This window comes from Dreissena polymorpha, chromosome 7 (genome assembly GCF_020536995.1).
Source record: "Dreissena polymorpha isolate Duluth1 chromosome 7, UMN_Dpol_1.0, whole genome shotgun sequence".
Taxonomy (NCBI): domain Eukaryota; kingdom Metazoa; phylum Mollusca; class Bivalvia; order Myida; family Dreissenidae; genus Dreissena; species Dreissena polymorpha.
In genome coordinates this window covers 107,111,867-107,256,045 of record NC_068361.1, presented here as the reverse complement: position 1 = coordinate 107,256,045, position 144,179 = coordinate 107,111,867, and the positions used below count along the sequence as shown (strand labels likewise).

Sequence of the window (144,179 nt, the reverse complement as noted above, 5' to 3'; positions counted from 1 at the left end):
TCAACTTGCAGACCTCAGTTAATTTGAACACGCATTTTAATCTCACAGTTCGAAATTCGTCTGATTTAACGATCAGTTTATACTCCTATTAATTTGAGTTCAGAAAAGACTTTTCAATTGATCACATCGGATTGCTTTAATCGCTACATCACTAGTATATGTTCTTATCGAAGCATTTTTAAATATACGAGATATTTCACGGCACAGAATGTTGCTTGATCGGTTGAACGTTATTTAGTATTAAGACTGATATTCTCATTATGTCCGATAAGCATTATATAAGTTGCACAAGTAGTATTTTAGAGTATGGCACAATCTTTTGCATTTATGTTATACAAGGTTAAGTAGAAACCTTACATAAACACACGTATTTACTTATTTACTTACACAATTAAGTAACGCGTGAGCTTAAAAAGCAGGCTTAAAACTTTGGTACTTTACGGATTGGTTGGTATCAGTTACCAAACGCTGAAAATTAATAAAACGTTATTACCATGAGGAGTTTAAATCGAGTGCAATACTTATAATGTGGTTTGGCGGTATTGTAAACTTGCGAACTTATGTTGTTCCAATGTTCAAGGGACAACGAGTTAAATTGAAAAAACGACCTTCCCTCCTGGTAAGTATATTCAATCATGCAAACGTGTAGTGTATGTGTGAAGTAAACAATTCGATGTGAGAATATGTTTGGCTCAGAAAAGTGCAAATAATATGTGTTCTTAGATTAGTTTAACATGTACCATCAAGATTACAATAAGTACATGTGTATTTAAATTGATAACGTTATGAGTGAGTTGAACAAGCCACGAGACACGAACGGCAAATACTCATTAAGAGTAAAAAAGGAAATTATAAAGCTAAAATTAATAATAGGATTAGTGTAATTTTTGTATCGATAGTACATTACTTTTATCGATCATATTTCTGAAATCTTGGTTCTTACAACATCATATCTATAAAACGTTCGCTTCTTTAAGATTATCTTGAATATTGCGTGCGCTGTACGATTTAGGTGTGTACTGCATCTAGAAACATGAATACGTGTTCTATGTGCGTTGTTGAAGTGATAAATGCTATCGGTTATTATGTCAAATATATTCACATTGACATGAAACATAAATGTATTGAAAAACTCACACATATGCGAGTCCATCTATAAATGTGTGACACAAGTAAGCATTCATATGTTTAAAGCATGCATGCTTTGTATGAATACTATTAATTTTGAAAACCATACACACAATAAATGAGTATATATGTTTATGTTGAAAAAAACAACAGGGAATTCCACAGTTGCATTTCAGTGGCCTCAAACAGTCTTAGAGAAGACGAAGAAAGTATTCACTGATTAATTTCATTCCGGATTCACATTTGTGGTTTCCAAGACGAATATATAAAATATTTAGACGGAGCGAAATGGAACACAATGAGATTTGTGATGTCAAGCGAACAAGGTTAATTGATTTAATATATGTCAATGCATTTTCGCAAGTGAATTAATCAAAAGTGCACATTATTGTGAGATTTATTTTACGGACACGGCAATACTAATTATTTTTTAATCAAGATCTTGGATATCATAATCACATTTTTGTAGTGAGTATGGAACCGGAAACGTATCGATTAGTTGTACACAAATGGTGTTGCATCAAATGGTGTAGTTTTGTTAAAAAGAGACCTTATTTAAATACAATGTACCGATTCATTGGATTCTTATAGATAAAGATATTTCTCAAGACACAATTCTGTGTTTTTCAATACAGGCATACAAGATAAAAATAAGCTATAAAATGCATTTTGTTAGACTGAAAACTAAGTTTTACATGCAACACGCACGTGTACCACTACCTAGTACGCGGGGAATTATTAAGATAGCAACGCCATAATACCATCCAAAAGCCTAGTACGCGGGCAATATTCACTCTCGTAAATGTATTTAATAAATATTCAGTTTCAACTTTCAGTCAAGAGGCCTGATCGGGTATCGCAAACGAGTAAATGTAATACTTATTAATATCATTATAAATACCGATTACAAATCGTTTTTCCCTGTGTTCCTTATAATATTCGTAACCATGTCCGCTTGACATGTCCATCAGTATATATGTAATTGGCATACAGTAAATGAAGGTTAATGAATGCATTTTGTTAGACTGAAAACTGAGTTTTACGTGCAAAACGCATGCGTACAACTACTTGGCACGTGTTCAATATTCACTTTTCGTAAATGTATTTAAAACACATGCGGTTTCAGTCTAGAGGTCTAATCGGGTATTGCAAACGAATAAATGTAATACTTATTTATATCATTATACATACCGAATACACACCTTTTTTCCCTTACGTTCTTTAAACTATGTGTTTTGGAATAAATACGTCTTGTTCGTGTTTCTTAAAATGAATAAAGGGAAACCGTATGTATATTATGCCCCAAAACAAAAATACATCTGTTCATAATAACATTTTAATAGTTATTGCTGAATTTTCAAACCTGCAAGATAAAAAATAAACAAGAATGGTAAAGCCAAGTTTTTAAACAGTCCTTAAGTTGACTGTCTTGAATGTAAATACTTGTGCTACCCGAATCTATGTTTTCGTTTGACGCAAACTTTTGCTTGTGACCATGCACTTCAAATTTGTATTATTTCGCAAAACGGAAATTACGTTATAAGTTAACAAACTTATTTTACGCAAGCCATATTACCTTAAAGGCAATCGTTTAGGAAAAAAACTGCCTCTCCAAAGTACAGTTTTTGAAAGGATATTTTTTTCATTTTGTAGTTTTTTGTATCAGATTAGAACTGAATACGTTCTGAAGATCTATACCAAGCTTTGTTTTGATTTATAGCCCATTCCGTTTATCTTATTCAGTTCATTCGATGCTAAAACCCTCGTTTACTGCCTATACACATTTTTATGACATTTTTGTATTTAAATTATGCCAATACCATTATTATTTGACGTATGCCAATTTGAATCCTTTCACTAGTGCATTGGCACAGTATGCATTTTTAGTTTTACATCATCATGTTAACGATAAACATTTCTTCAGATGCATATAATCATATAGCAAAATATTATTTGTATTGCTCCGCATGCTTTTAAGTGTTTAAGTATTTTATTATTATTTCAAAAGCACATCATAGTAGAATTGCATCATATATACATTTGTATATCATAGTATGATAACTAGTCTGCTATTGCAGCAATACATATCATTTTGTAACAAATAATGTGGTATTGAATAAAGTGCATATTTTGATAGTGCATGCAATGACTATCCTCAAATAGCAAACATTCTGATATTTAAGTAAATGAAGTTCTTCATCTTTATATGCCCAAAAGCAGATGCTTTTTATTTCATGTCAATTTTTTGCATTGGTGATGACTCAATGTTTATAATGATAAGTTTTGAAACCCAATTCACATAGTGTGCGTATATTGTCTCTACTAAAGTTCATTTAACCGCTGAACGACCCCGAATAGATACCCATATGAGGATTATTAAGTTTTCAGGGTAACTTTAAATGTCAATGACCCTACATACAAAACCTGACACAATGTTTGAGAAAAGTTGGTTCCAAGAAACCGCTTTGCCAAAAACACCCATAAATATATCTCCGATAATTTCTATGTTGGCAACTTCTTGTATTAGGTTGACTGTGATTGACTGATTGGATAAAGCATGCACTATGCAGATCTAATTAAGTAAATGGGTGTTTCTTTATAAGAAATATGAATTGGAAACACTATTAACAAAACTCGACCAGATTTCGGATCGTTTCTACAATAAAACGATGCCATATTTTAGTGTATCGAATATACGGCTCTCTTGGGCAAAAATTCACCTGAAATCTATGCCCACTACTTATATGAGCTCGTTCTGTGGCTCGGCAGATAGACGTTGTCCTATATTAAAATTGAAAAGCTTATGTTCAATCTATGTTAAACTAGTTTTTAAAACCCGTGTATCTCTGTGTATGAAACCGCATATAGTGTTTACTATTCGTTTACGTCTATGTATAGACTATAATACGTAAATTACGAGATAACAGTAAAGGCAATGAAGGAAATGGTAAGCAATCAGTATTGAAACATACGATAATTAAGTTCAATATATATATTTAGACTGCCGTTAATATCCACGATATCATCGCACAATCGGCATACTCTGCGTTCTGAACACATTACGTCTATTTTACATAAATATGCTAATCAAAGAAGTTTCTGTAACTTGCAATCAAGTCTGTACTATTATCCACGAGAAAGCCCGCCTATACTATTCGTTATCAGAAATGTTGCACGTGTTTAATATTCAGTCACGTGTTGATCAAAGCATTTGTTAAAATGCTCAAATACAACATAGTTCTATCTATTTTGAACAATTGTAAAGTGTAAAACGTTGTATGTTCCGATACAACAAAATCAATATGCATATAAACCAATTATGAAAATATAAACATTTCAATTCGATTGATGTCCACGGTACACATGTGTATCATTGCACGTGGTAATTGAAATTAATTTAAAGTTTTCTAAACTTCAACAGGTTTTAATATTAAAATACATACGGAATATTACGCTAGTCAATTGTTCCAAGAGTTTGTATCACTCGAGTGGCTTGTATGATGACGTATCACACGAGAAGCTCCGCCTCTCGTTTGATGCGAAATAGCACAAGCCACGAGAGTGATACAAACTCTTGGAACACTTGACTAGCGTAATATTCCTTTTATTATATACAACAACTATCGAAAACATTTAACAATTGTATTTTTTACTTTAACAAAACTGACAAAACAATGACTTAAACGGTACGCCATATTTTATTTAAGACGCGTATGAATACAGTTTATGTAAATTAACGTGTAAACATTCGAACCGGGAAACACAGGTTTCCGACACGCTTACCTTAATGCCATCGATAATCCAATGTTTATAACAATTAAGTTGACAACTTTAATCCGATTTTTATAACAAAAACGTTGAAACAATATGCACTTCCACTGCTATCTTCTATGTCTTTATCGAAACTTAGTTTAAACCACACTATCATATTGTATTCCTATCGAAATATACATTTATCGATATGCATGATAAACACACTCCAAAATACGTTTTGAATTCGTTCGATGATTTTAACAAATAGTTTACTGTTAAAAAACACCACGTCCGACAGATCCTTAAATTCCATAGAGTTTAGATAAAACTAAATTGTGCTTCGTCACAGAAATGACGTCAAAAGATGTTCTGCGTAATATATTTCGTAATATACAATATTTCTATTTTCGGTGCGCGTAATGTGACATCATTTAATGGGTCAAAGTAGCCCGGCTAGTATTGTAATACGGAATTGGAAACAGCGAGTAGCGTAATACGGGATTTTTTATTTCAACGATTGATACAACCTGTATTTTGTTAAAAGCATTAAACAGGTATATAATAAAAACATGTATCTTCTTAACCTACAGATCTGAAAAAGAAGATAGCGCATATTAACAAAGTCTTCATCTTAAAATTGCAAACTATTGTAAATCATAAAAATGAATAAAATATTATAGATCCATCTGGATGTAAGTCAATGAAAAACTACATACGCATCTTGGATATTTTTTTAGTTGTACGATTAGTTTTAGTAATCTGCAAAAAGTCAGCATCTGACAAGTGTACACTATACAAGTGTACAGAATACAACTTGACGAATCACAATTCAACATTTTACAACGCATTTTCATATTAAACAGGGAACACATCTGGCAACAAGTCAACTAGCCGGTGAAATCCGTTGTTAGGGTACACTTTGTCATTTGTAGTAGTAGCCTCAATTCTGTCATCGAGGAAGAAATCACTGTCCAGCCGAACTACATAGCCGTAATAGTCCCAGGTAAAGATTAATAAAGATTTTGCTATATCATCAATATCATTGTTATATTCATGATTTCAGATGGGTTTCAGGCGCACTAGATCACACACTAAGTGGTCCTCAACCACCTGCTCGACGTGAACAATTTATTTTGTAACGAAATGTAATTTAACATTGCACATGAAATTTATTAATTTCGATTAATTTCTTTTCCGTTTTAGTTTTTAAACAATAATTCTGTTTTGACATGGAATTCTGCCCCATTATCTGATGAACACAGACCAGACTCAGCTCGACTACGTTAAACTAATTTGCGGTGGAGCTACATTACAAATTAATTAGTTGCAATAATCAAACTCCCAGTTATTGACCATCCGGGTCTCTGACCTTTACGTATGTACTAATATAAAGCTCAGAGCATTCAAGAAGAACTTTCATGTAATGGGATAATCATGCCCTATGTGTTTTCACAAAATAACGTAGTACAATTGTTTTTTCTCTTACCAAAGACAATATAGACACGGATTCCATCTTGTATGAGAGTACAAAGGGCCACAGGACGGAGATGTAAGATATATTAGCTCAAAGACGAATCATGTATTGATCTCCTTTTATATTTTATAAATGGACCGTTTGACATCTGTGTCTGTTTTAATTATATTGAATTAAAGATATTTATTTGAAATCGATTGCGAAACAAGTTTTTTGCAACTTATATTTATCATGCTCGACACCTCATTCCTCATTCCGGAATCCATCACCGCAAGGGTCTTATTTCATTTTTGAAGAAGCCAGTGTTTTCCAGCATAGCGGTGAGTGTTAACTGCAGGAAGCGACTTGTACTATTTCACAACGTCTTTGGTATGATTCGACCAAGGATGGAACCCACACCCTCATGCACTCGAGGCAAACGCGCTGCCACTGAGCTGCGAGGCAGTTTTAAACTGTGGTTCCTTGTTATAACCTTGATTTGTCAACAATGTTACATAATATAGACATGCATATCACATCCAAATTATCTACTATACTTTTTACAGGTCGACGCTATGTTGCTATCTACAACAGAAAGGATCCTGGATCTCTAGAAACTTTCAAAAATTGTCTGATTAGGCTGATGGCTTTGCGCGAATCATGCACTTGTTATTTCATTTTTTTTGTTAGAATACATTTTATCATTGCAAAGTATTGGAAATAATTGTTGGATGTGTTTGATAACTGTTTTTAATGTATACTATTGATTTGTTTGCATTATCAGCGGTATGAACACGTTTTTAAATACACAATAAACAAGTTTTATGGTGGGTGGGGTATAGTATATTGCTGTTAATTTATTGAAAAATAGAACTGTGTAGAGAATTTCAGTACTATAGCAATACAGGTTTTAGAGAAATGCATTAATAAGTATGATATGATTTTTTGAGATTTTTTTTACATTTAACATGCTCGGTTATATGGTATAGTAAACAACACTGGGCATATACTGAATATAAAATATTATTTTCGAAACTGTTCAGCTACAGTTGTTATTTGTACTTAATTGAAGACAATTGTGTAGTTAGGTAATTATACCGATTATTAAAATGAATAACGTCACTGTAATAAATAAAATTTGTTTATTGTAGATACTTTTCTATGATAAGATATCGGATGCCAAATCAACCATGGATAGAGTGCCAACCTAAGACCTAATGCATCTGAGAAGATTCAATATATCAGACCGACCTCCTCTTGAGCACAACAACGTAGAACGGCGAATGACTTAAAAGCCTGATAACAGTCATAAACATGTCTATGTACTCCGAAGAGATGTGCAGCATAGAAGACATCTTTTGCTGGACATGATTATATATGATGTGATAAGCAATCTTGGAAAGACTGTGTATTTCCTAAATGCTAAGTAAGTGAGGTTGCTCAGTAAATTTTGTTTGAGTCGCTTTCTCATTGTCTCTTTGTGTTTGTTGACATATTGTCATCTATTTAACAATACTATATTTTCTAACAATTTTTATGTTCATATATATGATTATTCAAATTATTTATGCAACGAGCAAACAATTTAAAACCAGAATATTATTCAGTCATTCAAATTCAAAAATAGTTGTTCTGTTTATTGCACCATCAAATAATCGTGTGGTTCAAACAATAAACATGAATTTTAATGTAAAATATTATTTGATTTGTTGTCAGTATAAATGTGGTGCGTAATGTGTATTTTCAAATTATATTTAACGGTTTACGGTGGTTTGCCTGCATATGTTTTACATTCTGTATTTTGTTCTTTTCATTGAGGAGATGAACGTATTTTTGGACGCACATCCGACTCTGGAAGTGATATCTTGATAAATAAAAAATTACATATTCAAAAGTGTATTGAAGTGATGTTCGTTTAACTCGTTTTCCTTGAACAGTCTTGACAAACTAAAAAACTGTTCTGTTTAAATACCTGATGGCACAAGTATTGAAGTGAAAGAAAACACTTTAAGTAAACATGGAATAAAAATGTTATCACACATGTTGGCAATTCAACAACTCGAACAACATTCCATGTTTATTACTTGGTGCAATGGAAATGAGATCATACAATCCCCTTTCGTGACTGGGGCTGTTGAGTATTTTCAATAAGCATCTTAAAGTATGTTCGGCTATTCAGATTTCATTTGAAATTGAGTTCATGTATTTGAAGAATTTAATATCTGTGTTGGTATAGTGAACTACACAGGCACGACATTTTGATGATGATAATTTAGTAAGTGTTAAATAGTGCTTTTCTATATGTTTTACAGCAAGAATTGACAGATTTAACTTTGTAAATACTGCTGTACTTCTAAATGATGTTGATACTGAATTACTACTGTACTTAACATGTAAGATGTGTATGCTAATTAAAATGTAATGCAATAAGTCATGTTGTGTTTATTTTAGATATACAAAAGAAACCTATACATGGATTTTTTATGCTCCCCCAAAAGTTTTGGGGGGAGCATATAGTCGCCGCTTCGGCCGTCCGTGCGTGTGTCCGTCCGTCCGTGCACAATTTTTGTCCGGGCTATTTCTCAGCACTTAATGACCGGAATTACATGAAACTTTATGGTAAGCTTCACTACCAAGAGGAGATGTGCATATTATCAGCCAGTTCTAGTCGGATGATTTTTCACAGAGTTATAGCCCTTTGAAATTGTTCATTACCTGTACATATAGTGCAATTCTTGTCCGGGCTATTTCTCAGCAACTAATGACTGGAATTCAATGAAACTTTATGGGAAGCTTCACTACCAAAAGGAGATGTGCATATTATCAGCCGGTTCTCGTCGAATAATTTTTCACAGAGTTATGGCCCTTTGAAATTTTCCATTGTACATATTGTACAATTCTTGTCCGAGCTATTCCTCAGCAACTTATTACGGGAATTCAATGAAACTTTTTGGGAAGCTTCACTACCAACAGGAGATGTGTATATTATAAGCCGGTTATGGTTGGATGATTTTTCACAGAGTTATAGCCCTTTGAAATTTTCTATAAATTGTACATATAGTGCAATTCTTGTCTGGGCTATATGTCCCCAACTACTGACTGGAATTCAATGAAGCTTTATGGGAAGCTTAACTATCTTAAGGAGATGCGCATGTTATTTGTAAGTTCTGGTTAGATGATTTATTTAGAGAGTTATGGCCCTTTGAAATTTTTAAGTTGCTAAACCATCCATCGTATTATTTTGTCGAAAGTTATACCCCTCAAGACGTTTCCTATTATCTGGATATATAGTGCAATATTGTGACAAAAAAACCTTTGGGGAGCATCACCCGTCTCCGACGGTTTCTTGCTTCTTCTTTAGCAAGGGACTTATATAGGCCCTTCCGCCAAGAGATAGGCACTGTTACCTTAAACGAATTTCTTTAACATGATGCATTTTTTCCCGCATCCAAGCTTATTTTGGGAAATTTAAAATCCTTTTTCGTTTTGGCAATATTTTAACTCAAAACATGATGTCCAGATTTTTCCATAAATCAAGAAAAAAGCCCTGGCTTTATACTCGCGCCTTTGATGACGTATTGTTCAACCTATTTTACGCATACGAATATTGCAATAATATCATTATAATGGACACGAAGTTGATACATTCAAATTCATGCTCTTGATTTATAACTTTGACAATATATCGTCAATTCCCAAGACAAACTCTTCATTTACTTATATGTAGACTCTAATTGAAATAAAGTGTTATCATAAACAACGCTTCATAGTGCATGATCAATGAGCTAGATGCAGAAATAGTCGCTTTCAAAGTCACTTTACGCTTCCGCACTAAAATATATTTTGCTTGTTAAGGAATAAGTGTTTCAATGGTTGTCAGAAAATCAATTACAAGCATACGTTCAATGCTGATTTGTTCGTCGATTGAATGAAACGTACCTTGCGGTGCTCTTACCAATACTATTAATCACAAAAGACTAAAAAAAGAAAATCTTGTTGAACAAAGAAACGTAGCAAGAGTGCAAATGTAATCCCATTTGAATGAAGGCGACGAATAGGATTGCCGCGTAACACAATTAATCCAAACCAAGATTACAATATTCCTCTGCTTTTCCAATGGCATTGTTAATGTGCTTATCTACGAATTGTTCCCGAACAAAAAACAAGTATTTCATGTCATGAGGAAATATTGAGTTCGGATGTGGCATACATATGTCTTTATTTTTTATTTCAAATTCATGGATGCAATAGATGCAGTTGCTATGCGCACACGTATTACAAAACTTCTAGTTCGCGAGATAAAAAAACGCGGATTTTGTGTTGTCGTGTTTATATCATGTATATTGTACTGTATTTCTTGGCTAATGATTCATATTCATAAATAAAAGACCATCTGTTATAATAAGGTTTATCTTATAGAAGTCAAGCTAAAGATTATTATGTTGTTTATTTTAAAACCCCATCAATTAAATGTAATGTGAAAACATGGACAGTCTGATTGCAATTTCCTTAATACTTGCTAGAACCAAATCGTAATAGTTTATCATTTTTATCAAGCAATGCAGCAACGTCATTTATTCTGTTGTAACCAGACTGTTAGTGTATTCTTTTGTAAAACAAACATGTAATGAAGTTGACACTTGTTTTGATACGTTTCAGCGTACATCAGAAAGCGACATTTGTATTATTTTGGGTTATCTTTCAGAATTTCGTATTTTTATTTTAATTAAATTTGAACGTTCTTTAAAGTCTCTATAACGCTCAAAATCAACGAAAATTTGGCTATTGCTACAAGGAACACTGATTGTTACGGTGTTAACTTTATTTTAGAAAATACTTAACGAAATTTTCGTTGATTTTGAGCGTTATAGAGACTTTAACCAATCTGCTCATGACATAACTAGTACATTGTAATTGATTAAACCAACGGCTGTCTTGCCGGAAAGCGTGTTTTTAATATCTAGTGCTTGTTTTGGTGAAGATGAACTAATTAATTTCCGACTGCCATCGGGTTTTATATCAAAAGGTCGTTGCTTTTTCCCAAAGCTGTTATTTGAAAACTTAACTGCAGGGTACAATTTCATAGAATATAATTCTACGAAGCAACACTAGTTTTCATATAACCCGCCTTAGTTCAATGGTGTGCGCAAACACATTGACAAGTACTTGTAATTTACTGACACTATAGCTGTGTTTTGTTCTTGAAGAGTCATACCGCATCTAATAATGTCATAACTAAATGTAAAACAACAACGAACCGATGGGCCTGCTCTCCCTTACCCAACCCTAACTGCCCCGGGACGTCTGAAACAATTCCTGTATAAAGCACTGCTTCTGAATACTCAGAAATACCCATGAGCATGTTAAATTAAATAACAAAAGGTACACTACTTTGACTTTTTCTCTATGTGTATTTCATTTTGTAACGATGTTTTGAAACATACATCACTGGAATGGTTAACGTATTATTTGTTTGTGTGTTTAAACTTGAAATGTCAAAATTCGCATGTTTGTATTATAAACATGTTTGATTTACATGAATAATGTTGCTTTAAAAGTATACACACAACCAATCCGTGTATACCTTGATGTTAAAACGGTATTACGCAATTCTCTGGTGCTAGAGATGACGAAGAAACGTTTCTAATGATGAATTATATTCCGGATTCAGACGCAGCGAAACGGAGGACAATCACATTTTAATTTCAATCGAATACGGTTCATTGATTTAATGCATGTCAATACGTTATTGCAATGATGATTAGAAGCAATGATAACTGTTTTGAGAATTTTTAACGGACACGGTAACAAGTAGCATCCAAAACTATAAACAGCGTTATTTAATGTAGTGTACATGTTTCGTACGTAGCCACTAGGTGTGTCCCTATATAGACCTTAGGTTAACAAAGGGTAAATAAATATGAGTCGGAATAAATCAGACGAACGTAAATGTTTTTTCGACTTAAAACTGTTTCTTAAATTCGAAACGCATTTTACATCTACTGGAACGCGTGATATATTTATGTAGAGTATGTAGTTTGTATACATGCAGATTAACCCAATTATGCCTAGTGGACTCTCCAATCCTGCTAAATTGGATCAATTTATTTCCAAAATTAGGGATGGCTACAATATTTATTTCTATATTTAGATTATTTCTTACAGAAATCCCTTGAGCAAACAGCGCTGACCCAAATGAGACGCCGCATTATGCGGCGTCTCATCTGGGTCTACGCTGTTTGCCATGGCCTTTTTCTACTTGCTAGGCATACATGGGTTAAGTTTTGACACATCATCAGATTAAATGCAATATCTAATAGTATCATCTTTTATACCGATTACAACGTGTGTTATCTTGCATGTCCAATAGTGAATGTATTTAAAAGTGATATATCTTGTTTGTAAAGGTAAAACGTACAAAGAGAAACAATTACTATATTGTTACCAAGAACAGCAATAACACTTTATATAAGAACATTTAAATAGTTGTCGAAGCTATAATCAATATGCATTAAATAAAACAAGAAATATGGTATAGCCAAGAGACCGGGTCGTCAATAATGGACTTAGTGACATTTTTTAATTCGGCAATCCAAATACGTACGACCAACGCAGAATATGGGTTCTTAAATTCACTTGCGACAAACACTTAATATATACCAAAGCTAAGTTTATACGCAAGTTTGTTTTATCCTACTTGCCACTCTATATATCTCATTTAGTTCATGCGAAGATAAAATGCGTTTGCGGCAAACTGCATACACAACTAGACAATCTTGGCTTTAAAACATTTTATCAATACACCGCATTGATATCTGCCTGATATAACGTTGCCTGATATATTTTTATATCATGGTCAACAGGAAGTTCTTATATCAGTAATGTGTTGATGATGGTCATCCTAATAAGACTTAATAACTATGTTTACCAAGATGTGATATATTTTAAACACACAATGCAACACAAACAGCAAAAACATGTTTTACAAATATTAAGCGCAAGTGCTAATTTTTAACACGTCCAGCGACACAAATGATATTCTTTCCCGCTAAAAAAACAGCTTTTTAGCGATTTTTTAATTATTCCTTTTTAAATCGGAGACGTACAGCTATGCTAAACAGAAAAACAGGTCACTGCCTGATCTTTCTGTAATAAATCAGGCTCGGAAGGAATAAAATAACGGCTCGGCAAGCCTCGCCGTTATATTATTCTAAGCCTTGCCTGATATATTACAAACATTCAGACAGTTATATTTGGCGTAGATTCAAGTTGATTTTGTTTCATCTTTGCATGGCACAGTATGCACGCTATCCACGTCCGTTGCAGGCTAATATTAGCCATTTGTCATCTGAAAATTGACTGACACCTTGTATTATAAGACCTATCGTCAAAGGCATCCCCTTGGTTGAAAAGTTCAAGTGTGTAGCCTCTGTATACATGTAAACCTTACAAATACGTTATATTATAGGACATAATCGATGCTGACTGAAATTGTATAAATACACACAACTGTGTATGTGTGTATTTATATTCCGAGTAAGACTTATTATGAAACGAGTAATTAGAGCATGGAAAATTTGAAATGTACATATTTAAATGTGATTAATAAATGTTATAATGTAATGTGATAATTAATCATACAAAACAAGTGTTTTCTATTACATAATTTGAAGAATTAAGCACAAAGTTAAAAATTATAGGACCATGCCATAAACTAAAATACAAGTGTCCTTTCTGCTTTCAGTATTCCTTCTCGTATAAAATCCGACTGCCATCAGGTCTAATATGAGTGTGTCTTTTATATTTTCAAAATAAGTATTAGAAGACTTACCTGCAGGGTACGATTTCATGGGAAAAAAAGTAGCAACTCTAGTAGCTGTTCGAAAAAGGCGCCTAACTAAAATACTGTATTTAAACTTATTAGATTACATGTAACACGTAACATTTAATAACTTAAAGTACAATTCTGCCATTTTTCTGCATCTAATTTATCAAGCAGTATTTCAACATTTCATGTGTACTAATTTAAAGATGAATGTTCACACGCAACTTATTTTGATACACTACTCTTAACATAAAAGAGTATAACTGTTATCACTGTGTTCGTTTATTTAACATCAATATACATTATTGCATTAAAAAATGTGCGCGTACCAACAACATGTCAATTCAATGACTTGGATATTTAGAACGATTCACATTCCATACAATAACGCTGTCTAGTGAATATCAAAAGGGCCTACTTAAATTTTAACTGAATTGTTCTGCTCGTAAGAAGCGTTTCGTAGTTCTCTCTATCTGTCTCTGTCTCTCCCTCTTTTTCTATGTCTCTATCTCTGTCTCTCTCTCTGTCTCTTATTCTCTCTTTCTCTGTCGCTCTCTGTCTCTCTCTCTCTTTCTTTCCCCGTCTTTATCTCTCTTTCACTGTTTCTCTCTGTTCCTCTCTATCCCTCGTACTCAGTCTCTCTCTGTGTCTCTTTCTGTCTCTCTCTCTCTCTGTCTCTCTCTCTCACTGTCTCTCTCTCTGTCTCTCTCCCTCTCCCCCCCCTCTCTCTCTCTTTCTCTGTCTCTATTTCTCTATCTGTGCCTCTCTGTCTCTTTTCTCTCTTTCTCTCCCTCTCTCTCTCTCTCTCTCTCTCTCTCTCTCTCTCTCTCTCTCTCTCTCTATCTATCTATCTATATATGTCTCTCTCTGTCTCTCCCTTTCTTTCTCTGGCTCTATCGCTCTTTCTCTGTCTCTCTCTGTCCCTCTCTCTATCACTCCCCTCTCTCTCTCTCTCTCTCTCTCTCTCTCTCTCCCTCTCTCTTTCTATCTCCCTCTCTTTCTCTGTTTCTCTCTCTCTTTCTCTCTCTCTCTCCATCTCTTTCTCTGTTTCTCTCTCTCTCTCTCTGTTTTTCTCTCTCTGTTTCACTCTTTCTCTCGCTCTTTCTCTCTTTCTATCATTTTCTCTCTTTCTCTACTCCCCTTCAGAAGACGTATAGTCTAGTAAAGTATGCCTTTATGAATTCTGACGGCTATACTATATATGACTAACCTATTAGAAAACCATGCTTCCATTTGTAAAAGCAATGTGCACAATGAAGAATGCAGCTGTATAATAAATAAAAACTTATGTATTTAATTGAAATCAAAACATTATGACATGCATGGGTTAATGGTATTGATATTTTTTGTGGATAGCGGCATTAATTTATACATACCGTTATATTAAGATGAAACGAATTGAATTATTTACGTGAAACTAATAACTGGTCCCGCAGTGTCTATTAGTTTAAAATTACACATCAGTCAATAATTGTATTTCTCCTTGATAGAGTAAAAATACTCACCTTTATTGAATCGGTATGCATTTAGTTGAACAATTTCAAGTATGAATGTAACGTACACTGAATAAACTTATAACGGAGTACCGTCATAATGACCGGAGATATGTTCATAGGTATTCTTAAAGGAAAACGTGCAGTGAATCCTTAATGCTGCGTTTACATTATGTTCCGGCAGCCACGGCAGTATCGCGCCGTGTGACTGTTGCAATTTTGTACCTTTAATCCAAGGTTTGCTAGGTTGTGCTAAGTTTCATCACGGTTTATTAAAGTATCCGTGACGTGCCGTCGAAGCGAAAACGCGGCCCTTTGACGGTGCGCTTAGTTTAGATCAACGGTCTGCCACAGATGTATAAATGTTTCTTCAAGCAAAATGTGTGTACCCTATATCAGACCGCATTGAATGTAATGTCTATGCACATTTTTTCTATTTTAGTACATTATGTATGATTTCATGCAAGCAAACTTAAATGAACCATTTGAGTATTCATTGATATTTAAGTATAGTATGTATCCATAAAGTTAACAATACTTTATCGAAGCTAATATATGTTATGAGGAAAGCTTAGCAAATCGAATAAGTGCCAAATATAAATACCTATACGGTCTAACCTTTTACGACAATGGTTTATCAAAAGATTGCCTCTCGTGATAAAGTCATAATCTAGTGAACCTTTTCAAAATTGAAATACATGTAACCGGTCCTGTAATTCATGATGATATGCTTGATATACATGCAATCATTAAACGGCATCAGAATCATCCCGAATTAGTTAAAGGGGCTATGCCAGTACAATAATGCAGCTTTGTTTTCCATGTGACGGTCATACACTTATGGACTATCCTTTAAATGGATATTAGATATAGCTTCCATCGGTAAAATTCATCCCATGTGTATACAGTGCAAATAATAATCTCTACAAATGCGTTAATATTGGGTAATACTGACTCCAGAAACAATATCAAGAGTGTAATTCGTGTGTTCCCAAATGTCTTATGTTCAATTATTTTTGTCTGACGTATTCGCTTTCGTTGGATTGACAATTATTTATTGTGCCTAAATTATTTTTCTCAGGCCTCAGTATGTGAACATTAAGTTATGAGTTCGCATGTCCAAATGAATGAATTTACAAATACAAAGTTCATTTATTTAGAACTTACATATATGCATATAATGGTTATAACAAATTATGTATATTTTCTTATTGTTTGCATGCATCAAAGATGGGAAATGTAAGACATAATACAAAAAATACTCAATCTGCAAAACAACACAGTGCAAGATTTTGATTTTGTGATGGAATATAGTTTTTCTTTGTGTTGTATCAGTTGAATAGTTTACTTTTCAAACCAATGGCATTTTTTTTTAATTAACAAAAATATGTAAAAACCCATTTTTAGAAATGATACAATCACTTCTTCTGTTGTTTTTACTTTCAGGAATTCCTTACTAAATCATCACAATGTACAATGTTACCTAGCGGAAAGTAAATCCATTAAACGTTTCGCTTTATGAATATTTGAACCCTTCATAATAATTTGCGAGTATTGTCTTCGTTATTCTTGCTGGTTGCATACCATGTTAATGCAAAGCAACCATGACATGTACAACGCAAAGACATTACTACAATTACTAAGCTATCTCGAGGAATCAGTTATGTGTGTTTGATGTTGTTCTAACTAAAATATAGCAGAGTTGACGATGCTGTTCATTCCAAATCTAATGATATGCAAATAACATGTTTTAATTTGGGTTATTTGCCTGCGTATATTTTGTAATGTATAGGTTTTTTATTGTTAAATAATTGCCAAATAGCTTCAAATAAAATACATCGTAGCGATGATTTTTTAATTGTACAGACGTGTAAACTTGTTTATTTTCGACATATCCTGACATATTCAAAGTTGAAAGATTGTATTTTTGTTGAATATTTATTGCTGAATATGGTATATAATGCTGTACAATTTTTCATTAATTATTGCATTTTAGTTTTGAACATTGTATTGTTTTTCATAATATATAGTATGCTACCGGATTACGAGACGTTTCTTTTTTGCATAAAGTATATTAGAAAATAATTTAAATCAAATTTGGCACATAACAATTCTTCTCTTAATAAGCATATTTTAGCATATATAACAATAGTAAGAATTGAACAGTATTACATTCGTTTTAAGCACCCAGCCTCTATTGATGCGAGATTCATAAATATATTAGCTTGTCCGTGTGAGCGTATAAGGTTAACGTATGTTGACACGTTTCGTAAAAAATCAATCACGCGTGCTAAAATGCATCGATACTTGCATGAATTATGTCTTTGAATACTATACTCATTTAAAAATGTACCAGAAACCTTCAATTTGACTGAGCATAATTTACTTTGTCAACCGATAAAGACGTGCTCCGTCTAAAATCAATAGCGCTACTTGCATACCTTCGAATCAGACACGCTTGCTATCTACATCTTTATTAAACTCTCATCACATGACCTTATTTTGACCTTAAACAATACCTAACGTTTTTACTGAGACTTATTCAGACATAATTGGTCAACCAAATGACACATTTTGCCTAATATCAATCTTGTTTTTAAGGTAGCGCACCCCTAATGGGCACATATCCAAATATAATCTAATTAATTATTTTCTTAATCAGCATCATTTCACTGAACTACATGCAAATTTGTAGGTAGGCTTTCCATGCTTTAAAAAAAATATACCGATTTTTTCAAAACCAACCCCACGCTCGGCTTTTGTCTAGTTTATTTTCACCCCCGGGGTATCTAAAAGTTTCATAATTCATTTAAATTTCCAAATATGGGCATGCAGTCGGTGTGTTCAGATGCAGTAAAGGTGTTTAAAGTTTGAACAAGATGAAATAAGTATTCTTTTACAGACATTTATTTTTTACACATTTTTATCTATGGAAGAGATCCATAAAATGTAAGTGATTTCAGCCAAGTAAAAATTGGGTCGATTAAAAACAAAGTGTCACAAAATTAAAAATAGATTCATTTAAGGTATATATCTTAAACGTAGTTTTTATAGAAACACTATATACAGCAAAAATACCAAGAAATAGACAGATTTACCGTTTACTTTTTGAAATAAGAATAAAAATGCAACATGCATCATTCGTATTTTCAGCAGTAAATCACCCAATTTAGCCATAATATTGTTTTAATTTTAAAAATTGAAGGATGTGCATAAAAATTTCAACATATTTAACAATAAACATAACTTTTATGCTATATTTAATCAAATTACGTTAGAAAAGAAATAAAACGCGTCGCAAAAAGTATGCGATGTCGGCAGGATTCGAACCTGCGCGGAAAGATACCAAAATATATAGATCCCATCGACTTAACCACTCGGCCACGATAACATCACAATTGTGCAAGTTAAATTAAATATTCATAAGTAAACAGGTAAAAAGGCTCGTCGATCTATGAAGAAATCGCGAAATCGGAATTTTCAGATGATATTTGGATCAAAGTCAATATTTATTGTGAAAATAATGTATTCTAAAGGAATTACGTAAACATATATCAAAATTCGAAGTTTGAAAAAAATAAAATGCATCTCTCGGAAATAACCGATCATTGAAGATCGGCAATGTTCGTAAAATAAATCGCGGGAAATCATTAGGGGTAGCGCTACCTTAACAAAGCTTTGAAACGTGCATAGATGCTGTGAAATGTTGTATCAACATTCTTTGTAATAATTGCCGTTCGCTTAACTTCAAAACTATCTGTAAAAATATTTGATACTTACATTTCATTTCATCACACCTACATCACCGGACCTTATTTTGATGTTGACATGATCAGATTAGGGACTAATTCACATTTTCATTGGTTAATAAATAAATACTGACATGCAATCCACCGGTGGCATTATCGTGTATAACTATTACTGTATCGATCGAAATTTAACATTTTCATTTATACTGGTGCTATAGGAAATGCATGTATATTATTAATTATCATGTGACATATAGTAACATTCATTAAACTGGACACTGCATCGTGAAAAACCTTAATGTCACACGAAATTTACATAATTTACACTGGTGCAAACGCTCAAGAGTGTTTATTCAGTGATTGTATCGGATCTTGGCGTTGCTTAATATAAGAAAATACTATAGCACGATACATTATTTTATAAAAATGTCAATAAAAATCATCAGTAATTTTCTCAATTAAAGACATAAAACATATGTAAAGGTAGATTTTTAACAGTAATTAAAATGCAAGTGTTTCACTCACCTTTTATTATAGTACAAGCGTAAGTGTAAAATTTATATGTGATCTTAAGCATTATAAAACAATATTAAAGTATAACACATATAAAAGGCAGTTCAGATGATTAGATAAATGTATCTGTGTTGGCATATTTTTGTTAAATATTTAGACTGTTCTGAAAATTTTATTCAGCCAATGTTTACACAAGACAAACAAATAAAATTTAAAAAAATGCAAATATATATGTGGAATTTATATTCCGGTTAATAGAGTCAAAATTGTGAAGTGTACAATTGCATGTAAATTTAAACAAAACCATATCGCGTCGATGTTAATTATCGACTTATTTATCATAAGATTTTAATAGAAAACTCATAACTATAAGTTTGTTGTAGACAGCACGAAACGCTATGCACTTGTGAAATTTCCAAAATAATTTTGAAAACTGTTTCGGCATGTCATGCAGTCGGTTGCAACTCTCAATCAAACATGTTTATGTGATATATATCTGATGCTATTTCTTGGATTATCCATTCCGTTTGTTAAAATAGCAAATCGTTTACACAATATTGGCGCGTTTATGAATTAGAAGAATCCATAAACGGGCTGCACATCTTACAGCACATTGTGTAAAGGTAAATGACTAAAAAAAAAAGTCGTAAGTATATCACACACAGGCCATCTATAGTAAGAGTTCAAATGCGATGCAAACAGTTATATGTAAAAGTCAATAAGCAAAAAGAACAAATATATCCACATTTGAAAACCGTTAGGTAAATTGCGTACTTTTTTCAGAAAAAAAAACTAGAACAAAACGGAGAACGCATAATGAACTACAATACTTGGTACAAAAATACACATCTTCTAAGATCGCCCGATGATGTCTTATCACTGTAAATCATTTATAAAATAAATTAAAAATATGTTTAACTGAAGACTTATTTTCAAGGCCGCCTTCTAAAATGTTAGAACACATGCCCATTTTTTGGCATCGTTACGACACAATTAAACGAATTGAAATTGGTTCAATGACACAGGTTTGGTGACGAGGAATGGTTTACTTCCTGTAAACTTGACAGCTAGGCACATACCAGACGTCAATAATATAAAATACTTTTTATAAGGAATATTTGGTAAGATACACTTAATCATATGCAGGTTTTACAAATAAAATTGATAGACTATAAACGTAATTATCTGTCTGAAAATTGTTAGACAAATGAAAGTCCGCTGTCTATACGAACGGCTTATCTTTTAGAATCCTTGAGCATTGGTGATGACGCCGTTTGTATATGCGTATTTTCAAAGGCGTGTTGCATTGTTAGAAGCCAACTTAGGCAATATCGAGGCAACCTTAGCCATGCTGTTCAAATATCTAATATAGTATTTGGACTATTGATTCGATCGAGTTAATATACGATGAATCCTCATAAATATGTTGCTATGCATTAACGGCTATTTATTATCGTCTTAATAACCAAACTGCTACTTGCTCTAAAACTTGTTGTGTAAAACATTACATTTTAAAACGTATGTTCATACTTTGACAAATGACGCTTAGGCTTCAAAAAGGTACATAGTTACGAGGATTATTTTGTGTTATGATGATTTGGAAATTCATTATTCAATTATAATTAACTCGTCATTCATGTTAAAAATGGTTGCTTGAAATTTAATCAATAATTTTGCGATGGAAATGTAATACAATAAAATACACAATTATTACGTGAATACATGTTGTGTGTATTATTCATTCCAAACTTATATCAGCGGAACATTTGTTTTAATACAACAAAGGTTCTTTGACTGTGAAGGATTGCGCGAGATTTATTGCGCAAAGCAAGAGAAATTGAAAACGCACAATTGTTGGACTATAATTATATTCTTAAGTAAGAAAACAAGACGATGAGACTTAATTCTGTTAACATTCGGCCGAAAGCATTTGTTGCATATCAAAGTCATAATAATGTGAGATGAACATGTGTAGATGAAAACAGCAAACGTACATAGTTTTGCCAAACCTTGTCGCAGCCTAATTCCTTTAATAACGCTTGTCTACATAAAAAAGGTCAAATTTAAGTCAAATGTATATACTTAATTTGAAAAACAGTCACAGAGACGTAATTTGGAAAACTATAGTCGCAAGCTAAATTCCTTTCTTTCGATCATCTACTTATTATTATAATTTTCAATGTGAACGTTTTAGCAAGATCTTCACAATAGTTTAGAAGAACAGTGCAAAACACAACTTTCGGGACATACATATATACGGACATAGGAAAGGAGGTACAGACGAACGTACGGATGAACGGTAAAGTGCAATGCTAAAGGACTCCAATTTATCTGACGTGTTACGTTATTACGTAAAAATGTTATTTATGTCAGTCAGCAAGTACTTTGTGTTAATATCAAGCTAAATGGCAATGCACTCATATCTTCAATTGTTACCACATTTCAAATCTGCAAAACAAATTAAATGTGTCAGTTTCACCAATTTACTCGACATTTAACACCTCTTACAGACATAGTTTAGTTAAAACACACTTTATGACCACTTTTACTAAATTGGTTTTGACATAGAGTGTGCTTATATTATTTTGGTATAAGCACCGCGCAACTAAAGGGGGCAATTAAAATAGTATACTTGATATCCACAATTTGAAGTCAATTTTTTAGATTTTCAAGTATTTTCTATTTTCTAACTTCGTTAATTTCATAAGTGAGCTGTATTTCAATAATCTTTAGGTATTTAACCTTTGAATTATATAACACTGTGGATAAACAACATATTTATTTCGTTTAATGTTGCTTCATACTTGTAGACCAGAAAGTATTATGAACATCCGTACTAGTCAAAATTTCACGCTTTTTAAAAATTTCCATGGCATACCATTTTGTTCAAGCATGAAGTTCAAATATTAGCCACATGGCTTTAACAACTTGATTTATTTTGTGTTTGTATGTTAAACTCTGTATTTCAAAAAAATAAGCAACGGAAACAATTATTATCTCTCGAGAAACTAAAAGCGGCAACTTTATTCGCACTTTATGTTTACCTACCTGAACTTTGGCCATTGAATTATAGAGTTTGTCATATGTTATTATAATAAAACGTAATCATTCAAAAACATGTATTTAGGTTAATACGCCTGAGATGTAAAATTAATGAAAAATATGCAGCATATGTCATGATTGTTGCATCATTAAAACTTAATTGTTATGGTATAATTGTGGGTATATTTAAGGCAAAGACGTATAGCATACAATTGTCAGTTGTAAAGACGTACACAAATGAATACAGGAAGTCTTGAGAGGCATTTACTATTGTATAGAACAAATAAGTTGTGTGCATTTTATAGCTATAATATTGCCTGTAAATGAGCTATAAAAGACGCCATCGCTTTTATGTCATACTCAATAGCATTTAATAGTCCCTTAATACGTACAATTATTGTATAATGTATTTTAACCATTAAATTTGCAATGTTCTCGACAATTGATGTGCGAGACACCCTTTGCCAGCTACACACTGAGTCATCCTTTAATAAGATCCTTGGTTTACCGCAAACTGACAGAAGAACATGCGAATAAACAAAAACAATGTTCAAATGAGCCTTCTTTTAAAGAATTATGCCATGGTTTTTATCCGGGTATTTCTTAGATACGTATAACAACACCAAATATGTGTTGCCTTATTATTTAGCTAACATTTTGATATTCCTGTTTAATTTTCCCCCTCTGTACGAGTATATGTTTTTATATAATACAATATAAGGAATGTGAGACGTTTATGTAGTTAAAACTTTATACTTGCAATATAACACGCAACTATATTAACTATCTGCATAATTCTTAAATCTTCTTTTAGACACATATTTGAAAGGTATGCTTATCTTTAAAAAAAACATGTAGAACTATTCACGTTTTGGATAAATATTTAGTATGTCGTTGATAAATGTTTTGATTGATGAGTATAGTATGTACTGTCATAATGTGTTCATATGAAGTTCTCACCAAATGACACATCCGGAGAGAAAAGTTAATTAGTTAGGTTGACTAGTCTTTTAAAGCGGGTATATACGATTTTTATATGTGCTGAATCGTAAAATATTGATACAAATATGTTATAATAACACACAATATGCAAGAAAAATGATACATTTAAGACGAATTTTATAAAATACAGCAAATACAAATTAGCGCCCCGAGCCGATTGTGACGAAGATAATTCGTAATTATTTTCCTACAATAACCGATGCATTCGTCTTTTTAGTAAGTGTTCATGTGTCGTATGAATCGATATCGCTGCAGGAATTTCAAATGAACCGTTAAACTAAATTTAGATTCACATCGTACATGCATGATATACATGCTGGTGAATTCGGCTGTACAGCCTTTTTCGATTTCAGAATTAAATATCTGGCTTATTTAGCATTTTTCGACACATGTTCTTCTTAACTTTTATTTTAGTTTATATTGAAATATATGTATAATAAGTTTTTTACATATTTTATATTAATCAATAAATATTTGACAAGATCGTATATACCCGCTTTAACGATTCGCGCTGTTGCACTCTTTTATACTTATTCGATAAGAATCGACTTAGTACGGATGCTATGTTGATGGGACCATGCCAGATGACACTCGCATTTCAATTACCTTGTTAGTGTGGATGTACTGTCCAAATTAATGGCTTTCTTTTCACGCTCAATATAATTCTAAAATTCTAGAAAGGCGAACGGACATGGATACACGGATATTTTGCTATCTTTCCAGCCTCGAACAAGTTTTGTGATTTTGGATGGAAGTTGTAAATAATTGATTAATGTTTTTTTCGGTTAGAATCGTTTTTCCTTAAACACATTTACAATCAACACATTCACAAACTATTGCTCTAAGCGAAACATGATTTCCAATGGTTGGATATCTGCATATTTGGTTTTCCTTGATCTTTATCTGTCAAGGAAGTTAGTGGACCGTCGCTTTGATCACAAATTAATCAGTTATTATAAATATGATACGAAGGTAATATATTATAAAGCCCTTGAACATTTATAAATATCATGTTTCCCGAGTACGCACACTTATAGATGAACGGCGATAACCGATACGATAGCATTTCCGCTTTCGAGCAATATTCCTTTATTAAACGTAATTTTGCTAGGAGCCTTTATGGTTATTTTCAATCGCTGTAAAATGGATAATTAAAGAATTACCTTTCCTTTTCCTTTACGGCATAATTAATGAAAACGTAAAAGAATGAGGCATATCTTTGGATGTCATCTGTATTCTTGATACGATGCATTGTTCATTGCAACCAAAAATAGCATCATTGATCGATCTAAGAAATGTAGAAATAGCAATTGTTACGCACAGCGCATACTGTATTTGGCATTGCAGTGTGTTCTTTTAACATAGTTCGCAATACCTGTCCTGAGTATTTGAATTTAATACAAGAGCACACATCAAACGTTTACGTATGCTAACTTAGAGCGAGCACATTCAAAATGCAACATGGTGTTTTAAAAAATCATTCATATTATATTATATTGACAACTCTTTGTTTGCATACCATTGATTTGAATTGCAGTAAACTTATAAAACTTATCGATAACTTTCTAAAAGTGAGCATACATTCGAAAGATGACCGTAGGCTGAAATGATGGATCTTTCGATTCAATGAAAGTTCGACATGAATATGCCAATTAAATTTTGCCAACAGTTCTAGTGTCCGGTGCATGTTTCGAAACTTTAAAGGACCAACTCAGAGCTTGTTAAGTGCCATGTGATATCCGTTTGTTTTCTGTCCATTTCCATAACACCCAGCACAGAATAAAAAAATCATACTACGAGACACTGTCTTTCTTGAAATTAAATAACTTTCTTGTGATAAACTAGAGCTTTGCCACAGATGTGACGTATACCCCCACATGCTGCATTGACACAGAATATTTTGCATGCTGTCTTTACAAAACAAGAGATTATAATTTATGGCGATTTTTAAGCATTATTATGCAATTATCATGTATGGCTATTTTGAACTCTTGAATTCTTTCGCATGACACGCCGTCCAATGGCTGTGAACAAAATAAATGTACAGAGTCATTTTTTTTAAATCTCACAATGAACAAAAAAATGAATTTAATGGAGGTATAAATAAATATTGACAATTTAAGGTGTGACAATGTATGTTACAGACATTGAAGGAAGGTTTTGCATTATTACTATTATTATTATTATTATTATTAAAGAGCAATTTTGTTTTATGACTAATCTACCTATGTAACAGCTGCGGCAGAGGTATGGCCATCTGAACATGGAGTTGGTCTGTGTAGTGGTCAAGTGTGGTTGATACAATAGAGTCAGGCACTAGTCTGTTGATATAGATGTGATCTAGTAGGCTTCCAGTTCGATGTGTTGGGATTGTGATATACTGGAAAAGTTCATAACATTTTGTGACTCTTTGCAGTTCAGTGCACCTATGGTTGTTCACAAGTTAGTTTATGTTGAAGTCTCCTGCGAGAATTATAGTGCCATGACGTACTGGAAGGATTGACAGGAGATTATCCAAGGCACGGATACACGTTTCGAACTTTAGAACGAAAGTGTAATTTTGCTCAATAATGAGGTTTCTCTGACTTAAAAAGGGGCCTAGACACATCAACATTTTGACAACAACCCTATGCCATCTATTACTGACTATCACATCTTTATCAACAGACTAGTGCCTGACTCTATTGTATCAACCACAGCTGTCCACTTCGCAGACCACCTCCATGTTCAGATGGCCATACCTCTCTAGATCAGCTTCCATTAATTGTAAAAAAAATCCACGTGATTGCTTTAAGTTGTACAAAATAAGTGTGATGATCCGTGTGTACCGAGTCATTTTAAAATCTATCAATCAATGACATTGTTATGACCAGGACAAGTACATTTATGGCCATTTTTGACTTTTGAACTCCAAGAGTGACCTTGTCCGGGGGGATATCGACGTACTTCTTTCGCATTACACGCCGTCCCATAATGAAGAACACATGTACCAAGTCATTTTAAAATCTTATGATAAATGACATAGTTATGTTCCGGACAAACTTTCGGTTTAAAACGCACTTGTTGACCCCGTGACCTAGTTTTTTACCCGGCATGACCCACATTCAAAACTTTACCTAGACATCATTCAGATACAACTTCTGACCAAGTTTGGTAAAGATCGGGTTAAATTTTCGGGACAGACAGACCGACCGACCAACAGACCGATCGACAAAGTAACTTCTATATAGCCCCCATAACCATTGGTAATGGAGTTATAATAACGCTTATACAAATTAGTCTAAGAATACGTTAATAAATATTTTATGAAATGTTCACAAGTTTATATGTCTAATCAATAACCAGTGTGCTATGTTAAGATGAGTTCTAATTATATCTTGACGCGTATGTTCGGTAGTTAACGTTATTTTGCACGGTAATACGCTCATGATCTGGTGTTATGGTACCCATCAAGAAGTCCATGATAAGATTGCCTTTATGCGAGCGTTCTTAAGATTTCGTCAGAAACAAATAACAGAACTTCAATGTTAATCTGCTCATCAAAACATATAGCTGTAATTATGTCTTGAAATAATAATAGCTATTTCCAAGAATGACACGGATACAGAACATACCGGGTTCGTTTTCAATACCTATACATTTTTATAATGAGACTTATATAGGCTTAACTGCTTGCTTTTGCGAATGGTTCATGTGTTCTTGTTAATAAAATATACGATTATGTTGTATATATAAAAATAGCATTATATTTATGCCATCATTTGCGCATGCGTTGACAATGTATAAATATTAAAAGAAAACTAGAATATCACAACATACACATGAGAAGACGTCATGGACATAAATAAAATGAAATCACTTTACGACTTCTGCACTAAACGTTAAGGGCATATCACTTCCCCAAATGGTCAAAAGTGGGTGGGGTAATTTAAACTTAAAACTTATTATATAAGCATTCTATGTTAATTTTGAAACAATATGTACAACTAAAATAACATATATTTCAGTGATACATGCATCATTTGTACATAAATCTTTCAGAAGTAGTCAATAATGACATTTTTTCACCTCATAAACCACTTTCTTCTTGGGAGTTGTTAGTCTTTATTTTATTATTGTATTCATAAATCCATTGACAGCAGCTGGAACCTATACCACTGTAGAAGATAATGTTAGAGTATAATTAAATATAACTCACTAGAAACACTTAAAAAAGTCTCCTTTATAAAGTCATTTTTTAAGAACAAAAGGTTAACAAATGGAGTCAAAAAATAGTTCTCTTGAAAAAGCATGGTGGGCCAGAAATGACAAATTATTTAACAAAAATGAAATATACAGAAATGTGGAAAGCATTTCAATAAATTCCCTTTATAATGATTTTGTGTATATTAATAATAGTTTTATGTTTCCTAGTGTATACTGGGGGACATATTGTTTTTGCCATGTCTGTTTTTTTTTCAAACAAACTTTAAAATTGGCCTTAACTATTGCAATATTTTAAGATAGCAACTTGCTATTTGGTATGCATGTGTATCTAATGGACCTGCACATTTTGATTGGAAAAACTTCAAGGTCATCCTTCAAGGTAAAAGTTAAATATATTGGGGGACATAGTGTTTCAAAAACACATCTTGATTTTTGTTTTTTTACATTGCTTTCAACACGTTTCAATAAATGTTAAATTACAGCAATATTAAGCTATTACATTATCTCTTAATTGCAGGTTTTACTAAATTTTGTATTAATTTGTACATGCACTAAATGCATTAATTTTGTTATTCTACCTTTTTGCCCTCACACTACATATACACTAATTATAATTCATGTGCACTTAAAAAACATTGTACTTTATCTATATAGGGTTAACAGCATATTACTAGTATTTAAGTCATAATGAAATGCAAATTGATGATGAAAGAATACCCCACTTGATCAAGCATTGTAAGATACAATTAAGATTGCTTTAGTGATGCCACAAATCCAACTTTATCATACAAGGATTAAACAAGAGATGTGTTTGTCAGAAACACAATGCCCCCTACTGCGTTGGGTTTAACCCATATATTTGACCTTTGACCTTGAAGGATGACCATGACCTAGCAATTTCACTAATCAAAATGTGCAGATCCATGATATACACATGCATTTCAAATATCAAGTTGCTATCTTCAATATTGCGAAAGTTTTGGCCAATGGTAAAGTTTTCAGACGGACGGACATACTGACGGACAGTTCAACTGCTATATGACACCCTACCGGGGTATAAAAATTGTTCATACACAGATTTCAATCCATGCAGAAAGAGACCATGTCACGTCAAGTGCATTAAACACTTAAAATAAATATTGACGAAAAGGAAAAATTGCTTTTTTAAATTCTTTATACTTTTATTCCATTAGTTAAGTATTGGATTGAAGCAACACTGGAGGCACTCAAATTCATCAAATTTTGACTTCGTTCAGTGTTGCTTCAAACCATTGAGATGGCACTATCTATCTATGCTATTATTTTTTTATGTCATTTCATTTAATTTTGAGAAATAGCACATTTCTGAAAGTTGCATGCCAATTAACATATTAATTATTGATATATCAACTTACCAAATGACAAATAAATATATCTTTTTCCCAATGTTTTCTTGTCTATATATCAACGAGCTTCAACAAGCCTTCATCTAAATCCCGTTGAAGCCCATCCACCTCATATGGTCTGTGTTCTCCTTTTTACAGGACTTCATGTACCGCTTGTGGATCACCGTCTTTTCCTAAACAAATGCATTAAGTATTTCAATCCTTTCCCAAAAACAAAAGGCATCTGAGGAATCTTCAGGATAGGTATTTGGAAATAAATTACACAAAAACAGCATTTGCAAATTCTTATTGTCTTATGGCTTTAAATTTAACATAAAATTAATTCCTACTTGTGTCAATTTTGCAGCTGATAACCTTCAATAAATTTTATAAAATTGCAAGATTGTGAGAAAAGAAGAAATTGCTCATTATGAGAATTTAAAAACAAAAACTCATCATTAAGAATTTCTACTTTGATCACAAACTTTAATAATATCTTTTGTTTCAATATGAAAAATGATGGGAACAAAGACTTATTTTCATAAATAAGCAGTTTATCATAAAGAAATTTTGTATTTTGCATACATTAGTTTACCTTTTTTAATATCCTTGTTTATAACAGGGCAATTGGGAAATAAATGTGAAATTATTACAGTGGTATATAATACATCATAATTACAAACCTTAGTATACATATATGTGCTATATTTGCTTTTTAATACATCATTAGCCCTTGCAAACGTATTGAAAAAAGGAGATATTGGTCATTATGAAATATTTCTCTTTTAGTTACCATGTTTTCAAAGGTTGTAGATTGCAAGCCACATTAATTTGTATGCGGGCCAAAGAGTTAAATTAATTGATTGAACAATTATATCTTATAATTACCTGATACTACTTCTATCACTGTTCCAATATACCATTTGCTCTTATTGGTTTCCTTATCAACAATCGATTTGTGTTGAATCTGTCGACCAACAAACTTCGCTGTTCTGCATCGACGTGTCCTTTTATTGGTGCAAACTTCCTATAATAAAATATTATTTATAAACAAGAGGCTCAAAGTCGCTCACGCGAGATTGAAAGGAACTGACCTGGTCTGTGCAGCCGAAAAAGTCATTATAACAAATGTTCTAACCAACTTTCATGAATAGTGAACACCATCGCGGGCACGTTTTTCAACAGACCGAATACATTTTCTTACACATCCAAAATATTATTATTCGACATTAAAACAAAAATTTTGACCAAGTTTCATGAAGATTGGACAATACATGTGACATAAAGAGTACAAACAAGTTTTTTCAATAGCCATATAGGGAAAAATTCCCCAATCCCAATTGGCCATGTTTTTCAACCAACTGGAACAATTTTTGAACTCATCCGAGATATTGTTTGGACAATTCTTGTGACAAACTTTCATAAAGATCGGAAATACATTTGGCCTATATTTATAACAAGGCCATATATAGCCATATAAGGAAAACGCCCCGCCCGGCTCTTGGTGGCCATGTGTTTAACGCAACCGTAACTATTTTCGAACTCATCCAAGATAGCATTGAGACCAATCTTCTGATGAAATTTTATAAGGATTGAACATAAATGTGGCCTCTAGAGGGTTAGTTTTAACCTATTATTTTAGCTCGATTGCATCGAAAGCCTAAGGCTTATATAAATGCTCTCGAGTCCGTTTCCTGGGCCTAGAACCAGTACTTGGTGTCTTTAAGGGACATGTAAAGAACGCTTTCATGGCGGGGATCAAACCTATGACCGTCTGGTCGCTAGGCGGACACCATATCCACTACACCACTGCGACCTAGAGTGTTAACACGGCAAATGTTGACGACGCACGCCGCACAACAGAAAAAAGGCGATCACAAAAACTCACCATGAGCTCATTGTGCTCAGATGAGGTAACACAATTGTATACATGAATAATCAGACTGCATGCATGTTAAATTAACATGAAATTCTATTTTCTATCAAGATAAACATAAATTGCCAAATAAAAGAAGTGTGACGGAAGGATAGACGGACAGACAGACGGACGGTCCGATCACTATATGCCCTCCTTTGGGGGCATAAACAAATACATAGAGGATATATTTTTACAAGGTTGTATATATCAACTCTTGTTCCTGCCTACTAACCAGTAGATATTGCTAATTTCAGGAATGGTTTACTATTTACTAAGAAGTCATATCACACAGGACACATTTAAATGAGCCTTGTTCTGAGAAAACTGTGCATAATGCATTTGCTTAAAGTGTCGTCCCAGATTAGCCTGTGCAGTACACACAGGCTAATCAGGGACGACACTTTCCGCCTCAATTGGATATTTGCTAAGAAGAGACTGCATTTAAACAACAAATGTCATAAAAGTGGAAAGTGTCGTCCCTGCTTAGACTGTACGAACTGCACAGGCTTATCGGGAACGACACTTTACACACATGCATTATGCCCAGTTTTCTCAAAAGGCGACTCAAACGGAAATTGAGAAATTGATCTTGCTCTAATAAGCCCAGAGTTGTTATGTCATAGATCTATCCTTATACCATATTGCTAAACCTAAAACATTAAGAAAATGGACTGTGCGTTGTATTGGATTAAAGTCACTGACCTTGACTTTTGACATAGTGACCTGAAAATCAATAGGGGTCATATGCCAGTCATGATCAATGTACTTTTCAATGTACAGTTTCATGATCCTAGGTCTCAGCGTTCTTGAGTTATCATACGGAAACCATTTGGAGGACGGACAGACAGACCGACGGACAGACGGATCGACATGTGCAAAACAATATACCCCTCCTTCTTCGAATGAGGCATAAATATAATGAGTAATTACTAATACAGACATCTTCATACAGCGATTACCATGATTACTTTCATCATTTCTGTACATGAAAACAAGAGCTTTGTTTGTGAAACACAATGCCCCCTATGCCCTACTGCGCTTTGAACCCATATATTTTACCCTTGACCTTGAAGGATGACCTTGACATTGACCTTTTAACAATCAAAATGTGCAGAAGCTCCATGACATAAACATGCATGCCAAATATAAAGTTGCTATATTCAATATTTCAAAATTCATAACCAAGGACAGGTTAAGGTTTTGGACTGACACACATACAATGACAGACAGACAGGTCAAAAATAATATACTCATGATCAATCGATCCGGGGGCATAGCCATGTTAATTTGCTGTAAGTTATTAATTATCTTCGCAAGATGAGTTAATAGGAACCATGAATAAATGTAATTTAGATGATTATTTGACTTAGTTCTAAGGAAAATCTACAATCCACATTTAAAGATGCCTATAATTGTACTAATTTTTAACTTTTACAGTCTGCATCTGAGGAATTTAAATAATGCTTATAAAATTGCATTTATCAGTTTACTTCTGTTGTTTTACACGTAATTTGCCCTTAAAAACATAGTGAAAAAAATTATAAATTTGTCATTATGAATATTTATCGTTAAGTCATAAGGTTTTCAAATGTTGTCGGTTGCAAGATACAAATGATAATATCTAATGTAACTTCTTTTAAAGCATGGATGGTATTTAAGTTTTTCCAATGTACATTATTAACTATTTTTCTATGTTACTAAAATAACTTTGAAAGCATCAGCAAAATTACCAAAATCTTTATTAAAAACTTGTTTTGTCAATAATAGTAAATTATAAATATTTATATTCTATACCTTTGGTGTTGTATTGTTATTGACATCAGTCAATGTATCATCGTATTGATGGGATGGACCCGCTGTTTGATCATCTACTACCAATTTTGAAGGTTTTATTATTGGCTTCGAAACCCTTGCTAATTTTGTCTTTGTCACTTCAACTCGCTGATTAGGAATGAACTGAAATAGAGTAAATATTAATTTCTTAAGTTATCTGTTAAATAGAGAATACTAGGTCGGTACCGAATAAAGCAAAGTTTATTTTGCGAGGCTTAGAAAATCTGAACTTTGGGATTTTCGGCACCGACCTAGTATTCGATTTTTCCCATCAATTTGCTTAGTCGTAAATTATTTCTCTAAAAAAAGAATCGGAAAATCGAACTACACGGAAAATCCCAAAGTTATTTTAAGTAAACATTGTTTCATTATTTTAATCTTGCCGAGCCTAATACATTACAAAAAGATCAGTAACTAACCTGTTTTTCTGTTTATCATACCTCGACGTCCCCGATGTTTAAGAAATAATGGAAAAAAACACACTAAACAACTGCAGCTTTAGCGTGAAAGAACATGCATTGTGTCGTATGACGTGTTAATAATGACGTCACGAGTACGCGCACTTAATATTTGTAAATAATGTTTTTTTGCTTTTTGAGTTGCATTATGTGTTAAAAATATATTACATCTTGATATCAAATTGTTTGTTTTGTTGAATCTGATTCGATTTTACTAAAAATTATTACTTTATAGTTGATTCCGAGTAATATGACCATTCTCCGCCTCGCGTGACAGCTATATTTCAGCACTGCCGAAATAGAGGAAAATTTATTCCACAGTGGTTTATTTCGACAATGCACATCTGATGATGGGATAAAGTACTGTACTATATAATGTGTACCCTTTTTATGTTCCCGAATTGTGCAAAACATTAAAACATAAAGATGAAATCATTCATGAAATATTTCATTTATTTAAATGACATCAATAACTATTTGCAAATTCACCATATGTTGCAGTGTTATAAAATTTATTTTTTCTTTTAATGTGTCAGAATGAAATTGTATCAGGAAAAAGGTTCATTATGAAATTGATGTCAGTGCATAATCCAGAAAGGGTTATTTAAGAAATAAATATATATATATGTGTCTTGTTCTGAGAAAACTGGGCTTAATTCATGTGCGAAAAGTGTCGTCCCAGATTAGCCTGTGTAGTCCGCACAGGCTTATCAGGTACGACACTTTCCGCTTTAATGGTATTTTGAGTTTCAAGGAAGTCCCTCCTTACCGAAAATCAAGTTTAGGCGGAAAGTGTCGTCCCTGATTAGCCTGTGCGGACTGCACAGGCTAATCTGGGACAACACTTTACGCACAAGCATTATGACCAGCTTTCACAGAACAAGACACATGTATACAATTAAAGGTAACTTTGTGAGGAACATACATTTGTAACAAATCATCAGACTAGGACAAGCTGATAGTATGTGTATCTCCTCTTGGTAGCGATTATTCCATTGAAGCTCATTGAATTACATTATTTAGTTGTTCAGATAGACGGACGAACGGACAGACAAATATATGCTACCCCAAAAATTAAAAACACTTACCCACGGTTTGTTTGGTTGTCTAATTCCAGTATGTGTTCCCATTCTTGGGAGGGTTATTCAGGAATCATAAACATCATATAGAAGGCTTGCAATTTGGGTAACATTTCCATCTCCCATAATTTACAGTTCCTTTGTATTCGTTCAATGAAATTGTCATATGATTTTGTTCGTCTTAACACAAAATCACACCATGGTTTTTCAAAAATATTTAATTGTCCTTGAACTTGGTAATTAAAGCTATGGGTTTTTTAAGCTGACTTTTCCCTTTTACACATTCCAAACAAAAAGTGTGCACTTTGCCCACAGCTTCTTTTATTAAATATGAATTAGTTTGAAGCAGATTCTTAATTTCCAAAAGATCATTAGATTCTTTTGATAAAACAATCCTATCAGTTGAAGCTGCTAGAAAGGGGAATTCTTTACTAATTCTCAATCCAGCTTTCCAAATTTCAACATTTCATTTAACATTTTTATATTCTATGATGGTATTGTCCTCTTGGGCGAGTCCTCTTACTGTATGGATGTTATCAGAGAATTTGGAATACAGCATATTATTGACTAAAGCTGTAGATACGTTTGTGTTGCGGCGAGAAATAACCTTTCCAACGTTGGAGCTTGTTAGCCTAATACTTCTTTCTTTTTTCCATAATTAAGATTGAGATTGATTGTTGTTGTTTTTTCAATATGGCTAATTTCAGTATCTGTTTTTAATATTTGATATTCATAAAATTGGTCACACACAGTTTTGAGTTGGTCTGCTGGTCCATCAGGTGAATCATCATCATTGCTCCCATAATTAATTTTAGCTTTTTTACAAGTGTTTTCCTTCAAATTTTGAAATTTACCTTTACGCCTGAATGATTTACTTTCTGGTTTAGCCTGATATTTGGCACTTGCATAATTTTCTTTGTTGGTCTGTGCACAGCTTCAAAAAAATACTGTCCACCTTGTTCTTTGGTTCATGTTTAAATGTTCTTACAGACCATTCCTCACCCAGGTTTTTTTCGTAAAGCACCACAAAAACATCGTGCGTACCAAGATCCTCTTCCACATCGATTTACAACCTTTCCTCCATCAAATTTTGCTCTTATTGACATCCAGCTTTCGCATAAATTGGTGGTAAAATTTAGTTTTGTCTGCAATTCTGTTTAAAAATACTTGCATATCCCTTACTACTTCTGTTAGTTCCTCCTTTTGACACTGTTTGTTTAATGCAGTTCTGCTGTTTTCCATTTCAAGATGTGAAGGCAATTTCCAAAACTCATATTGTTCGTCTATAATTTCATTAAAATAATCATTATATCCATTTTCATTAGTTGATTGTTCAACACTGTCAATGTTTTTTTCCCAATCTTCTTGGTGCAGAAATTACTACCTTTATCGTGAAAGCCTAAAATGTGATATATTGAGTTTGTTACATCTATTTTCAATTGTTTTGGGTCATTTTCGGAAGATCTCATTTTTATAGCGCATCTCACAGCGGTTGTGAGCCTAACCCGATTCAGTTTTGTGAGTTTTCCTTTTCCTTTAAGGTGAGGTTTTTCAGCCACAAGCTCTTCCAGGTTTGCTTTTAAGCATTTGCACGTGTGGTTTGCACATTCCAGTTTATACTTCTTGAAGTTGGGGATACACATAACTGGCTCCATCCCCTATCATGTAAATGTATCTCAGTCCATGTGTAGATTCTTCTTCAAGGAAGCCCTGAACTATAATACATGTTTCCATTGCCTGGGAACTTTCATGCCAGTTTTTAAAACATTGATGTGGTTTAACTTCAGTATTCGTGTTTTTGCCCTAGAGCACAATATGCTATACTTATTTTTGACAACAGTGTACAATAGTTTCTTTTTTTTCTCTCGAAAATAACAGCTACACCACCTGATGCGTTGAATATGTGCTTGTGTGTCAGTTTGGACCAGCCACCATCACACATGGCAGTAATATAGGGGATTCCTTCATGAAAATGCCCCTTTTATATAGCTTTACGCCTCTCTTCTGCACCAGCCATCAACATTTCATCTTTAATGGCCTTTGACCACCATTCACCAATAGTGTGTTCCAAGCTAGAAAACATATTTGATGTTAAAGGGGGTATATTTAAAGTGCTTAGTTGTTCTTGCAGGTCAGTTGCACCTCCTCAACTTGCCAAAGTTCCCCAAACAGCTCTAACATTAACATCGAAAAGTCCATTACCCTGTCTTTTACTTGTTTCCAATTTGAACTCTTTATTACATTCGGCACATATGGGCATCAAGATGCTAAAAAGTCCACTCTTGCATTTTTCATATTTAAGAGGCATGGGGCTTTCATTTTTTGTTGCAATAATAATTGCTTTGGGACACAAACATACATGCGCTGTAATGGTAGATATATGTTCTTTCAAACAATCTAAATTAATCACACGATTAGCTGTCAATTCTTTCTTGTATTTATTCATTCTAAATTTCAATTTATTTTTACCACTCTTTAGTAGTCTGCTGCTCCCCGCAGAATTGCATCTTATGCGACGCACTACCAACTTTGTTCCACAATTATTTGTAATTATCATTATTTGATAAGGACTTGCATGTTTATAAACACCAGTTTTGTATTTTTCTTCCATGTAGCGAAATAAAGCTGACTGTTTTCTCTTATTTTTTTGACTGTTGCGACCAACAGCATGTCCAAACAACCTTTTATTTATTCCATACTTGCCCTTCTTCATTACAGCCATAATTAAAACAATTGTTACACAGAGGAGTACACAAACAATGAAGTTTAAAGCGCTAAACAAACTTTTAGTCGAATATGCTACACACTGTGACACGTATGATCCACCATGCTTTTCTCAATTTTCATTCACGTAATTTTACGTTACGATACACGGTGAAACTTACCTAATGAATTTCGAAACATCGAAACACAAAATCATTAAACGGTTGGTAGAAAATTGTTTATATAAGTTAAAAAACGTATTTCGATGATTAACTTACCTTGATCAACAACAGGTTAACTCAGCAATACCAATGTGTCGACAACACTTGCTGTTGACTGTTGTTACCATCGTCGGAAGTGGACCGAATGAAATACATTTAAAAAATCCAGATGTTCGTGCAAGAAAATAAAATCGTTAACAAAAAAAAATGGAAAGCAGTTATATTTGTGTTTTTTGGATATTAAAGTGATATTATGGGCACCTAACAGTTTATAGGTGTCTATCGCAACCGTTGTTTATTGTTGGTGTTTTCACTTCATATACACTTATATTTGTAAATGCATCATCAACATACTAAAACAATATCCCGGAAAGAAAACAATTATGCATTTGAATATGAACCGTACTTTCGTTTGACAACTGATCATGCATGTACGATGTGAACCGAAATTTAGTTTTAGTGCAGATTCGTTCATACGACACAAAAACACAATTTTGTTTTACGGATCATTTCGGCTTACAGGACTGGGTGAGTCACGTAAAAAATGGAATATAAAATATATTTTTATAAACAACTGGTAGCAATATGAGTTGCAGAATTGGTCAGTAACCACATTTTAACTAACTCTTTTGACCTGTTAATTCTTTTCAGCTCAATTCAACAATGAAAAATGCCCATAATTTCACTTTAATTTCAGTCTATTACAAAAACAATGCAAATAGACATCAGAAAAACCTGTATGCATGATGTTTTTTTTACATTTATAGTGTTTTTGTATAAAAAAACAACAACAGCATACATAGTTATCGTTCGTGATGTGTGCGGCGTACTAATACAGTTATACGGTTGTAAAAATGGAAAACCATCGTCATGTCAATTTCTCATCGTGTTTATTTAGGTGTCATAGCTGAGAATTATGTTATGATCGTTCATTTCAATGTATGCATTTTTCATAAAAGTTCATATTTTTTAAATGTGAGTAGTTTTGATGTGCAATAATGTTTTAGTGTCATTTTCGAGCCATGCTGGTTTGTTTACATTTTGTTATGAATGAAAAAAAAATGGCGATACCGAACGTCATTAGTGTGAGACGTGTTAATTAGGGTCTGTTCTTCTCAACGGGGGTAAATTACATTACAATCCTCTAAGACTTTGTTCTTCAGATATTCATTTTTACATGTGAACAAATAGTTTGTGTCCAATTGGTTTCCTATTTGTGTTTGGACGCCCAGCGATTTGGCTATTGTTTCACAGGTCGTAGAACTAATTAATGGACATGTTCAATTATAGTATGCAGTTTAATATTGTAAACTCCAGTGGTGACTGATACATAACTAATTTTAAATCACAGGTTTAAAGGCAGCAGAAAAATTGGTATCCATTTTTTAAGCATTTACAATCATTTCAGAAAGTGATGTCCTTAAATTCAACAACATAAATCAATTCGAATTGTCTTTCGTAAATAAATGTACGATAGGAGTATAAAAGGAGATACGTTTAGTTAAACGGCAGTTGAGCAGGTATGAAAAGTACAAAAGCTGGGATATCATAGCCATATAACTCACATACATAATATATTTCACAATCACACTATTTTAATCAATATGTTTCCGATATATGTTGGTATAAATAAGACCTTTGGTGTGTAAAGTGGCCAAATGGATGTTATCATAAACCAATATATGTTTAATTCGTCTTAATTGCAAGGAAAAAGCTATAACTTCTACTGACCGAAGTGTCGTCATTTAGAAATATAAGCCCATGTGAAAGCAACGTTCCACGGTGAATCAATATTGTATTCGATAAAAATTGATAATGTTATGTGTTTAGTCTAAAACCGAGTATTACGTACAATTTGTATAAAGTTTGATGAAAAAAATCTATAAAAAAAATGCATTGTCTGCATATCAATGGAAATGACACAATACCTTTATTGCAGATTTCTATTTGATTTCGCAACACATATTGATTTTGTTTCGAGCATCAACTAATTTGTAGTAACAGCATTTTAGCTTGTTTGTTATATGTTGTGTTTTTTATTAATTAAGTATCTTTAACTAGAATGACTGATAATGTGTTTTCAATATCGAAAAACGCATTCGAAGAACTTTGTGTTTTCTTGTGTATGATTTTTTTTCCAAGAATATTTGGTCCGCCGCGGACGCAACGATGGACTAAATTTACATGTGTGTGTGTTTTTTTTCTAAAAAGCGATTTTTATGCTGTCGTAATATTTAGAACGAACCACACATTACTGATCGTGGAATATATTTGATAGTTTAGACTTAAGTAAAAAAATTTCCATTCGTGAAGATAAATTGATTTGAGCTCGTTTGCGATCTTTTTCAGATACAAAAGTCCATGTGTCACCCGTTTACGACTACATCTTAAGAGCATTCCGATGGCGAAGATTTTTTATTTTTTTAAATTTGCATATTTTATCTTCCCACTGTTTTGTTTTGCAATCGCAAATGAACACATGTTATTAGTGGTCAATGAATTTCCACGCGAAACTATAGCAAATACACACAATATATAATAGTGTACCACCATAGCGTATATCGGTTTTTATTATCAAGGTTGTATGGATTTTCCGCATGTATTATATAAACTGCATGTACTGAGTCAGACCTGGTTTTAAAGCTCGTTTATATGCTGATCTATATGATATTCATAAGTTTAAAGCTAACATTCATTCTCCTATTCTATATGCGTATTGTGTTTTTTTGTATTATAATTATCATGGCATGCGCTACTAATTGCATGATAAAGTGATACATAACGTTTAAAATAGAATGGTATAATTGCTACCTGTACATAATTTATATGGTGACCGAAGTAGTTTTTCAAATCACGAGATAATTTATCACGCCGATTTTTACCAGCGTATGTATCGTTTAGGCTTAATTTATATAAATTTGCTGATAATTTAAATGTGCAGAAACAGCTGTTGTACAGCAGGGTATTCTTTGATGCGTTTATGTACGAACATTATAATTATGGCGAATACAAAAAAGCATCAGTAAAGTTTCAGTAATACAACACACACACACACACACACACTGCTTTATGTTAAAACAAAAAATGCATTGACTCGCCGCGTTGCATTTGGTATATCCGGCTTAATGAAGTGCACACGTTTATAAGAACGTTCTTACTTTCAAATAGTTTTTCATGAATTGGATATCCACAAGTCATTACTCATTAAAGATTAATGGTATCTTTCTAGATAAGATTTTATGCATACATAACAAGACATATATTGATTACTTGCTTTTAACTTCTTATTAAACGTGGGTATATTGAAACGTTTGCATTGCGCTTCGGTTTTATTGCTTTTGAACAGTACCGTATTGAATGCTAGTATTCATTCAAAGCCTGGATTTTGTTATCATAAGACCATCGTCAATCCGGTCAGGCGGAGGGCATTGCACTAAATGCTTTAGTAAATGTTTAGTGTATGCGACTGTGTAACCATGACCTTCCTTACATTATACGAGTGTGAAAAAAAATCGTATAAACATACTCGATATTATGGTTCAATGCAGATTGTACTTTTTAAGACGAATTATTGTCATAAATATGTATGAAACATATAGACTTGACATCAATACTAAAATAACGTATTATATGTAATACTAGACGATCGATTACGTATATAAAGGACTACGTTATAAAGATGAAGTTGATACGTATAATAATTATATGGGGTACGTATTTTGTATTGGAGTTGTGTTATGAATGTTATATACAAGAAGTTTACGATATCATGTTAATTTAAATGATAGTTGCACAGAAATGAACCGCATTGCTTTAACGTACCTAATAACTGTATGGTACCTTTTGGTACATCCTGCCAGGGACACTTATATTTAGTTTCAATCGCATTATTTCAATTTGTAACGATAAGGGTTGCATGTAGGCCTAGTTAGTGGGAGTATATTTGGTCATCGATCATCGCCAATAGACTGACACATTCTATTTCGAGTACATTAATCAAGACGCCCCCAAATCAGTTCAAAAGTTCAAAAGTAAGTACAATTCGCATTCGCTTTCATATCATTTGACAACAGTACATTTTAAGCATGGTTCCACGTATGCAATTGGTCAGCACATTTGTTTCAGTGACAATCATATTTTTGTTCAGTGTGGTATGCCCACGATGTCGTTAATATTACGTGAAAGGCAATGGCAATGTTCACTCTATTTTGACTGTAAATGTTAGAACCAAAGCAACACATCTGATTTTATGGTGTGCATTCTTTTGCGCGATGGTTCACAATACATGCAGTCAAGATAAATAGAGAATAAATATAAATAGTGCCGAGCCTGATATATTAAAAAAACGATGGGACAGTAACCTGTTTTTCTGTTTAACATACCACATGTTCCTAAAAATCTGCAAAAAACAACAATCCATTTCTTTATATTTAATATGTACGGATCCCCGCTGATTTTGCGGATCCGGCTTTTACACGTTGACACAAGTATGTAGAAACGGCGTTCGAAAAGACAACACGAATAATCGCTTATTTTACACATCGTATAGAAAGAAAAAAGTTGTTTGCGCTACGAATGGAAAGAGTACAACCGCTTTAATTATAAACATCTTATATTTGAGATCAGGAATGGACTGCAGCGACAAATTTATTCTAAGAACACACTTCACAGAATAGTTTGGAGACGCCATTTTAGAGATGTGTATTCAAATTGACATTTTGATGATGGTGTCAATAATGACATTAGCGTGTTGAATCGTTTGTTTAAATAGTTGAGGATTAGCATACAGTTATCATTTGTCTTGACTTTCTGTTCAACATTTGCGAGTACAATGACTATATCGATATTTAAGATTTATTGCCCCATTGATGACGTCATTTAACTTATGCAGTGGGGGCTGTTGTGATTTTTTTTAAATAAACGTTTTTGTGATTTATTACTTTAAACTAGAATAAAATATTTACGTTCTTGGTATCAAATTGTTTGTTTTGTTGAATCTGATTCATGTTGATAGAAATTGCTGACGATATTGAAAATCCCACGTAACTCCAAAGATTTACTGATATAAGAATTTCCTTTTGACCATGATATAAAACAATATATCGGGCAACGTTATATCAGGCAGATATCAATGCGGTGTTATGATAAATTCATTGTAAGCATCAAACGGATTTCATTTAAAATGGAACATTTCGGTCGCATAAAAAACAATATTGATTCGCCACAAAATTACGTAAAGGCAATTAATATTAAGTAAGTTGAAGTATAGATGATTTTTAGGCAGTACTGTAGTACAGAAATAATAACTACAGATATACTGATATACATTACTGATTGATCTTATAATTTGTATTACTGGTATGTTTGTCACATCAAATACAGTTATTACATTCTTAAACTGGGTGGGGGGGGGGGGCGGTTTCACGTATTTAAAAGAAAGTAATATTTGTTATGCAATTACCAATAGAATGAATTTTATGCCCCTTAGGTTATAGACGCTAAATATTTAATATAAAACTCCATGCATTTATCAAACCTTGAACAAGTTAGGAGATGAATGGTGTAATCAACCCTCTTATCTTGGAAACAAATACGGTTAAGACAATATTTATACAAAGTTATTTGAATTTATTCGATATCATCTAATAAGTGGACAGCTTCACAAAACTGATATGGGTGTTAACACCACATTTTAAAAATGTTTTGCTGACAAGACATAAAAGATGAGCTTACTCATAAGTGCTTTCAATAAAACACACGTACCAGGCAACGATATAATTATAATGATCATATAACGTCATTTCCCCGCGAGTTATTGTCACGTAAATAAAGAAAAACTATTAAAGTCAGTAACACATGTAACCATTATATTATTAAGACATACAGCATTGCATGCGTTTTATGCCCCATCACACGGCATCCAAACATCATACCTTCATAATAAAACATTTTCATTTAATGGGAAAACAATATTCAATTTTACATAAACCAAACAAGTGTCAAGTCATATTAAGGTGTCATGCCGGTCAATGTTTTGTTGTGGCCGATATATGTTAATTTCTCCCAACATAAAGCAATGTTTAATCTTTGAGGCCAGTTTAACGTGTGGCCGGTTTGACTTACTTTGAATAATTGTGTTTCTGTCATGTACAACTTTATTGCGTCTGTAATATGCATATACTTACATGTAAATTAACCCATTTATGCCTAGCGTCTATGAAAAGGCCTTGGCAAACATAATCATGCGGCGTCTCAAACTGGTCTGCGCTGTTTGCTTAAAGGAATTTCTGTAAGAAATAGTCCGAATATAGAAATAAATATACTAGACATCACCAATTTTGGAAATAAATTCATCCAATTTAGAAGGATGGGAGAGTCCACTAGGCATTAATGGGTTAACAAAAGTGATATGATCACACACATGAATACGTTTGATTTAACTTGTTAAAGATATGATATGTGATATTTACTCGCATTTGTGTTAATTGAGTTATCTGCACTACATAACTATTTTATGTTAGTGGTGAAGTATATCAAGCGATGTTTTTTTAGGATTACTTAGCAACGTTTTGTTAACGCTTAATCATACAATTATTGATGTTATGTTCAAGTACCCTTAACATAACCACATTATGTTTTCTGCGAACATAAGAAATTTATTAACGCATAATAAAATTGTGTTACTTAGCCCATGTCAGCAGTTACAACTCTGGTTAAAAACAGACAAACGACTAATCAATCATGAGTAGTTGCTGCATTGTCTAATTAACCGACTAAATGACATTTTTATTACCTATGAACCTTTTTCCAACGTATGCATTCAATTGTAGATAGCCATATTTCAAAAGTGCGAAGCAAACACCAATAAAGCGGGCGTGCAGGTTCCATTATTCGAAAAGCAAGCTAAGTATCAGAGCAAAAGATCATCAATGCAGTTTCTAAAAACCACTTTTCGAAAACAGAATATTCTTTTATTTCGTTTTAATATGTTTGTAATAGTAATTTATGTTATATTTTTAGTGTTTTTTCATCAAACTTTTGTTTTCATTTATTCACGGGTAAAATGTGCAACAAAATGTGCAACGGTATAATTAGAAAGCATACATAATTTCACAAATAGTAAGCAACATTTATAAATGTACATCAGTCACATTTGTTTTATTATTAATTTAAAACTTCGCTAGCACTCACGTAAACAATTTTTTTAAATCCTGAATACATGCCTAAGGGTGAAATGTTGTTTGAATTCTGCCAAGCCCATAGGAGCAAACGCATATTGGACCAAACTCATTTCGCCAGCGTCCCTAAGGACAAATGTACAAATTATATGTTTTCACCAGTATTATATCGGATACTTCAACATAGATATTACATTTTTACAGCATATATAAAATCCAGCAATGACATATACTTTGGCTTTACCATTTGGATCCCACATGGTGCCAGTTTAACATTTTGTGTAAAAATATATTGACGCAACATGGTACAATACATTTAGATGGTAGAATATTCACTGCTTTATTCAATTACGAGGTAACTGATACAAAATCGTAGTGTAATATCATGTGTAATTATACTTTAAGAAATATCATGTTCCATGATAACTCTATTGAACAATCGAAAGTAATGCATGGCCGCTTAAGTTAGTGACATCAGCGGCCTTAACATGCTCGTTTATAAGCATATTATTAATAACTTATTGTAAATATTAATGCTGTATTATAAACCTTTGTAAAATGATATAGATATGACTTGATCAAATAAAAAACGGTTTATTGTAAGGTATCATTACATCATTTAGTATATATTTAATTATTAAATGGACAGTCAACTTGCATTTAATATCAAAATAAATAACACATCCGATTTAAGCACTATAATGTGATCGTTTTTATGAGTAATGTGGCGGACACTACGTATTATGATCTTTGAGCAAATCATAACTCTTATTTCGGGGGTATCCTATGTTTAACTTAGTCGCAATGCCTAATACAAATGACACAAAAGTTGACATATATAGTACAGAATTATACATATAAGTGACATATTGTTACATATTTATTCATTATTGATGACACTGTGTGTGTAGTACAACTAAATAACGATCAACTGCTGCTATTTTAAACTCTGCTACTATATACGATTTTAACAATATTTGTTAGGGACGTAAATCAAGTTTTCGAGAGTAAATTATACATAAATCACTCACTTTGATTAACTGGCCTTTGCATTTCAGACCGGTCTAATGCGGTTCAAAAGTTCAAACGATTCTGCAGGTTAGTACTCCTTCAGTATATATTCAGATTTTTTCCAAAATATATTTAATGCGACATTATCTGTAGATGTTAATAAGGAAACTCAATGGATTATAAGAATATTCTTTACAATCACATAACTGACAATACTGGTGTGACGATGCTTTTGAAGAGGATGGATATAAAACATCAATTTAAATTTATCTGCGTCACCACAATTGTGTATGTGGGTACGAAAACAAATTTGGTTACGAAACTTTTGGGTACGAACAAATTATGCCAAAAAAAAATATTGGTACGAACAAAAAGTAGGTACGAAACAAAATTCGGGTACGACAAAAAGTTTGGGTACACAAACAAATTAAGTACGAAAACAAATTTGGGTACGAACAGAAATTTGGGTACGAAAAAAATTGGTACGAAAAAAAATGGGTACGAACAATTTTGCGTACGAAAAAAATGTGTGGTACGTGGAAGTAGTATCCGTGTGGAACTTGACCCATTCAGCGAAACTGAGAGGCGGGTTACATTCTCGATCAAATCTTAAAATAACTACATTTGGGGTTTTCCCAGCGTCACAGCGTTTGAAGTGCCACCTGGCAGTTTCGTGTCTGGTTCCTGTCCCGAACTTCTCGATAAATTTGAAGGAGGACGGGAACCAAGCTGCCTTTATCTTTTTCAATGATAATCAGCGAGGTATGACGATTGAAAAAAAAGCTACCTCGGTCTTTTACCTAGGCTCGGTCTTTAACGTAGGTCGCCATTGAGAAAAAATTGTTCATAGTATGATACCGAGCTGATGAAGCAGCATCGTAAAACAGCTGATTGCAGTTCAGTTGAAAGAGAAGTGTCACGTCAATTGTTTTCAAAGCTGCTTACTACTTTATTAAATGACATGTGACATACTGGTTAAGTGACATATTTACGACATTCTCTGATTTTTGACGATGATGCTTCAGCAGCTCGTCTAAGTTATCATACCATGAAAAAAGTCTTCACAATGGCGAGCAATGTAAAAGACCGAGCCAGTACGATTGAGATAGCTCGATTTTTCTAATCGGTATTTGTCGCTGATTAGCATTGAAAACATTCTCCAGCAGAGTTGTCGTTCGTGCTTCAACATACAACAATGGCCGCGCCCATGAGAATATGTTCTCACTCGTGTCAAAACTTTCTTACATAATACATAGGCGTGTTTGGCTATTTAGAAACTGTCATTTAGGATATATGAGTTATTTATTTACTAAATCTCCGCTTATGTCAACAATGGATTGAATTCGAAGGATATATCTATGCGAATGCAGGACTTTTTGGATCTTGACAGCTTGACACGGCAAAACTGGTATTTTTAGTTATCAATTAAAGTCACATTTTGCTTTGTAAATTGTATTCGATCATTTTGCGACTTTTTGAATGACTATGGTACCCGATATCAACATATCACATGGGATTTGCAGATCACCAAGCTGTCCTGAAAACATTAATTACAAAGTCTTTACTCAAATTACTGGTTTGTATTATTTCTTTTTTCTATTTTAGTATTTGATATCATTTTAAAGTCAAATGAACTGTGTCACAGTAAAAGAGACATTAAGGCGAGTGTGGCCAGTTTGGATACAGATCAGCCTGCAGTCGCTTGAAAGCTGTTTGCTTAAAAGCGGTTTTCTGACAATAACAAATAATTTAATTGGATACTGATACTAAGACTGCCCTTTCCCTGTGACCTGGCTCAAATAATAGTATTGTCTTGAATCAAATGATTTTATTTCGAACATTAATCAAGATTCAAGGTTTTTTTTCTGGTCCCTCGGGATCAATGACTCCATCACTTTCGAGTTGAGAATTGAATACTGCTTAAGGCGATGCTATGGGGCATGAAAGATGAAGAATATTCCATTATCTCTCATGAACTGACTCAATAATACCGAGTCGGCAATATTTGACTAAATTTTTGGTTTGGTTGCTCTGGCGAGGGATCAAAAAATTCAGAATCTTCCTAAAAGCCTAGTGGCGTTTAGTCTTAATTTTTATAAATTTGCTGATAATTTAAATGTGCAGAAACAGCTGTTATACAGCAGAGTATTCTTTAATGCGTTTATGTACGAACATTATACTTATGGCGATTACAAAAAAGCATCAGTTAAAGTTTCAGTAATACAACACACACACACACACACACTGCTTTATGTTAAAACAAAAAATGCATTGACTCGCCGCGTTGCATTTGGTATATCCGGCTTAATGAAGTGCACACGTTTATAAGAACGTTCTTACTTTCAAATAGTTTTTCATAAATTGGATATCCATACATCATTACTCATTAAATATTAATGGTATCTTTCTAGATGAGATTTTATGCATTCATAACAAGACATATATTGATAACTTGCTTTTAACTACTTATTAAACGTGGGTATATTGAAACGTTTGCATTGCGCTTCGGTTGTATTGCTTTTGAACAGAACCGTATTGAATGCTAGTATTCATTCAAAGCCTGGATATTGTTATCATAAGACCATCGTCAATCCGGTCAGGCGGAGGGCATTGCACTAAATACTTTAGTAAATGTTTAGTGTATGCGACTGTGTATCCATGACCTTCCTTACATTATATGCGTGTGAAAAAAAAACAAATCGTATAAACATACTCGATATTATGGTTTAATGCAGATTGTACTTTTTTAAGACGAATTATTGTCATAAATATGTATGAAGAATATAGACTTGACATCAATACTTAAATAACGTATTACATGATATACTAGGCAATCGATTACGTATATAAACGACTACGTTATAAATATGAAGTTGATACGTATAACAATTGTATGGGGTACGTTTTTTGTATTGGAGTTGTGTTATGAATGTTATATACAAGAAGTATACTATTTCATGTTCATTTAAATGATAGTTGCACTGAAATGAACCGCATTGCTTTAACGTACTTAATAACTGTATGGTACATTTTGGTACATCCTGCCAGGGACACTTATATTTAGTTTCAATCGCATTATTTCAATTTGTAACGATACGGGTTGCATGAAGTCCTAGTTAGTGGGAGTATATTTGGTCATCGATCATCGCCAATAGACTGACACATTCTATTTCGAGTACATTAATCAAGACGCCCCCAAATCAGTTCAAAAGTTCAAAAGTAAATACAGTTCGCATTCGCTTTCATATCATTTGACAACAGTAAATTTTAAGCATGGTTCCACATATGAAATACGTCAACAAATTTGTTTCAGTTACAAATTTTTTTTTGTTCAGAGTGGTATGCCCACGATGTCGTTAATTGTAAGTGAAAGGCAATAGCTATGTTCACTCTATTTTGACTGTAAATGTTAGAACAAAAGCAACACATCTGGTTTTATGGTGTGCATTCTTTTGCGCGATGGTTCACAATACACATATATACATAGATAATAAATATAAATAGTGCCGAGCCTGATATATTACAAAACGATGGGACAGTAACCTGTTTTTCTGTTTAACATACCACATGTTCCTAAAAATCTGCAAAAAAACAACAATCCATTTCTTTATATTTTGCGGATCCGGCTTTTACACGTTGACATAAGTATGTAGAAACGGCGTTCGAAAAGACAACACGAATAATCGCTTATTTTACACATCGTATAGAGAAAAAAAGTTGTTTGGACTACGAATGGGAAGAGTACAACCGCTTTAATTATAAACGTTTTATATTGGAGATCAGGAATGGACTGCAGCGACAAATTTATTCTAAGAACACACTTCACCGAATAGTTTGGAGACGCCATTTTGGAGATGTGTATTCAAATTGACATTTTGATGATGGTGTCAATAATGACATAAGCGTGTTAAATCGTTTGTTTAAATAGTTGAGGATTAGCATACAGTTATCATTTGTCTTGACTTTCTGTGCAACATTTGCGAGTGCAATGACTATATCGATATTTAAGATTTATTGCCCCATTGATGACGTCATTTAACTTATGCAGTGCGGACTGTTGTGATTTTTTTTAAATAAACGTTTTTGTGATTTATGACTTTAAACTAGAATAAAATATTTACGTTCTGGGTATCAAATTGTTTGTTTTGTTGAACCTGATTCTTGTTGATAGAAATTGTTGACTTTATTGAAAATCCCACGTAACTCCACAGATTGACTGATATAAGAACTTCCTGTTGACCATGATATAAAAAAATATATCGGGCAACGTTATATCAGGCAGATATCAATGCGGTGGTATGATAAATTCATTGTAATCATCAAACGGATTCCATTTAAAATGGAACATTTCGGTCGCATAAAAAACAATATTGATTCGCCACAAAATTACGTAGAGGCAATTAATATTAAGTAAGTTGAAGTATAAATGATTTTTAGGCAGTACTGTAGTACAGAAATAATAACTACAGCTTTACTGATATACATTACTAATTGGTCTTATAATTTGTAATACTGATATGTTTTTCACATCAAATACAATTATTACATTCTTAAACTGGGTGGGGGGTACACGTATTTAAAGGAAAGTAATATTTATTATGCAATTACCAATAGAAGAATGAATTTTATGCCCCTTAGATAATAGACGCTAAATATTTAATATAAAACTCCAAGTATTTATCAAACCTTGAACAAGTTAGGAGATGAATGGTGTAATCGACCCTCTTATCTTGGAAACAAATACGGTTAAGACAATATTTATACAAAGTTATTTGAATTTATTCGATATCATCTAATAAGTGGACAGCTTCACAAAACTGATATGGGTGTTAACACCACATTTTAAAAATGTTTTGCTGACAAGACATAAAAGATGAGATTACTCATATGTGGCTTCAATAAAACACACGTACCAGGCAACGATATAATTATAATGATCATATAACGTCATTTCCCCGCGAGTTATTGTCACGTAAATAAAGAAAAACTATTAAAGTCAGTAACACATGTAACCATTATATTATTAAGACATACAGCATTGCATGCGTTTTATGCCCCATCACACGGCATCCAAACATCAAACCTTCATAATAAAAGATTTTCATTTAATGGGAAAACAATATTAAATTTAACATAAACCAAACAAGTGTCAAGTCATATTACAGTGTCATGCCGGTCAATGTTTTATTGTGGCCGATATATGTTAATTTCTCCCAACATAAAGCAATGTTTAATCTTTGAGGCCAGTTTAACGTGTGGCCGGTTTGACTTACTTTGAATAATTGTGTTTCTGTCATGTACAACTTTATTGCGTCTGTAATATGCATATACTTACATGTAAATTAACCCATTTATGCCTAGCGTCTATGAAAAGGCCTTGGCAAACATAATCATGCGGCGTCTCAAATGGGTCTGCGCTGTTTGCTTAAAGGAATTTCTGTAAGAAATAGTCCGAATATAGAAATAAATATACTAGACATCACCAATTTTGGAAATAAATTCATCCAATTTAGAAGGATGGGAGAGTCCACTAGGCATTAATGGGTTAACAAAAGTGATATGATCACACACATGAATACGTTTGATTTAACTTGTTAAAGATATGATATGTGATATTTACTCGCATTTGTGTTAATTGAGTTATCTGCACTACATAACTATTTTATGTTAGTGGTGAAGTATATCAAGCGATGTTTTTTAAGGATTACTTAGCAACGTTTTGTTAACGCTAAATCATACAATTATTGATGTTATGTTCAAGTACCCTTAACATAACCACATTATGTTTTCTGCGAACATAAGAAACTTATTAACGCATAATAAAATTGTGTTACTTAGCCCATGTCAGCAGTTACAACTCTGGTTAAAAACAGACAAACGACTAATCAATCATGAGTTGTTGCTGCATTGTCTAATTAACCGACTAAATGACATTTTTATTACCTATAAACCTTTTTCCAACGTATGCATTCAATTGTAGATAGCCATATTTCATAAGTGCGAAGCAAACACCAATAAAGCGGGCGTGCAGGTTCCATTATTCGAAAAGCAAGCTAAGTATCAGAGCAAAAGATCATCAATGCAGTTTCTAAAAACCACTTTTCGAAAACAGAATATTCTTTTATTTCGTTTTAATATGTTTGTAATAGTAATTTATGTTATATTTTTAGTGTTTTTTCATCAAACTTTTGTTTTCATTTATTCACGGGTAAAATGTGCAACGGTATAATTAGAAAGCATATATAATTTCACAAATAGTAAGCAACATTTATAAATGTATATCAGTCACATTTGTTTTATTATTAATTTAAAACTTTGCTAGCACTCACGTAAACAATTATTTTAAACAAATCCTGAATACATGCCTAAGTTAGAAATGCTGTTTGAATTCTGCCAAGCCCATAGGAGCAAACGCATATTGGACCAAACTCATTTCGCCAGCGTCCCTAAGGACAAATGTACAAATTGTATGTTTTCACCAGTATTATATCGGATACTTCAACATAGATAATACATTTTTACAGCATATATTAAATCCAGCTTTGACATATACTTTGGCTTTACCATTTGGATCCCACATGGTGCCAGTTTAACATTTTGTGTAAAAATAAATTGATGCAACATGGTACAATATATTTAGATGGTAGAATATTCACTGCTATATTCAATTACGAGGTAACTGATACAAAATCGTAGTATAACATCATGTGTAATTATACTTCAAGAAATATCATGTTCCATGATAACTCTCTTGAAAAATCAAAAGTAATGCATGGCCGCTTAAGTTAGTGACATCAGCGGCCTTAACATGCTCGCATATAAGCATATTATTAATAACTTATTGTAAATATTAATGCTGTATTATAAACCTTTGTAAAATGATATAGATATGACTTGATCAAATAAAAAACGTTTTATTGTAAGGTATCATTACATCATTTAGTATATATTTAATTATTAAATGGCAGTCAACTTGCATTTAATATCAAAATAAATAACACATACGATTTAAGCACTATAATGAGATCGTTTTTATGAGTAATGTGGCGGACACTACGTATTATGATCTTTGAGCAAATCATAACTCTTATTTCGGGGGTATCCTATGTTTAACTTAGTCGCAATGCCTAATAAAAATGACACAATAGTTGACATATATAGTGCAGAATTATACATATAAGTGACATATTGTAACATATTTATTCCTTATTGATGACACTGTGTTTGTAGTACAACTAAATAACGATCAACCGCTTTGATGTGTGTATGTATACACTACTTTTATCAATTGAACAGTCTGTATATGACGAATAACTTAGACCTGCTATAGTATTGTATATCAATGAACAGTTCATTGTGTCAAAAATATCGTTATCATTATTTGAAATAAAACTCCTGTTTGAATCCCCTTCAAAATGAAAATAGAATAGCATCTTATAATTTATCAGATTCAACGAAATACATTTTATATTTGTGTGGCAAGTTTTCCTGTGATTAAAATAACACATTATACAAAATATGCCGTACAATTACATATTAATTTTAGGAAAATCAAATGTCAAGATAAAAAACACATTCGCAAACGCGATTTAACCGATCGTTCTTATTGCATTCTATGTGGTTTATGTGAAACTTCATCATTTGGCACAATTTCATGCTGCTATTTCAAACTCTGCTACTATATACGATTTTAACAATATTTATTAGGGACGTAAATCCAGTTTTCGAGAGTAAATTATACATAAATCACTCACTTTGATTAACTGGCCTTTGCATTTCAGACCGGTCTAATGCGGTTCAAAAGTTCAAACGATTCTGCAGGTTAGTACTCCTTCAGTATATATTCAGATTTTTTCCAAAGTATATTTAATGCGACATTATCTGTAGATGTTTATAAGGAAACTCAATGGGTTATAAGAACATTCTTTAAAATCAAAGAACTGACAGTACTGGTGTGACGGTGCTTTTGAAGAGGATGGATATAAAACATCAATTTAAATTTATCTGCGTCACCACAATTGTGTATGTGGGTACAAAATTTTGGGTACGAAAACAAATTTGGTTACGAAACTTTTGAGTACGAACAAATTATGCCAAAAAAATATTGGTACCAACAAAAAGTAGGTACGAAACAAAATTTGGGTACGACAAAAAGTTTGGGTACAAAACAAATTAAGTACGAACACATTTTTTTGGTACGAACAGAAATTTGGGTACGAAAAAAATTGGTACGAAAAAAATGGGTACGAAAAAATTTGCGTACGAAAAAAAATGTGTGGTACGTGGAAGTAGTATCCGTGTGGAACTTGACCCATTCAGCGAAACTGAGAGGCGGGTTACATTCTCGATCAAATCTTAAAATAACTACATTTGGGGTTTTCCCAGCGTCACAGCGTTTGAAGTGCCACCTGGCAGTTTCGTGTCTGGTTCCTGTCCCGAACCTCTCGATAAATTTGAAGGAGGACGGGAACCAAGCTGCCTTTACCTTTTTCAATGATAATCAGCGAGGTATGACGATTGAAAAAAAAGCTACCTCGGTCTTTTACCTAGGCTCGGTCTTTAACGTAGGTCGCCATTGAGAAGAAATTGTTCATAGTATGATAACGAGCTGATGAAGCAGCATCGTAAAACAGCTGATTGCAGTTCAGTTGAAAACTAGAGAAGTGTCACGTCAATTGTTTTCAAAGCTGCTTACTACTTTGTAAAATGACATGTGACATACTGGTTAAGTGACAAATTTACGACATTCTCTGATTTTTGACGATGCTGCTTCAGCAGTTATCATACCATGAAAAAAGTCTTCACAATGGCGAGCAATGTAAAAGACCGAGCCAGTACGATTGAGATAGCTCGATTTTTCTAATCGGTATATCTCGCTGATTGGCATTGATAACATTCTCCAGCAGAGTTGTCGTTCGTGCCTCAACATACAACAATGGCCGCGCCCATGAGAATATGTTCTCACTCGTGTCAAAACTTTCTTACATAATACATAGGCGTGTTTGGCTATTTAGAAACTGTCATTTAGGATATATGAGTTATTTATTAACTAAATCTCCGCTTATATCAACAATGGATTGAATTCGAAGGATATATCTATGCGAATGCAGGACTTTCTGGATCTTGACAGCTTGACACGGCAAAACTGGTATTTTTAGTTATCAATTTAAGTCACATTTTGCTTTGTAAATTGTATTCGATCATTTTCGACTTTTTGAATGACTATGGTACCCGATATCAACATATCACATGGGATTTGCAGATCACCAAGCTGTCCTGAAAACATTAATTACAAAGTCTTTACTCAAATTACTGGTTTGTATTATTTCTTCTTTCTATTTTAGTATTTGATATCATTCTAAAGTCAAATGAACTGTGTCACAGTAAAAGAGACATTAAGGCGAGTGTGGCCAGTTTGGATACAGATCAGCCTGCAGTCGCTTGAAAGCTGTTTGCTTAAAAGCGGTTTTCTGACAATAACAAATAGTTTAATTGGATACTGATACTAAGACTGCCCTTTCCCTGTGACCTGGCTCAAATAATAGTATTGTCTTGAATCAAATGATTTTATTTCGAACATTAATCAAGATTCAAGTGTTTTTTTCTGGTCCCTCGGGATCAATGACTCCATCACTTTCGAGTTGAGAATTGAATACTGCTTAAGGCGATGCTATGGGGCATGAGAGATGAAGAATATTCCATTATCTCTCATGAACTGACTCAATAATACCGAGTCGGCAATATTTGACTAAATTTTTGGTTTGGTTGCTCTGACGAGGGATCAAAAAATTCAGAATCTTCCTAAAAGCCTAGTGGCGTTTAGTCTTAATTTTTATAAATTTGCTGATAATTTAAATGTGCAGAAACAGCTGTTATACAGCAGAGTATTCTTTAATGCGTTTATGTACGAACATTATAATTATGGCGATTACAAAAAAGCATCAGTTAAAGTTTCAGTAATACAACACACACACACACACACACTGCTTTATGTTAAAACAAAAAATGCATTGACTCGCCGCGTTGCATTTGGTATATCCGGCTTAATGAAGTGCACACGTTTATAAGAACGTTCTTACTTTCAATAGTTTTTCATAAATTGGATATCCATACATCATTACTCATTAAATATTAATGGTATCTTTCTAGATGAGATTTTATGCATTCATAACAAGACATATATTGATTACTTGCTTTTAACTACTTATTAAACGTGGGTATATTGAAACGTTTGCATTGCGCTTCGGTTGTATTGCTTTTGAACAGAACCGTATTGAATGCTAGTATTCATTCAAAGCCTGGATATTGTTATCATAAGACCATCGTCAATCCGGTCAGGCGGAGGTCATTGCACTAAATACTTTAGTAAATGTTTAGTGTATGCGACTGTGTAACCATGACCTTCCTTACATTATATGCGTGTGAAAAAAAAACAAATCGTATAAACATACTCGATATTATGGTTTAATGCAGATTGTACTTTTTAAGACGAATTATTGTCATAAATATGTATGAAGAATATAGACTTGACATCAATACTTAAATAACGTATTACATGATATACTAGACAATCGATTACGTATATAAAGGACTACGTTATAAAGATGAAGTTGATACGTATAATAATTGTATGGGGTACGTTTTTTGTATTGGAGTTGTGTTATGAATGTTATATACAAGAAGTATACTATTTCATGTTCATTTAAATGATAGTTGCACTGAAATGAACCGCATTGCTTTAACGTACTTAATAACTGTATGGTACATTTTGGTACATCCTGCCAGGGACACTTATATTTAGTTTCAATCGCATTATTTCAATTTGTAACGATACGGGTTGCATGTAGTCCTAGTTAGTGGGAGTATATTTGGTCATCGATCATCGCCAATAGACTGACACATTCTATTTCGAGTACATTAATCAAGACGCCCCCAAATCAGTTCAAAAGTTCAAAAGTAAGTACAGTTCGCATTCGCTTTCATATCATTTGACAACAGTACATTTTAAGCATGGTTCCACATATGAAATACGTCAACAAATTTGTTTCAGTTACAATTTTTTTTTTGTTCAGAGTGGTATGCCCACGATGTCGTTAATTGTAAGTGAAAGGCAATAGCTATGTTCACTCTATTTTGACTGTAAATGTTAGAACAAAAGCAACACATCTGGTTTTATGGTGTGCATTCTTTTGCGCGATGGTTCACAATACACATATATACATAGATAATAAATATAAATAGTGCCGAGCCTGATATATTACAAAACGATGGGACAGTAACCTGTTTTTCTGTTTAACATACCACATGTTCCTAAAAATCTGCAAAAAAACAACAATCCATTTCTTTATATTTAATATGTACGGATCCCCGCTGATTTTGCGGATCCGGCTTTTACACGTTGACATAAGTATGTAGAAACGGCGTTCGAAAAGACAACACGAATAATCGCTTATTTTACACATCGTATAGAGAAAAAAAGTTGTTTGGACTACGAATGGGAAAAGTAGAACCGCTTTAATTATAAACGTCTTATATTGGAGATCAGGAATGGACTGCAGCGACAAATTTATTCTAAGAACACACTTTACCGAATAGTTTGGAGACGCCATTTTGGAGATGTGTATTCAAATTGACATTTTGATGATGGTGTCAATAATGACATAAGCGTGTTAAATCGTTTGTTTAAATAGTTGAGGATTAGCATACAGTTATCATTTGTCTTGACTTTCTGTGCAACATTTGCGAGTGCAATGACTATATCGATATTTAAGATTTATTGCCCCATTGATGACGTCATTTAACTTATGCAGTGCGGACTGTTGTGATTTTTTTTTAAATAAACGTTTTTGTGATTTATGACTTTAAACTAGAATAAAATATCTACGTTCTGGGTATCAAATTGTTTGTTTTGTTGAACCTGATTCTTGTTGATAGAAATTGTTGACTTTATTGAAAATCCCACGTAACTCCAAAGATTGACTGATATAAGAACTTCCTGTTGACCATGATATAAAAAAAATATATCGGGCAACGTTATATCAGGCAGATATCAATGCGGTGGTATGATAAATTCATTGTAAGCATCAAACGGATTCCATTTAAAATGGAACATTTCGGTCGCATAAAAAAACAATATTGATTCGCCACAAAATTACGTAGAGGCAATTAATATTAAGTAAGTTGAAGTATAAATGATTTTTAGGCAGTACTGTAGTACAGAAATAATAACTACAGCTTTACTGATATACATTACTAATTGGTCTTATAATTTGTAATACTGATATGTTTTTCACAGCAAATACAATTATTACATTCTTACATAAACTGGGTGGGGGGTACACGTATTTAAAGGAAAGTAATATTTATTATGCAATTACCAATAGAAGAATGAATGTTATGCCCCTTAGATAATAGACGCTAAATATTTAATATAAAACTCCAAGTATTTATCAAACCTTGAACAAGTTAGGAGATGAATGGTGTAATCGACCCTCTTATCTTGGAAACAAATACGGTTAAGACAATATTTATACAAAGTTATTTGAATTTATTCGATATCATCTAATAAGTGGACAGCTTCACAAAACTGATATGGGTGTTAACACCACATTTTAAAAATGTTTTGCTGACAAGACATAAAAGATGAGCTTACTCATATGTGGCTTCAATAAAACACACGTACCAGGCAACGATATAATTATAATGATCATATAACGTCATTTCCCCGCGAGTTATTGTCACGTAAATAAAGAAAAACTATTAAAGTCAGTAACACATGTAACCATTATATTATTAAGACATACAGCATTGCATGCGTTTTATGCCCCATCACACGGCATCCAAACATCAAACCTTCATAATAAAAGATTTTCATTTAATGGGAAAACAATATTAAATTTAACATAAACCAAACAAGTGTCAAGTTATATTACAGTGTCATGCCGGTCAATGTTTTGTTGTGGCCGATATATGTTAATTTCTCCCAACATAAAGCAATGTTTAATCTTTGAGGCCAGTTTAACGTGTGGCCGGTTTGAGTTACTTTGAATAATTGTGTTTCTGTCATGTACAACTTTATTGCGTCTGTAATATGCATATACTTACATGTAAATTAACCCATTTATGCCTAGCGTCTATGAAAAGGCCTTGGCAAACATAATCATGCGGCGTCTCAAATGGGTCTGCGCTGTTTGCTTAAAGGAATTTCTGTAAGAAATAGTCCGAATATAGAAATAAATATACTAGACATCACCAATTTTGGAAATAAATTCATCCAATTTAGAAGGATGGGAGAGTCCACTAGGCATTAATGGGTTAACAAAAGTGATATGATCACACACATGAATACGTTTGATTTAACTTGTTAAAGATATGATATGTGATATTTACTCGCATTTGTGTTAATTGAGTTATCTGCACTACATAACTATTTTATGTTAGTGGCGAAGTATATCAAGCGATGTTTTTTTAGGATTACTTAGCAACGTTTTGTTAACGCTAAATCGTACAATTATTGATGTTATGTTCAAGTACCCTTAACATAACCACATTATGTTTTCTGCGAACATAAGAAACTTATTAACGCATAATAAAATTGTGTTACTTAGCCCATGTCAGCAGTTACAACTCTGGTTAAAAACAGACAAACGACTAATCAATCATGAGTAGTTGCTGCATTGTCTAATTAACCGACTAAATGACATTTTTATTACCTATGAACCTTTTTCCAACGTATGCATTCAATTGTAGATAGCCATATTTCATAAGTGCGAAGCAAACACCAATAAAGCGGGCGTGCAGGTTCCATTATTCGAAAAGCAAGCTAAGTATCAGAGCAAAAGATCATCAATGCAGTTTCTAAAAACCACTTTTCGAAAACAGAATATTCTTTTATTTCGTTTTAATATGTTTGTAATAGTAATTTATGTTATATTTTTTTCATCAAACTTTTGTTTTCATTTATTCACGGGTAAAATGTGCAACGGTATAATTAGAAAGCATATATAATTTCACAAATAGTAAGCAACATTTAAAAATGTATATCAGTCACATTTGTTTTATTATTAATTAAAAACTTTGCGAGCACTCACGTAAACAATTATTTCAAACAAATCCTGAATACATGCCTAAGAGTGAAATGTTGTTTGAATTCTGCCAAGCCCATAGGAGCAAACGCATATTGGACCAAACTCATTTCGCCAGCGTCCCTAAGGACAAATGTACAAATTGTATGTTTTCACCAGTATTATATCGGATACTTCAACATAGATAATACATTTTTACAGCATATATTAAATCCAGCTTTGACATATACTTTGGCTTTACCATTTGGATCCCACATGGTGCCAGTTTAACATTTTGTGTAAAAATATATTGATGCAACATGGTACAATATATTTAGATGGTAGAATATTCACTGCTATATTCAATTACGAGGTAACTGATACAAAATCGTAGTATAACATCATGTGTAATTATACTTTAAGAAATATCATGTTCCATGATAACTCTCTTGATAAATCGAAAGTAATGAATGGCCGCTTAAGATAGTGACATCAGCGGCCTTAACATGCTCGCATATAAGCATATTATTAATAACTTATTGTAAATATTAATGCTGTATTATAAACCTTTGTAAAATGATATAGATATGACTTGATCAAATAAAAAACGTTTTATTGTAAGGTATCATTACATCATTTAGTATATATTTAATTATTAAATGGCAGTCAACTTGCATTTAATATCAAAATAAATAACACATACGATTTAAGCACTATAATGTGATCGTTTTTATGAGTAATGTGGCGGACACTACGTATTATGATCTTTGAGCAAATCATAACTCTTATTTCGGGGGTATCCTATGTTTAACTTAGTCGCAATGCCTAATAAAAATGACACAATAGTTGACATATATAGTGCAGAATTATACATATAAGTGACATATTGTTACATATTTATTCATTATTGATGACACTGTGTTTGTAGTACAACTAAATAACGATCAACCGCTTTGATGTGTGTATGTATACACTACTTTTATCAATTGAACAGTCTGTATATGACGAATAACTTAGACCTGCTATAGTATTGTATATCAATGAACAGTTCATTGTGTCAAAAATATCGTTATCATTATTTGAAATAAAACTCCTGTTTGAATCCCCTTCAAAATGAAAATAGAATAGCATCTTATAATTTATCAGATTCAACGAAATACATTTTATATTTGTGTGGCAAGTTTTCCTATGATTAAAATAACACATTATACAAAATATGCCGTACAATTACATATTAATTTTAGGAAAATCAAATGTCAAGATAAAAAACACATTCGCAAACGCGATTTAACCGATCGTTCTTATTGCATTCTATGTGGTTTATGTGAAACTTCATCATTTGGCACAATTTCATGCTGCTATTTCAAACTCTGCTACTATATACGATTTTAACAATATTTATTAGGGACGTAAATCCAGTTTTCGAGAGTAAATTATACATAAATCACTCACTTTGATTAACTGGCCTTTGCATTGCAGACCGGTCTAATGCGGTTCAAAAGTTCAAAAGATTCTGAAGGTTAGTACTGCGTCAGTATATATTCAGATTTTTTTCCAAAATATATTTAATGCGACATTATCTGTAGATGTTAATAAGGAAACTCAATGGATTATAAGAACATTCTTTAAAATCAAAGAACTGACAGTACTGGTGTGACGGTACGTTTGAAGAGGATGGATATAAAACATCAATTTAAATTTATCTGCGTCACCACAATTGTGTATGTGGGTACACAATTTTGGGTACGAAAACAAATTTGGTTACGAAACTTTTGGGTACGATCAAATTATGCCAAAAAAATATTGGTACCAACAAAAAGTAGGTACAAAACAAAATTTGGGTACGACAAAAAGTTTGGGTACAAAACAAATTAAGTACGAACAAATTTTTGGGTACGAACAGAAATTTGGGTACGAAAAAAATTGGTACGAAAAAAAATGGGTACGAAATAATTTGCGTACGAAAAAAAATGTGTGGTACGTGGAAGTAGTATCCGTGTGGAACTTGACCCATTCAGCGAAACTGAGAGGCGGGTTACATTCTCGATCAAATCTTAAAATAACTACATTTTGGGTTTTCCCAGCGTCACAGCGTTTGAAGTGCCACCTGGCAGTTTCGTGTCTGGTTCCTGTCCCGAACCTCTCGATAAATTTGAAGGAGGACGGGAACCAAGCTGCCTTTACCTTTTTCAATGATAATCAGCGAGGTATGACAATTGAAAAAAAAGCTACCTCGGTCTTTTACCTAGGCTCGGTCTTTAACGTAGGTCGCCATTGAGAAGAAATTGTTCATAGTATGATAACGAGCTGATGAAGCAGCATCGTAAAACAGCTGATTGCAGTTAAGTTGAAAACTAGAGAAGTGTCACGTCAATTGTTTTCAAAGCTGCTTACTACTTTGTAAAATGACATGTGACATACTGGTTAAGTGACAAATTTACGACATTTTCTGATTTTTGACGATGCTGCTTCAGCAGTTATCATACCATGAAAAAAGTCTTCACAATGGCGAGCAATGTAAAAGACCGAGCCAGTACGATTGAGATAGCTCGATTTTTCTAATCGGTATATCTCGCTGATTGGCATTGATTACATTCTCCAGCAGAGTTGTCGTTCGTGCCTCAACATACAACAATGGCCGCGCCCATGAGAATATGTTCTCACTCGTGTCAAAACTTTCTTACATAATACATAGGCTTGTTTGGCTATTTAGAAACTGTCATTTAGGATATATGAGTTATTTATTAACTAAATCTCCGCTTATATCAACAGTGGATTGAATTCGAAGGATATATCTATGCGAATGCAGGACTTTTTGGATCTTGACAGCTTGACACGGCAAAACTGGTATTTTTAGTTATCAATTTAAGTCACATTTTGCTTTGTAAATTGTATTCGATCATTTTCGACTTTTTGAATGACTATGGTACCCGATATCAACATATCACATGGGATTTGCAGATCACCAAGCTGTCCTGAAAACATTAATTACAAAGTCTTTACTCAAATTACTGGTTTGTATTATTTCTTCTTTCTATTTTAGTATTTGATATCATTTTAAAGTCAAATGAACTGTGTCACAGTAAAAGAGACATTAAGGCGAGTGTGGCCAGTTTGGATACAGATCAGCCTGCAGTCGCTTGAAAGCTGTTTGCTTAAAAGCGGTTTTCTGACAATAACAAATAGTTTAATTGGATACTGATACTAAGACTGCACTTTCCCCGTGACCTGGCTCAAATAATAGTATTGTCTTGAATCAAATGATTTTATTTCGAACATTAATCAAGATTCAAGTGTTTTTTTCTTGTCCCTCGGGATCAATGACTCCATCACTTTCGTGATGAGAATTGAATACTGCTTAAGGCGATGCTATGGGGCGTGAGAGATGAAGAATCTTCCATTATCTCTCATGAACTGACTCAATAATACCGAGTCGGCAATATTTGACTTAATTTTTGGTTTGGTTGCTCTGACGAGGGATAAAAAAAAATCAGAATCTTCCTAAAAGCCTAGTGGTAGAGTGTCGTCTTTGATTGCAGGAGGTTGTGCTGCGGGTTTGATCTCCAGAAGCGACTTTGACAACTAGCCAACTTTGTTATCTTAAAGGCTGCTAAACCTGATATACTAAAATAATGTGAATTTTCTCTCACATGATGGTCATCAGTAATATTATATTAAAACTCACAGCAGTAGTAAACAATGGGACAATAATTAATGAACGCATCTTTCATTTGTCGTTGACACTTTGAGTTTGACATGGCCTATATTGAAATATGTGACTTGCCTTTACCAGCACTCTTGTGACAGAGCTAAAGTGTAATTGTACCATTGAAGATCACCTAAATCCAGATTTGCTATTATAGAAGTGTGGAAAGGTTTTAGGTTGTGACAATTAAGTAAGCAAACATGGGTCATTTCCGAGAGGCCACAACTGATCTATGACTGTTTTAAAACAAGAAAAATCAGTGCCCGATTTAGATTTCATTACATAGTTCAATAAAAATTAATTTCAGAAGACTGGTAACAGGTTAACGTTAATGTTACCAATGTGTCAGATCAGGGCCTTGATTTTGAAATCTAGGACACGCATGGTGGGTGATGTCATTAAAGATTATACATTTGTCAAACACATACAAATGTAAACATGTATCTGTAACTAATGTAGATGTTATAAATAGTAAAATGCACTTAGTTATTAGGCATTTGACTTGACTGCTGGTGCATTGGCACACCAGGTGGCTCTGTTGCAATGGTTTGATGGACTGCTTGGATGTGTAGTTACATTATATACAGTATATCAAACTGTATTATTATGCCCCCCTTCGAAGAAGAGGGGGTATATTGCTTTGCACATGTCGGTCGGTCGGTCGGTCCGTCCACCAGGTGGTTTCCGGATGATAACTCAAGAATGCTTAGGCCTAGGATCATGAAACTTCATAGGTACATTGATCATGGCTCGCAGATGATCCCTATTGATGTTGAGGTCACAATGTCAAAGGTTAAGGTCACTGTGACCCGAAATGGTAAAATGGTTTCCGGATGATAATTCAAGAACGCTTATGCCTAGGATCATGAAACTTGATAGGTAGATTGATCATGACTCGCAAATGACCCCTATTGATTTTCAGGTCACTAGGTCAAAGGTCAAGGTCACAGTGACCCGAAATAGTAAAATAGTTTCCGGATGATAACTCAAGAACGCTTTTGCCTAGGATTATGAAACTTGATAGGTACATTGATCATGACTCGCAGATGACCCCTATTGATTTTGAGGTCACTGGGTCAAAGGTCAAGGTCACTGTGACCCGAAATAGTAAAATGGTTTCCGGATGATAACTCAAGAACGCTTATGCCTAGGATCATGTAACTTGATAGGTAGATTGATCATGACTCGCAGATAACCCTCATTGATTTTCAGGTCACTAGGTCAAAGGTCAAGGTCACAGTGACAAAAAACATATTAACAAAATGGCTGTCACTACAACTGAGAGCCCGTATGGGGGGCATGCATGTTTTACAAACAGCCCTTGTTTCAAATATGTTTGCATCTAGTATACTTATATTGAAAATATTTACAAAATTAATGTATATGAATGATAAACCTGACTGAAATCATTTAAATGATACTGAAATCATGACAGTACTTTATTCTGATAATTATATAATTATGTTGCTTGATACAATCATGTTCATGTATATCAAATGAGATCATACTGTAACTTTTTGATGAATTTCAGTGATTAAATTAAATCCAAAATGTACGTCACTCCCATCTCTCTCCCGCAGCGCGCATACCTAAAGGTCCTGCTGTGCACCAAGCCAGATCCAGATCCAAATATAGTATACATAGTTATGTATCATGTTGTTAAGAGAGGATGATTTTGCCTCTGTTGTATCATTGTATTGTTTTACTTTTTTAATCAGTGGGTTTAAAGATATATAAACATAGCGTCAGAGCCTCAGGCAATTTCGTCCCCTGATCTTTTTTTCCAATGGATATTTTAGCAAGTTCCTACATTCAATACAGTCAAATATATGTACACATTGGTAGATTTAATTTGTACATTAAATACTTTTTTTTAGTGTTAAAAAGATATAGAACAAGTGTTCATGCTAGATGAATTAAGAGCCTTAGTCAAGCGGTATTTAAACATTTTTAAATGGTAAAATGGTCTGAAATGTACACATTTTCTCTTGAGCACTGGCCAGATATAAAATGTATACCATTTAACCACGTTTATATGAAGCCCTGACCAGATCTCAAATCTTTATCCCTTTTCTCTGGCACCCTGGTCATCTCCTGTTGATCATCTAACAAACACCTATCAAAATTGCAACTTATATGCAGAACAGTTCATTTTATTTATTTAATGATTGTATGAAATACTTCAGAAAAAAATTGACATCCTTTTCACATGAAAATTTAACTTTCACAGTCATGGAAAAAGAGCCTGCACCGAACACAGATCAAAAATACTTTCCATTTGTGGATCAACCTATATCGATGTGCATAAATATCTCAAGTCTTCATGAAATCAGGACAAAAAAATGTATTTTATGTACTTAATTGATCTGGCTATAGTTATCAGATTATTATAAGCTCAATCGGTATATTTATATAATTATTTATGCTTTGTGTATTGTTAACATATACACAATCATCATTACATGATAGCAATAAATAATAACAAAGCCACCCATGCTATATGGTAAAAAATGTGAACACATTGAGTGAAATCGCCCTCTCGTGCCAGCAAAAACAACACATTGACAGGTTGTCATTTTTGACAGTTCTACTTTCACTTTCATTTTGTGATATCAAACTATCAACAATTATGTGGCTGAGAAAATATCGCTATTGCTTATTTAACATATTTTCTGTACATTTCTTCAATAAACGTACATCAATACACGTTTTTCTTCATTAATTAAAACATTCCTGACAGACTACCACTTTGTTTACATTATTTCGCTTACATTTTGACGTGCGTAGGTAGGACCGCATTACCGCTTACGAAATGTGTATGGCGTACCATTTGGGTCGAAAGTCAACAAGACCTACTTGGTGACAAGAGAAATGTACTTTGACGTACAATTTGTACAAAAATTGTACTTCGACGTACAAAATGAAATACACTTCGAAGTTTAAATTTGTACTTCTACGTGCATGTTTGTACTTCGACGTACAAATTTTCTTAACAGCCGATCAAAACACTTGTCTCATGAGCCGCTTTTCCTTCAGATTTATTCATAATAAACGTTTAAAATCTCTTTTTTTAATTGAGGACAAAATAAATAAAAATATCAAAATTGAAAAAAAAAACATTTTACAAAGAAGTTTCGAGTATTTAATGCATTGAAATAGAGTATATACCCATTTGAAGAAGATTCAAGGTTACCTGTTTTTAAAATAAAATTACCAAGCATATTGTGAGTATTTATTGACCATTCGAGGCGGAATATCACGATCAAGCTCATTACTGTGTAGGAAATTCCCAAAGGTAACCAAACAGTTTCCAAACGATTATTATATTAAAAATGTATAATTAACTTCCTGGTTTGGTTGTTTTTTGTGTTAACCATTATTCGCATAAGTCAGAGGTTAATTCCGCAACGCCAGGTCAATAAATACGCACAATGTATATGAGTTAGCGGTCGATAGTCGCAAAATTTGGTATAAATAAAAATAATAATGTTCAATAAATACGCTCAATATCTATTAGTTAGCGGTCGATAGTCGCAAAATTTGGTATAAATAATAATAATAATAATAATGTTCAATGTCAAATATCTCTAAAAGCAACAGATGTAAGGCGTCTTCTGATTGACTATCACTCAAGGGTCAATAAAGACTGAACGTCGAATTACAATTTTATACGTCGGAGTACAAAAACTGTACTTCAACGTACATATTGTACGTCAAAGTACATTTCTCTTTTTACCTACTAGGTCATGTTGACCTTCGACCTAAATGGTACGCCATAACTGTGTATTCATACTATTGCCTTCAATGTACTTATCCGATGTTTGACAGAAAGGGCCAAGAATGTGCGATTGTGGGTCAAGTTCCCTAGGGGTACTACGTCCCCGCACCCCCAATTTTTTTCCGTACCAAAATTTGTTCGTATCCATTTTTTTTCGTACCCAATTTTTTTTTCGTTCCGAAATTTTGTTCGTACCAAAATTTTTTTCGTACCCATTTTTTTTAGTACCAAATTTGTTTCGTACTCTAATTTTTTTTCGTAACCAAATTTATTTTTGGCATAATTTTTTCGTTCCCAAAATGTTCGTAACAATTTTTTTTTCGTACCTACATACACAATTGTGATGATGTAGATCAACTTCAATTGATGCTTTTTTATCCATCCTCTTCAAAAGCATCGTCACACCAGTACTGTCAGTACTTTGACTTTATACTGATGCGCCAGAAGCCTTTTGTGAGGTTTAACAGATTGCGGGTAAATATTGTCATATTTTATGTATAAATTTATTAAGGCACGACTGTAATGTTGCATTGATTGAGTTGCTTTAAAGTCCCGAAAATATATGTATTTCTTTTCATTTGATCTTTACAGAGTGTGAAACGTGCAATGATGTACACTTGTTGCGAGATTCAATACACCGAATGTTGATTATACCGCTCGTTACATCCCCACACACATTTTTCCAAGACATTAGGGGAGTTGTTTCACGCTTTCAGATTATGCACACTCGCTAATAATTTACTCGGGCAATATGGCGCTTGAAATATGCCAATAAACAAGTGGTTTCGTTTTTTAATTAACTTTTCGCGATAAAGAATGTTTATGTCTGCAATATGCAATATTAATATACAACTATTGAAATTCAGGTATTCGATAACGAATAAGTTTATGTTTGTCCGTCAATTCATTGTTCGAGAATTCGATATCAGATGTTAAAATATATATATATATATATATATATATATATATATATACATAGATTATTACACATCTGCGATAGGAAGGAAAAAGGGCCGTGCTCTAGGAAAAATGGGTTTAATGCATGCGCGTAAAGTGTCGTCCCAGATTAGCCTGTGCAGTTCAGACAGGCTTATCAGGCACGACACTTTCCGCTTGTATGATAGTTTTCGTTGCAAGACCGTACTTTGCAAAAATCAAGGCTGATACCTGATATTTTTAAGTACGATACATCCTTTTTGAAGTAAGTTTTTTCGAAAAAACAAGAAACGCAAAACCGAAAATATTAGTTGACTTTTCTGTAATTTCCGCTCCAAAAGTGCATCCATGCGTTGGCAATCTACACAATTGCATGCATCTATCTGGTAACTACACGTTTTTATATAATATTGAATCATATTGTCTGGGTAGTCTAACGTAGTAAAACGTGTTTAAGACTGGATTCGACAATTGGCTGTGATGCCAACAATAGTTGTTAAGATTCCAAGATTTTAAAAAGTGACGTGTTAGCTCTCACCGCTTTAGTCAAAAACCACTTTTTGCAAGTATAATTATAGTAATATCAATACTCAAAATCGACGAACATTTCGCAATGTTTTCGTAGAATAAAGTTAACCCATAAACAATCAGTTCTTCTTACAGCAATAGCGAAATTTTCAACGCTATATGTGGTATGGTAACACAGATTTAACAAGATACACAATTTTTATATTTTTGTGACACAATGTATTCCATTTTAATTTCCCGAAAATATATCTATTCATACGACACACTATCACTTTGTACGTGAAATGTGTTGAATGTATTGTCTCGAAAATAACAAAAAAAGATCAGTTTGTATCTTGTTAGTGTGAACGTTAGCTCACAATAATATTACAGACCATATTTTGCAAATCAGTATGTGCTTAGAAGCCTAAGCGTCGGCATGGAAAGACAACCACTGCCTGTTGCAGCAGACGACAAATGCCATTCTCCTAGCAGAGTTGTCGTTCGTGCCTCAACATACACGTGAATGTGATGAGCCGCAGTGTAAGAGAGTGGACAAATGCTATGAACGTCTGCTAGGAAAGATAACAACCACATTTGCCTATGTATAGTTCACCACTGGTACGCTGCAGACGGTGTATATGACTAGTAGTGTTTAACAACTTGTAAGACGAGATTGGCCAGTCTGGTGTTTATCATTGAAATATGTACGTATTGGCTGCTTTCAGGGAAAACTGGGCTAAATGCATGTCAAATAAGATAACCCTGTGCATACTGATTAGCCTGTGCAATGCGTACAAGCTAATCAAGGACGACATTTTACAACAGCAAACACCTACAGTGCCTTCAGCGCTTTGATACAATATATGTTACCAGACCACATCGAGCGTTGATATTGTGGATATTTCCATAAGACCGTTGATGTTTATGTGTACACTTTATTTTTCGAAACAGTGTACGAATTATTCTTTGATTTTGAGTGTTTATGGGCTTTTAAATCCAGATAACATTTATCTATCGGATGCAATGGCTGAACTATAAGAAGCTCTATTAATTTAAATTGTTTATATGTATTATAAGCGTGTCATAAAATAATATTATCTTCACTTAATTCGTACCAATTTACCTTTTGATATCACAACACAAATAACATCACCGGTTTTTAATTTAACGTTTAATACATAAGATAAATACAGGTTTAACTGTATGCGGTGGCTATCTATATACGTCATATCGAACAAAACAGTCCCACTCGAATAACAATATTGTTAAGAGTAGTTCTTCATTGCGATCAAATCTTAAATTTGCTATTATTTATTAAATACGATTAGGATCATCATAGTTCATGTTGTGACAGGTAAGTGATTTTTTTCAGTTTTGATGATTATGTTTGTATATGTGAAGTTCTTTCTTTATATTAGTACATGTATGTTTGAAAATGTTGTTTTGTTGTTTGAAAACAAAACACACAACCATGTTTAATGAATAAGAAATATTCAAATAAAGCCTTCAATGTGTTTTTTTGTTAGGTACATTATTACACTATTGCATGTTGTAATCGTCAATGATCTTAATTTTAGAAATAAAATCATAATATTGAATGTAATGCATTGACGAAAACTTAATTTACGTGTATTATTAGTACGTTTCGCAATTAGTGTTATTAACGACGTGCGCGCTAAATGTAAACACTGAGAACAAAATACAATCAAACAAAGTCTAAAAATATACTTGTTTAATAGAAAACGATTAATTATTATCGGAATATGTGTCAATTTGACCATGTTTATTGCGTGATAAATGTACGAAGTATGACACAACGATATATGAACAATGTATTCAAAATCAAACGAATTGGTTTTGAATTTCGTTCATAACTTATAGTCCAAACAAAATATTTAAACGTGACACGCGTTTATCGTTTGTCGATATGGTTCAGCCAGTTTATCTTAATTGATTATTTGTGTATTGATAAACTGGACAAGATGCGTTAAGCGTGCTTATAATTAGTACTTAATAACATACCTAGGATTATTTCGGAATTGATTTTGCTAATAACTTTTAATGGATGTTTTGCAATCTGTGACTTTGTTCGCTCAGTATTTTCTGCCTACCATAATACACGACAGAGCATTTAAATAGTACACTGTTCTAAATGATTGCTTTAAGTGAGTTTCTATAAGATCACATTGCAAGAGCATAGAAATTACCTAATATTGTGTTAAAGCTGGTTTTATCTTAGAAAGCAATACATGGTTGTGTATAAAAAAAATACTTTAAAAATGAGTAAGAATCTTGATCAACATATTTGTAACGTAAAGAATTATGGACCTTATTTCAAGCGTATCGTATTTGCTGAAATGGCATTGATTTAGAAGATTAATACCATTCCGTATTTATATGCCATAGTTACAGTGATCTAAGAAAAACACATAAGCCTTATATTTTATAATGACATGGTACACTACACAAGTTGTTTAGTTTCATGTTATCACTCAGCAAATTATTTCTTGTCACTATATAAAAAATGATTTTCTTTGAAGAATTATTATTCTAAATAACACTTGATCAGATATTGCATTGATAGATCCTACTTGTTCTTGCCATCATTTAAAAAAATGTGTATGTGCATACGCATTTGACTATTTATTGTAACGTTATGTTGATATACGTTACATAAACATGAGTATATTTAAGTATAAATGCAATAGATTGTTGTATAAGAATAAGATACATATAACTTTTTTTCTTTGTCTGTCTGTTTAAAATTAAGATTTGAGGTAAGTATTCGTAAGCTTGTAATTTTGAATAGAAAGACAAAACGCAAATGCCGACTATTGAGATGAGATGTGATACATGATTCATTAATTTACTTGGTAAATCTTATAAAGGGGTTTCCTGATATACTTTGTGCAACGGTGTTATCTAAATAAATATCTCTGGGACATATGGAACTTGTGAAACTATTTACCCCCCACCCCTTCCCCACAAACGTCCATAATATCATAATATGTTGTGATTTGACAGTTTCAGCACGCTGACTCAAGATATAATGTTTTAATGTGTGCTTGTGCTTTCAAGTGGTATCTGGTCCTTATGGGATGTAATGGAATTGTAAACTTATCCCAGTTAAAGGACTGCATAACATTTTAAACTGATAATACAGCTGAAGTTTCAATGTGTGTATATTTGATCATAAACCAATCAACTGTTATGTTCATGCTTTTAACTACTGAAATCTGCCAGTATTGTTGATTAGAAATTATTGTTTTATTATATCAAACTGTCAACACACGTGCCGCAAATGTTGTTGTTTGTGATATAAACGACAATCTCAGTAAAGAAGCGAATGTGGTGGTGTAGTTGGAAATTAGCGTACGTAGTGGTGTGGTTTGTTGATTCTTTTTAGATCGTGCGTTTTATATCGTTGATACTTAAAGTGATATTATGGGCATTTTTTACCGGTTGAATTGAGCTGAAAAGAATAAACAGGTCAAAAGAGTTAGTTAAAATGTGGTTACCGACCAATTATCTGCAACTCATCTTGCAACCAGTTTTTGATAAAAATATATTTTATATTCGACTTCTTACATGACACACTCAGTCCTGTAAACCGAAATGATCCGTAAAACAAAATTGTGTCTTTGTGTCGTATGAACGAATCTGCACTAAAACTAAATTTAGGTTCACATCGTACATGCATGATCAGTTGTTAAACGAAAGTACGGTTGATATTCAAATGGATTATTTTCTCTTTCCGGGATATTGTATTAGTATGTTGAAGCCGCATTACAAATATAAGTGTATATGAAGTGAAAACACCAAAAAAAAACAACGGTTGCGATAGACACCTATAAACTAGATACCCATAATATCACTTTAAAGTACTGTTTCATAGCATTGTAATTTGGTTTTGTTTAAGAATTACAACATATTATTAATAAAATAATGTATATAATTTAACACAAATAAGGTTTTATTATACCAACAGTTACATTGGCAAAACGTATCAATTCAAACTTAATATTACACATTTGTTAACCGACAACACATGCGGATTGTAGTACACCATTTTATTGAATATGTGTTACCAACATAAATTAAAAACCAAGTGTTTTGAACATAATGAAAAAATACCGTATTAAGCCACGTACAACAACTTCGATTTGCCATTTTTAAATATACTTCATTCTACATATCGAAAGGCATGTGGGATTTTACTGTTACTTATGCCATACTATTATGGCTATAGGTTTAGCAAACACATATAATCACTTAGACAATTGTAATCCTTGAACAAAGCTACTTAATCTATAAAGGCAATTGTGCGGTTACCAAATGATCCCCACTTTACATGATGATGTTCCCACTATAGAGTTTTTACGGCTGCGTTCGAGTATTGGCCATGTGCGGTAAAATCTTAGATTACCGGTGTAATGTAATATATTTATCTTGACAACGCCTGGTGTAGTTTTAAGTGGGGTCAAATTCTCAGACAACTCTCTAGAAATTACTAGTCTCGAAGCCACACTCAATGTTTGTTTCTGAAAAATCGTTCCGAATAATGTATCGTTGAAATACAAATGCCAAGTTAATTTTGGAATATCTGGCATGAAACAGGGTAAGTTAGACTTACGACATACTATTTAAACACACTACATGACGTATTGCCCACATGAATACAATGAAATTAGGTCGGAGTCTTCAGCTTCATCTTATAAATTTGAACTGATTTTAGGACAGTTGGGTTAAACTCAAAGTCGAAAACTAGGTCACGAGGCCAACGATCCATTTCAACCCTAAACTCAGGTTAGCGCTTCAGTGCGATCTAAGTGCAAACAATACTCTCTTGTAAAAACGTACAATTGCGCTTCCTATTCCGCAGGACTAGCAATATGTCTATTAGTTAATGAGTAGAATGATCATATCCGCCCGATATCTCCTATAGTGTTTGATACATGTTCTTTAACTTGCTTTCCTATATAAACTGAAGACACCTTGTTCAGAATACAAGAGCTGTTCACCCAAGGTAAATGTCGAGATGAAACTTAAGTGTGTTACTTTGATCCTCCATGTTCGTGTCCGTGTGTTACTTTGATCCTCCATGTTCGTGTCCGTGTGTTACTTTGATCCGCCATGTTCGTGTCCGTGTGTTACTTTGATCCTCCATGTTCGTGTCCGTTAATCATATCTTCTTCGTATCTCTGAGTCTCATTATTTATACCAAAATAATTCAGTGAACATATAATATTAAGAAGTGAAACTCCAGCTGCTGGAGCAGTATTGAATTTTCATTAAAACAATTAGTTGGTCCTTTATTTAAGGCAAGTGACCGATTGCCCAAACAGTACGAAACAGCACAATACAGCACAATACAAACCAACATAAACACAAAATATGAATAAAGCTGGGGTCACCGCCTTTGAACGGTCAATGCAAAGCATTGGGGGTTTAAACCTGGTTATAGAGCGCTCAACCTCACACTTGGTCCAGCAATATTCATAATACATTTAAGTGTAAATAAAATTTAACGTCATAGCATTGTAACTCAAATTAAACAATAATAAAAGGGAATTAAAACGCATTCAATTTAATGTCTATTTAATTACTCAATTGCATTGAAGATACAAGAGTAACAGAGTTACAACTTTTTGACGAACGATCAAATAAAACAATTAACAATTGTTAACTACATTCCTTCTTTATAGAAAACGATTTGAGAATATATCGTCATGGAGTTAATATCTCAGATAATCATCGCGCAAATACAGGAAGAAGCAGCAATAATGGGTGTAAAAATTCCATATTACATAGCTTGGTTGTTTATGTGACTGCTAAAAAAAATACTTAAATCAAACAAGAAACGCCTATCAGAGAGAAAATATAAATAAAATGGAACGTTATAAACCCAATAACCTATGCATGTAGATTACAACTGGGAAAGTCGGTCGTATGACGTCACAAAAATCCATAATGACATAATGACGTGAACAAATTCCAGGGGCAGTACTAAATAAAAATATTAATGGGGCTGTGCTACTAATAAAACAAGTTTAGGTGATTTAATATTAAGAAGCAAATGAATAAAAATGGTAATTCCATGAAAGCGACATTATTGGAATCAAACAGTATAAAGGTGTTTTGACAACTGAAGACAGAAATGATTAGATGTACGAATTCAGTCCAAATGTAGTTTTCATGCAGATTTTTTCATACGACACAATGACACAATTTTATTCAACAGTGAAAAATGCCTATAATATCACTAATGATTCCAAATTTTAAGGGAAGAAAGATATAATGAATCGAAAACCATCAAACGCGTGTTTTTAAGTACATAAGCATCGTATCCTTTTGATAAAAACAAGTTAATTAAATTGAAAAGTTTAATATGAACATTTGGTTTAACATATTTTAATTTGCGGACACGCTTCAAAACATCTCCGTAAAATGATGGATGGGAGATTCCATTATTTAAATGCCATTTTAAAGAAACATTATATTTTGAAATTAAATCACCATACTTAGAGTAAAATCTAGCAAATTTATTTCTTAGGTTATGATACAAAAAGCCTTGTTTAATCAATTTTCTAGTTAATATTAGATTACGATCATTAAAATCTTTAATACACGAACATGCTCTAACGCACCAACTGCGAAATGTAAATACCATAGGAAGGTCCTTTAGGGATGTTGCCATCTAGAAACGGAAAATTCACAATTTCAAAGTTAAAATCGTCCCGTTTGTCGTATAAACTAGTTTTGATCAAATTATTATTAATAGTTTAATGTAAGTCTAAATATGCAGCGTCTGTATTGGATATACACGATCTATTTAAGACTAGTTCTTTTGGGTAGATTTTGTGAATATATTATTCAAATAATGGATTATCTAAATTAAGTATGTCATCAATGTACCTACTAGTAAGGTTAAAACAATTAATCAAATCTACTTGCTTAGTTTTAGATAATTCTAACATAAATTCGCTTTCATAACAATATAAAAAAAGGTCAGCTATAAGTGGCGCACAATTAGTACCCATAGGAACGCCAATAATTTGTTTAAATATTTTACCATTAAATTCAACAAACAAGTTATCCAAAAGAAAAGTAAGTGCTGCACACAAGTCAAGACCAGTCCAAATGATGTAATTATCCAACACCTGATTAGTAAAAAAAGCTGTTTTAGTGTTTAAAGCTAGATACAAACACTTCTCTCTAGCAAAAGTTTTTTCAATCAAAGAAACAAGTTTGGATTTTATTAAAGCGTGAGGAAGCGTTGTATATAGTGTAGAAAAATCATAAGTACTTACCTGTGACACCTTATATTTTTTATTTTCAATTTTATCAATAACTTCTAAGGTGTTTTTATTGACCAAAATAGGTAAATATTACTATTTTCATAAACTTTATTACAAAATTTAGCTATATGATATCTAATAGCACTCAATGCAGATGTAAGATACACTGATGATTGTTTGGTGGTACAAGACACTGAATTAGCGATAAAACGACTTTTATATGGCGTCTTATGTAATTTAGGTATCCAGTAAAGTGATGGCAACTACTTGTCAGTAATATTGACTATTACATTTAACTTTATGCATTGGGCAATATGGTCGGTAATAATTTCATTAGGTTGCTTATTGTACTCACAATATGATGTAGTTTGTGAAAGTTCTTGTGAAATAGTTTGAACTTAAAACACTCGTCATATTATTATAACATTATTAGCAGCCTTATCAGCAGGAACTAAGACGAATTTAGATTTTAAGTCTTCAAGCAATTTACAGAGATTTTGTTTATTAAATTTAGGTAAATGTGGTAGGGCCAAAGGATGTGTATCATAAAAACATATTTTATTCATGGCCATACTAAATATTTTTGTTTTTTGTTTTTGTTTTCATTGAGTGCAGTAATTTCAGCATTTTCCTTCCTGCACCATTTAGTGCAATAATCATGTAAGGATGTTACGATATTCTTAATGCAGTCATCAAAATCAACAGGAATAGGCAGTCTGTACTTAGGGTATCTGCGTAGCAAATTTCTAAGGTTTTTATTTTGAATGAAATTAAGGTCCCCAGTAATAACATGCCCAACTGGATCATATATATATTTAGAACTAGAACAGTCACATAATGTAGGACAATGTCTTATTACATTTATATCTGTGGAAGTAGAATTATAATTAAAAACGATACGTCTTACAGGTTTACTATATTTGTAGCAAATAAGTGGTGATTCAGTATTGCGGAAATAAGGGGGAATCAACCGACGTACATTTTTATCATTGAATATTTTAGGAAGGTCAATTAAATCAAGACCTTTGTTACAAAACTCAATTTTGATACGATTTCTAGTTTTGTTAAGTACATTTTCAATAAAAGGTTTAAGATAGTAGTCAGTGAAAGATTCAATAATACAAGCACATTCATATAGAGGGTCAGATTGAAGTAAAATAAGTTTACATTCCTTATCAATATGCGCCAACGAAGAAACAGAAAGAGAGCAAAGTGCACTTAGTAATTTATGTTTATCCCCATTTTGTAATAATGTGTAGCAATCATTTAAAGAAAGCAGACGTTTAAATTTACGCCTTAAGTTACCATTTTTCCTAATGCCATGTGAACGTTTATTTCTTAGACGTTTACTAAACAGAGAAAATGAATAAATCGATTTATTTTTAGAAATTGTTCCAACATTTAGAATATTATCATTTAATCCAAGTGGGTAAGCTGATTGCAAACGTTTAATACATTCAAATTCTGAATGCACCTTGCTTTTAATTGGCACTGATTTGAAGTACTATTATTAAAAATAAGTTGCTCCACAGGTTGAATTGAAATATTTGTTACGCTATGACCCGTTTTATTAAAGTGCTGGTAAATGAAGTTATAAAATGTATTGTTATTTTTAATTTTAAAAAATGTTCCCTAAAACGTGTTTTAAGTGATCTACCCGTCTGCCCAACGTATTGCGCACCACAACAGGGTACATTTCAAGTAATAACATAAACCACATGCATAGAATTTCATGAGACATCGGATTTAATATTAACTGAAAATTTGCGGTTATTAACCGATGAAAGAATAAAAGAGGACATATTTAAAAACTTGCAACATAAACACTTCCTGGAGTTGCACTTATTTATTGTAGGATACCGATTACACGGAGCTAAATTATGCTGCGAACTAGAAACCAGCCGCATTGTGCCTCCAATGAAAGATGTTCGAAGTAAACTTAATTTAACTGTAGGTTTAGAAAAATATAAGCCTTATATGAAAAAAAGAACATGCAGACGATGTTTTTTAAACAGTATCAAAATGTTTTAATTTTAATAAAAGTTAATAAATTGAACGGGTAAATTGTTCGGTCAATCATGTTTAAAGAACTGCTATGGTATTTGTTATGTTGATAACTTTTATAAGCTGCGTTTGAAACACAATCAAGCAGTAATGGCTATTCCATAATTCGCTGTAAAGAAAGTCTCGAGAATATCGTTCGAGACAAAGGCCTATCTGAAAGTAATAAACAGTATGAAAAGACTTATATCACGGCCGTTACTCAGTTACCCCACCTTTGTTAAAAATCCATCAAGAAACACGCCATTAATACAATCATCGTTGCTTGTAAGACCGGAAGTTTTTAAAACATTATGGAGAAAAATGAAGGGTGAGTAGGTTTTCTTTGTGTTGTTTTGTAAACCACTTAACTTTTGTTGAAAAATCGGTCCATGAAGTGCGATTCTGCGAAGATGACATCAACAGATGTATATAAATACACAATAACAACGCATTTGTTAACGCGCGGGCACGTTGGAGTATTAAAGCCAAGAGATGATTTTTTTTGGATGAAGAACATAGTTTCACCAACTTTTAAATTACTTAAAGCGCGTATCCCTACTAGTTGCAAACAGTTGATTTCCGTGCAAACAAGCTGCGCCATTAATAAAACCATTTGCTTCTTGTCAATGTGCTATTTTCTAAATGAGATCGAGCCGATTACATGTACAAGGTGACGTAAAACCAGGATTTTGCGACAATGCCCTTTACTCGAATGGAATATATTGAATATGCGGTGTGTCGACTCACTCATTACATGAGCATCTGCAATCGCGCGAGGACATTTGAGATTAAGAGAATTTTTTTAATTCAATATCAGGGAGCTTTAGAAAGGTGTCATTGTTTCTGTGTCGGTTTCACGTAGCAATATGTATTAATTGATCGCGTATTGTCATTTTTTTGCATTCACACGAATTCGTCTGTTTTATATGTAATTGTGTTATGCATAAACATTGGATACATTTGCATAATACATACCTGTTATTGGTTTGTATCCCATACACATTGATGTTGGCATATAAAAGGCGGTTCCGATGTTTTATCCATGCCACATAGTTGTTCCAGTTTCATAAGTGAATAAGGACTGCAATAAAATACTTTAGTTATTAATCATTATATAAGTGTTACCATGCATGCCAACACACGTTAATATAATAAATTGAGAAATGGTTGACGTTCATTATTATCTTCAGTTGTTCCATAGTATTTAACAAGTTAAAATATAATTATCCAGTTGTTATTATTACATTTGGCTAGTGTTTTGTCTTATAATTGAGTGTCTTGATTAATATGTTCTTACATCACCAAATAAACTCATACCGTATATTAAATATTTTATATGATTAATTTAGCCTCGCAAGTAATTGCAAACCCTACATAAAAAGAAGACAATTATTAATTTATTTAGTGTGTATGCATTTCATCCAAAAACATATATGTTATTTATATACTAAATGACATTAGCTGTTACACCTCTAAACTTTTAAACTTTTCCATTCAAGTACAGTAAATAAGAAAGCAAGCACTTCTTTCAGTATTACGTGAAAATATGTTTTGTTTACTAAACAAGGGATGACTGCAAAAAAGAATGAAAAATCAATCAGTGTAATGCTTATACCAGTTTGTTTTGTAATCGGTTATCCAAGTGTAGCTTTTGAAAATCAATTTTGCATAACACATTAAAAAAAACAAATTGTTTAAGTTTTGCGTGTTATGCCTCTATAATAGGAGGGTTGCACATAAAAGTCAATCAGTTTTAATGTTTATATAAATGCTAAACATTGTATGATGATAATTAAATAAATAATTTCGCTATGTCCACTAATACAACTACGTTCGTGGAAAGTTTCAACGTAATTCACGTTTCATACAGATTTACAACACATAACAAAAAAATATATATACATTTGTATGTAAAACAATGACTTACTGTAAAAGCGTATTCGTTTGTAATGTACAAAGCCTGTACTAAAATATGTGTTTATGTTTAACACATGAAAATTCTAAGACCACAAAGTCAAAGATAACATAGACCACGCGAAAATGAATGCACGAATATTTAAGAGGACGACATTATGGACATCGATTAAGGCAATCTTAGTGGGTTTAAGCGAGGATTCGCCTGAACAAGTTAACACGCTTTTTATATATTTAAAGTTGGAATCATTTGTACAAATTTATATGCTGTGGGAATCCAAACTCCTTGTAATTAGTGCAAGTACATAAAAAACAACAAATTACCTAACAGGTATACTCACATCGATTGGGAGTAAAAACCTAATCCCGGTAGATATATGCAAAAGAAAGCGTCACAACTTTAATGCACGAACTGCTTGCGTTTGAAATATTCTGTTGGTGTTGATGCATTTGCCAATGTAATTAACTCTAAACGTCCGATTTATAAAAAAAAAACACTTAAATTTACACAAAACTGCTACTTGTGTAGTCAGTATAATCACCGACGTACTGACTGTCAAGTACTAAGCTTTGTTTTAACAATGGTCCGTACGAGTTGTCAACATATTTGGTCATTCATTTCCCTTCTTTCAATAAAAGCTTAGGTAAACACTGAGCTTAGAGCTGGGACTTATACAAGACTATGATCTACAAAAAACTGAACTTCTAAAAAGGTAGATATGCTAGGTAATTCAACTGTTTTATTTTCATGATTGATTTCTCGGAATGTCGCGGAGTACCCTTAAATCAAACTAAAATAATAATAAAAAACAACATGCTGCATCTATTCAATGACTTCCTGACGGAGTTAATAAAGTTTATGAAGCCTAATATGTTATTGCTCATACGTTTTCTGGACGCAGTGAAATGCAATATTATAATGTCTGCATGACAGATTTCTGTAGGGTGTGTTTATTCTTGTTAGAGTGCCGATATTCATTTGTGGCCGATCCTTGATATTTGCGTTCAGACGCTTGTCAATTATTACGTATATCTTAACAAATAAACTTAAGATTGTTCACGGTTTTTACAAAGTCATATGAATAATAAAATACTATTTCCGCTTTTTGTCAAAGTGTATATATTTAAATCAATTGTGATCATTTTTATTGAATAGCTGTATGGCGTTTAATTAATCGTATTATTTAATTAATCGTATTATAAAACTTCACGCACGTATTTCAAACGATGCACCCAATGCAAAAGTCCCGCGCCGAATTATTTACCCATTGATAAAAGAAACGTACTTAAATCCTTAATGTTGATACTGCAATGCATTCATTATCATAATTGGACTTAAATTCATTCACGACCTATCGAAAAACATGTAGATCTTAATACGAAATCTCAAACAATAGTACCCATCTCCTCTTACAAAAACTGTAGTCTATTATAACAATAAACAAGTATTTAGTATAAATAGCTATGTAGTTAGATTCAATCAGATATTGGATATTTGTAAAATCATATTTGGATTAACAAATATTGTATCTCTCACAGGTAAGTGTTTTTATAAAACTGTTCATTGTCATATGCATGTATTTCATTTAAAGGCTAGTGAAGGTAACAGTATGTGTTTATGCACACTGAAAATGAAACATGCTAATCGAAATATATTTAACGGTAATGCTCAAGTGCTTAAAATTAAATTTTAATACCGAGTATTTGGGGTAAGTTTTATTGACAATTTCGATGACTTGTTTATTATATAAATCGACAATACGTGTGGTGACTAAATAGTAAATGGTGTTCATAAACAAAATGTCGAACTAAATTTAAAAATGGTTGCAAGTGTCAACTTTTTCAACAAACGGTCTTCAAACGTATTACAATAATATAAATGTGATACAAACCATACTCTTCTTTGTTTTCAAAGAATATCTGTCAGTAAATTTAGCCACTTTAATCGAGCTAACTGTGTGCATCTAAATATTCAATAAAGTAAAATTACGTAATGTTTATATACCATGTAAACGGTACTCAATGTTTTCTTTTAATTGTTTTTTATATTTTTTCGGATTAGTTTAATGGGTATATATTACATTGCTCATTTTCTTATGCATTTGTTTATAAACTTCGTTCAAGCACGGGCCATTGTTGTACCAATGAAATGACATAAATTGTTTATTATAGAATTATCAATATATCAAACCAGTTGATAATCAGAGTTGTTTACGCATAATTAACCATAGTTGTTGATTACTTGCCATACATTCGAACAATCCTGTTTTACCAGGTTACAGAAATCGGATCAGCAAATAGGCAAGACGATATAAGATACCATTTAAATTAGCGTTTTGACCGTGTAGCCATTGCAGTTCGGTGAACCAGATTCAGTTACGAATGTAAATATGTATAATGTCAATAATTTAATTTGAGCCACACAAAAGTCATTGGCTTCATATTTGGATAAATAATTAAAATCGATGCTGTAAGATAACGAAATTCATAGAACTCTTGCATTCATATTTAGCTTTATCAATATTCATAATATACAGTTATACATAAAACGTGAACTCCTTTGACATCACCTACCTAAATCATGATTAGGAAAATAAGTATTCAATATCCAATTAACGTATTTAGTTTAGAAATGGGGACTGTCGTATATCTAAAATAGTTTTATTTGGTTTGTATTATCATTTGAAACAATTTAGGAAAGAAGACAGTCAAATAATTTTATTTTCGTCAATATTTTAGTCATTTCCCAACGTTGTTGACCTGATATCACATGCATATTTATTAAGAAGAAAAACGGGCCCAATTCATAAAATATTAGTTCGTTATAGCGTAAGTTATGTAAATGAGAGAATGTCATAAATCAAACAATGATTATGTTTATGTTTTTATTGTTCGAAGTCTGTCACAATCTGATTATTGTTTCCATATCAGTGTTGTTATTTTTTGTAAACTGTCAGAAAAAGTGCCTTAAATGCTAATATGTTTGACATTTACGACAATAATAATGATTAATATATTTTTTATAATAAACATAAAAAACAATGGTAGTTTGATAGGGTGTTTTATTTTCCTTTTCGAATATTGTGTGTTTATTTTGCTATGTTGGTATGCATAACGCAAACACTGATTACTTAATTTATGTTTGCAAACAACGCACACATGCCGATGCCTGCATCCTTTCATGGCATGTATTGGAATACAATATAAATGTAAATACAGCGCACATGGTTTTCAATATTGGTTGATATCAATCGCCTCGGTCAAATAACTCAACTATGCGCTCAGCTACATATGGTATGATGTCTTTTTTTTAGCCATGATATTATAACCCAAAATAAAGTAATTAAGTCTTAAACAAGTGTATCACATTTATTATGACTTCATTTACTATAATTTGGTAGTAATGTTATTACAAAACACATTATAAGAAATGAAAGCTTCCCATGTTGCGTAAACATGCGATTGTCTAAACACATATGAGAGCGAACTGAACCTTAACGTTACCGATACCAATTAATTGGTATCTTAACAAACTAAAAGAAATTATTAAAGAGTTCTACAACATAAGTTGGCGCTCGCATCACTAATATAATTAGGTTAGGAAAAGGTTCAACTTGCGAAAGTATGACAGTATACGTTTGATATAGTTTGTTCCACTTTTACTAACCTTAAAAAATAGCAACACAATCATTTCTGCCACTAGGTTCAATATTGAACAGTCAATGTCAGTCTTCATTTACTTCAGTGTATGGTCTGAAAGACCTCGTATTCAACGAAACACATTATTATTCTGGCAATTCAAGTTTAATATATTTTCAATTAAAATTCCCAGAGCAGATAGATTTGTAGGAAGATAAAGGACACAAGTAATGTAACACTATTTTAACGTTGCAAAGGCCAAATATTGATTCGGAAAATTAGTGCATTACTCGGATGATTCTAGGGCAAACATGTTGTATTATGCGGTACATATATTCATGTTAAAGAGTAAGTACACAGTTGTTCTCAATAAAGCATATCCGCACTAAAGAGAGTCGATGCACATTAAAAACAGAACTGATTCACTATTTAATCAGGTCCCTACTTTTTTTCGTCAAAGTGTTCACAAGTTTGACAGCACTGGATTTGTTTAATAATTGTATTCTTATCATTATACAGGTGTTGCCTGCATTCTGGCAATAGCTAGCCACTTAATGAGTTCATGTTACTTCTGATTAAAATTTAAAGACAACGGAATACATCAGAACTAGCTAATTGCGATGTAACTTTTAAAATGCATTTCCATGGTATTAATAAAATGATGCTTAATGTTTTATGCACAATTTATTCATAGAACCTCCCTGTGTTTATGATGTATGTTTTGAATAAGAAACACAAGTTTCTTTATCTGTGTGTCATGAATCTGCAATATAATGCATAAAATTTCATGTGAATTGTACAATCATGCGCCTCTCATACGCTCAGTTTATTGTTTTCACAAACAAGAATCCATTCAATTTTGATAAATTTCTTTTGTCAGTAAAACTATCCGGAGTATGTGATGATTAATTCTGAAACTCGACTGTCATTATAAAGCCTATATAAATTAGGTGTTCTTTGAAAAGACTGCTGCCCGTATTGTTAATCGTTTTGCATTACAAATGTTGCGATGTCAGACATTCTGACTACGCCACGTGCCGACTTTATTGTTTTCTTTCTCTAAAGCAAACTCAATAAGGCATCCACCGCACAAAACATGTTATAATTGGACATTTAACAATTTAGATGTGTACTTTGAATAGTAGTAGGCATTATTAAGGTAGACGCTATTTAAAAAAAAATTCTTGCAATGTGTGCATATGTAAATCAATATCCATGTGTGCAGATGTGTAATATTATTATATTTTGAATTGGAAATGATATTTCAAATGTAGTTAAATATAGGCATAACATTTCTTACGCATAACGTATTTTGGAAAATCATAGCTGTGAGATGAATAAAATGAAACCCATTTACGTTTCCGCTTTCACCGATATTTTACAACGTTTAACCATTTGTAAATGCAATTAACAATATGGCTTGTCCTCAGATTACCTACGTTTTGATTAAGCGTCTTCAAACATAGCAACGATTGAATTTCTTACGGCTTTTAGGTATTATTTCAAAATATCGTGTTCATTTCTCAAAGTTTGTATCGATAAAATGTATTTGATTGTATGGTACGGCTTCATAAGAATTAGTTTACTAAATAAATCAGGTTTAAAAAAAAAACACTTTTTGTCTAATTATGTGAAGGTATTGAGATACTTTTAACAGAAGTTTATTGTGTACACACCGGTCTTACTGACCTGTGTACTAACGCGAAAGGAATTGTTGGTAGCACTTCTTTTACTATTGAAAAGTGAAAGCGAAAGAAGGTCATGTAATCGTGCTTATGATAATCGCTATCAGTCTTAATAGAGATTCAAAATCACATTTAAACATAATTTAATAACATTTCTTAAACAACATTCCGTTTTAAACACACAATGAAAACGATTTTTTTTCAGTATTAACATTTTCATTCCTACGCAGTAATACTTTGGCGGAAGCATAATTCCCCAAACCAGAGGACAAAACAGACGACACTTTCCGCCTTAACTTGATATTCGGTAAGGAGGGACTTCCTTGAAACTACAAATACCATAAAAGCGGAAAGTGTCGTCCCTGATTAGCTTGGCGGACGGCACAGGTTAATCTGGTTTGACACTTTACGCACATGCATTAAGCCTTTTTTTCTCAGAACAAGTCTCATATGGATAAGACTCGACTATCTGTCATATGTAAGATACGTGCTCGTTATTTTCGTATCAATGAGCAGGTAAATGTGCACACTCTCCTCGACAGTTTCAGACAAGTGTTGATGCAAAAGTCGAGTTTGGAATCTTTAGGCATCGGTGTCCAACAAATATGCCTAGTTCCATATATGGCCTTATCGTTTTAAGTCATATCGTTAATGTAATGCTTATTTTTGCCGGTCAGCATATCAACTGAAACAGTTTACCTTTGGGCTGGTTATCATAATGAAGCTTCGATTACCTACGCTACGTACGTAATTATGGCGTCCTTGTTCACTGCATACAACGCAGAGTGGTCATTTACAATTCTACCGAATTTAGTGTCTGGCTCATATTACATACTTTTCTAACCTAACGTTTTGTAATATTGAATGATTGACACAACTAGAAAATTATCAGATTCTTCTGCAGTTGAAATGCCGTGTTTTAATTAAGCAAGCATGTGCAAGGACAACAGGAAAGAAAAAAAACACATTTGAATTGTGCCCAATATACCAAATTATGTGTATAAAGATAAGTTTCACACAAACAGAAATGATATTAATGTAGTGGATTGTGGTTTAAATACAGTCCTCAGTAAACAGACATGGGCTTATTATCTTCATCTGATGGGAGATTATTAATTGATACTGCTATGTATATTCGAACGGAAGCAGTAGTTAAAAGCCGGGCATTGACATCGTAGTAACATTACATAGCAAAAGCATCTGGATCTTGTATGTCAACATTATATAGACCGTGAACTTCTTTGCAAAACGAGATTGTCTGTAGAAGTATTGTTATTCTGTATCGTTTGAATATTATCTATTCATGCAATTAACCAGAATTCCGTGTACATATACAACTAAAAGGTACGTGTACATATACAAATCATCGTGCTTGGGTTTAAAATGCTTGCCAAATTTGATGCACGTCTAAACTTTTCGGAAGGTACCATAGTCAGCTTCTTTTATTACGTCGTGATTAATCGTTCTGTACATGAAATTGCATTGCTGAAAGCGTTAATTTGCAGAACCAAATTTTTTTAAGTCAAATACATAGGAGCAGACGAATTGGATGCTTCTTCAAATGGACTCTTTATTTGAAAATTGCAATGTTTTTATATGAGGCATACTGGTTAGCGAGTATTTGTCGAACAACGGTATTTACCTCACGTTCTATTATTTCGTGTTTTGTAACGCTTAAACACTATTTGGTTCGTCATATACGTATAAACATTTGTTTTTCTTGAAGTTAACATCAGCAATTCGTATTATGGTTGAACTTTTGCTATTTTGCAAATTTCTTCGCAATGAAATGTGACCTCTTTCCAGGGGCATGCGCATGGTGAAAACACATCTCTTGTTTAAGCCCGACCTGTGTGCTTGAAATTTGCATTTGTCCTCTACTATAGAGCAGATCTTAAGTATTTTTCTTATAACATATTATTTCAATCGCAATTGATGTAGTGAATATGCAAACAGTATTTATTTATTAATGTTTAACATTAAAACGAGAAACATGTTGTTGTATACAGATATCTGAACTGCTCACACAATTTACTCAGTAAAACTTGTCATGAAATAGAAATAAAATATTTAAGTTAAACATTATCTGTTCGAATTTTCTCCCTTGAAACAATATATTCTTTTTTGGACACATATCTTTAAATAAACTGCACTTCCCGCTATTTTATAAATGGCGTCCGCGTATGTAAATGTTCCGCCAAAAATCTATAAACAACTTACGTTTGATTTTCAGCATCAAAAACCTACAGTTTGCAATCTTTATATCGAGGAACAATACACAGACATAAATACACTAGCTCACGTTTACATAATTTGCTTTGCTTACACATTTACATACAAATAAACCACGAAAGTTTAATGTTCTATAAATATGTTTTGAAATATTACAATATATCAAACATTGAACACAATATCGCAAACGTTGTCAATACTAAATTCTGTCCGAATCGTCGTTTACGATTCGGTTATATTTTAACTCAGTAATAATGTTGTACCCCTATTTGAAAGTATTAAGTGTTATAATACTTAACGGGTAGAACTGCAAACTATGAGCATTTCTTTTACAGATTTAATGACCAAAATAAAATATAATAATGTATACGAACTTTATGCTTTCGAACAGTAAATACAATTTTTGCCTATTACATACAAGTTTTAAATACTCGTATAATCAGAGCATAGCAAAACGTATAATACGGTATCCGAATAATTGCTTTACCGTAGATTTTCTATATTTAGTTTGCAGACTTCTTTTACTAGAGTTGCGACACCTTAAGGGTTTCGCGGGATGGAATGAGTGGGGAGATCAAATCAAATTGAAAGCCGATTAGAGCTATTTCGACAAAAATTTGGGTACGAAAAAATATGTGGGTACGAAAAAAAAATAATTTGGGTACGAAAACAAATTTGAGTACGAAAAAAAAAGGGTACGAACAAAATAAAGGTACGAAAAACTATTTGGGTACGAAAAAAATGGGTACGAATAAAAAATTAGGTACGAACAAATTTGTGTACGAAAAAAATTTGAGTACGACATATGGGTACGAAAAAATTTGGGTACGAACAAATTTGTGTACGAAGAAATAATGGGTACGAACATAATATGGGCAGGAAAAAAAAATAATTTTGTTACGAAAACAAATTAGAGTACAAAAAAATAAAGGAAACAAAAAAAATAGGGTACGAAAACTATTTGGGTACGAAAAAAATGTGTACAAATAAAAATTTGGGTACGAAACAAATTTGGGTACTAAAAAAATGGGAACGATTTTTTTATTTGGGTACGAAAAAAATGGGTATGAAAAAAAAATTGGGTACGAACAAATTTGGGTACGAAAAAGATTGGTACGAAAAAAAAATGGGTACGAACAAATTTGGGTAAGAAAAACATTTCGGTACGAAAAAAATGGGTAAGAAAAAAAAATTGGGTACGAAAACAATTAGGAACAAAAAACATTTGGGTACGAAAAAAATGGGTACGAAAAAAAAAAAATTGTTACGGAGAAAATTTGGTACGAACAAAAATTTAGGTACGAAAAAAATGTGTACGAAAAAAATTGGGCACGAAAAAAAGGGGTACGAAAAAAATTGGGTACGTAAAATTTGGGTACGAAAATAATGGGCACGAATTTTTTTTTAGGTACGAACAATTTGGGTACGAAAAACATTTGGGTACGACAAAAATGATTACGAAAATCGAAAAATTGGGGTATGAAAAATCTAATTTGAATTGTCTAGCCCGTCAAATGTCTCCTGGGGGTGAATTGTCTTGGGGTTGCTATTAAGGCTACATGTACTTCCGGCCAAGCCACGTGTTTATAGCGATTGCGCAATAAAAAACACCACTTTTTCGTGATTTAATAAAAAACTAGATTTTTCCCAGTAATAACGAATACGCCAACAGGTAGATCGCGTTATATGTACAGTTAATGGAAAATTTCATAGGGCCATACATTGTAACTCTGTGAAAAATCATCTGACCAGAACCGGCTGATAATATGCATGTCTCCTCTTGGTAGTGAAGCTTCCCATTAAGTTAAATTGAATTCCAGTCATTAGTTGCTGAGAAATAGCCCGGACAAAAATTGTGCATGGACGGACAGACGAAGCGGCGACTATATGCTCCCCCCTTAAAAAATTTGGGGAGAGCATAATAAAAAAGTTGTGGCAATTTAAAAGTGGTACGCAAACTTTAAAATAGATTTATCAATTATATGCTTATTCTTAGTGAAAAAAAGGCCATAATTGTTACAAAATGCTTGATACAGTTATCTGCTTTTGTTTATACATTGGGGTCATGTTGGTTAAGAAGCAAAATACATGTATGAAAGCAATATGTCAATGGACATAGGAAATATATTCGAGGTGGTACGCAAACATTCCAATGCGCGCACCTACGCCGGGGTGAGTAGGATAGCTACACTATATATATTTCATATATAATAGTCGAGCTCAAAAGTAAATATACTATAAACAACAAGCTTACCTCAATCACAATTTTAATGCAATGCAGTTAAACAATAAAGTTACAATGATATGCCAGGGATTGAAACTAACGTTTTAGTGTTTTGGTTGCCCAGATAAAGAATAACGAGTCCAGAAATATGAACATGTGAATATTATTATATTTTTTTAATAAAATAATAGATAATTATATACATTTGCTGACAATACACATGTTCAATGCATGATGTATTATTATGAGCCTGAATTGAATCATGTCCTATTCCTATATAATGAATGTTATTTAACTAGTATTGATCCATGGTGATCAATTGTTTTTCAATTTTTATTGCACTGAATTGTTTTAAGATTAAAAAAAAAAACCAACTTTTGAAATTGAGTTGCCCAGGCCAAAATCTACTTGCCCCGGGCTCATGGGAAACCACTTATTTCCATCCCTGTATGCTCTTCATTTTCTGTTCTTCCATCCCATTCTCAAAATTAATTTTAAAGCACAATACTTTTTAATAACATTTGTATGAATTACTAACCATTATCACCCAAAACACAATTTTACAACGCTGTAATCGTGTCGTAGAGATTTAGTTTACTATTATCAGTGTTCTCTTTAAATACCGGCAGCCAGCGATTCTGCCGGTTACATTTACTCTTACATTTACATGACTGCTTCTTTTCCCAAATATATCAAGTAAATGTCATAAATGCTTTTGTTTTACTGCATAGTTGCCGGCCATATAACTGGTACTCAATTTTCTGGAAAACACTGAATTATGCATGAAAAACACACAATACTTAAAATCTTAGATTCGTTTTTAAAATAAATTGACACTTCCAGCTTGTCGCCATTAAAATCCAAAGATTCAAATAATTTTCCACGAGGTACGTCAACAATTGCGTAATCAAATGAATGAAAAAAAAAGTAAAGAAAGCCGGACTTAACATAAATTCCAGGTTGATAAACACAACAAGGTAAAGGTACCTTGTAGTCGGTGAGATATAATAATAATACAGTTAGTAAGGCTCGTACCCTGGGTACGGTAAATATACTAAAACGTACCCGGGAATTTTAACACTAAATCGGTTGTTGTCGGGTATTTTGTAAAAATTAATTATGTTTACATTTATGTCAATTTTCTGTTCAATGGCATTTATATTATCAAAACTCATTGTTAAAATCAATGATGTGATTTAATTTTAAATCTTAAATTGTTTAAAGTCGCGTCATTGTATGACGTCGTCAAGTATAATATTTTCCGCGACATCGCACGCTCACTTTTTACCGTCATAGATTTTTTTTAAAGAAACATTTTTTGGTTTGCAAGGTCCGTTAAATGGGGAACACCATATTCGGTATTTATATTATGTTTTAACAATTAATTCATGCTGTGTTATAAATATTGAATAAGATAGTTCGATATTGATTGAAAATGTTTCATATGTTATTTATGAAACCTCTTATTCTAATGAGTGTATGCTATTATATTATACTTTGAAAAGCATATCTGTTGTATCTATAATCTTATTATTCAAATTAAATCGTTAATTTAACAATGCTTGTCGTCAGTGTTAGTCGTAAATGCTTGTGATCATTGTCGTCAATGTTAGTCGTCAATCCTTATCGTCATTATACATGAAGGAAATAAAAGCAGAAACAGAGACGTATTCTTGATTACTTGATTATTCCTACGACGTCCTCTCAACACTCAAACTAAAAAGCATGTTGATGCAGATTTTTTAAAAGAGAAGGTTGTTTAAGGTTAACAATATTGTTTTACGTTATCGGTAGCATGTTTAACGACATCGGATTTTTGGCGGATATACAACTCGGATACAATCTAATATTTGCGGGCATGTTTAAGTTTATTTACCGTACCCAGGGAACATGTAAGTAAAGTTAAGAGTACCCGGGGTACATGTACCGGTAAGTAGTACCCGAGCCGAGAATGACCAATCGAGCCTTCGTAAGTGATTGATGGTGTATGGGATAACATGCACTGAGGGTGTATATTTTGCATGAACAAGTCAATTGAAGGTGTTAGAGATGCATTGATCCATAACATTAAAAAGGGTAATTAACCAAGGGCTTATTAAAATTAAAACGATGATATTACATTGTACCAGCTGTTTATTGTTGAGTACTGTAAGCTTGCAATATTTTAAATAATGTAAACAACTTACCTTGTATTAAGTTGACACATTGTTGTCAGATGTAGAAACTTTTTATACTTATTTCTGTTAAGTTGCACTGGCTGAACCAAAAGAATTATGTAGTCGTTTCTGAATAATCACGAAACAACCTACTAATGCATATGTGCTTGCCAGTTACTGAGTTTGTGCATTTCCATTCATTATATTATCGGCCTTGGCAAACAGCGTAGACCCAGATGAGACGCCGTGCGATGTCTGCTATTTCGTTACGCTGAAGATTTCCATATCCACGGGTGTTTTTGTGTCAAATGTTATGGTTTTTCAAAAGATCGTATACTTATCTACAAAACAGCGAATTAGCGTTCACTTTACATCATCTATGTTATTTTGTTAATACTTTCTCGCGTTCTTTTCGAACTTGTAATACAAGTTGTATTGACAGCCATTGGTCGACGCCGTCTGCTATTTCCAACGATGAAGATTTCCATATCCACTGAAGTTTTTTTATGTCAAATGTTAGTGTTTTCCAATTGATCGTATACTTATCTACAAAACGGATAAGTAGCGTTCACTTTACATCGTTTGTGATGATGTTATTTTGTAAATACTTTTAAGCGTTCTTTCTGTCGAAGTCGGCCATTTTGACGTGTGTGAAAAAATACCGACATTCCCGCAATTACCAAAATCCCCAGGAATCCCCGAGATCCCACGAAATCCCCATTAATATTGATTATTTATCGAAAAACTGCGTATTTTAATATAGATTGTTGCGAAGTACACTGAAATAACTAATAATGAAACATTGTTTTTATGAAAGTTTGATTTCGGATATTTCGGTAGGGTAACGGTATATCCACATAACGCATTTTGTAATTCCGGTTATGTAAAACTTGCGAAATTGTTTCGTGATTTCATCAAAAACTAGATTTTTCCCAGGTATCACGCCTACGCCAACAGGTAGATCGCATTCTGGTACATATACATGTCAAATTTCAGCAAACGTGTTCGGCCAGTTTTCAAGCGCCTCAAATCGCGGCTATATGCACCAACTTAACGAAACTTAGCCCCCTTTATCATTCGTTCGATTGAACGTCATCAATGATGACGTCCAATACATCACTCATTCCATATAATGAATAAGAACGCAGGAATGTACTGTTCGTGAAATCTGCAAGCACCGTTGTTTAGAAAAAACAGTACAAACCCTTGGCAATTTTAGGAGTGTTATAAATATTTTTAAATCATCGTTCTTGATTTGGATAAAATATTGACCTACATTCGTGTTGCAGCGTAGCGCTAACGATATATGACGCTATATACCATGTGTAAAATATGTACTTTACTATACTTTAGCTCAAGTATCATTCAGTGAATAAGTTTTTGTATTTGATTTCGTTTATTTGTGTAATCGACGCTGAAAACAAATAAAGATAATTGCGCCATGAGCCTATATGAGGTGTGTTTCAACAATAGAAATAGGTGTATACAACTAGAACTATCATGATATGGGTCATCATATGCCTAAAGAGTTATACTTAAAAATACAAATCTGTGTAAACAACTAGAACTATCGTGATATTGCCATAATATGGGTCATCATAAGCCTTAATGAGCTTTTTTCAATAAAAATAAATATGTTTAAACAACTAGAACTATCATGATATGGGTCATTATGAGAGACATCCGATTCCGTTCAACGAAATTGTAATCCCTACTGAATAAGAAAGTGGCGTTTTAACTAAAATTAGTCTGTAATGTTATGAAAATATGTTCTTGCATTCCTGAACGTTCATCATAAAAAGTAAAATAGTTGTCCTTGACAACAAATCATTCTCTTGTGATATAATTAGTAGGCTTCGGTTTTAAATTGCATATTTGTTGACAACAAGTCCACTATTTTTCTTTAATAAGCGTGTTATGTAACGATGTTTTTATGTTTAATTGTGTGTTTTGGAAATACAAATACACTATATATCAGGTAAATTTGTATCTATGATTACATCTGATGATGGAATATTGATGTACAACCCAGGCATTACTTTCGTTATGTAATTACACGATTTCTCATGTCGCGAAGACAATTAAATCCCAATATGTCTAGATATCCTACGGATGCGGAGGAAACGAGTGACACATGAAATCAATTTCTAAGGCTGGGGTCCATATACTATTTTGGGCTGCTTGGCTGGCCACTTTTCTGCCATTGGGCCTGAAGTGAGGTTTTCTATTTCTTATATTATACATTCCGCACAGGCTATTCAGGGACGACGCTTTCCGCTTTTATGGTATTTTTAGTTTCAATTAAGTCCCCCCTTACCGAAAATCATGTTTAGGCGGAAAGTGTCGTCCCTGATTAGCCTGTGCGGACTGCACAGGCTAATCTCCGCACAGGCTAATCTGGGACGACACTTTACGCACATGCATTATGCCCAGTTGTCTCAGAACGCGACTCATATACTCATTCCAGCTACAAAAATTTTGTACTATCTTGCAAACATATTATTCCCAAAAGGCCAATAGTGTCGGCGAATACCGTTCTCCCAAGGGCGTTATTAATTTCGTTAAAGAACTTTGTCCGGAATGCAGGGCTGTGTGTAATATTTTTTAACAGTAAATCCCGTTACTGTCTTTATTATATATGACAAAGGTTGCTAATGTTGCATTTTGTTTGGGCTTAATTTAATCCTATTAAATGTTAAGCACTACACATATCCTGTATTCGTGCTGTAGCTCATACAACCTCTAAATTTCAGCGTGTTCAGTTATATGTGGACTTACAAGTCATGCGAGCCTTTTAATAGTTTAATTATGATGGTTTTACGATTTCTAGCAGACATTCTTTTGGTTCTGAAATAGCACCAGGGTCGTTCATTAAATCCGTTTGCCTTTTATAAACTGGAAAAAGATCCATTTTGAACTTATTCATGCAATCAGATTATGTAAAACTAAAACCTTATGGCGCAAGCCAAATGCAAATAACAGCAACATATCATTTCTTCAAGTATTATGTTCAAGAATATGATCCGCCTACATTATTTCACGGACAATGAATTGTGTGCTCTTACGGAATTCAAGTTGCTTTAGCAGTTGATAAATCTAACAATATATACATTGTTCTTTATATGGAAAGAAAACAATTGCTTAACAATAAGATATTAAATACTAAAACCTGAAGACATTGTCATTGAATTGAAGCTGTTAATACACAATAAATCATTTGATACATAAATGTCAAACTTAGCGGTTCAGCATGTCGATGTCAAAAGCATTTAGGCATAATTTAATATGATTTTTTATTTGTTTTCAAAACTGCAGCAATTAATAGCTTACAAAAACCTTATGCGTTTCAGTGATTACTTTATGTCAAATTTATGTCAGCTGCGCGAATATGGCAAACTCTCTTCAATAAAAAACTATCGTGGCAGTGTATTACCGCGATGGAAAATAAATTGTATATGTAATTTATAATCAAGGGCAGTGTCCCACTCATTAACCCATTTATGCCTAGCGTCTAGAATAAAGGCCTTGGCAAACGGCGTAGACCCAGATGTGACGCCGCATGACGCGGTGTCTCGACCTGGGTTTACGCTGTTCGCTTAATAAAATTTCTGTATGAAATATTATAAATATAGAAATAAATATACTAGACATCCCTTATTTTGGAAATAAAGTGATCCAATTTAGAAGGATGGGATGGTCCACTGGGCATAAATGGGTAAGTAAGCGATTGCGAAATTTTGATAATATGCGCTGTAGCACTAGGACGAGAAAATTCATCTGTATTTTTGTTTCGAAAATCACGCCCGTATAAGGAGTTGCGCACAAATATGTAATTGAAATGTGTGCTTCTAAAAACATTCGTGATCGCCAAACCAAGACAATAAGTGCTCTAGTAATTGCAGATGAACATGGTGAACCAGTGAAAGAAAAACAAAAACACGCACATGTAGATGAGTTGCTGAAATAACCTATTATATGTAGCGTTTAACAAGCATCATCAACTTCTTAGTGTTAAGACAATCGATTGTTGTCGACATGCGCTGAAGAAGTTACATATAATTGGTTATAAATATGTTTGTAGAAAATCACATGTAAAAAGGAGCTACAGTCACCACATGCTTGCACAAGCGCGCATTCTTAAAGACGCCTTAAATTGCTATACCCTACATGTTTTGGCGGTATATGCTTAAACGTCCGAGGCAGATATTTTATAAAGTTATTTCATTGCTTTAAGCTCTACAACTAGGCATTATTGTCTTCAAATTAAAATGAAAAGGCAAATGGAATATCATTCGCATATCAGTCACCTTTTCTGATAATTAGTTTTGTTGTTAAACAAGTCTGTAGTTTATGTCATATTCTAAGACATATTACGGATAACTACTCCTGTCTTATGACTTCCCTTCGGTTCTCAACGCATGATTACATATCACACCCGTAAATTCTTCATGTATGCATACTCCTTGATTATTAAGTGGAAGAAAAGACAGTAACTTCTTTTAGATAACGCGTCTCTGTTTTCAAACACTACATTTTGTTCATGGATTTTGTTTAAAAATGAAGGCAATGCACTTCAGTCAATATCTTCATTAAAAAGCAATAGTGTTTATTTTGCCATTACTTAGCGTAAATTGTTTATTAGTGGTAATATCTTAGCACGTTGATGTTCAGCCGAGCTCGCTGTCAAACACTATACCTTCTCTTGTAATTTGTCGTTTTCTACAGGGGCCACAATAAAGAATTGATAATTTCGTTAATCAAATATTACCGTCACAACTGTAATATTGCATTAATTGGGTTGACATGCTTTTATATACCGAAATATATGTATTTCTTTTAATTTGATCTCTATCAGTTTGTATTTTGTTAAATCTATGTTACCAGACCACATCGAGCGTTAACATTGCGGCAATTTCTTTACGACCGATGTTGTTGATGTGATCACTTTATTTTTCGAAATAGTGTGTAAAATAAAATTTGATTTTGAGGGTTTATGGGCTTTTAAATCCAGACAACATTTATGTATCAGATGCAATGGTTGAAATACAGGTAGCTCTATTAACTTCAATTGTAAATATGTATCACAAGCGTGTCATAATATTATTATCTGCACTTAATTCGTACCAATTTACCTTTTGATATCACAACAAAAATAACATCGCAGTTTTTAAATAAAACGTTTAATACATAAGATAAATAAAGGTTTGACTTTATGCTGTGGCTATCAATATACGTCATATCGAACAAAACAGTCCCACTCGAATAACAATAATGTTAATAGCAGTTCTTCATTGCGATCAAATCTTAAATATGCTGATATCATTTTAATACGATTAGGATCATCATAGTTCATATGGTGACAGGTAAGTGTTATTTGTTTCAGTTTTGATGATTATGTTTGAATATGTTAAGTTCTTTCTTTGTAATAGTATGTTTGAAAATGTTGTTTTGCTGTTTGAAAACAAAACACACTACCATGTATAATGGATACAAAATATTCAAATAACGCTTTCAATGTGCTTTTTCCTAGATACACTATTACACTTTTGCATGTTATAATCGTCAATAATCTTAATTTTAGAAATACAATCATAATATTGAATTTAATGCATAAACAAAAACTTAATTTACGTTTATTATTAGAACATCTGTTTAATTTACGACGTGCACGCTTAATGAAATCACTGAGAAAAAATACAATGAAACAAAGTCTAAATATATACTTGTTTAATAGAAAACGATTAATTATTATCGGAAAATGTGTCCATTTGACCATGTTTCTTTCGTGATAAATGTATGAAGTATTACACAACGATATATAAACAATTTATTCAAAATCAAACGAATGGGTTTTGAATTTCGTTCATAACTTATAGTCCAAACAAAATATTTAAAATCTCTATAACGCTCAAAATCAACGAAAAGTTCGTAAAATATTTCGTAAAATAAAGTTAACACCTAAACAAGCAGTGTTCCTTATAGCAATAGCCACAATTTCAACGCTATATATGGTAGGATTACATAGATTTTTGTAGATACAAAATGCTCGTTTTTATTTATTTGTGACCACAATAAATTCTATGTTTATTTCCTGCGAATACAGTCTAACCTGTCTATAAAGACCACTCAAGGGATTTGGTCGTTGTGGTCTTTGTTTACAGGTGGTCTTTATTCCCAGGGTCGATTGAAACTTTGCAAAATATGCAAGTAGTATTTTAACAGGTACCTTATCTATGTATGTGCTCTTTGTTTAAATGTTTGAATACTTATGCATGTATAATAAATAAAGGATTAAAAACACAGTTTTGTTTTTATTATTTCCATTCCCTTATGTTTTTATTATTTATTTAATTAATCATATACATTTATAAATAATTATTGACATACATGTATATGTACATGTAATTCAAAATGTTCTGGATTTGAGTTTTGCTTACACCAAGATCACTAGCCACTCGTCTACAACTGTGTCCTTTAACTAACAAACTAATGACCGCAACGCGTTCTTCCAACATCAAGAACTTACGCTTGGAAGCTATGGTGGTTAAATTTAACTGATTACTGTCTATAATCTATGCACGTCTTATCAAAGAGAAATGTAAGAAGGGAATGGCTATCAAAATGTTTGTATTTCAGGCATCGTTTATTATATAAAACCATTAATTTCCTTAATGAGTTGATGAAAGCCCCAAACTTGTCTTTGATATTTTCAGTAATTAGTACATTAATCGCGAGTCACTTTAATACAAAGGCAATATTTTTACACTTTTGACAAATTGTCAAATGCATAAAAGAAGCAGGCGATTACCAATTAGCGATGCGAGTTAAATAAACAAACAACTGCTATCGAGTGCAATAAACTGTCACGTGCCAATATTTACATAGCGACCGACGAGACCACTGGTAAGATGTGTATCACGTGACTACACAGCGTCATGGCGGTCATTTTGTTTTTTGAAAGTTGCAAAATCGTTGATTTTTATGATTGCAGTGGTCGTTGTAAGCTATCAAAATGGACTTTTGGGAATGTAAAAGGGCGGCCTTTGGTTTTTGTTCGCAGGTGGGCTTTATTCGCAGGTTCAATATATAGCGAAATCGTTCGGGAGGAAATCGGTGTGGTCGTTATTGACTGTTGGTCGCTATTAACAGGCGGTCGCTCGGGCAGGTTGGACTGTATATCTATTTTTATTTATTTGTGACCACAATAAATTCTGTGTTAATTTCCTGCGAATATATCTATTGATACGACACACGATCACTAAAATGGTATCATATTAAAACCATAATGAAAACGAGCATTTGTATCCACAAACATCTATTTTACCAGACCACATCTGGCGTTTAAATTTCGACAATGGCCATAAGGAACAATGATTTTTAATTGTTTAGCTTAATTTTACGAAATAGTGTACGAAATTTTCGTTGATTTTGAGTAGTAATGTTACGCGTGACACGCGTTTATCAGTTGTCGATATTGTTCAGCCAGTTAATCTTAATTGATTATTTGTGTATTGATAAACTGGACAAGATGCGTTAAGCGTGCTTATAATTAGTACTTAATAACATACTAAGGGATATTTCGGAATTGATTTTGCTAATAACGTGTAATGGATGTTTTGAAGTCTGTGACTTTGTTCGCCCAGTGCGTTTTGCCTACCATAACACACGACAGAAAATTTAAATAGTACACTGTACTAAATATTAAATACCTAATATTGTGTTAAAGCAGGTTTTATCTTAGAAAGCAATCAATGGTATTGCGCAAAAACAATACACTTTAAAATGAGTTTGAATCTTGATCAACATATTTGTAATTTAAAGAATTATTAAAAGCGTATCTAATATGTTGCCATGACATTGACTTATGATATTAATACCATTCCGTATGTATATGCCGTAGTTACACTGATCTAAGAAAAACACATAAGCCTTATATTTTATAATGACCTGGTACATAAAACAAGCTGCTTAGTTTCATGTGCACTGCGGGGAATCACGTGATCACAAAAGTACATCGTACGCACAAAATGGCGGAAAAAGCTCTCGCTTAATGACGAATGTCAACGTATTCTCATATTTTATAATATCCAAATTAATGATAACTATGCGCACAGTACATAAGAGTACAGACAATTACCAGAGTACATAAGGAGACTAAGCGGGTACTTTGCGCATAGTTATCATTAATTTAGTTATTATAAAACATGAGAATACCTTGATTTTCGTCATTAAGCGAGATCTTTGTCCGCCATTTTGTTCGTACGATGTACTTTTGCGATCACGTGATTCCCCGCAGTGTAGCAAATTATATCTTGTTACAATATTGAAGATGATTTTCTTTTAAGAATAATTTTTCTAAACAACACTTGATCATATATTGCATTGATAGATCCTACTTATTCTTGCCATCATTTAAAAAGTGTATGTGCATACGCATTTGACTATTTATGGTATGCAATGTTATGTTGATATACGTGCCATAAAAAAGACTATATTTAAAGTGATAATATGAGCATTTTTCACTGTTGAATTGAGCTGAAAAGAGTAAACAGGTCTTAAGAGTTAGTTAAAATGTGGTTACTGACCAATTATCTGCATCTCATCTTGCTACCAGTTGTTTATAAAAATATATTTTATATTCCATTTCTTACGTGACTCAACCAGTCCTGTAAGCCGAAATGATCCGTAAAACAAAATTGTGTCTTTGTGTCGTATATAAGAATCTGCACTAAAACTAAATTTAGGTTCACATCGTACATGCATGTTCAGTTGTTAAACGAAAGTACGGTTGATATTCAAATGGATTATTTTTTCTCTTTCCGGGATATTGTTTTAGTATGTTGATGCCGCATTAACAAATATAAGTGTATATGAAGTGAAAACACCAAAATTAAACAACGGTTGCGATAGACACCTATAAACTGCTAGATGCCCATAATATCACTTTTAAGTATACATTCAATACATTGTTGTGTAAGTATGAGATACATGTAACTGATTTTCTCTTTGTCTGTCTGTTTAAAATTAAGATTTGAGGAAAGTATTCGTAAGCATGTAATTATGAATAGAAATACAAAACGCAAATGCCGACTATTGAGATGAGATGTGATACATGATTCATTAATTTACTTGGTATTTATTTTAAAGGTGTTTCCTGATATACGCTGTGTAACGGTGTTATCTAAATAAATATCTCTGAGTCTATTGTAACGTGTGAAACTATTATATCCCCCTCCCATTCCTCATAAACGTCCAAAATACGTTGAACGTTGACAGGTTCAGCACGCTGACTCATGTTATAATATTTTTATGTGTGCTTGTGCTTTCAAGTTGTGTCTGGTCCTTATGTGATGATAAGGAACTGTAAACTTACCTCATTAAAGCACTGCATAATATATTAAACGTTTCACTGGCAATAAAGCTTAAGTTTCAATGTGCGTAAATCTGATCATAAACCAATCAACTGTCATGTTCGTGCTATTTATTACTGAAGTCTGCCAGTATTTTTTATTAGAAATTATTGTTTTAATATATCAAACTGTCAACACACGTGCCTCAAATGTGGTTATTGGTGATATAAACGACAATATCAATAACGAAGCAAATATGGTGATGTAGTTGGAAATCTTTACAGCCTACGTAGTGGATTGTAGATGCTTTATAGACCGTGCGTATATATCGTTAACACTTAAAGTACTGTTTCATAGCAATTGCATGTCTTTATGCTTAATGATAACTAGATTTCATACCTAAATAATGTATATAATTTTACACAAATAAGGTTTTATTATACCAACAGTTACATTTGACAAAATGTATTAATACAAACTGATTATTACACATTTTTATTCGACAACAAATACGGATTGTAGAATACCATTTTTGAATATGTGCTAAAAACATTAATTAAAACCAGGATTTTCGAACATAATGAAAAAAATGACGCGTTTAAGTGATATTATGCGCTTTTTTTCACTGTTGAATTGAGCTGAAAAGAATTAACAGGTCAAAAGAGTTAGTTAAAATGTGGTAACTGACCAATTATCTGCAACTTATCTTGCTACCAGTTGCTAATAAAAATATATATATTATATTCGATATTTTACATGACTCACCCAGTCCTCTAAGCCGAAATGATCCATGAAACAAAATTTTGTCTTCGTGTCGTATGAACCAATCAGCACTAAAAATAAATTTAGATTCACATCGTACATCGAATCATTCATGTCGTCAGTTCTCAAAACGAAAGTACGCTTGATATTTAAGTGAATTATTTTTCTCATTTCGGGAGATTGTTTAAGTATGTTGATGCTGCATTAACAAATAATAGCGTTTATGAAGTGAAAGCACCAAAATAAAGAACGGTTGCGATAGACACCTATAAACATAGCATATACAGTTATATACCCATAATATCTCTTTGAGCCACGTACGTCGACATCGATATGTCATTTTTCTTAAATTTACTTCATTCTATGTTTCGAATTACATATGGGAATGTACTGTTACTTATATTTTACGGACAAAAGCCCGCAACGCGAACGTTCATTGCAAATCGCACTTCATATTCTCGCATTATATGTTTTTCTCCGCTACATTAGACCTTTTCAGAATTAAGATTACACAATTATCTCCCCTGAATATTTCTTCATTTTCTGTCTCATAGACTGGTTCACTACATATAGTGACAGTCTTAACGAAACACAATAATGCACTAATCTCAGTGGGTTTAGGCGATATTTTGCCCGAACAAGTAAACAAGCTTTTAATATATTAAAGTTGGAATCATTTGCACAAATTTATATCCTATGCGGATTCAAACTTCTTGTCATGTGTGTTAGTACAGAACAAACATTTTACCTAAAGGGTTTGCTTACATCGATTGGGAGTAAACAAATAATCTCGGTAGATATATGCAAAAGAAAGCGTCACAACTTCAAAGCCCGAACTGCTGGCATTTGCAAAATGGTGTTGGTGTTAATGCATTTGCCAATGTAATTAACTCTTAACTTCCGATTTCTAAAAAAACACGTAAATTTACACACGACACTACGTGTATGCAGTAGAATCACCGACTTACTGACCGTCAAGTACTATGCTTTGTTTGAACAATGGTCTGTACGAGCTATCAACGTATTTGGTCATTCTTTTTCATTCTTTCAAGAATAGTTTAAATATACTCTGAGCTTACAGCTGGGGCTTATACAAGACTGTGATCTTCAAAAAACATTATAATAAACGAACTTCTAAAAGGTAGATATGCTAGGTAATTCAATTGTTTAATTTTCATGATTGATTTCTAGGAATGTCGCGGAATACCCTTAAATCAAACTTAAATAACAATTAAAAAAACATCAACAGGCTACATCTATTCAAGGACTTCCTGACGGAGTTAATAATGTTTACGAAGCCTGTTATTGCTCAAACGTTTTCTGGACGCAGTGAAATGAAATATTGTCATGTCTTTATGACAGATTTCTGTAGGGTGTATTTGTTCTTGTTAGAGTGCCGATATTCATTTGTGGCCGGTCCTTCATATTTGCGTTCATACGCATGTCAATTATTACGTATTTGTTAACAAATAAACTTAAGATTTTTCACGATTTTTTACAAAGTCAAATGGATAATAAAAGACTATTTCCGCTGTTTGTCAAAGTGTTATTATTTCAATCAATTTAATGATCATGTTTATTGCATAGCTGTATAACTTTAAATTAATCGTATTATTTTATTAATCGTATTATAAAACATCACGCAGGTATTGCAAACGATGCACGCAATGCAAAAGTCCCGCGCCGAATTATTTACTCATTGATAAAAGAAACGTACTAAATTCCTTAATGTTGATACTGCATTGCATTTATTATCATAAGTGGACTTTGATTCTTGCATGGCCTATCGAACAACATGTAGAACTTAATACGGCATCTCAAACAATACAACCCAGCTCTTCTTACAAAAACTGTAGAGTCTATTATAACAATTAACACGTACTTAGTATCAATAGCTATGCAGTTGGATACAATCAGATGTTGGATATTGATAGAATCGGACATGGATTAAATAATATTTTATCTCCAACAGGCAAGTGTTTCTTTAACATTTTTCATTGTAATATGCATGTTGATTTTTTCAAGTAAACGCTAGTGAAGGTAACAGTCTATGTGTGTGCACATTAAAAAAAAACAGTTTATCGAAATATATTTTAACGTAATACTCTAGTGCTTGAAATAAGGTTTCACGTGTTACAACGAGTCTTTGGAGTAAGTTTTATCGACAATGTCGACGACTTATAAATTATATAAATCAACAATACGTGTGATGACTAAATGATGTTCATACACAAAATGTGCTTAACCAATTACGTATATTGATTTTCATAATGGTTGCAATCGTCAACATTTTCAACAAACGTCCATCTATCAAACGTATTACAATAATATAAAAGTTATTCAATACACACTTTTTGGTTTCAATGAATATCAGTAAACTATGCTACTTTGATCGATTTAACAGTACGCATTTAAGTGTATTTCCATAAAGTACAAGTATTTAATTTGTATATATCATAAAAACGGCACTCAATGTTTTCTTATAATAGTTGTTTATTAGTCCAATTAGTTTAATGGGTATACATTACATGGTTTATTATCTTGAGCACGTATTTATAAACTTCGTTCCAGCACGGAGCATTGTTGTGCATACTGTAAATAATCAATTATTGCAATAAAATGACATAAATTGCTTCTTATTGAATCCGTTTGTAATCTTATTAATTAATCTTGAATTACCAATATATCAAACCAGTTCATAATCAGAGATGTTTACGGGTAATGAACCCCAGTTGTTGATTACATGCCATACATTCGAACAATCATGTTTTACAAGGTAACATAACTCGGATCAGCAAATAGGCAAGATGATATTATATACCAATAAAATTAGCGTTTTGACCGCAGCAATTGCAGTTCTATGAACCAGATTCAGTACAAATGTAAATCTATATAATGTTGATAGTTTGAATTTTAGACATGCAACGGTCATAAGCTTTGTATAAGGATAAATACTTTAAATCAATGCTTTTAAATAACGCAGTTCACTGAACTCTTGCTATTGTACGTGTATCAAATTTATTATGACTTTAAATACTTTAATTTGTTAGTAATAATATTACAAAACACATTATAACAAATGAAAGCTTCCCATGTTGTGTCAACATGCGATTGTCTGAAAAAATATGAAAGAGTACTGAACCTTAACTGTATCAATACCGATTAATTGGTATCTTTACAAACCAAAGGATATTATTAAAGAGATATACAACATTCGTTGGCGCTCGCATCACTAATATAATTATTTTAGGGAACGGTTCAACCAGCGGAAGTATGGCAGTATACGTTTGATTTAGATTTTTGCTACATTTACTAACTCTACATAATAGCAACACAATCATTTCTGCCACTAGGTTCAATATTGATCAGTCAATGTCAGTCTTCATTTACTTCATCGAATGGTCTGAAAGACCTCGTATTCTAACAACGAAACACATAATTATTCTGGCAATTCAGGTTTTATATATTTACATGTAAATTCATAGAGCAGAAGGATGTGTAGGAAGATAAAGGACGAAAATAATTTAACACTATTTTAACGTTGCAAAGGACAAATATTGATAAGAAAAATTAGTGCAATACTCGGATGATTCTAGGGCAAACATTTTGTATTATGCGGTACATGTATCCATGTTTACGAGCAATTACACATTTGTTGTCAATAAAAGATATCCGCACTAAAGCGAGTCTGATTCATTATTTAATCAGGTCCCTACTATTTTTCGTCAAAGTGTTCATTAGTTTGACAAGTACTGGATTTGTTGAATAATTGTATTATTATCATTATACAGTTGTTGTCTGCATTCTGGCAATAGCTAGCCACTTAATGAGTTATGGTACTTCTGATTAAAAATTAAAGACAACGGAATTCATCAAAACTAGCTAATTCCGATGTTACTTTTAAAATGCATTTCCATGGTATTAATAAAATGATGCTTAATGTTTTATGCACAATTTATTCATAGAACCTCCCTGTGTTTATGATGTATGTTTTGAATAAGAAACACGAGTTTCTTTATCTGTGTGTCATGAATCTGCAATATAATGCATGAAATTCCATGTGAATTGTACAATCATGCGCCTCTCATACGCTCAGTTTATTGTTTTCACAAACAAGAATCCATTCAATTTTGATAAATTGCTTTTTCTTTTTTATCCGGAGTATGTGATGATTAATTCTCAAACCCGACTTTCATTATAAAGCCTGTATAAATCAGGTGTTCTTTTAAAAGTCTGCTGCCCGTAAATTAATTCATTTTGCATTACAAATGATGCGATGTCAGACATTCTGACTACGCCATTTGCCGACCTTATTGTTTTTTGTCTGTCTCTTAAAGTGATATTATGGGCATCTTACAGTTTTAAGGTGTCTATCGCAACCGTTCTTTATTTTTGGTGTTTTCACTGCATATACACTTATATTTGTTAATGAAGCATCAACATACTAAAACAATATCCCGGAAAGAGAAAAATAATGCATTTTGAATATCAACCGTACTTTCGTTTTGACAACTGACGACAGAAATGATTCGATGTACGATGTGCATCTAAGTTTAGTTTTAGCGCAGATTCGTTCATACGACACAAAGACGCTATTTAATTTAACGGATCATTTCGGACTAGAGGACTGGGTGAGTCACGTAAAATATCGAATATAATATATTTTTTTTATAAACAACTGGTAGCAAGATGAGTGGCAGAAAATTGGTCAGTAACCACATTTTAACTTACTCTTTAGACCTGTTAATTCTTTTCAGCTCAATTCAACAGTGAAAAATGCCCATAATATCACTTAAAGGGATCTTTTCACGCTTTGGTAAATTGACAAAATTGAAAAAAGTTGTTTCGGATTCGCAAATTTTCGTTTTAGTTATGATATTTGTGAGGAAACAGTAATACTGAACATTTACCATGGTCTCATATAGCCATTATATGCATCTTTTGACGATTTTAAAACCTAAAAATTATAAAGCGTTGCAACGCGAAACGATTGAATAATTTGGAGAGTTCTGTTTTTGTCGTTAAATTTTGTGTAACTACGAAGATTGCTTATAAAGGTATAAAATACTTCATGTATATGTACTCGGCGGAATAGCTCAGTAGGCTAAAGCGTTTTTACTTCAGAACTCTGGCAGGACTCCAGGGGTCACTGGTTCGAAACCTGGTCCGGGCAATATTCTTTTCCTTTTTCAAATTTTATTCTTGATTTTTTACTGGAGCTTTTACGATCCAATGTTTACATTTATCGATATAAAGCATTTAATGAATAAGTTAAAAAATGCCAAAATCTGTGAAAAGGCCCCTTTAAAGCATACTAAACAAGGCATCCAACGCACCAAACATGTTATAATTGGGTATTTCACAATTAAGATATTTACTTTAAATAGAAGTATGCACGATTAAGTTAACACTATTTAAGAAAATAATTTTTCTTGCAATGTGTGTATTTGTAAATCACTATACATGTGTGTAAATGTGTAATAATATTATATTTTGAATTGGAAATGATATTTCAAATATTATAATAGTTAAATATGGTTAAAACATTCCTTACGCATTACGTATGTTGGAAAATCTTTACTGTGAGATGAAGAAAATGTAATCCATTTACGTTTCCGCGTTCACTGATATTTTACAACGTTTTAACCATTTGTAAATGAAATTTACAATAATTGATCTTCCCTGCGGCTATTGGACTGAAAAGTCCTCAGATAACCCACGTTTTGATAAAGCGTCTTCGAAAATAGCAACGATTGCATTTCTAACTGCTTTTAGGTCTTATTTCAAAATGTCATGTTCATTTCTCAAAGTTTTTATCGATGGAATTTGACTGCATGGTACGTCTTCATTAGAATTAGTTATGTGGAATTATTGAGATATTTTTAACAGAAGTTAGAAATATATTTCGGTACTCAGAAACAGCTAAATTCTGAGAAAACAGACTGACTTACACTATTATATCTTGACATGTTACGTGAAAAGAACATTTTATATGAACTGCTCAGAAGGTTGTTGCGCTAAAAAAATGGTTTTCTCTTTCTTGGATATGTAACACACACAAACAGCAACCTGCTTTACATGTCAAAAGATTTATAACATTTCAACTTGCCCCCGGGGTGTTTGGTGCATTGAGTTAATCGTAATTAGAATCTGATGCTTTTAAACAATTCATAAGTTTAAAAAAAGCTGCTTAATTTATAAATGCAAACGTATTAACCATCTTTTGCATCTGTTCATGTTTTTTGAGTGTTTTTTATCGACTGAAAATGTGTAAATTTATATTGCAAACAAAAGCCGTATGTGGGCATGCATAGTGATTTAATTATCACGTTTGTCTGTGATTTGTTTCTGCATGTTGTCAGCAGAGTTATGGTTCACTACCGCTACTGCAATCTTTTCGAAAAACATATGGATGGGACTCGACTATCTGTCATATGTAAGATACGTTTTTGTTATTTTCGTATCAATTAGTATGTAAATGTCGCACTATCCTCGACATTTCAGAAAAGTGTATATGTAAGTATACGATTGTGTTCTACATTTAACAAATGTTTAAAATATAGCTGCACTATTTGTGTTGTGTTTGTTTTTTTGTAATTTTGAATAAAAGACGTTGTATTTGTTTATTTCTCGTAAGTTAATAACAAACTCAACTAGCAACAAAAGCATTACTAAGCGCTAAAGGCAAGCTCGATTATTTTACTACATGTTCATTTATTATTATCATTTAGAGTTCTCGGATTAATTAAGGATTGATTCTTATTTTTCGGACGTTTATTCAGTATGAACGCTCAGGGCGAGATTTGAAAATTCCGTGAAGCGCGCTAGCGCTTCTCGGTAAATTTTCAATACTCGCCCTGAGCGTTCATACTGCATAAAAGCCCGAAAAATAAGAATCAATCATTATATTTATAAGTGTCCTTTGATTTGAAACAATTAAATCATATCCGAGCATAAAAACAACTCAGAATTGTATGCTTTTAGGGAGGCAACACATGTTGTAATCTTAGTTTCGGGAACAGCTAGGACCCGCCCCTTAAGGTTTTGTTCTTTAATATTCCTGCGAGAACAAAAGGAGTTCTGAAGTTTTACTATTAACGATAATTACACGTAGCATATTATTTGGAAAATTAAAACATCGATTGCAGCTGAAACTGTGCTGTAGAATAGATTAATGCCATTATTTAAGCTTTGACAGGGGTCATAAAAACTAAATTTAGTATAAACGACACGCTTACCTGAATGTCAACTTTAATCCAATGCTAATAAAAATAAAGTTACAGCGATATACACGTCCAGTGTCTGTTCTTAAGGTGTTTTGTATGACAAACACACAATCCGAAATACGTTTTGGATTCGTTCGATGCTTTAAACAAATATTTAACTGTAGAAAATCCACCACGTCCATAGTTTTCGTAAAATGTTTCGTCACCGAAATGACGTCACACAAGACACGTCATAAATTGCGTATTCAAGTGATGAAAATAAAATACAGAAAGATTGTTTGGTAATATATTTTTAATGAAATATTTGACAACTAAGAAAATTGATGGTATAAATCTAGTATAGAAAATTTAAGCATCAAAGAAACAAAAGTAAGCAAACGGGTAATGTTTATTAATGTTTGTTACTATATTTACAAAAGTAGTACGGTCACGGTACTGGTCACTGTATAACTACGGGTCAGCGTCTTGAAAATATTGGTCCGATTTTAGAAGCTCCGCCTTCGAAGGCGGTATCGCCGGCTTACGGGTTACGCAAAATGAACTCGTTCATTTTTCTACAGAAAATTAAGAGTGAATGTAAATATATATGTAATAAAGACATAGTATTAAGAAGTTGATAGGTCTACGATAAGCGTTTGAAATTTGCAATGAGCATAAACATCATATGCGTGTCAGGTTCAATAATCAAAACATCACATGTGTTAATCATTATCGCTTTGATAAGAAATATGCACGTGGTATACGTATGCGGAAGTTTTATATCACATTAAATGTTATAAGTTTTGGTAGATTTCTATCGCCATTAACATGACCGTTTCGATGTTTAAAAAACAAACGTTGTAAAAATAATATATTTCGCTAGGTACAATTATTATTTTGACTATCATTTCATGTAAAATATAAAAAAGATAATTGATATCAACTTCTAATTCTGGCGAAACTTATTTTTTCGAATTTGAAAAATCAGACGTTATGCCAATATATTCATAGTGGCCCGCGAGGTACGAATATTTGCCCGCTTGCGACGTCAATGCATGATAATTGATGGCAACAATTCGTAATATACATTTCGTGTTTCTCATTGTGCTAAATATATGTTTCTCACCATAAAGATAATAAGGATAAGAGGATAATGTGAGCTTCTCGGAAGACGGGATGTTAAAACAGCGTGAACAGCGTCATAAAACTGTCTATGAAATCATAAATCAAACAAATAATTGATTTTAAACATAAACTCGTTCCAGCTAAAAATATTGTGTGCTATCCAGCGAACATATCATTCCCAAAAAGCCAATAATGTCGGCGAATACTGTTCTCCCAAGGGCGTTATTAATTTCGTTAAAGGACTTTATCCGGAATGCAGGATTATTATTTTAACAGTAAATCGCGTTACTGTCTCTATTATACATCGCATATGATCAATGTTGCTAATTTGGCATTTTGTTTGGGCTTAATTGAATCCTATTGAATGTTAAGCAATACACATATCCTGTATTCGTGCAGTATCGCGTACAACCTCTAAATATCAGCGTATTCACGCTGATTTCAGTTATATGTGGACTTACTAGTCATGCGAACCTTTCAATAGTTTAATTATGATGGTTTTACGAGTTCTAGTCGACATTCTTTAGGTCCTGAAATAGCACCAGGGTCGTTTATTAAATCCGCTTGCATTAAATAAACTGGAAAAAGATCTATTTTGAACTTATTCATCCAATCAGATTATGTAAAACTGAAACCTTATGGCGCAAGCCAAATGCAAATAACAGCAACATATCATTTCTTCAAGTATTATGTTCAAGAATATGATCCGCCTACATTTGTTCACGGACAATGAATTGTGTGCTCTTACGGAATTCAAGTTGCTTTAGCAGTTGATAAATCTAACAATAAATTCATTGTTCTTTATATGGAAAGAAAACAATCGGTTAACAATTTGATAATAATTACTCAAACCTGCTGACATTGTCGTTGTATTGAAACTGTTAATGCACAATAAATCATTTGATACATAAATGTCAAAATTAGCGGTGCAGCATGTCGATGTAGAAAGCATTTAGATATTATATTTAATATGTTTGTTGTTTTCAAAGTGACTGCAGCAATTAATAGCTTGCAAAAACCTGATGCGTTTAAGTGATTACTTTATGTCAAATATTTGTCAGCTTTGCGAATATGGCAAACACTTAAGAAAGCTATCGTGGTAGTGTATTCTCGCAGATTGAAAATTAATTGTATATGTAATTTACAATAAAGGGCAGTGTCTCACTCATTAACCCATTTATGCCTAGCGTATACAAAAAAATGCGGCGTCTCATCAGGGTCTGCGCTGTTTGCTTAAAGAAATTTCTGTACGAAATATTCGTAATATAGAAATAAATATTCTAGACATCCCTAATTTTGGAAATAAAATGATCTAGTTTAGAAGGATGGGAGAGTTCACTAGGCGTAATAACTAGGCGTGGGTAATAAAGCGATTGCGACATTTTGATTATATGCGCTGAAGTACTAGGACGAGAAAATTCATCTTCATTTTTGTTACAAAAACACACCCATAGAAGGGGATGCGCACAAATATGTAATTAAAACGGGTGCTTCTGAAAATATTTGTAATGGTTAAACCAAGACAAGAAGTGCTCTATTAATTGCAGCTGAACATGATGCACCAGTTAAGAGTGATTTCCATGATCTTAACATATAGTAACACTTTTGTTTTATAATGTTTTGGGGGAAAAACTGTTCGAGTTTCGAGTTCTACCATATGAAAACATGTCAATAAGCTATGTAGGAAGTAGATTTTTAACGCTACTGGAACTGTCTGTTTCATTTCGGTTTCATATTTATTCATCCGCAAGTAGTCAATTATTATACTATAAATTTATATGAAAGCTTAAACGAATATCAAACTCGCTTAACTTTGTAACTTTAAAATTAAAGCATTTATCGTATATGAATAACAACCAAATGGACAGTAAATACTTTTGTCTCGTATTGAGTTGACATATTTGAAGTTTTTAAATGAGAACATTAAACGATTTGAGAATAACTCTTTAAAATTAATATAGGTTTTAGTGTATCGCTTACGATATATGGTTTTCATTTAAACTATTGGATATATATGGATTATGAATACCATACAATGTGTATGTGCACGTCCTATGGTCAAGTTTTTTTATTTTAATGGTTTAGATTAACATATAAAAATCACAGGAACCCATTATCAGACAACTTTCAGCAGTATAAATATGTGCTTACAACTTATATATACAGCAGTAGAATGGTATTACCATTAAGATTTGACACTACATGTCTGTATTATTTAAATAAATGCCTAACAGAAAAGCGATTTTCAGATTGTATTTACTTTGCAATATAATAGAAATATATGTGTTCCAAGTAATATACGTCCAATATAAGGCGTTTATTATTTATATTTGGAATATTTGTCCGTGATATTTTAATCAATATAGACTAATAATAATTAACTAAAAATAATACTCGACGTATTAAACTAATAATTGTAAAAAATACGGTGATTTAGAACTTTTCTTTTTACGTCAATTGTGGTTGACGGTCCTTTTAAAATGCTTAAATCTAGTCCGCTTGACTGTTGAAACAAAGTAAAATTATTTTTTATATAATGCTGTCAAAAGCAAAACAAAATGATTAATTGGAATGTTATGTCACGGTTAACAGTTTACTCTTAGTATCATGGTTTTATGTTTAAAATCAAAAGAAACAAAATACATAGTGTCATGCATTTTATAGATAAATAAAATAATTTTGCGTTGTACATTTTGACGATTTTGTACAGTATTCAACATTTATTTATGTGTAAAGAAATTATTTTCTCAACACAGCCAAGAACATCGGTTCTGCCTTCGAGGATCGGCATCTTAAATACTTCCACAGCTGTCTTTGAATCAGCAATAAGGTAATAAGTGCATTCTATAATAGCGTATATTTCTTTCACTGAATTCGTCTCAAGCGTTGTTTCCATATAATTATTAGTAATACATCATCGCAGTCATTGTAATAACGGGGCATTAAATTACCAAGTAATTATTTAATACCCCGGTGATGATCCACTGGAACCTGAAACGGTGATGGTGTTTCTTATTAGTTATCTCTACAGAACAACCCACATATAGATTATTTGACATTACCAAATGTCCGAGAGCGTAGCATGCGTAAATACCAATCATATCTAGAAAATATATTTATATTGAAAAAAAAAACTAGATATTTTGTAATGATGTCGATTGACAAACTGGTATTAATAGTATTGGTAGATTTTTTTTAATTTTAATTATACACATTACGCATGTTCAAACGGTGACAACATTCTAATTCATTTTAGAAAATATACTTTCACTACTAGCTCATGCTCATGGATAAAATATTATAAATTTGGCATTCACGTACGTTGATGTCCGCCTCTAATTTCTATTGTACATTTTATTTCGTAATAATTGTTCTTGTTATACATTTTGTTTACTAACCATTTTTTCGTGCAAATAACTCAATCTGCACACACAGTTTACTGTATTGTGTTGCAAATGCGCATTTTGTTTTCTATAAACAGTGTTCACATGTTTCTTGTTGAGACCATAAAAAAAACATAAATGCTCAGTGAATCTGTTTGTGTGTTTTGCACTTAAGGCTCACTCACATAATCATCGATATTTTCATGGAAAGGAATCTACACACAAATCATGTGGATCATATGTTGTATAACTGACGACTTATCAGACAGAACATCTGCCATATCTGACCTTGCTAACATCTGATCTGAACTATGCCAAACATAGAAATCTGATCAGCGGAATATTTTTGTGTAATCGTAAGAACATAGGTAGGACAAATGAGTACGTGAATTAATTACATGTAGTCTAATTCTATACAATAACAACGGTCTAGTTATTTGCATCACACTTTCATTGTCAATAAGCATATGTTAAATGAAGTCATGCAATATTAAACAAGACGTTCGGATGATACGTACATATTGAATAGTTATTGTTACTAAACATCGCATGTTGTATTATATATGTCAGACATGCTTATCTTGTACGACACTTTACGCACATGCATTATGCCCAGTTTATTCAGAACGTGGCTCATATAAAAAAAGTTACCAGAATACATACGGAATCGACCTAAGATTGACACATAAGGTAAGCAAATAATCGTGCCCGGTACTTATTGACGTTTGATAACCCGAGACTACTGAAATGTAGATCTAGGTGGCTGCCTATTTAAATTGCATGGAATTTGGCTTATTTGATACACATTTCGATTATTATATTTATTCAATGATGCCCTAAATGGTTTGTTATGCTACATGTGTATTACTGTACACATACAGTACGTTGGTTAATATTGCATAACAATATCAAACTTGGATTAAAACTTAGAAAATAGTGAAAGAAAAGGTCAGAGTGAAAATTATTCTCTTTCTCTTATGTGTTTTATCGTTTAAAACGTTCAAAATCAACGAAAATTGCGTTAAGTATTTCGTAAAATAAAATAAACACCTGAACAATCAGTGTTCCTTATAGTAATAGCCACAATTTCAACGCTAGATGTGGTATGATTACATAGATTTTTGTAGATACAAAATGCTCGTTTTATTTATTTGTGACTACAATTAATTCCATTTTCCCGCGAATATATTTATACGAACACCATGTTAGTGTTCATGTGCCGTATGAATAGATATCGTTGCGAGAAATTAAAATGGGAAAAAACAACGAGAATTTTGTATCTACAAACATCTATTTAACCAAACCACATCCGGCGTTGAAATTTCGGCAATTGCCATACGGAACCCTGATTTTTAATTGGTTAAGTTTATTTTACGAAATATTGTACGAATTGTTCGTTGATTTTGAGTAGTAATGTTACTTTAACGCTTCAAACACTTCACGCACATGCATTGTGTCCAGTTTTCTCAGACCGCGGATCATATAACAAAGTTATCAGAATATATACTGTGATATGTGATAAACGACAAGCCTATCAATTTTGTAAATGTGATTGTTTTCATATATTGTCAATTACAATTATGAGCATCGATATTATCCTGGTTTGCAGATTTGATTACCACTTGTCCGTTCTTTGTCACATCGATGTCCAATAATAAAATTTTGTCGAATATATAATCAAATATAGCAAAATTATCATTGGACATACACTTTCGCACCTGATTCGACGAGATTTACTTTGTTTGCACTTGCTATTTTATTCTGCGTTAAGTGTATTTGTGATGTGGTCATTTGCAATCCAATTTGCCACGTGTAATCAGTTAATGATATTACTGATAATATGATGAATATATCGCCGGTTTAACTGAAGTTTCACTCCGTCCATACTGATATTGCACCTATTTAACTTAAGGACACATGTGATAAAATCGAAAGGCGGACGAGTATACACAAATGCATGATCGTTAATTACACCGAAACATAAACGAGGACACCAACCTTGTCTATCAGACAATGTCATAATCGAGACCATGGCATTCGCCTTTGCGATCCAAAAATGCACCGACCGAAATCACTTGCTATTCGTGCACTTGAATATAATGTAACGGTCCGTTTACGCGTAATGGAACCTCAACTCCACATTGACATTCAGACATTCTCAGACACTGCGCTCATCATCGTTGTTGTACAAAACGCCTTTTGGCACTAACGATGTCAACTTTTAGAGAAAAATGCCGTTTACTGAGACGCAAATAAGAGTCCTAATAAAAACATCTGCGCGCCATTATATTTTGTTATGAAAACGGTTTCGAGTACCGGTTGTTTCTGGTTTTTGATAATTCAAAGGTGACCTCCAGAATAACCTAGCATTTGACTTTAGGTTAACAAGAATAAGATTTCCCTACACTTGAATTCAGGTTAATAATAATCGTTAATACGTGTTGCATACGGCTAATTGTTTAGGACAATGCCCTGCGATGTTGAGATCCCTGTAAACAAAATAACTGGTCTTGTTAATATAATACAATTTTAATATCAATGCGGCCGCCATTCTAAACAAAACTAAATGTTGGTACGTACGAAATACTGTATTCCTGCCATCGTACTATCGCATTGTCGCCATCGTACTATCGCATTGTCGCCCTCTGGATTTGAATGTGTAACCACGATGGCGCTAACGGTATCCCGTACGTACGCGATGTTTGTTCAAATGGCAAAAGTCAAAAGGCAAGTAATTTTGTGAGAACATGATTCGTAGCGGTTCCATAAAAAGTTGCTTAAAGCGAGAAGTTTCACACCTTCTTTGAAACATTAAAAAACGGATATAGCTTTATACACAAGTTGTAATTTCCAATAAATATTGCAGCCGTTGCACTTGTTTACATTATGTGCTGTGCTAAGCGGAACCCGGATATTGCAGTCGCACTTATAAGTATTCGGAGTGTCTTCAGCTACCTATTATAATTGTCATCGTATTCATTAATGTGTTAACAATTACAGTTTAACGCTATATATTAACATAGACTTAAATTCACAGTCAAAAAGTGTCAAGGGCAGGCAGAAAGTAAACACAATATATCACTCCTGAAAATGAACTTGTATATATCCGTTCGCTGATGTTCAATAATATATAGGTAAATATAGTTTCCTTTTGACTTTTATACAAATAAGTCGCATTGCGAACTCGAAATATACCAGTATATACCACAGGTGGTTAGCGTGTGGCTATGCTATTAATTAGTGAAAACATCATTTTGGCTATGCTATTAATTAGTGAAAACATCATTTTGAATGATAAATAATCATATTATAACGAAAAATTAACTTTTCTGAAAAAAAAAATTTCACTATCAAATATATATATAACAAGGTATGCAACTCAAAATCAGCCCAAAACGGGGTGCATCGCTTTGAACAGCCATATCTTCATCAATTTTGCAGCGATTTTCACGATCTCGGTCTTATTCAACGCAGAAATGAATTTCCTTTCTGGAAATGTATATGTCTTGCAATATTTTTACAAATGCTGGGTCAACTTTTAAGAAATAACACGATACACAACACGCATGACCCAGTTGACAGTGATCATGTATTCTTTATGAATGAAATCTCCAGTTGTAAAGACACACCTCCGCATTGGACCAATGAAATCACTCGTATGTTTAAAATATTAGTTAGATGAAATGTATGTAAACAAAGGTTTCAAACGGCGCTGGACAGTTAGTCTTGATGCAGAATGTAACGACAAGAACGGTAATAATGTTTTTTCATACGTTTTATTGAATTATGGTATCGAACTACACGAACTTTATAGGGAAGTTGCCCTTTACTCCGTGAAGATTTCAGTCTTAAAGACAGCATGATCACTGTCAACTGGGTCATGCGTGTTGTGTATCGTGTTATTTCTTAAAAGTTGACCCAGCATTTGTAAAAATATTGCAAGACATATACATTTCCAGAAAGGAAATTCATTTCTGCGTTGAATAAGACCGAAATCGTGAAAATCGCTGCAAAATTGATGAAGATATGGCTGTTCAAAGCGATGCACCCCGTTTTGGGCTGATTTTGAGTTGCATTCCTTGTTATATATATATTTGATAGTGAAATATTTTTTTTCAGAAAAGTTAATTTTTCGTTATAATATGATTATTTATCATTCAAAATGATGTTTTCACTAATTAATATCATAGCCACACGCTAACCACCTGTGGTATATACTACACATTTACGCTTTTATAATAAACTGTCGGTGTATAGAATACTGAACAACTGTGTATTACCGTATACCTGCAGTAAGTTTGTTGATACTGCATCCCAAAAACAAACTTAGAATACTTAGAATAAAACTTAGAAAATAGTGATCACTGATGTGTTTTATCGTTTAATCGGCTGTTTACTTCTCGTTCTGTTCAATATCCAGGCCTGTTATTATCGCTGTAAATGCGGCTTATATACTTTACGGGGTCAGATGAATGATGTTTGCTCAATAGAGAAAACGAGTTTATGAAATAAAGGGGACACATAGCGTATAATGTAGTAGTATCCATATTATTGTATCTCATGTCATTTTCCAGTTGGAAAAGTCCATATACACATCTTCTTATAATTGTCTGTATCAGCAATTAAATGTTATCACTTTGGCTAAAACTATATTTATGCCCTTCGCCTAAGGCAAACAATGAAACATGAGTTGATTAAGCAAAAAATCGGTAGGTGCTAAATAATGAACGATAGATTCTCCACAAATGTCGTCACTTAAAACGTGTTTATTATTAAAAATATAACAAGTGAGTGGGGCTTCTTCAATTAAAAACTTAAAAAAGTTTCAAGATATAATATCAAAACAATATTAGAACCGTGTTTGTCATCTGTTGACATAATTTTTTTCTCAATACGATATGTGTCTATTATATGTATTTACTACTGTTCAGTGTTTTTAATAACTGACTTGTACATGGTATTGCCTTTATATACGTTAGAATAGCCAATAACATGGTTAGATTTAATTTTATGTCGGACTGTAGTGTTTTCTTTGTTATCATGATTTTGTGAAGCTAACAAGCAAAGGGAGCTAACAAGCAAAGGGACACAACAAGCAAAGGGAGCTAACAAGCAAAGGGACACAACAAGCAAAGGGAGCTAACAAGCAAAGGGAGCTAACAAGCAAAGGGACACAACAAGCAAAGGGAGCTAACAAGCAAAGGGACACAACAAGCAAAGGGACACAACAAGCAAAGGGACACAAATCAAGCAAAGGGACACAACAAGCAAAGGGACACAACAAGCAAAGGGACACAAATCAAGCAAAGGGACACAACAAGCAAAGGGACACAAATCAAGCAAAGGGACACAACAAGCAAAGGGACACAACAAGCAAAGGGACACAAATCAATCAAAGGGACACAACAAGCAAAGGGACACAAAGAATTTATGCCTTAGTGCCATGTTTTTAACAATTTTGTATCAATGTTCTACACGTCGCTGTAAAAGTGGGATAAAATGTGGTAACTGACCGATTATCTACAACTCATCTTGCTACTAGTTGTTTATAAAAAATATTATATTCGATATCTTGCATGACTCACCCAGTCCTCTAAGTCGAAATGATCCGTAATTAAAATTGTGTCGTGTGAACGAATCTGCATGAAAATTAAATTGAAGCGGGTTTATACGATATTGTCAAATATTTATTAATTAATATAACATGTGCAAACAACTTATTATACATATATTTCAATATAAACTAAAATATAAGTTAACAAGAACATGTGTCGAAAAATGCTAAATAAGCCAGATATTTAATTCTGAAATCGAAAAGGGCTGTACAGCCAAATTCGCTAGCATGTAAATCATGTGAATCAAAATTTAGTTTATTTGAAATTCCTGCAGTGATATCGATTCATACGACACACGAACACTTACTAAAAAGACGAATGCATCGGTTATTGTAGGAAAATATGTACGAATTATCTTCGTCACAATCGGCTCGGGGCGCTAATTTTTATTTGCTGCATTTTATGAAATTCGTCTTAAATGTATCATTTTATTTGCATATTGTGTGTTATTATAACATATTTGTATCAATATATTACAATTCAACACATATGTAAATCGTATAATCTCGCTTTAAGACTCACATCGTACATAGATCTAGAGAATACATGGTTGGTGCCGAGATGGAGAAAGTTTATCCGGTGAGGCTTAGAAAAAGAAAATAGGGCGAGCTTTAGCGAGCCCTATTTTACTTTTTCGGGCCGAACATTTAATTGTTCCTTTTAATACTTTTCTTTTGAAAATATGAGAAGAAATAAAACACGAATCGAGAATGTGATATTTTTCGTGGTAAAAATTAAAAAAACGAAATGTAGAAGCAAAATAAAAACTAAACTTTATTTACCTTAATGACAACTTTAATCCATTGCTTATAACCAGGACTCGAAATTAACACTCGCACACTCGCAAAATGCGAGTGAAAAATACGGATTGCGAGTTAAGTTTTAAGCCACTAGTAATTTCTTGCGAGTAAAGAAATAGTGAAAAAAAGTAATATCGCTAATGTGCTCGACTTTCTGAACGCTAAACCGTAAGTCATAGAACGTCCATATACCCGTATGCGGAAGCCCACACCTTGTATGTAGACTGGTATACTTATATTACAGATACGCGGATTGTATTGGTACAGAGAAAGTTGAACAGTCTACTAATTCACACGTGTTCATTGAACTTGAACAGACATGGCGTCAAAGCGAAAATTAACTAGTTTCTTTTTGCCCACAGGCGTAAATAACAATACGAAAGATAAAGCAAAGTTAACCGTTGAGTACAAAAAACGAAGTTTAATTATGTTTCCAGCAAAATTTTCGAGAATGTTTTTGAATTTGCGAGTTGGTATTAAAGCTGCTCCCAAATTTTTTGCAAGTAGATAAAAAAGTTAAATTCGAGCCCTGATAACAATAAATTTACAACGATATACTCATCCGTTGTGTTTTTCCATCCCTTTGTCGAAATCCATTTTCTGTTTATCCATCTCTATTATCGAAATGTATTTTAAACCACACTATTTTTTATAGCGTTTGTATCGAATCTAACCATTCTGACCCTAAACCCGATTTACGAAATCGTAATCCTGTCGTAGCGAATTATTTTATTCATATCGAAGTTTACACTGTCGAATGACAAACACACAATCCTAAATACGTTTATGATTCGTTCGATGCTTTAAAATAAAATAAAAAATACTGTTAAAACCACCACGTCAAAATTGTTGTCCCTATTAAATCCTTAGAGAAACGAGGTAGTATGTTTTGTCTGCGAAATGATGTCACACTAGATACGTCATAAATTGCGTTATCAAGTAAATGAAAATGATAAATACGGAAAGCTGGTTCGGTAATATATTTTAAAGAAGAAAAAAGGATGATATATAATATAACGATAACATTCATGATGCGTCTCAATAAATTTCAAAGGTCAAATATTAGAACATGTTAATCGGCGCGTAGGAATAAATACTTACGTTTAGATCACGGTCACGTGATGTGCTGCCGGATATCGACTAGTTTAGCCGACCCTGCTTTATTTGGTTAATCTTTGCAACAGAGGCAGGATAAATCGAATTATTTTGTCGTCAGTTGTCAAAACAAAAGTACGGTTGATATTCAAATGAAATATTTTTCTCTTTCCGGGATATTGTTTTAGTATGTTGATGCTGCATTAACAAATATAAGCATATAAAAAGTGAAAACACCAAAAATAAACAACGGTTGCGATAGACACCTATATACTCTTAGATGCCTATAATATCACTTTACCATCGGCTGACATATGGCAATAAAACATAGCATCATACTTTGATTGTTAATTTACTTGTGGTTTTGCATACGGTCATGTGGCAATGCAAGTAGAAACAAGACGTTCCGATTGCAACGTACATATTCAATAATTAACACCTGTTATTGCTATTGTGCATGCGTTACATTAATCATCTTACCTAAACACATTACACTTTTTAAACGTTTAGAACACAATGTAACAATAACACAGAATTTAACCTATATTAAAATGTTTTTCAGAGGCTTTGAAGTGGACAATGGTTTTTACAACATTAATTCTTTAACTAAATTTCAAACAATGAAACTATTGGATTTTCTAACAGCTGTTAGGTGAAATTTTAAAAAAGGAAGTGTTATTTTATGTAATACACTATGGCAATATCTGGGTTAATGGCGGTGACATGCACAATTCGACACTACTAGAATGACCTTCGATTACTTAATTTTAACCGTTACCAACGTAACCCATATTATAAATTCTAAATAATAACACAATCAAAGCTGTCCTGACAGTTATTAAAAAAGGACAGTTGATGCACTATTTGACGATAGAGCTCACAATTTAATTAGTTTAAGTGCATAACTTCACATTCCGTATGAAACGGTAAAAGCTGTTTTACTAACACGTCGTGGAATTTTAAGGACATTTGTGTTGCGTTATTGTATTATAAAACATATGTTAACGGGAGTTTATTTTGATTTCCTATGTAAATTTATGAGAATGCTCAAAATCATAAAACAGAAAGAATGTATTGACATAATTATATTTATTGACAAGCTATACATGACTTTCTTGTCATACACTTGTCAGTATGTTTCTATCAAGATATGTTTGTACTTTGTGTAATGAAACAACATAAGATAGGGCGTTATTTGTTTGTTTAATGCAGGAATGAGAATTGTAGTAAATAAATGGAGAACGTCAACCAAGCAAGTGCATCATAAATTAGAAAATAAATTAACCCAAAAGAAAAGTGAAACGCAAAACAGTTGTGTGGCATTTAAAAACTTAATAATGCTATTACAAGTGAATGTTATGGTTAAATTATAAAGCACGGCTCCCTTATAACCGTAATTATTCTCGGTAAATTATTCTTGATTATCCTAGCTGAAGCTCATTATTTCAGCAATGTAATTACCTTCTCTTAGAGACTGATAGTTCAGTACCTGATACACGCTTGTACCAACTGCTACACCTGGGTCTTTGATATACTATAGAAGCGGAACATGTGAGCAATTACAATGCCAGCGTTATATTAAATAACAAATAGACATCTTCAAATAGGACTTGAACTGATTGGTAAAGTATGCTTAAGTTGAATAATCTGCCACGACAGTGTAACGTGAATAAAGGCTGCTATTGTTAACACAATACGGGCTACAAAATACTTTTACTCGCTGGTGTACAAATTTCGTTTCACTTTCGATGGATCTTATATAATCTTTGACCGACACCGCTAATATTTAATAATAACAATCTGTCTGTATCAAACATGGTGGATTTTAATCATTCCTGAATTTAAAAGATAACCTTTAGCTGCGACGCATTCTTCTTTTTACGTGATTATCAATGGCGCGGTAGATATTGGTGTCCGTCTTTGATTACTACGTATCCGATTGTGATCTTTTACATTAGATTATTTGTGTTTCCTTTTATTAAATCTTGCTTCAAAATGAATCGAACGACGACGAATGGGCGATGTAAAGTCTTAGTATTTAATGCTTTCATCAACGGGTCTTCCTTTTCACACATACTACACTTAAGAGGAAATGCATGGAATTGTTCATGTGCTTTTCACGCAGTATATTTGTTTTCATAAGTTAACTTAATTATGTGTTTTAATTTATAACGTGTTTCGTAAACACTGCTCATGTATACACAACTATAAACTAAATGTTAATGTCTTTGACTTGCTGGAGCCTATGAAAAATATTAATATACGTAGTTTGTCTGCATTTTCCTTCGTTTAATTAATTATTTAATGGTTTAACCTGTTTTATTAATTACGCGTCTTGATTAACAACTAGTAGTCAGTTATTGCCGCTGTAAAATTATGGCCTATTATATTGAACATAGGGAATAATGAGTCGCATTGAATCAATATAGCGTTTCTTAAAGCGGGTATATACGATCTTGTCAAATATTTATTAATTTATATAAAATGTGTAAAAAACTTATTATACATATATTTCAATATAAACTAAAAGAAAAGTTAAAAAGAACATGTGTCGAAAAATGCTGAATAAGCCAGATATTTAATTCTGAAATCGAAAAAGGCTGTACAGCCGAATTCGCCAGCATGTATATCATGCATGTACGATATGAATCTAAATTTAGTTTAACGGTTCATTTGAAATTCCTGCAGCGATATCGATTCATACGACACACGAACACTTACTAAAAAGACGAATGCATCGGTTATTGTAGGAAAATAATTACGAATTATCTTCGTCACAATCGGCTCGGGGCGCTAATTTGTATTTGCTGTATTTTATGAAATTCGTCTTAAATGTATCATTTTTCTTGCATATTGTGTGTTATTATAACATATTTGTATCAATATTTTACAATTCAGCACATATAAAAATCGTATATACCCGCTTTAAAGTGATATTATGGGCATCTAACAGTTTATAGGTGTCAATCGCAAACGTTGTTTATATTTGGTGTTTTCACTTCATATACACTAATATTTGTTAATGCAGCATCAACATACTAAAACAATATCCCGGAAAGAGAAAAAAATAATGCATTTGAATATCAACCGTATTTTTGTTTTGACAACTGACGACAGAGATGATTCGATTTACGATGTGAATCTAAATTGAGTTTAAGTGCAAATTTAATCATACGACACAAATATACTATTTTGTTTTACGGATCTTTTCGGCTTATTGGACTGGGTGAGTCATGTAAAATATCGATTATAATTTTTTTTTTTATAAACAACTGGTAGCAAGATGAGTTGCAGATAATTGGTCAGTAACCATATTTTAAATAACTCTTTTGACATGTTGATTCTTTTCAGCTCAATTCAACAGTGAAAAATGCCCATAATATCACTTTAAAGGATTCAAGGTAACGCAAAACCTGCGATTGGTATTTTTAGTTTAAAAGAAAAATAATGCTACCAAAACAATATCTGAAGCTCACAATTTGTCCGCTGTTTTTCTCGCAAGGAAAATAACCAATATGCCTTAATTTCATTAGACAGCAAATAAAAGAAAACATAGGTGAAACTGTCAGCGTTTAGATGTAATTAGCATTTCTTAAAGTGATATTATGGGCATTGTTATCCCCCCCCCCCCCTTCGAAGAAGAGGGGGTATATTGCTTTCTCATGTCGGTCGGTAGGTCGGTCGGTCGGTCCACCAGGTGGTTGTCAGACGATAACTCAAGAACGCTTGGGCCTAGGATCATGCAACTTCATAGGTACATTGATCATGACTTGCAGATGACCCCTATTGATTTTGAGGTCACTAGGTCAAAGGTCAAGGTCACGGTGACCCGAAATAGTAAAAATGTTTTCCCGATGATAACTCAAGAACGCATACGCCTTGGATCATGAAACTTCATGGGTAAATTGATCATGACTCGCAGATGACCCCTATTGATTTTGAGGTCACTAGGTCAAGGTCACGGTGACCCGAAATAGTAAAATGATTTTCGGATGATAATTCAAGAACGCATATGCCTATGATCATGAAACTTTATAGGTAGCTTGATCATGAATCGCAGATGACCCCTATTGATTTTCAGGTCACTAGGTCAAAGGTGAAGGTCACGGTGACCCGAAATAGTAAAATGATTTTCGGATGATAACTCAAGAACGCATATGCCTAGGATCATGAAACTTCATAGGTAGATTGATCATGACTCGCAGATGACCCCTATTGATTTTGAGGTCACTTGGTCAAAGGTGAAGGTCACGGTGACCCGAAATAGTAAAATGATTTTCGGATGATAACTCAAGAACGCATATGCCTAGGATCATGAAACTTCATAGGTAGATTGATCATGACTCGCAGATGACCCCTATTGATTTTGAGGTCACAAGGTCAAAGGTGAAGGTCACGGTGACCCGATATAGTAAAATGTTTTTCGGATGATAACTCAAGAACGCTTTTGCCTAGGATCATTACACTTCATAGGTACATTGATCGTGACTGGCAGATGACCCCTATTGATTTTCAGGTCACTAGGTCAAAGGTCAAGGTCACAGTGACAAAAGTCGTATTCACACAATGGCTGCCAGTACAACGGACAGCCCATATGGGGGGCATGCATGTTTTACAAACAGCCCTTGTTCACTGTTGAGTTGAACTGAAAAGAATTAACTGTTCAAAAGAGTTTTTGAGCGTTAAAGAGACTTTAACAAATATACGTGTATATGAAGTGAAAACACCAAAAATAAACAACGGTTGCGATAGACACCTATAAACTGTTATATGCCCATAATATCACTTAAGTACAGAGTGTTTTGTCTTCTTCTGGAAAATCGGTATAGTAATTAACAAATTTGATTATGTCGTTCAAATTGGCACGTGTGGTGCTGAATGTTGATAGGATATGATGCAAATGTTGAACAAATGAACGCCATTGATGAGACTGTGTAAAACAGCAACGCCCCATGTCATCTAAATTATTAAGTTTGATCAACGCATATGATTCTTTTAAAGCTCGGGTGAGGATATTTATTAAAACGTTTTTAAAACAGAAGTTATGTTAAAGTATACTTTGAGAAGCTTAGCCCCAAATGTATGAAAACATAGAATTGTGAGGTACCGTGATAAATTTCAATGTTAATGTATACAAGAACTATTGTTTTTGTTGTATGCGGAAGCAGAAAAGGGAAAAAAATAGCCCTCATGTCTACGGGTATGTGTGATATGCAAATACTTTATGCTAGCTATTGTCTAATAATTTGTACATACCGGTGGATTTTATGTATAAGAGTCGCTGAGAAAAATAGCACATAATTTATAATCTTGTTGAATGACATGTGCTGACAAGATCTATTTTATTTCAATATTCATGGCGTATCCTGTAGCTGCATCTGTCAGCTCTTTTAGATCTCCAGACAGAAATACATGTAAAACAACACGCACTTTGAGTGAGTACATAGAAATGATCTTAAGAGTTTATTTAGTACAATATGTGTCCAACAATATAAAGAATCTAAAGTGGAAATACCATTGATTGTTATTTGTATAAAGAAGAAAATAAATATATGAACGATAGATTGTCCACACACAAAAAAATAACTTAAAACGTGTTTATTTTTGAAAATACAGCAGTTTTGATCGTCTTCATTAAACAAAAACTTGCACATTATACATGATGACTCCGCTGAGACCTATTATTATTGGTCTGCACCTGTTGATTCTTTTCAGCTCAATTCAACAGTGAAAAATGCCCATAATATCACTTTAATTTGCTAATTCTATGGGTTTGATAAACTAATAAAAGCGCTACGTGAATTGATGTCCGTTAAGTAAGTATGTTGTGCATTGTTTTAATATTTTACATTTTAATTATTAATTTTGAATACTGCTTGCGAGGTAATACATTTGTGTTCCAAAACGCGTTGATAATGTGATATTAGAACAAAAATGCTTAAATCCAAGTTACTAGGATTGGAAGTTTTTATTCATGGATGTGTTAATAGGATTTGTTTTATTAACAGCCCGGTTTAGGTCAATGAATGGCTGAAGTTTAAAACGAAGTTTACGTTTTTATATGCTGGCAACACTGCAGGCTGTCAAGCGGTCATACTTTTTCCTACTTTTTCCTACTATTTCCTACTTTTTCATCAGGATCCTACTTTTTCCTATTTTTTTACCAAATCTTCCTACTATTCCTACTTTTTCATTTTCAATGGAGAATATTTTTTTAAAGAGTTTCTTAAGTAAACTTGCAGGATGAATGAATCTATGGCATGACTGTATTCCTGTTAATGTGCATTCATCTAGATGAGACCTGACAACCCATGCTGACTGTCTGCTAGCACCTCTTCAGGAGCATAAATATTTATTTCTTATGTAACTTTTAAAATTATTGACAATTTTTTTTTAAAGTAACAATAGTGCCTTGTTTACTTCCTTAGCATTTGTACACTGCAGACTTCACTACCTTACACAGTTCCCAGTGATGCAAGAGCTGAGGGAACCCATTGTTTATTCCAGTTTTATTTTGTTTCCATTGACAACAATTTGACCAAACCTTATGCATGTTTACATGATATTGCTGTTTGGAATGTAGAGATATAGAGATACATGCATTGTATGAGTGGTTATGTAATATGGAATTTATTACACAAGTTATTGGAAAAAAGATAAAACTGATGCTTTGCCGAGTTTTCATCATTTACAAATATAATGTAATAAATTCTGTATTACATGACAACGGATATGATGTTCTATTGATATCATAGGTACATCATGTTTAGTAATTAAAGATAAATGCACAGAGCCTAAATGCCCTGATACATTTTTATGCTCCCGGTAGGGTGGCATATTGCAGTTGTACTGTCAGTCCGTTTGTCTGTGTGTGTGTGTCCGTCCGAAAACTTTAATATGGGCCATAACTTTTGCAATATTGAAGATAGCAACTTGATATTTGGCATGCATGTGTATCTCATGAAGCTGCACATTTTGAGTGGTGAAAGGTGAAGGTCATCCTTCAAGGTCAAAAGTTAAAAAATACAATCCAAGGGAAGTAATAAGCTTTAAAAGTGAAATAATTTCTTAGCCTGCCAAATGATATATTGAAATTTTATTTCAAAGCTGTGCAATAGTGGGCATTGTGTTTGGGACAAACACAATTCTTGTCTAATGATGCCATAGCTAGTGAGGTAACTTCAAGGTGTTAAAGCGAAGTATTAAAATTATTAAACGGCATTATTACACTCCCGCAAAGTCATCAATAATGTAAAAGCCATTATTTGAAACTGGAATAAACAATGTTGTGCAACTGTTTCATTGCCCAATCAATGCTGTCATATAAGATGTCAGGTGATAAGGTCCTATCTCCAGTTGCATAATCTGCTCTGCAATGACCAGTCATTTTGAATGTAACTTAAGTCATTATAACTGCACCCTATTGTCAATTTAAAGGTTTCACAATGTAGCTGTAGCAGAGCATTTACACTGCTTTATATACTAGTATTAGTCTTGTACAACAAGTTGGTGTATCACTAAATAAATTTGGTCTTCTGCTTAAGGATATAACATGCACAATATAATTACCATTTTTATATCGATACACAGAAGACCTCTAACCACTTATTTGATGATACACCAAAATGAACAGCATCTAATTACATGTATACTTCTTTATCAGGGTAGCTTTGCTTGAAACTTAATTATCATAGATACACTATAAGTGCTAAAATTCCTAGTGGGAAAACAAAGTTTAACCCTTCATGGATGGAGAAGTTGGACAACAGTGGAAAAAACACTGGGATCATGGTGCAAGAGAGATACCGGCAATGAGTTTGCAAGATATTGTACTGTCTGAATGAAGTCCATCTTGTAGTAATTCTGGTGCTAATCAACTTATAAGTCATGCAGATGGATAAAAACACAAGGAAAACATGAAATACATGCATGATAATTCACAAAAGCGTTTGTTTGGAAGTGCCCAAAAGCCAAGCAGCTCTCAGGGTTGTGGGGATAAATCTATCTGTATGCAAGTACATCCATCACACAAGGAACATGTACAAAAGGCTGAAATCTTCTGGGCCCTTAAGGTAGCTTCAAGTGGGTATCCATACAGAACATGTGAAGGCACTCCCGCTCTGTTTCAAGCTATGTTTCCTGGACCTGTGTCTGAAAAATAAGTATAATGTATTCCTACTTTTGAGGGAAAAGTTCCTACTTTTTCCTACTTTTTTCCTACTTTTCTTGCAAAAGTAGTTCCTATTTTTTCCTACTTTTTGAAAAAAGGTCACTTGACAGCCTGCAACACACAACTGAAATGCCCAGTGCGTCATTTTTTGTTTTTGTACTTAGTACTCAGTACGTCATTGGAATTTGTAATGGAATCTACACATCCAGATGACAACTTATATAAATGATGCCTTATCAGACAGAACATTTATATTGTCGAAGTATAATGAATATGCACTGTCTGCCAATACCAAGTCTTGTTAACAGCGGCTGACATATGCCGACAAAAACAACCTAATACCAGGGGAAAATTGTCTAAAGCGTTCTTTTGAAGTTATTATAAATGCGCATGTGCATTTATTACATGAATTTAAACACTATATAGCTATCACGATATAGTTCTTGCATCATACTTTTTATTCTTAATGTACTTGTGGTTTTGCGTGCGGTCATGTGACCATGCAAGTAGAAACGAGACGTTTCGATTGCAACGTACATATTCAATCATAAACATGTGTAATTGGTACTGGGCATGCGTTGCATTAATCCTCTTTCTTAAACACATTTCACAACTCTATCTATTTAAACGTTTTGAACACAATTTAACAATACAACAGAATTGAACATTTTGGCTATGTCTTCTAGAGGATTTGAAGTGGATAACGCTGTTTCACAACATTAAAGCTTTGACTAAAGTGCAAACAATTCAATTAATATTTGATGTTCTATTAGCTGCTTGTCGAAATATTCAAAAAGTGAAGCGTTTTCATATGTCATAAATATGGACAGGTCTAGGATAATGCTGGTGAATATTGTAACAGTTCGACAATACCAGAATGACATTTGATCACTTAACCTTAAAGCGAGTATATACGATTTTTTATATGTGTTTAATTATTATAAATTAATAAAATATGTTACAATAACACAAAATAGGCAAGAAAAATTAAACATTAAATACCAATTTCATAAAATGCATCAAAGACAAATTAGCGCCCCGAGTCGATTGTGACGAACATACTTTCCTACAATAACCGAAGCATTCGTCTTTGTATTAGGACCAGAGTTAGTATTCGAATGTCGTATGAATAAATATCGTTGCAGAAATTAAAAATGAACCGTTAAACTAAGTTTAGATTCACATCGTACATGCTCGATATATGCATGCTCGCAAATTCGACTGTACAGACATTTTGGATTTCAGAATTAAATATCTAGTTTATTTCGTATTTTTCTTCTGAACTTTTATTTTATTTTATATTGAAAGATATATAATAAGTTTTTACACATCTTATATAAATTCATTTATATTTGACAAAATCGTATATTCTCGTTTTAACAGTTACCAATGTTACCCATACTATATACAAATATAAATAATAACACTAAGAAACCAAATAACTTAATATACTGCATATCACGACGCATTATGTTATCTGACACATTGAACGTGACACCACATTTTAATTTTGATACTTAAATAATTCAACAATAATGATAACATTTCATGCGCACCTCTATGTTGCAAAACAAAATAGGTTTTGTTGTATCAGTTGTCAATGTAAAAAAATTGTTAACATTGTACTTTTACTAGTACTGTACTTACGAGATTACGATGATAATATAACATTTTCACGTTTAGGGCGTTCTTTTATAGCAATTGGCTTTCTCGGCTTTCTCCTTGGATTCATTTAATCATAAAACGAGTCTACAGGCTTACTCCTCGTCTTGGATTTAGGCTTAATCGAGTAATGTTCGCAGTAAATACAGAAAACGGAATTAAACATGGGATGTTTGATGAGATTTTCGCCTTTCCATATATAGATTTGTTTAGAGAGTGACTAACATTGCAACAAATGATCAATACAATATGCGGCGTTTCTATACTTAATTAAATATGTACAACTATTAAACCTTTTAATACTAAATACGTAAGATTGCCTAGCTCGATTTTAAAAACTACCATTAATTCATACACTTAATTTAAACAGAAAAAAATAGCAATTGTTTTATATAGGTGGTAACATAATTGATTTGGTTTGCCATAAACGATATTTAGTCTTATATGGTGCAATTATACAGAAACAAAATATTGCAACTCTATATTTTAATTATAATTTCAATGCTTAACACAACTTTATTTTTTCGGCATAGCTGTATTAAGCCAGCTTTTCACCTTACCTGACCTTTGTAAGTGTCCAATAAAATTCAAATAAATTTCCCGCGGCTAGGTACGAATGAATACACTTCATTTATTCCATTGGCTGATTTAAGTATACCACCAGAACATTGAAAACATATCCGCGTCTTTGTAACAGTGTTTTACTGCTTGAAACAATTTTATCTCTAATGAAAAGGCTTTATAGATAGAACAGTTTTACACTCAATTCTCGACATCAATACAGTTTGTGCGTGCACCTTTTATTTTCAGAGAATTACCAGCGCAAAAGCGTTTATACTTAAAAGGCTATGTTCTCATATTTAGTACTTACTTCCATATTCCTCTCAACACGTAAACATGTAAAAGTGTAAACAGCAGTGGAAGCGAGGCCAGACTTTAATGCATTGCATTTCAACCCGCGAGGTATCGGGTCAATTCGCGGCCAGTGTGTGAATGTCAGAGTTTATATACAGGTTTTCACCGGAGTTCGCGGCCAGTAAAATATTCGTTATATAATAAAGACGCTATCCGTGAACTAGGTGACCTGGAATTTTCTTTAGCAAGAAATATGTTAACTGAAGATATTCAGCAATATAATTATTGGTATGTCAACAATAGATTCTTAATGTGTTTTCAACAATATAATAATCAATATTATTTTTGATTAATTTAACAATAGTTATTCCACCATATTGACTAATGTATTAAAGTCTCTATAACGCTCAAAAACAACGAAAATTTCGTAAAGTATTTCGTAAAATAAAGTTAACACCTAAACACGCAGTGTTCCTTATAGCAGTAGCCACAATTTCAGCGCTAGATGTGGTATAATTACACAGATTTTTGTAGATACAAAATGCTCGTTTGTATTTATGTGTGGACACAATAAACTCCTTGCTAATTTCCTGCGAATATATCTATTCATACGACACACGAACACCATGTTAGTGTTCATGTTTCGTATGAATAGATATCGTTGCGGGAAATTTAAATGGACAAAAACAGCCAGCATTTTGTATCTACAAACATCTATTTTACCAGACCAGATATGGCGTTGAAATTCCGGCAACTGTCATAAGGAACACTGATTTTTAATTGGTTAAGTTTATTTGGCGAAATATTGTACGAAAGTTTCGTTGATTTTGAGTACAAATGTTACTTTAAGTATGACTCATATGTTTTAATTTCACTTCCATTCTTCTTTTGGTTTTCTGTTTTGTATCTATAGGTTTTTGACCAGCAATGTGTAATAATGTAAAATAAAAACGCGAAAACTCCGAGTAACATCCCGTACTGCGTGTGATGCAGTTAAGAACTTCACAGAAAAAGACATTCGCTATCCTTGATCTCATTCATTGAACTATCAACGCCGTATATTTTTTTAAATATATTTCATGTTTTAATATAAAAAAAAAATCATATAATTTTAAATAAGCATTGTTGTTTTTCAAGGGCGACTGCTGTTAAGTACAAATCGTATTCCACATATTTATTGAAGAATTTGTCTCAACAGTTACTAAAAAAATAACAGTTGATGGACTGTTTGACGATGGAGCTAATAACTTAATTATGTAAAGTGCCTAAATTCACATTCCGTATGAAACGGTAAAAGCTGTTTTGTTAAACCATCGAGGAAATTAATGGACATTGGTGGTGCGTAGTGCTTTTATAAAACATAAACAGGATTTTATTTGACTTCCTATGTTAATTAAAGACAATGATCAAAATCACAAACCAGATTGAATCTATTGTCATTATTATATGTATTGACAAGCTATACATGACTGTCTTGTCATACACTTGTCAATATGTTTGTATCAAGATATGTTTGTACTTTTTGTAATCAACCAAAATTGGATAGGGCGTTATTATTTTAGTTTAATGCAGGAATGAAAATTGTGGTAAAAATGGCGAACGTCAACAAAGAAAGTACATCATTAAGTAAAAAATAAATTAAACCAAAAGAAAAGTGAAACGCATAACAATTGTGTGGCATAAAATAACATAATAATGCTATTACAAGTGAATGTTATTTTTTAATTATAATTATTCTCGTTAAATTATTATTGATCATCCGAGCTGAAGCTTCTTATTTCAGCAATGTAATTGCCTTCTCTTAGAACCTGATAGTTCAGTACCTGATAACACGCTTGTACCAACTGTTACACACTGGGGCTTTGATATAATATAGTGCGCGTGTTGTCTATTGTAGAAGCGCAAAATGCTGGTTATTATAGCGTCAGCGGTAGATTATATATCTAATTAGTATATTCAAATAGGACTTGAACTGACTGGTAAAGTATGCCTTAGTTGAATAATCTGCTACGACAGTCTAATGCGAATATAGGCTGTAATTGTTTAAAACAATAGGGCTTGAACATACTTTTTATCGCTGGTGTACGAATTGTGTTTCACTTTAAGTGGATCTTATATAATATTAGACCGACACATTAAACATTTAATAATAACAATCTGTCTGTATCAAAAGTGATGGATTTAAATTATTCATGAATTAAAAAAGATAGCCTTTATTTGCCTCGCAATCTCTTGTTAACGTGATTATCAATGGCGCGGTGTATATTGGTCTCCGTCTTTGATTACTTCTTATCCGTTTGAGATTTTTTATTATTAGATGATTTGAGTTTCCTTCTATTAAATGTTGCATCAACATGAATCGAACGACGACAAGTGGGCGATATTGCGTTGAGAAATAACCTTTATGTCTACAAGTTCTTTTGATATGATAGTGGGCGATATTGAGTTGAGAAATAACCTTTATGTCTACAAGTTCTTTTGATATGTAAACCGAAAATATTTGGACAACAAATATAAATACTGTAAGCAAGATATAGTCTAATAAATATGTGGATACCGGTGAAATTCCTGTAAGAGTCGCCGAGCAAGATAACACTGAATTTATTATTTCCGTTGAATGACATGTGCTGACAAGATCTATTTACTTCAACATTCATGGCGTATCATGCAGCTGCAACTGTCAGCTATTTTCCGATCTTCAGACAGAAATAAAACAACACGCACTTTGAGAGAGTACAAAATAAATGATCTTTAGAGTTTATTCAGTACCAGTACAATATGCTTCCAAAGATATTGAGAATATAAAGTGGAAATACCATTGATATTTAACCTCTTCAAAGAAGAAAGTAAATATGGTTTCAAGCCTATTATCCAGTGAAAGTATGTAAATGTCATCAAATTTAAGGTAAAACAACGAAAGAAAACAACGTTTCGTTGGATTTAATGCTTTTTGGTTCTTTTCGTAAGTCAATCTTTTCGACGTTTACGGTCACAAATTACGTGTACTTGAACAATTGATAAACAATACATCCCAATACTGCGTTGTATTGTATATTTACTTTGAATGTGCAGTGAATTGTGTTGGGGCATGCTACTGGCCCTACCAATTGCATAGCGAATAAGACCGTTCTGGTTTACAACGCCTTTAGGGTCATGGTAACACGAAACTGAACCACATATAGATTTTCGTTAACAACGTTAAAACAAATCCCAGCTATCATTACAATGTACACTCGACAAAACTGTACTGTGGAAGAGTTTTCTGAAAAAAATTACTCATAGGCATCAAGTGTTGTCCTTCCTTGTTTTGCAATGTCAAAAAAATGAGCCTTGGTCTGTGAATTGGCACAGGATAATCTGGGAAGACACTTTACGAACATACATTAAACCCCCTGTTTCACAGAGAACAGTTCATATAATTGATTTGAAAAGAAGTATGCAGAAAATATAGAAAACTAACGGCAAAAAACTGAGCTAATAATCGGATACAACAATATCTGGATTGTAAACGTACGTGCGTAACAAAACAAAATCGCAGGAGCGCCTCAAATGCTGATGGTTTAGGTAAAACCTCCAGACATGGTCTCGACGTAAACGTGACCAAAGAAACCACAAGAGGCTGATAATGTAAATGTTAGGCAATACATTCAATTTTGAGTTGTGGTACGTCTTTGTGATTTGTAATAATAACCCAGTCACGCATCTTAAGCCTAGACATTTACACGTATAAAGACGACTTTAAACCGTGTAATAACGGAATAAAACATATGGAGAGATTGGATTTAAATAAACATGCATACCTTGCATTGCCTGTTCTCTCAGTATCATGGGAATTATGATCTGATAATTCAAGTAACGGTATGATTTTACTGACAGCTTCCCGGCGTAAAGCAACCTTAGTGCGGATTTTCTGCTTGCTTGTTGAAGTTTTGCGAATATGATTGGCAAAATGTATTCCGACAGGCGTCAGACATAATGCTAGCTATGAAATCAAATTGTCTTCAGAATAATCTTTCACGGGGTTTTTTGCATTATAATTATACATATATATATTATAATGCAAAAACCCTGTAAAAGATGATTCTGAAGACAATTTGATTTCATAGCTAGCAATATATATATCATAGTTTTATCCTTGCCACATGGGCGACACGTGAAAGACGCTTATTTAAAATGTATATTTAGACAATGCAAATCATTCACAACTGTGTACAATGATTAATATATTTCCAAACTACGAGTGTTGTTCATGTTTAATGTAGTTTCTGTTTGTAAATGTGTTTTCTAATAAAATGCAGCTTCCAGTATTCAATTTAAATGTCATCTGAAAGTTTCGATTGTTTACAAAAACATGTTTCGCTTCCAAACATGAAATATATTTTCAAAAATGAAACGCAGCAATTTATATAGCCAATAAGCATTCTTGGAAATGTTACAATACTGCCCGAATCGACCGGTAAAAATGAAGTTTGTATAAAAAGCTTTAATTTATTACTAACTTGCAAGCTCCATGACGTCCGTTGAAAATGTTATTAAAAAATAATTAACAAACTAGTTCAGACATCAGTGTAGCTGAATGAATGGGATTTATTCTGTTAAATCCCTGCTTCACACAATATGGGACTACGTTGACGCGAACACTGACCTTAAACTTAGCACAAGTGACGTGCGCAATATTTTGCTTCAAATAGTCCACATGGGATTAAATAGTATCATAATCGAGTCCATGACAATCGCTTTGGCGATCCCAAAAATGCACCGCACTTTTCATCTTTGCTGAATAATACGCCATTATGCACTACACGATGCAAACGTAATGCCGTTTTCTTAAAAACAAGTGACGAAAATTGTTGAAAATAGATGTCAACAGGCCGCACATCGTTATATGGAGTCATTGTAACGGTTTGGAGTACCAGTTATGTATGTTGTTTTTCAATTAAAGGTGGCCTTACAAACTTCCTTTCAGGCTTACAGGGATAAGGTTTTCTCACACTAGAATTGAGTCTAATATGAATCATGTATACGTGTAGCATACGACTCATTTAATAGGGAAATGTCCTGCGATATTTAGATATTGGTTCACAAATTCACTTTTCTTGTTGATATAAAACAATCACAATATCAACGCGGCCGCTTTTATAAACACAATTAGAAAATTGAACGAGGCTTGTTTTTCATATGACAAAAGTCAGAACGCAAGCGCAATTTTGATTTTGTGAAAATATGAATCTTAGTGATTATATGACAATATAGTTCCTTTTAGCGATAAGAAACGTACCTTATTTGGGACACTTGAACAAAATTTATTGAGCCTCGTAAATGCTGTTATGGTGTAATTTCCTATAAATACAATAGCCGTTGCATTTGTAACCATTATGTGTTTTACTAAGCGGAAAGCGAATATTGCAGTCGCCCGAAAACGTCGTCGAAGCGTCTTCAGATGACTATAATAATTGCTTTAAAACGCATTGTATTCAAATCACCTTTATGATATTCAAAAATGTTTGTATACGTCCATAGCATGCATTTTAACGGTAAAGAAACAAGTGTGCTCGAGATATGTGCCACGACTTTTTGGTATGTTGTCGTCCTGCCTTAGCGACCTATTTAGAACCACAAATACGCATGGTGGGAACGTACTACTTTTTTGGTAAAGGGGTTCATATTTTGCACAAGAATGACACCGGTCGTATACTGTGTAAAATGAGATTGTACTTTGAAAACACAAAGTTCCACTTACCAAACTATACAAATTGTAATCATGTGAACGTTAATATGAACAGTGATTTTTGATTAATTGGCATATGACTACGAGGGACCTGTTAAGGTAAATTTGTCAAATGTCTAAGTTATGTCTTAGCAAGCAAGATAAGTATTTATCCCATTTTCACCGCGACATTGACGGTATAACACGTTGTGGAATATACTTGCTTGTATTCAACACTGTGGAATATACCTGTCGCGTGCACGGACTACTTTTTAAATGACGTCATGCGATATGCGCTAAAATTTGGTCGATATTGTTTGGTTCATTGATCGAATTATAAGGTCACCCATTAGAAGAAAATGTGCATATTTTGCAGAAATATATATATATAACATATTCACCAAAAGAAATGTTGAAATAAAATATAAAATTACACGATTTTGTTTTGTTATTTTTTTATTTATATTTACTTTACCACTGAATGATTTTTTTATAAGAAACACAGTCGACAAAACTTAAGCTTCAAAATAATACGACCTTCAACCTTTAAATCTAGTCATATGACATAATTTTTCGCCATCCGTATAATGAATCAGCTGATTGATGGCGTCATAAAATGACAAACTTATTGCGTCATTTTTCCCCATTTTTTTGACGATTTATTATAAACGCGACTTACTTCACATGTTTTCTACATGTCGAGGGGTGAACGGAAGACTGTTGTAACTCTTAGTATATTAAGAAGGAGATACTGCAGTTTTCCGTTCAGCCCTCGATGTACTGTATGTCGACATATCTGAATTGTCAATTGATCACATTTTCCTTATTGTGCAAGTTTAAACATAATTATGTTTGTATGCAGAAATCTGCAAAAGCAACCGAGTTTACCAACGGCTATTATTAGATAAACTGCTCCGGTTCATTTGAACAGCAGTAATGTAGAGTACATGACGTAGCGTGTGACGAAGAAGAAAGTTTATCGCGTTCATAAACTCATTTGAATAAAGTGATAGAATGGCATAAGGGTCTTTATTTAACTATGCTAAAATAATTATTAAAGACCCTAGATGCAATATCGTCAAATATTGAGTTAAATGGATTATTAGATGGATTTTAAAGGATTATTAAAGGTAAGATACTAGTTCTTACGTGTTTTGATTTTTGTTTGTACTTTTGTCGTTCCCTGTTCTTGGGGAAATGATTTTAACATGGGCGCCATTGATGCATCGGATCACACACGGCATACCCATAACATTATATAAAAACACGTTATGCGCGTCCTTAAATTCGTCGTCCGAAGTCGGAAAACGTATTGCCCTGTATTTTGTCAAATAAAGTGTCAGTCGCTGCAATTGTCTGTTAACTCGTTACTCCTATAAATATGAGGTCGATTTACATCGACCTCATATCGTTTAACGTTATTTTGCAATAGCATCGTTCCGACATGAATTCATGTCGGAAGCTTTAACGGCATCAAATTCATATAACAGCACAGAATAATCATGCAATAAATTATTAAACATTAAATATAAACATTATTTTACTAATTGCATTAGAAAAATGTTTATACAAACTTACAAGTAATGATAGTCCAGACCTGAAACACTACCACTGTTCAAATTCCATATTGTTGCCATATAGCACTGTGTAAATTGAAAGTTGCATAATGTTACCTCATTGGTCGGTTATAAATACATTGTTTCTCTATATATAGTATTCGATTTAGACGAAAATAATAATTTACGTGAATGTCATATTAGTTTTCCATTAAAACTTTGATCTTGCCGTGTGTGTTTATGGACGTTATTAATTATGTTATACTTATTTTTGTATTTAATTAAGAATTAGAACGTGTAGCCCTTTTTGTTAACTGTTTTTAGCAAACGATTCGCGGCTTAATAAGACACGGAAAATAGTTAAAGCGACACTTTCATTTAAAGGTTTAATGTGAACAATATTAAATGAAACCTTTTTTGGTATTAATATATTTTATTGACAGGTAACATTCGATACTTGAAAAGGTGTTTAGTCTTTAAAGAGATGTCGCTGATATTGTTAATTTCAATAACTGTTAATATGCTTAATGTTGTATAAGAAATTGAATAGTTTCACTTAGTTGAATTCCCGCCTAAAATCCGATATCGTAAAACGCGCAACGGTTAAGAATAAGGTCTGAATAAGTTTAAGTATTCAGATCCGAATATCAGCAGCTGTGCCAGCTGGGAAGCCCCGTTTTGGCTTTAACAACCGCAAGCGAAACAACATACTTTTTTAAGTCTTGCACTTAGACTCCATGATCACAAGTATAGGTCCCTGCTGTGGCGTATGACACCATAGTGTTATTTAGTATTGGTCGGCACAGTATCTGATCATAACGAGATAATTGGTTTGTGCTGAACACAGGGGCAATAAAACCACAGATCTATCAATAAACAATATTATTGAGATATCTTTTATTGAACACCGCGATAAAAATGCTCAAACCACGGACTCTAGATTACCGGTACACGGATAAGAAACATGGCAACATTCTCAGAATCATCACTGCTATAAGTGTAATCACCTAACAATTCGTCTAAAAATAATTTATATATTTGAGTTGCAGACGATGTACTGTTGTATAAGTCTAAATAAACTATCTGTCTGCCTGTCTAAATCTAAGCCGTCATCGTCCCAGTGAAAAAAATCTGATTTTGAATAGTTGGACATGCCCTGATGTCAAAATACGAAATGACCCGCGTAACACCGACCGTGATTTTCAAGAATCTTTAATAAATTGATAATTTAAGGTAAATAACATTTCATATAATTATACATAATTCCGTCGTTGATAATTAACAGCAAACGATGAATGTTTTGACACCCATTTTATTTTAAGTATGCATGCAAAGCCGAATCAAATCGTGAGGGTCCGCTATATACGCTGTTTCATCATAAAAACACCCTTTCTGTGTTATAAACAAGAGCTGAAATCGTTAATTTATTAAGATTTATTTATAATAAGCTTTATTGATATGTTTCGTGAACAAAATATTACAATATATTCCATAAACTTTAATAATCATGGCAAAGGAAATTCAATGGCCGGTTTCTAAACAAAAGCATAATCGCCAAGACCGTAGCATCAGTTCAGTGCGTTAGGAACGCGCGCTACTTTCTTCCGCCTTCATTCCTTAATTACTTTCGTTTTTAAACAATTTTTTTCTATCGTATACAGAATTCTATTCTCCTAAGCAAGATGTACTTTTTAAAACTGAACTCCAAATATCAACGCTACAAATTGGTATTAAGTACGAAAATGTCAACCGTAAATCAAGATTCTAAAACTCCAAAACGGTATGATATTTGCAAAAGTTAAAGTTATAACTCGCCGGGCTGTCGAAATCAGAAGAACGCTACAAATTGGTATTAAGTACGAACATGTCAACCGTCAATCTAGATTCTAAAATCCAAAACGGTATGATATTTGCAACTTATTATTTAAGTTAAATTAATAAATCGCCGAGCTGTCGAAATCAGAAGAAAAACTTAATATATATTCATATATCTGTTTACTACGTAACGTAAGCTTTCTAATGATATATAATTTGTCAAAATCGGCCGAGAAATGAAACTATAATTCAACAAAAGACGTGAGTGGGTACATCAAAATGTATAACCTCGGCGCTTCGCTGTACGCTAATTGTACAAGATCGATAGCCACAACACGATAAAACGCGCGTTGGTAAAACATAAAATGTGTATTTCTTGTGTTTATCTCGCTATAAATCCATTAATAACAACGGGAATATACTAAAACGTATATTTTTTTAAAGTGGAATTAATAAGCAACAAGATAACGTATAAACCAATAAAATCGGATGAATAGTTTTTGCATAAGATTGAATTTACTACAGTAAGGGTCAAATACTCGATTCATCTCCTATCAATATACACTCCGTGATACAACTGGTAGTTTTAACACACACCTATAGGTTTCATTTAATTAAAGAGTACAGAAAGCTAAAAAGTGATGTGGTTTGTTGTACAACAACAATTGGTTATGTGTAACCTATTCAAAAAATAATTTCGTTCAAAATAATTCAATGTAATTCTATAAACGACAAACACACTTCGTGTGTTGTGTATGTTTATTTTTAATAAATGTACATAAGTGGTTTAAAAGCACAAAATAATTTCGTTCAAAATAATTCAATGTAATTTTATAAACGACAAACACACTTCGTGTGTTGTGTATGTTTATTTTTAAAAATGTACATAAGTGGTTTAAAAGCACAATTTTTACACATTTAAGAGGTAATCGCTTACATATATGTCTAATTAATGATAATTTTATGCATTAGCAAAGATTTAACGAGAAAACCTGAAGTTTAAGTTGAACTCAATTTGCTATAGGAAAACGACGGTAGCCGTTTAGACGTAAGCGGGGTAGCTTACGTCTAATTATTTGGACTATTTACTCGTCAAAATTGTCAAGGTCTTCCATAGCTAAAGAAACTTCAGGGTACAGTTTATTTAGTATTGACAGACCTGTACAAAGTCGCGCCAGTCAAAAATCATAAAAAGCGACATTTAAAGTTATGGTAGCCAGAACTAGGTCGTCGATGGTGTACATGTATGTTGACATCGACAGCATTTTGTCAGGAGCAATCGCCGCCATATTGGATTTTGATCATTTTCTTTCGAAACTAAAATGAATTATAGTAAAGTAAAATCTTCTTTTCGCGGTCGTAATGTGTTAAAATTCGCATACTGCGTAAAATTGAATGTAGGCATATGGTGATATTTTTACTTGTTTTACAGTTTGTGTGTGAATTTTTTAAAGACTATTTTGCGTACCAGAACAAATACATGTATATCACTACGCATGGTTACATTTGTCAGATTTTAAGCGCTTTTATGACTGTATTAAAATTATTGTTAAGGTTATTAGATCTATTTATGTTAAATGTCACGTTGAAAAAATCAAATGGGATAAATAGAATACTAGGATTAGCGTTGAATACAGAGAAGTTTATGTTGCTCGGCTCGAACACCGAAAGCGCTCGCCAAGGCTCGCGCTTCCGGCGTTCTAAGCCTCGCAACATAAACTTCTCTGTATTCAACGCTAACCTAGTATTCTCTTTATACGGCACAAACAATATCTGGCATTTTGATAGCAATAAAAGACTACATGCGTAAATACATATTGTGTTGTATGTTTGCCAATGCGCTGTGTGTAATAGTTGATTCATTTTCTGTGTAGCGTTTGTTGAATCGGATATAACCCCAAAACATATTTACTTTAAACACGATATTTCTGTCAACAGGCGTAATACGTTTAGCATGATATATAATGCTATCTCATTCGTTATTTGTATCATTATTGTTTAATAGGGTGAATGAAGAAGATATACTACCACTTCGGTCGGTTGTTCGCATACCGCTTCTGATATTGGTTTGCTTTCTGCAAATAACACTCCATCCTAGTTTTTACAGATTTCGATATCAGACCAGTGAGTTTGTTATCTAAAACGATATTTACCTGTAAACATAAAATATTTATTGTGTTAAGTAAAGTATATATTTATGCTAGATTTTATCTTGAACAACAGCTATCCACTATATGAACAATAAAACTCATATTTTAAAAAGGCTAGTGTCAAGCAATATGGTCCCCTACCGGCTCCACCATTGTCAGAAATTCATCCATTTTCAGTTTGTTTTTTTTTGATTTTTTTTTTGGTTGCAATAGCAACCACAATTTTTGACGTAGGAACAAAATGAAATGACGTTCATAATGTCCATATTGCCATCAATCCATGTTGCAAGTTTCATGAAAAATATGAAGAACTTTTTAAGTTATCGCAGGATCCAGAAAATGTGACGGACAGACAGACAGACTGACACACAGAGCGCAAACCATAAGTCCCCTCCGGTTTCACCGGTAGGGGACAATAATTATTCTTGTGTTGAAATCTATTGTACATCTCAGACTGCTAGCCAGATTGACATGGCAGACAGGAAACATGTTACGACTTTTATTAAAGTGATGTTATGGGCATCTATCAGTTGATAGTTGTCTATCGCAACCGTTGTTTATTTTTGGTGTTTCACTTAATATACACTTAAATTTGTTAATGAAGCATAAACATATCAAAACAATGTCCCGTAAAGAGACAAATAATGCATTTGAATATCAACAGAACTTTCGTTTTTTTAAATTGACGACAGAAATAATTCGATTTACGATGTGAATCTAAATTTGGTTTTAGTGCAGATTGGTTCATACGACAAAAAGACATTATTTTGTTTACGGATAATTTCGGGTCAAAGGACTCACCAGTCATCTAAAATA

The 144,179-nt window shown here is 33.0% G+C and overlaps 1 long non-coding RNA gene across 1 annotated transcript; it reads right to left on the bottom strand.

The window, feature by feature from the left end:
- Window positions 1-27,349: 27,349 nt before the first annotated feature.
- Window positions 27,350-109,649, bottom strand: LOC127838801 (uncharacterized). The gene is made up of 6 exons (XR_008029963.1): window positions 109,464-109,649; window positions 79,239-79,344; window positions 33,241-33,402; window positions 30,417-30,555; window positions 29,559-29,722; window positions 27,350-28,115 (listed from the first exon to the last, which is right to left on the bottom strand). It is a non-coding gene; the product is annotated as an uncharacterized LOC127838801 (long non-coding RNA).
- Window positions 109,650-144,179: the final 34,530 nt, after the last annotated feature.